The sequence below is a fragment of the Euwallacea fornicatus genome, chromosome 19 (assembly GCF_040115645.1).
Source record: "Euwallacea fornicatus isolate EFF26 chromosome 19, ASM4011564v1, whole genome shotgun sequence".
NCBI lineage: Eukaryota > Metazoa > Arthropoda > Insecta > Coleoptera > Curculionidae > Euwallacea > Euwallacea fornicatus.
In genome coordinates, this window is record NC_089559.1 from 1,813,049 (window position 1) to 1,945,246 (window position 132,198).

Below are 132,198 nucleotides of genomic sequence, written 5' to 3' on the forward strand. Positions count from 1 at the left end.
AGATTTTTGGGCCTCTCTGTACGCAAACATAGATTTAAAAAAATTCCCCAGTCCGGATGATGTTTGTTTATCCAAATTTATGACCATGTCTACTCAGTTTCTTTCCAAAAAGACCTGAAAGCTTTTCCGCATACAACGCTCAGCCCTTCTTGCTCGAGCAAGTACATGTCTTCGATCTTCGTGAATTCAAAGACATAAATTTTTTTAAATTGTGCTTCGTTTCGATCCACCACCACCAATTACTGATGATTTGAGTCAAATCGTACCTACAGCCCGACGAGGTACTTCTTGCGACCGAACCACCGCGGATATTAAATCTTGTAGAAAGTGCTTGACGCCGGGAGTCTGTTACCAGCGTTGGTCTCAACTGGTACCGAGTGGTAGACTTCTTGCAAGTAGTTCGACTCGATACGAAATTCGGCGATTTGAATTTGAGCAAAGCAAATTACATAAGTAAATTCACCAATTATTATCGTCGTGATTAGCACCCGGTTACGTGATTATACCGGAAGGTTCAGGGGGAAAAATGCTGGACTTGAGGGTGATTCTTGCATTGTTATTTTGTGTGGTGGTGTGCACCGGAAAGGACCGTCAAGACGTTGCTGCAGGTGAGTGATTTCTCGAAGCAATTAAGTATAATAGTGTCAAAGGATACAGAAGTAATTGTATGGTAATATGGGAGAGAGTAATTTATTGACTGGTTGCTGAAACTGCAGCAAATTGATTTAAGCAGCAATTGTTGCCATAAATGCACTGAGTGCCATAGAGAGAGATATAAGAAGCTTTTAAGCTCTAAATTTATGAGTTATCGCTATGTCCAACCTACTCACGTCAATTAAAATAACGTACAGTACTTGCGCTACATACATCATTGGATCGAGGTACTTCTGATTGTCCCAAGATAAGGCCAATTAGTTCCCGCTGCCTGCACCTCAGCTAGTGTCCCCATGAGATACAAATCTGTAAATTTATTCAGCTATTTTATTTTATTTCCAATAAAACGCTAAACTTTTCCCTTAATGGCTTTCAGGTGGTACCAACAAGGAGGAAGTCGGGTCGCTGTTTTCACGTTTGCCCTCAAGTTCGAATATTTTAAAACATTTCGCAATGCCCGTTTCTCGCACCAAACAGTTCCTTAATTATTTATCTATTTCCTAATGGCATGGATTTTCAAGCCATGTGGCTTATCTCAATGGCCTGCAAAGCTCAAGTTCGTTTCCTTCAACGACAGTACATTGGGGCGATAATCGATTTAAACAAATCCGGAACTGCCTTTGACCATTAACGACCACGTCCGAATCAGATGTTTGACATAAATAATGCATTAGCCTTAGTTTTTCCTGCACCCAAATGGTAAATGGGATAATATTATTACACCAATGTATTTATTGATTAAGTTACAAGGGCAAGGCGATTGGGTGGACAACACCTTATGGGTCAGCAAATTGTTGTGGGAAGGACATGTGAGCTGAGTAATAGAAAATGCATGTAATACTAGACGAACAGGTAATCGTAATGCGTTTGTTGTCTGCGGGATTGAAATTGGGGCAAATTAGCGGGCGCAGATCACGGTCGAACGACAAAGTTCACAAGAAAGACTTCGCGAGGTGAAAACGTCCGAAAAACTGGTGAAATGTATTTTTTTATTGTGAATAGAAAACCTTTTAAAAATCGCATAAATCATATTAACTCTATAAACTTTCAAAGACAATGGTAACGTTGATGTGATTTAGTCGCGGAAAATTGTTCCGCCCAGTGTGAGTAAGAATATAAAACATACAGATAAATGCTACAGTCTTGTGATATAGTCAGTAGGTCGAGTATTTGAAGCTATAATTGTGGCGCGATAAAATATTTATTGTTGCACGGTAACTTTTAGAAACTTTCAATGTCGATTATAACGTTCTGGGGACCAGCGGCAAAGTAAAAAGACATGCGAAGTTGAAAAAAACACAGCGACAAATGTCGCACTCTTGCGATTCAGTTGGTTGAGTTAGTAAACTCATTGGTGTATGCGTGAGGCGAGCGCAATTTACACGGCAATTATTAACAGGATTATTGCGTAGACAACTGAAGATGAGAGATCTTGTGAGGAATAATGGGGATACTGTGACAGTGAGATAAATGTTACACTGCTCTGCGACATAAGCAATTTGATAAGTTCATAAAAATAATAATTAAAAAGCGCCACGTTCTTGTACAAGAACGTGCTTTAAAGCTTCATCTATGAGAATCGAAAAAATTATCAAAATGCCGGGAGCTAATGTATCTAAAAAAGTTACATTTTTGTTATAAAGTCGGGGAAAAGCATTTCGCACTGCGAGAGAATTCAAAAGATGATGTTGGATATTGGAAAATGGCACTAATGTGAAAAGGGTAATTGTTACGTTCTTGTCATCCAGCCCGAAGCCTGGATAGAAATATACTGCGTGACGTAGAAAAGAGAACACCTCGTAAAACGGTTTAATTTAAATATGTCTGGAATATATGTTTCTTGCGCTAAAATAAATACTTCGTTAAAAAATTGAACAAATTTAATTGTTAAAAACCAAAAAATAACTAATAATTTGTCGGTCCTCTGCAGTGTCTTATATATTCCTGTAAAAGTCTAGTTATGGATCTAATGAGGTGATTGATGCCCTCTTGAGGAGTCTCATTACAGGTCAACTGGACAGCATGGCATAGCACCGCTAGGGTTTGTGGGGGATGGGGTAAATTCTGCAACCTTTTACCTACAATATCCCATACATGTTCAATGGGTGAGAGGTCTGGAAATTGAGGAAGCCAAGGTAGCAAATTGCTCGCATTTTGTTAAAAGAACTCCATACATAGTCACTTAAGCCGTATGTGGTCGTGCGTTGACTTGCTGTAAAACTGGATAAACAAGAGTTTCCAGATAAAGCACGAGATAAGATTCCAGGACTTCTTGAATGTAGCGTTGGGCTGTTACATTGCCTTTAATAAAAAACAAAGGTGACCTGCTGTCAAATGCAATAGCACCCCCCCAAACCATTACCTCAACAGTGTGATGAACACGCCTTTGTATTGTAAACTGAGGATTCCGTTTTTAACCCCGCCTTGTTCTTACTTTTGCCCGATCATCATGTAAACCCAAACAGAATCTGGATTCGTAACTAAACACGGTATTGTTATTCCAGATTCCAATGTATCCGTTCTCTGTGCCAGTGCATTCGATTTTGATAATGATTTAAAGTGAGTGGTAACACAAGATGGGGACGGTAGGAAATCAATCCAAAACATCTTATCCGGCGATGAATGGGTCGAATCCTAATGGGCCTTCCATACTCAGCAAACCACTGATCCGCCAGCGTCTTCGACGAGACTATCTCTTAGGGCCATAATTCGAAGGCGGCGATCTTAGCGTTCTGTGGTTCTTCGGAATTGTCCAGTACCTCCCCTTCTGCCTGTTTGCTCTTCTTGGAACTGTGCCCGACAACATCTCACTATAGTGTTTCCACTACGGTTTAATTTAGTGGCGATTTCCCTAAATGACCGAACAGTCTTTCGTAGACTCGCCATTCGACCTCCTTCGACCTCGCTTAATTGATGGAAATTTCGCTGCATTCTGCGTTTAGATATATTTTATTACTCCAAAGGCTCACTATACACCAATAAATGATATTTTGCAGTCATATTGTTGATATTTTATTGCAATTTTTATAGTTAAAGAAAAACTAAAATTCCTGATAACTCGTAAATACGTTGGTAAATACGGTTGAAAATTTAATCGTTTATCGTGTTCTCATGAGCAAACCGCAATTTATTTTAAATAAAACTATTTTTACTGAGTGTTCGCTTTTTTATGTCTCGCAGTATATATGCATATATATTGACAAAAGTTACAATCTCGCGTTTTAGCCGTGGACAATTTAAGTTCATGTATTGTATCAGTATGAAGCAGTTCATGGTGACTCAATACTTTTAATTGTGCCGCAACTCATATAATTTAGAAATCTATGCAGATAAGAGTTAAGCGAAGTGAGTGAGTCAACGCAAACCAAAGATTTCTTAGTTTTTCCTTGAATGTCAACCATTTTCACACCCAATTCATGACGAACTTTCGACTATCTTCGTCATCATCACCTCTCAACCTTCACTTTTCAGCTTATATTCCAATTTTTCCCACGATTTGATCCTATCTAAAGGCAATAATTCTAGTTCGGGATCTCTTGACGTCGTTCCGACTGCAAATCCGACGTGGTTCTCATGTCGGTGCACTCCCATGGAGTCGATAAATGTCAGCAGAGTTCTGTTAAAGGTCTGCTGGTCTATTGGCAAACAATTGAATCAATTTATTTATTTACGTGCTTTGGTGCTAAGTAACATTGACCTAGGACTATTAACGTAGACCGCCTGAAGGGGTACCGATCTGCGGCAAATGTTAAACACTTTATGCGAGTTTTAGTCATCTGCTTCTTGGGTGGAGTACGTAAATATGTATATTTGTGCAAGTGAGCTATTATTTGCATTGCTTTTTTGCACGTGACAGGTGTTTGTTGCTATAAAGGGAGGCATTTGATGGATGCATTACAAGAATTCATGACTGCCAATCCCGTTTAAAAGACCTCTAAAGCATCGGTCTCGTTACTTCTCCTCCTCGCACACCCGAATTGTTTCTCTGTGACCTTTCGCGGCCAACCTATAGGATGTTATTAATTATTATAAATTTATTTAAAAAATAACGTCTGCCCGAAGGCAGCGTTCCCCTGCAAGTTGCTCCTCTAAATACGTCTGTGTGAGCAATTCTTTGTGGCAATTATTAAGGTTTGCACTGGGAGAGGTGCCCCCAGGGGGTAGAAAATTGCTCGATTTTCTGAAGATTTCACCATATCGCGCAAATTACCTTAACTCGGCCTGTCTCGGAGTTGGGAGTGGAGAATTAGCCTCAAAAAATCGTTAATAGGGTCAAGTAGTTTTATGCCCTTTATTAAAGGTCGTTTATAGTATTGGATACTTAGAAGTCAGGGGCGTATCAGTCTTTTAAAATATCGAGAATATTTCTTTGAAATCGGTTCATGCAACCGATAGAAAAATATTCTTTAGGTTTTAAGAGAATATTTACGTCTCTGCATTATGCTCGGAATAGTACTTTAGGGCCTTGAATACGCGGCGGCAAACTGGCGCGATGGTTGCTCACAAACCAGAGGCGTATCGGCCGAGTTAGCTACATAGTCAGGAAATTTGTGCCAAGTTTCAAAGAGTTTGCTACGCTACTGCTTTCACTTCAGGGATTTTCTGAAAATTCAAGCTTTGCTGGCTTAAGAACAGAGGAGTATTAGCTGCTCACCTAACGGAGTAAGTTCTAAGAAACCTTCGTGATACTTCCGGTGCACCAACACCCATTCCACAGTAATATTTCAGTAAAAATTATAGATCTTTGCAGATCGGAAGTTCCATGGTATTGAAATGCTAATTTCTAAAGCGATTTGCAATAGTGTGTGCTACATACCCAAATTCGTACAAAGACATCTAATTTTTCCATTAGTCACTTGTAGTACGTAAAAAATTAATATTGCACAAGCGGTAACTTATACCTTCATCAAAAACTACAATGCAGTATTAGTATTGACCCAGAAATGGTCATTTTGGGTTATGTCCGATTCGAAATGCATTATTTTCACGTGTCCCTGTTGTTGTTTGGCCACGAGACTGGGTTCTTATTTATTTATTTTTTTTTTACTTTTTACCTTAATTATCTTCATTGCTACTACACAGTAATTAATACGTCGAACTCGTTATAAAACCCATTAAAAGAGGCATCGGGTGTAGCCAAGTAAGCAGCAGCACAAACGATCGTATCTATACGTTTGAAATTAAGACTGAAATTGCGCATTGTTAAGGAGGTCAATGTAAAATAATTAGATTTTCCGCAATTACGACGAAAACCAAAACTGTCTGAGCAGATGCAGAAATAGCTGTTTTGAAAGCCTTTTGCAAAATCCGGTCTTAACTACGTTACGGTAGCCTGTTCCGCCTTAAGTTGCGAACGCGATACGTTATGCACGTCACTTTTATTTTAATTACACTCACGAAGGGTTTATAATTACCCCAACATCCGCCACTGATTTTTAGACGAGGGTCTCAGTTAATTAAAAAAAAAAGTACTTTTGAAATCAACACAGGGACATAGGTATCAATCTACTTAATATTTTGCTGGTTGTGATCGCATCCATAAAGAGCTGACATTTACCTCAACATCCGCCACTGACTGTTCTGAAACGAAGTTATCAATTAATTTAACAAACACGCTTTTGAAATCAGTAACTGCATGGGCGTATGTATCAATCTCCTTCATATTTTGCTGGTTGTAGTCACATCCAAAAAGAAGTGACATTTACCCCCACATCCGACACTGCCTGCAGTTAGACGGGGGTGTCAGTTAATGTAAAAAATGTGCTTTTGAAATCAGTAAATACAGGGGCGTAAGTATCGATTTTTTTAATATCTTGCTGGTTGGATCACTCACTGCCCTTTTGAAATGAGGATGTAGAACTTCAATCCGAGCCCGATTGCAGAACTGAAGTGGCTAGTTCACCCATCTAGTTGTTCCTTGTCCCGATTTTGCAGAAAAATTATTTATCATGCGTATCAGACCAAGTGGGCAACAGATTCTTGGTTCATGAAGACTGCGCTTAATGCAATTAATTTAGTTCAGAGTCAAAAGCTATCACGTTCTGAGGAAATCAAGAAACGATAGCAGAGCATGCTCTTCCTGCGAATGGCAAAATGGCTTGTTCTTGAAGTTCTCATATCACATGAATGACCACTTCAACGTATACCTCACTCATTAAGACTGATGTGTCAAAAACCCAGTGATAACACTTGCTCAGAATCGAAAGCTGCCGCCACGTTCTGGGGAGATGGAGAAAGGATAATGGAGATTTGCTCGTTTTGACCGAATAATGACCCTCTTCCGAAGGTGCTAGAGTTACTTATGGAGATGAACAGCAATATTCTGAGGATGCTTTCGAAACTGTTTTGGTTACAATTTCTAAATTAACATTATCGTAACGGTTAGTGGCAAGAGATCCTTATAGGTTATATAAGTATGACGTATTTGGCAACGGGTAGATGGGGCTGTCTTTTATATTGTGCATGCAGGAACATAGATGGCGGTATCATTAATAAAACGTCATTTTTGTCTCGAATTGCCCTAGATCCAAAGTTTCAGTACGGTACGTACGTGTAGTGTTGTAGGTACAGTGAAATTTTAAATTTGACAAGTTGCTCGAACGATGGAATTAAGCCGGAAAAATTTTCGTTCAATAATTTTTTTACAATTTTCGAAGATAATTATTGCAACAAAAAAACATCTCCAAGTTGGTTTCTGTTCTCGACTATGAAAGATCACATCAGTCAACAATTTTTCTTTGGCACGGAGAACTCAAACGCGGATGGACGAGTCTAAGCCACGGTCCAAGGCAGGTGCATCAACAATTAAGCTGTGCGCAAGCGCAGCAACGAAAATCGACATGTGACATATCGCGAGATTGAGACATTATTGATAATCAAGATCTCAATTCAAAAAAATTTCCATGAAAAATTGGCAAGTTAAACAATTCTAGATCGCTTTTACACAGTTCACTCTAAAAACGTAAAGAATCGCTGATTTACACATATGAACCCGGAAGACCAGTCGTCTGTTCGGGTGATCCTAGATGAACACAAATCGATAAACGTCATCTATTCAGCAAATGTGTCCAAAAAGACGGTCGCGACTTTTCAACCAAAAGCAGGCCAATGCAGCGACAATTCCCCTGCAAGATCAAAGAAGTGTTTCTGCCCATTGGTATATTACCATTTGTTCACCGAACATCATCGCTAAGCTTGGAAAAATCAACCCCAAACAACGAATCATCCTCCACCGAGACAATGCAAGTTCGCGTGCAGCTTGCAAGACCGTGAAATTTTTAACCGCAAAAATGGTGAATTGTTAGCCCGTCCTCCGTACTGTCCCGATTTGAGTCCCAGTGATTTCTTTACCTTTCCAAAAATCAAGAATCGACTGCGTTATCTGTAGGCAGAAGATCTAGTCGACGCCTTCAAAAAGTTCATTTCAATTGTACCAACAAAAGAGGGGAATAACCATCCAAGCGGTAGGTCCGCAAGTCGAACGTTAAATCATATACAGGGCGATTAATTGGGAATGGGACGTGGCGAAATTCGAGATAGGGGATACTAAAACGTGACAAATGGACCCAACGTTCCTCATGTCAGCGTTGCGTGTTTCGGAGCTACAGGGCGTTGAAGCTGAAATTTAATTTTAAAATTCCTCAATAATTTTTTTTTTTAATAATCATGATACAAGGAACGTTGGGTCCAATCGTGATATTTTGGTGTCCCCTACCTCGGGGTTCGCAACGCCCCCTTCCCAGCGAATGTCCCTGCGTATTCATGTGGACTTTGACCGCCTAAATGGGAGCTTTCGGGCCCGTTCGCTTCCATTAAGCGACTTCTCGCAAACTTTTCCGATTCCTCATCGGCCGAAGTGAAGAAATAACCTCCATTAAAAACGTTGCAATAGTGCCGTCGCTCTTAACAACAAATTCAGACGCAATAATCCAAATAGCTATAAACCGGCCACATTATTGTTATTGAATTCGACGGTATATTATACCGTTTCGCAATGCATATACACGTTGACAATAGTTTCATCATAAGGAAACCTATTTAAAAAACGGCTTACAGACGACATAATGCATCGTGATTTAACAATCGATTAAGAAAATCGACATTTTTCAACGGATTAAAGCAGATTTCTCATGGTTTTGAAACATCCTTAGATTTGGCATTCCGACAGGCGGCGGCTGTTGAAAAATCCTGCCATTACGCAACTAGTGTAATAATGATATATATTTTTTTCTCGAATTAAAAAAAAAAAAAAACAAAAAAACAAAAAAAGGTTACGTCACGGAATTGGGGCTTTCCGTAATGAATTTTATCCCAACCTAAGACAAATTCGAGAATGATTAATGGCCAATATGCCGCACAACAGGCCAATTCGCTAAACATAAATGTGTTGCATAACCGAAAAGCGAGAAAAGAAATTATTATAAGTGGCCTAGTCGCTTTCTTTTTATTGTGTGAAGGATACGAGTAGTCGTTTCCGTACTGAAACAGGTTCTTAATGAAATTGTTATTATCCCATACGAGCTGCTAAACCTTTGGATTTAATTATAGATGGTGGAACCAGACGTATCACACCCACGACGGCTTGAATCATAGAAATTATAGATCATTAAAAAATTACTTTTCGCAGATGAAGTTTCGATAAAAAAACCAGGCCCCCCTCACCAATTTTTTTTTTTTTTTTAAGAGCCCAACCACTGCCACTACGTTAGTTTATAATGCATTTGCGGTTCTTCGCAAAAGAGAAAGGATTATAGTACTACCAATATGGTACTACCACAACTATCGTAAAAATCATTGATGCACTCTTATCGTCGGCATTATCGATGCTAATTTATCTCTTTTGTTGCCGTTCGCAATTTGCTTTATGCCTGCGTCCATTTCCTTGTTTTTAGCAATGGAGAAAGAAGGCTAATAACCAGCAAGTGGCTTTTGATAGCTCTATAGCACCTTTATACAGCGTTAAATGTTCACATGAAGGCGGCAGACGGGTGAAAGAAAAACGACGGAACTCGTTTTCGATCTTTTGGAAAAACTGAAATGAAAGAAAGATCATGTAAACCTCCATATTACGTGAATGGTACGTTTACCATAATACAATGTCAAACACGCACATTACATTAATGCTTCCAACAATCAAAAGCCCATATAAGTGACGGCCTATCGCTGTTAAAATTAATAATATTTTCTCATAAAGACTTCGATCACGGTATTCTTTGAGGATATGAATCAAAAGGCTGTTCCAGATAAGAATGCACTCTACAGGGATCTCGTAAACCATAAAAGATCGGGAAGTGGTCAAATTGCGGACAAGTTACACCTTCCAGCGTTCCGCTAAATTATGTTTTGGAATTTGAAAAATTCCGAATGAATGCGAAGTTATTTGAAACAAATCGATTTTTTGCAATGTTTTCCGATTTTATCTCAAATTTCACCGTTTTCCGATTTTATCTTAAAAGTTCAAACAAATTTGACATTCTGGCTACCACTTTTTCTCCCCTACATGGTGTGTTTCGATTTTCGATTCGACGTTTCGTTCCTTCGACACCATCATCAACTTTCTCTTTTCAAATAGTCAACAAATTGCATTTAACGTTCGGTAAACTCTATCATTTTCTGAGTCCAACTGTACAGGGTGTTTAGTAGTCGGTGGAGAAAACTGAGCAGGATTGTAAAATGGATAATTCTGAACCGATTTAATCAATCTTAGTCATATACAAAGTATTATCGTTTTCAAGATATACCACCAGAATATAATAATAATAGAGGATCGGTAAATCATTGTTGTATTAGAAAGGATAAAAATCAATCAAAACATAATAATTGCCAACGAATCTACAAATCATTAATATTTATATTCAAATTGTAAACCGTTGCTTTGAATGCATTTGCGAACTCTAATTCTAATGTGAGTTGTTGTGATACCAACTTGCATTTAATTTTAGCTCGCTTGAAGAATTCTAATAATAAGACGACCTCGATTCTGAATTTCCACTTGATACAGTAGTTCGTTCGTAAGTCCTTACACAAAAAAATCGAGGGGTGTCAAATCGGGAGATCTAGGAGGCCATAAAATGGGGCCGCTCCTACTAATCCATCGACCAGCAAACGTTTCATTTGAATATTGAGTTACTCTTCGGTGGTTATAAGCAAGACACCCATCTCGTTGAAAGATCATATTTTGTCGTATATTCATGAGTACCTCTTCCAATAGGTTATTTTGTAAAAAAGCTAAATAATTGTCCTCGTTTAAGTTTTCTGGTAGGATATGCACTCCTACGTAATGGCCATCAATAACTTCTCCCCATACATTAACATTGAACTTATATTGGAAAGAAGTAGGTATCTGGACAGATGGATTGTGATTTCTATCAGCCCAATAATGTATTGTAAATTATGTGTAAGTTCACCTGTAATTCTACCTCTCGTAAATTTAGACTCGTTCGTTCAAAGAACTAAAAACGACAAAAAGTTATTCGTCGTTCTGGATCTCCAGGTTCCAGACCCTGTACCTGTCGCAGACCTGTAATGGAAAGGTTGTTTCTTTTCGGTTTTCAATACCGACCAAACATTCCTAGTGGAAAGATTCTGAACTGCAGCTACATTATTTTTTTAAAACTAGTTGCAGGGTCTTCCTCAAAAGCAAGAAGAATGTCCTCTTCAGGCTCATTACGATTAGCCAAATGGTCGAAACGATTGTGTGTCGAAACACTTTCTCTAATGCGACGAAAGGTCCTGCTGAACACTTTTGCATTAGGAATTCGACGATTAGGAAATCAGTCTTGATAGAAAGTTTGGAAACATTGGAGTTTCCATCAATTTTTCCATATCGATAAAGAGTATCAGCATATTCCTCGTTGTTAAAAACGTCATTTTATAAGATAACCCAAAAAACCAACTAAAGAGGAAATATCTGCTATAAAACAAACTAAGTGAAAAATAATTCAGATAGAACAGCTAAATCTGATAATTAAATAAGTAATAGGTCTGTGAAATGTCACACAAATCCACTTCAATACTTAAAGCCAAATGTATTTTTGGCTCAGTAATACACTCAAAAGCTCTGTATTCTTTAATAATTAGATAGAGATAAATGTTATTTCTAGCAAATCGATTCTCTAACAAGGAAGTTGTGTAATAGTTTGGATCATTAGGGCGCAAACCATGTTTATTTCTTATTTCGATTTTCTAATCCGGTTATTTTGATCTTAACTTGACGTTCATGTACAATAAGCTGACTATTTCATGCAGATTATACTAATTGGAGGTATATGGTTATGGAGTGCGTACTATCAACCTTCTTGAAGGCAAAATGTGCAAATTTAACAATCTCGATTGTTTCAATGTACTGCAACAACACCAATTATACTGAAAAACTGGAAAACAAAAAATCGTAAATATCTCGAGAACGATAACACTTTGTATATGGCAAAGTTTCGTTAAATCGATTCAGAACGACCTATTTTATAATGCTGCTCAGTTTCCTCCACCGACTACTAAACACTTTGTATATCACACTTTTAGTTTATTAAACGGTTTTGTTCAAAAAATCTTATTCTCTATTTTCCAACACAACGTAGTTTTTCTTCAACAGAATGAGTAACTTTCGAAATAATTCGTTGAGATTTGTCATTTAGTGAACACGAAAACGAACACAAAAACATCGTTGGAAATGATTTTCCATGTTTAAATATTCGACCCTCATTTTCCAAACATAACTAAAACCGGTTGACAATTTCTTTTATTCCACTAATTAAACAGTCTCGAGTTATCTTTCTCATTGCAAGTCGAGCTGCAACCTTCGATTAATCATTTTAAATAGTCTTATGGTGAATTTCGTTAGGAATCGCCAGAAGAAAAAGTCAATTGGTGTCACATCGGGAGATCGCGGTGGCCAAGTTATAGGAATCTTAATTGAAATTAAATTATATTGAACGCGGCCTTTTAGATATTCAGTATTATGTCTAGAGTTATGAGGAGCCTCATCTTGTTGGAATAACACGTTTCCGGTTAGTGCTAAAGAAAGATGATCGTCCAGAATATCTTCAATTCGATTTCATAAAAATTGTCCATATCTTTCGGAATTTAAAATTCCGTCATAAATTCTGGATCCAATGATTCGTGTTCCCACAATACCACACCGCACATTAAATCCAAACCGATGTAGAAATCTGGATGTTTGAGGTCGATTTTCTCTTTTTTGTTACGCAATAATGATTATTTTTTCGATTAAATTATGCAATTGTTTGGAAAATAACACTTGTGTGTCGACAAAATCTGATAAATAAAATGATAATCTTCATAACGTTGTCTAGTAAACTATGGGCAAAAGATTCTTCTACGCTCAAAGTCCCCAGGAAGCAAACTTTGAGAAATGTGGTACTTATAAGGATTTATCTTTGTGTACGAAGAATTCTTTGTGGTACTGTTTTAGGTAAGGCATGGTCATTTGCAATACTTCTAAGATTTACGTTATTGTTTCCTTCCATCGCAAGAAAAACAGCAATTTCTCGTTCAGGAATTTCTTTTTGGCAATGGAACACTGATTTATGGAACAAATCATATTCTTACGAATTTGTAACTAATCGCTTAAAAATCGACTGATTGGGCAGAGGTGGGTTCGGGGTATTTTTCAAAATATAATACCTCGGCATGAACACAATTTTCCTATCTTCAACATAATAGCAAAGCATATCAAATTTCTCTTAGAATAATGTTCCACTGCTCCAAATTTCACTGAACGAAAATGCAACACAAATTCAGTGAAAATGTAGAATTTGTTTATCGCAAAATAAAATTGCTTGGCTATTTAAGGAGCAAAGTTGATGATGGTTGCGACGAAACGAAACGTCAGATCGAACACGTAGTGCACCATCTAGTATAGGAGAAAAGGGAGCAATGAGAGCGTTAAATGTATTTTTTGAAATAAAATCAGAAAATAGTAAAAAAGGAATGGCGAAAAATCAGTTTTTCTCAAACAATCTCGCATTCATTAGGAACTTTTCCAATTTAAAAACGTGACTTTGCAGAACAGACAAGGGCGTAACTTTTCTTTAATTTAATCACCCCCTGACCCGTATGGTTTACGAGATCCCTCTAGAGTGCTCCGGGACAGCCTGCCCAGGGTGTTGGGGAAATAACTTTCGTAAATTTAACCAATGATCACGAACATCGCATTGGACAAAAAAGTTCCGTGCAACAGTGGTTGTAAATGTAACTATTTCCTCGATAAATAAAAAAATATATATATCTTTGGAGAATCGGCAACGTCGCGTCGTGTTTATTTCACTTCGATATCTCCTTAAATAGCTGCATCAACAAAGAATGCATTTTTATACGTTTTTTTTGTTTTTTTTTTAAGTCCGATATGTTTTAAAGTTAGTACTTAAACATTATGCGATTCTTATTTTATCGTTTTGAAAAGCCACTTACCTTTAAATTACTGTTGTCATCTCTAATTGCAATAACGTGTTACGTTACGCGTCTTACACCACTCACATCACAATCGAAAACACAAATTTTTAATAGTTTTTACTGTACTAAATGTTCGAAACGTCCACGGTGTCCGGACGAGTCCGTGCACGCACGGCAGCGTTTTGGCCAATCTTCTTGTACACGAAGAAAAATTCCTTTTGTCGAAATCAAAGTTTTCTATCTGGGTAACGGTTTGGCGAAACGATCAGAATTTTGTAACGCCCCTGTATAAAACAAAAGCATCTCGTGATGACCAAGTAAAAAACACATTTTCACATAGGTACTGTTAATAAGTTCGAATAAATTCGCGTACTAATAAAAGGTCGGGTCTTATCAGCTATCCGGTGTTAAGCAATTACAAAAAAAAAAATAACAAAAATAAACTTCGTCTCCTCGGTCACGTCCAGTGCAACGTTGCCGCTTAAGCTTACTTTTACCACTTAAATGGTATCATTAGTTATTAATTAAGTTTCAAATTGCTTTTAACAATGTTATTGCTGAATAATTTGATTTTTTTTTGTTGCACGTCGAAGAACCAACACCTACAATCATCACGTACATTTTTCATAATTCTATTGAAATTTTAAATCTGTCATAGCCCTTCGGTTACCAATTTTACCATCTTCAACTATTGGATTTTCCACCCCTGTTGTGAGGAACTCTTTTGGTCAAAGTGATGTTCTTAATTACTGGTTAAATTTACGAAAATTGTTTCCCTAACGCCCTGTATATTGTTGCGACGCCTCTTTTAGTTTCTGAGATACAATATGTTCCTAAAGCTCCTCCAGGAACTTAATAAAACATGCCTTGACAATGGGATTTTAGGTGGAAGTGCCATCTGGGAATTTTTTTTTATTAGAAAAATTTTATTAAAATGACAGAGGCATACTAGGAGTCGGATATGCACATACATATACAGGGTGAGTCGGGAGGATCGTGCCAAACTTCAGGAGCGTGTTGTACATGAAAAATAAATGTAAAAAAACTCAAATGTTGTTATCCGATATTCGTTTGTTTACAAGTTATAGCGTAAATAAAATTTTTTCCTGGACGTTGGATTGGTTGTGGTGGCCCTATTAGTTGGCCTCCAAGGTCTCCAGACCTCACACCACTAGACTATTGTTTGTGGGGTTGGTTTAAAACTCAAGTGTACAGAGTAAAAGTGGACACTTAAGATGCACTAGTTAAACGCATTAGAAATGCTGCAGCTGCCATTAAAGAAAGACATGAAACAATCAGGAGTGCAACGAAAGCTCTTCATAGACGGAGCCGAAAATTTTTAGAAGTTAATGGCGATATTTTTGAACATTCACTATGATATCGAAACGTTAATTTATGAAATTTCTTATAAAATTTATAAATTTTTTTAATTTTATGTTTTAATTTTATTTACGCTATAACTTGTAAACAAACGAAAATCGGATAACAACATTTGAGTTTTTTTACATTTATTTTTCATGTACAACACGCTCCTGAAGTTTGGCACGATCTTCCCGACTCACCCTGTATATCAACCGACTTATTGAAAATCGGGAAAAAAAAGAAGAAAGTTAGATTTTACCTCACTGGATCTGCAATTTGCGTCTTCGTCGAGCCTCTCTACGCCACTGCTTCATATTATATCAAGCTGGAGACTACCGAAAATAAACATGGTGATTTAATTAAAATAAAGCATTGCTGTAGAATGACTTCTTCGAACTTGGCAAATTACAAAATTTTTTTTCGAAAATTAAATTATGCGTCGAAGCTGCTAATCTGTGCAGTCTCGGTGCGTCACTGCTACTTCATTTTAAATCAGCAAAATAATTTTTATGAGAGAGATTAAAAACAACACAAAAGTTCAAAGGCGTGCCAAGTTTTTCCTTAGCATTCGATACTTCTGCAAAGTCTCCTTCCGTGAAATTTCTCTTGAAGCCGGTAACCGCCACTGCGTCATACTAAATGTGACTGACAATTTTTATAAACATGCATTGGTGTAGCACGTTTTATCTTGCAGTGACACATTTTTGAAAATTGCTCCGTCTTAACACGAACCTTCTCTTGAAGCCGGTAACCTTAATTCACCCCCAAGGACGCCAATGCTGGGCGTGCGGATAATGTCTGTAAATATACTGACGCTAGAGAACTATAGTTCGCGCCAAGCACATTAGCGGAGCATGTTTTTCTGTGTAGTAGTGAATTTTTGAAAATCCTCCTTTTAATAATCGAATCTCACTTTCAGGATGATAGCCTGGGGTCTCAGAATGCCACTGGTTTTTGCCAAATCATATTAATAATTAACCTGTATTTCTTCGCGAACCAATGGAGGTAAAAGCACATTGGCGCGGTATGTTGTCTTGAAAGAAGGGATTTCTGAAAATTACTTTTCTTTGAATTAAATTAAAAAAAACCAAAGTCCCAGTACATCACCGGTTCGTGTTAAAATCCCATTGACGTAGCAAAATTTTCCTCGGAATAAGAATATTCTCTTTTAAAGCTGCCAACCTAGAGTTAAGTTTTGGATTGGTCGTTGATATATTACACTTATTTTAACCATTTCCACCTTGATTTACACCACTGTGCACATTAGAATGTAACCTTTATTATATCCACCCAACAATATTGTTATGTAAAAATATGGTGATATTGCCATTTATTGAACTATCACCAATCGGCTGTTGCGGTTTGGAATTGGTTCAAAAACCAATATCTAATTTTACGCATCAGTAGTGTGTTAAAGAGGAAGTACCTCACTCTTAAGACTTGGTACGTTGGTCAATGAATGCGCTTAGTCAACTGAAAACTTTACTGCTTGTTTAGATTGTAAATGGAGTATGTCCTAAATATGTTTAATGCAATAACAGAATTAAAGAGTAATTTATTTTCTAATATACACTAAGTCTTACATTCCAACGGCAGTTGGAAAGTTGTGCTACTCACTGCTACCTGTGATTTACACACATATATTTTTTAATGCAGATTCATAGAACTTTCCAAGGTTAATCAGTAGATAAACTAAGTAGAAATGGTCTACCTTTAATGGGATTTGCCTTGCGACATTTGCAACACAAAAATTACCTAAAATTACAATCGATGAGTGATCGATAATAGGAGAATTGATTGCTGCCCAAGGGACAGTTAGTTTCATTGAATCGTGGACGGACCAAACATCTCCTAGGGAAGAAATGTTTATAGGTGTTGAGTTGTTATTGACTATCAACCATATTTTTTTGGTAGATTCCACTGTAATGGAATAGAATCAAATAGATATTCTATGAGCTGCTGAAATCTCTTGAACTGCCATTCCTTTCATCAGATTTTCTGGAAAATTTCAAAGTTGTGAAAAATCGGTAAATTTAAAATCTACCATGGAAGTAGAATAAATATTCAATTCTACAATCTTTCTTTCCGGACTTTTTTGAACTATAAGAACGTATGCTTAATTTGCAACCCACCCTCCGTAACATTTCACTTCAGGTAACCCTTAGGAACTCCTATACCTATTAATATTCCATTTCTACTCTTCCATTCCATTCTACAACTTGACTGCGTTTCCCAGGCTTCCCATATATTGAGAAGAAAATGAAAACTCTTCCCGTCATTGAAAGCCTCCGTTTCCGGAATTTAGGGGATTATCTACCCGTAAAAATGAGGAAATCGCTTGATCCCTGAGGGTTTTCCTGTCTAGATCTAATCGATTTCCCAACTGGAAAATCTCTTGATATATGGGAAGATTTCTTACTATTCTCTGCAAAGTTGCTTTCCATCAGAGAACGCTCTTGATCCGAACTAACTGGAACTAATTTGGAAGTTGCTGATCTTTTCTTTTCTTGGGGCCGCCCACTCTATGTAGGCACAGTGGCGTACATTTTCAAACAAATAAAACTTACACTACTCCCCTGCTCGTGAAAGTCGTATTTAACTTTCAATTACAATAATTAAATTCCTACACGAATTACTATAAAGCATTACATGCGTATTTAAAATTATTAATTTTTCATTGTATGGGAAATTGACCAGTTTTTCATTATTTACTTCTTGGTTCCTTACGTAATAAACATGTCAATCAGTCTGATTCAAAGAGACATACTGGGTTAGTGATTATTAAGTATATTTAGCTTTCAAAGGCAAAAAAGCTAATAAGGTTTTCTTTTTCCAGTTTTTCAAGTACCGTGCCTGATAATTGGTTACTTTGGTACCTACGGTAAATCATTTCAAAATTGTGCGCTGAAATCCTGTTTGGAAACTCCATTATAGTTAAGCGGTTGTCTGAGGCATTCTAACATATGCGGGATGACAAATAGATACCAGTTTAATCCATTCTTCGTCGTTGGAAATCGTTGGTTCCTGATTCTCTTCGAGGATATTTTGCTAGAATGTTCCCGATATTTCGCGATTGATCTCGACAACACCCGTCCACCGCCAAAAGTGTCTCTCTTGGTTCTTAATAAAATTTAAATTAAAGTTTTAAAAAAAGTCCAATTTTCTTTAAAATTACGAAAATCTACTGAGCAGAAGTTAAAAAATATCTTCAATCAAACCGTGCAGAGCACTTGAACCACGATCGATTTCCTAAACACCCTTCACTTTTTCGACACTTTGAAATCACGAAGCTTTAATGCCTGAAACCGAACAAGAGGTGCAGCTTAGGAAGAATCCTCTCTAGGCAATTTGCCTTAGAACTGGCCTGAACCACGACCTTCCTTATTGCCATGATGGATAAGGCCATAAATTATTGGTATTATAAGAACTCGTTTTCAAAGCAAATTGCTCCTTTCTCTCAGGCCTTGGGAAGGTACAAGAACTTTCCTACAAGCGAAATTGAACTTAATAATTACATGCAAATCGCATTGTTTCAAGCGATCTATTTGATGTTACAATGTAAATCAGGAGAATGTATGCTTTAATTACATCGCATACTCTCGTTTTCTTTTCTCAATTACCAAGCTACTCAGTTCTCATTCTTCCGAGAGCTAACTTAAAACTTCCCACAATAGCTCTCGTTTCATGTTAGCTAGGGAGATGATATACAGGATGTTTCAGAGCTATGGGATCGAGCTTCTAGGAATTGTTTAGTGCAACAACAGAAAACGTCTGAGTATAAGAACTCGCGTTCGCAAAGATCTTTTCAAGGGGCTGCGGCCTTCCGAGGCTTTAGGACAGTTATGTGCAAAAATATTTTTTTTTAATTTTAGTACGTGTCGTTTTAATTTATTTCTACAAAATGATGCTGCCTTAATGGTGCAAAATATCGTCCTTGAATTTCTTTACACCTATTTAACCGATCTATATGGTTTCTGCGGATTTGGCTAAAAAGTTAATAATCGTTTCGAACGATTTAAAATGCCGCAGTGACTCGTGCAATTAGATCTTGTTCCGTTTCCACTAGCGTTTCATAAACCGAGCGATTTTAAATGTCCCCACAGAAACAAATCTAAAGGTGTTAGATCGGGTGACCTAGGGGGCCGCGGAAACGCGCACTACCTCTGCCGATCCTTTGTCGTTCGAACTAATGAAACGCAACAATGACGTTTAGAATAATTTTTGTAGCGTTGGTTTGTAGAAACAAATTAAAATAAAAGGCACTAAAACTCTATAAGAACAAATTTTTGCACATAGTTGGTTTAAAGTACCATAAGGCGGTGACGCCTCAGGGAGATATTTGCAGACACGTGCTCTTATACTCTGACATCTGTTGTTGCACTGAAAAATTCCTAGAAGTTTGATCCCGTAGTTCTGAAACACCCTGTACAGGTGATTTCATTGTTTCTAAAGCTCATAGACAAAACCAATAGTTATCCAATAACTAACCCTGAGATGGAGGGGCGACTACTACAACTAAAAGCTCCAAATGCAGGCAATTTTGAATGTAAAAATTGTTTTCCTACAAGAAACTAATCTCTCAATTCTTCTAATAAAAAATCAATGCCATTAATTAATTGACAGGGGCAGGGATATAAATTGGTTAGGGCATATAGTGAATAAAAGGCATGTGCTACGCCAATGCAGTTGCACAAAAGTACCTCAAAATGATCCGTCGACTATTAAATTTGGAGTTTCCATTATAATGATGAAGAGTGATGTACCGGGGGTGAATATGAATTTATTTAAAAACATAGAGAAATTAATTAATCAAACAAGTAAAAAGATTTTTGAAAATTTCTGTAAGTGAAAAGTCAAATGTATGGTGATTTGATTTTTCAAAAATCGATGGAGGTAAAACCTTATTTTCTCCGTTTTTATTATTATTAACTACCAAATTTTGATTTTGCTAAGTATCGTTATTAGAAAAAATCAGTAAAACTTCAAATCGTATTTTCAGGATTTTTAATACTCTTCACATTTAAGCAGTGGGCGTTTTTGTTTTTACTCAAATGAGAGGACAAAATTGACAACTTACAGAGAAGGCTCATAGCTAAACATGTTATTGAAATACGTGCCCCAACATTAAAGGGTCATTCTTTGAGTGATTCTAAGACGAAAATTTTATATAAATCTTGGCTGTTTCATTTTCAAATACAGGGCGATAAACTTTTCTTCAATCGTTAGATTTTTAAAAAAACTCCTAACAATCAGATGCAAACTAATGTGATGTTAAAACTTGGTGACAGTTTTTAATGGAGTACAGAGGGACCTTTTAAGCTAGAGATTGCTTGTGGTCTTTTGCTAATGGCGAGCACGGGGGTAACGCCGGAAATTGACGAATAATCGAACAAGAAAAACGCTTTGTTAAAAGCACACTTAAAAATCTCGTAATTTTTTTAGTAAAAAAAAACATTGAACAATTATTAAATTTTAAATTGCAACAAAATCGGCCAAAGGATTATTAAGATTTTTACAAAAAAACTCTTTTTTTTTAAGTATAACACCGTGCATCTTGAAAACGACGCATTACCGGGCCTATGTTTATATGAACCTTTCATCTTAGAAGCACTCAAAGAATCACACCTTGAAGTTTGGCCACGTACTTAAATCACACCCTGTATATTGTCATTAAATAACAACCAATTATCCGTCGCTTTAAGGATAGCAATTTTTGAAAAATCGTTCTCTGAACTTTTAACAAACATACTTCACAACCAAGTACGCCTATGGTTTGACTCAAATGACAGAGCCAACGGTCTGCAGCGGGTGCTCAGAGGCATCTTCTTTCATAAAACAACAACTAGATTCGAATTCGTTTAGGTTTTGTGAAATTTTTGATGGCAGATTGCGAAATTTTTAGAAAATCGAGGAAACTAAAAATTCAATCGATCGCAAAGCGGAGGCGTAGGATTTCAATATTTTCGCAGGGAAAATGAACGTTGTGCAGTAGCGTATCAGTTTTCGCGGCTGAGACGTTTTCGGGGTTTTGGGGCGTGCCCCCCGCCCGTCCTCCTTTTCGGGAAAAATCTACCACTTTGGTTTAAGGAAGCAGTTCACAGCCTTTCATTCCTCATTTCCGATTAGATAAATCCTAATCAGAGGCCACTTCTAATCATGTATATTCATCTCAGTGTTACATAATAAGAATCAAGGAAGTCTTTTCGCCTCGCAGACACGTTGTTCGTCGAATTGTTTTTCTCTTGAGGCGGCTAGTTAGTAAAATACCAATCGAAGTTGACTAAATGCTTCAGCTTTAAACCCAACTTCCTGTACCTCAGATGTAATGGACCATAGTGCAATAATTCTTGACAATTATTTAGGTTCCAATGAACCAAAATTGCTCGAGAAAATTTATGTAATCGTCACTCGTGCACGTACCAGTACTACCAAGGAAAAAATACTCAGATGGCCAACATCTGTTCAATTATTTTAATGATCTAACTACACGGCAAGATAATATAAATACCCTAAGATGCGGACTTCTGTTTATGTAAAAGTAAAAGTCAGGTTTTTGGATTATCGGCACACATAGATCCAATTTAGATCAAATACTCAACGTGACGATGTTGCAATATGTCCGATGATTGTTATTTATTTGTTTAGGCAGTTACTGATATTGTGGACTCACATGTATATGCCATGAAAGTAGGTGTTTTTCAAATTTCTGAGATTGCCACATTCATATTTTCTTCTTTCGACGTTGTCGGATCGTGCAATTTTGCGTGTACCATGCAGAAACGCACCTACGAGGGAATTTCAAAAGTGTTTATTTATTGGTGTGAAAAACCCGACCCGAGCGACGGTTTTTGCGCCCTAAAATCCCGGACGCGGGGAGAGTTTTCGCAGTCTGTCTCGGGCATTGAACAATATTTTTTTAATTTTCATCTCAAGCTAAAAATTTCAGTTCGTTACACGTCTCGATTATTCAACACCTGTGTAACTGATTTCATCCGACAGCTTTTTGGGACGCCCCTGATTTCGTCCTTCGTTCCGAGTCAAGGCAATGCTATGAGGAATAGAAATGCATGGAGGCATATAATGTTAAAAATAAATAAATAAATAAATAAATAAAGGTGAACTTTAAAAAACTCCTAAAAATTTGTAAGTCTTTGTGAGTACGCCCGCGGGCAGCGCCAAAGGATGAATTATGAAACGCCTCTGGTTTTATCATGTCATTGTAAACTTGTCTTAGAGGAAATTGGCACACTTAAAATATCATAACTTTTATATTTTACGTTACAATACAGGGTGTTAATTAAGTACATGCACTTAATTCAAGGGATGACTCTTTAGCTGATTTTTTCACAAAAAGTTCCTATAAAAGTAGATTTGCAACGTCTTTGTCTTAGAACTGGAGGGTGTGCAATTTTCATTTTTGATTTGTTTTTTCTTTTATACTTTCGGATAGGAAAGTAACGATCGGGCAAGATTTTAAATGTATACAAATTAATATACAGGGCGGCCGATTTAAAACAGTCCATCTGAAATACCTTAAATGCAATTTTTTCTCTGGGAAAAACCAATACGCGATTTTATTTTTAAGGGAGACATTTTTAGATCATAAATTCGTAGGTGTAGAGTCCACCTCTTCGAGAATCTTAAATGGAACGGAGCTCAAGTGGCACGTCAAATCAAAGGTACTTCAATTTTCTTTGCAACTATGGTGAATCTTTTGCTCCGCATTTAAATATTGTGAAAAACCCGTTTTAAAACACCAATCAAATAAATCGAAAATAATTAATTTTTAAATAAGAGTTGAAATTTCGACCCATTTACTTCCATACAATAATAAAGTCTTTGTTGAACCTCTTTCCGAACATTTTGCAGCATATCGGACACTATTTTACCACATGCTATCACTATTCAGTGGCGAAGATCTTCTGAAGAGATAGATTTCGTTTTATAAACAACAGTTTTGAAATGACCCCACAAGAAAAAGTCTAATGGTGGTAAATCGGGCGATATTGGGGGCCGTTCAATTAAAGCACTTCTACCAATCCAGCGTTTGGAAAAATGTTGATCCAAAAAGTTACGAACAGGAATTGCATGGTAGTGTAGCAGAGCGCCATCCTGTTGAAAAAATGCATCGTTCTATGGACAGATCTGATCCTCGTGTTCAAAAATATATCCGCAATGTGAGGGTACATGAAATCTTGGAGCAAAATGAGGTAAAGATTTATCCGTCAGGTTATCAGATAGAAAAAAAGGTCCAACAACATGATTTCCCAAAATCCCAGCCCATATATCCAATTTTTCTGGATATTGTGAGTGCTGTTCTCTCATAATCCTAGAATTCACACCACTACAATACTTTCTATAAACACTTGGGGTTCAAAATGCTTTCACTCATCACCTCACAAAATTGCACATGGTGATCTGGATCATCTCTACTAAGATCATGATTGAGATGCATCTTATATGGATGGAAATTATGTTTTTTAATTATTTTCTGAATAGCACTGTGTGGAATACCTGATGTTGCTTCTAATTCTCGGATGCTTGAAATAGATGATCGATTGATTTGATTTACAAGATTCAGTTCAACATGTTCCAAAATTGCAATCTGTACAGCCTCGTTGATAACAGTGTGTCGCCTTTCACGTAGTTTGTTAGCAATGGATTCAGTCTCCATGAATTTAGATATTAAATTCCTCACATATGGATGACTCAGATTCTTACTGCAATACCTTCCATTAAAAATTATGTAAGTTTCTCGGGCAATTTCATTGTTTTTGAAATATATGGTGGCAATTTCAACCCTCTCTGCTATGGTGTAAACCATGATGCTTTGAATTATGTGATGAATCCAGAAAGTTCGCGGTACAATTATGATCAGTCTAAAATCGAAACAAAACCACCCGCTCAATACTATCAAAACCCATCACCCTATCTTAAGAATTCGATGATCAACATAATTTATTGTAGGATTGTTGAGTTTATTATTATTAAGTTTAGGTAATTTTTTTTTGATATATTTATATATATATTATATATTTCACCGATGATTTAAAACGATTTTTCGTACAATATTTAAAGGCGGAGCATACAAATTTCATACTTGTAAAAGGAATTAAACTACCTTTGATTTGATGTGCCGTTTGACCCCCCGTATCATTTAAGATCCTTGAGAGGGTTACCACCCTGTATTGGGGATGACTACACTTACGAATTTATAATCTAAATATATCCCCCTTAAAGGCAAAATTGACATGTCTCGGGGTTTTCCGAAGAAAAAATCCATTTTAGATATTTCAGATGGACGATTTTAAATGGGTCACCCTGTATAACAAATTAATAGATGTTGGAGGTGGACATTTTCAACACCTATTAGAATATTAGATAAATGTTGATAATTTCAATAATTGTTATTAAATTAATTTTGCCAAAGTCATGTTAATTGCAAACTCGTTTATCTCCAAAACGGTTACTTCGACAGCCATTTTCCAAGAGTGCTTTTTTTCAATAGAAATAAATGTATGTCACTTTTGTACAATACGCGTATCAATGCAAAAGTGGCATACAGTGTAGCGCAATAAAGTTAGGGCTAATTAAAATGTGAAGGAACCTTGTATGTGGCGCCCTCTAGTAGTAATACGAAAATTAAGACAATATTTGGATTTTGCGTAATAATAAAAACCCGTATACCAAATTTTGTCCGATTATTACATCTCTGTCCGAAAACATTAAAAACAAAAACCAAATAAAAAATGTAATTTCAACACCCTGTAGTTCTTAAACGGAGACATTGCGGACTTACATTTGTAGAAACTTTTTGCGGTTAAATCAATTAAAGATTCGTTGATTAATATAAGTACATGTATTTAATAAACACTTTGCATAGGGTGAATCTTAAGTAGGAGCTTTGCTTTTGACATGATAGACATCAAAAAACAATGCCAAATTTTAATGCCACATTTTTTCAAAATCTTAAAAAGGACCAAAATATGCACGTATGAAAAAAAGTTTTAAAAAAATGACGACATGTGGATGGTGTGCAATGGGCCAATAAGATGGCCGGCGGGATTACCAGATCTAAATCCTTGTCACATTTATCTTTGGGGGTTCTCTGCAAAGTTTGTTGTTTACGATTGAAATTTACACAGTGGCAGAGTTACGTAAGCGGTAACGACCGTCACAGAAATAATTGGAGGAAAACTATATCTCCTAACAGCATGTACCTAAGGCGAGTGGCATTTTGTGTACATGGAACCAATGGCGACAATTTCCAATGCCTTTTGTAGCTAGTGTCGATGTGAATAATAAAAAGGTTTTGTAATTCATTAAAACTTTCATGTGGGCATTTTTCGGTCACTTTTGAGATGTCGAAAAAAAGTTCCATAAAGGTTTTGTTTAGTTTTTTGAGATCTATGTCGTAGTAAAAAAAAAATCTATTACTCTGTATATTTTTAAATATGAAGTGCGTCATAAAACTTTTTGGTTTGTTGTACTCTAAATGTGATTTATACGCTATTTACACCCTTGTTTCCTTGTAGGGACTTCTGCAACATATATTTTATTTAGACACAGTTCTATTTTCTCACAAATCGTCTGAAAATTTTCAGTATTATAAAAAAAAATTGTGCGCTCAAACCACTAAAAACACAGTGGCGTAATCAGGTTTTAAGAACAGTTAGCACAGACGAAATTTGGCTTTCATCCGCCGCTGCTTTTAAGTTTTTTATGATGAAAAAGATTTTTTTAAGCGACAAATTCGTTTTTTAGAAAAAGTCAGTGGTTCTCAGGTTAGGTATTAAATAAAGAAACTTAGCACTTTGTATGAGTTATTTCTTATCTGAGTTTTACCTTTGTAAATTTAGTTTGGATACGCCCTTAATCATAATGATGCAAAGGATAGTCGAAACTATATTAATATTCTGGAAAAATCAACGTTTTAACTAAGGTCTAAAGACAGCTAAAAAATTATGAATTTTGGCCGTTTGTTTGTAAACTTACCTAAGTTGTATCGTCGCTTGCATCTTGTTTCGACACGCCCCTGATTTTTACAACTTCTCGACAATTCAAAGGCTAATTGGAACTAATATTCTGAGAAAAATCGCGGGGCATTAAGCCTTAAAGGCGATTATAGAAATTAACAATATCTCACTTTGCATGTGAATTCGTTATACAGAGTGCACCCACTCATGTCACTTTGTAAGATTTTACACGGATACGCCCCTGATTTTTTGTTTAAATGTAACTGAATCTAATAGCGCGGCGGCTCTAATGTTTGGTAATAAGTCAGCGACGTGCGTTGTGAATTTTAACAGTGGAGCGATTTTTCAAATTGGCCGGTCTCGTCCACCAGTTCCACGGAGAAAAATCTAAGCTATTTAACGTAAATTTATGACCTAACATTACCAAGAATCTATTTTTGGACTTTTGTACTTCTGCGCTATTCAGTTTGGTCAAAAAAAAATAAAATAAAAACGACATTGCAGGTCGCTTAAGCACATCAGTTAATCAACATAAAAGCCATGACCATTTTGATGTGGTCAATGAATATCAGCCCCGAAAAAGCGCAATTCCGATCAACTTGCCATGAATAAAACATAAACTTTAAAAAGTGAAACCGATCCTGAAAGAAAGTTGAATAATGTGAAGTATTATGATTGCGGTCGCATGTCCATCTGATGTTAATCACGGGCCATCTGATAACACGTAAAAACTTTGGCAAGACGACGGATTTTTCCACGCATTTTAAACCATGGCTTACTTTTTATGTTACACCACTAATAAATAAACCTGTCATGTCGGCTAAATGGCTGTATTTGTCCATTTCAAAATATCTGATTTACGGGGCTTTGATGACGGTTTATGAACACATGTTCCAAAAGAAATGTCCCTGTTTATCTGAGGAACTAGGTCTTTGCACTAAGAAGTACTAAGAAAGTTTGCAATAAAAAAAAATTATATATATATATATATATATATACAGCGGCGTACCAGAAGGTACAGCATCCGGAACTTGAAAGTGCGAAATTGAGCAGTATCCGCCACTGAAGATGCCTCGAGTCCGACCAAAGCGCCAGTGACGTAAGCGAACGCAATCAGACAAATTTCTCGGAAGAATTCGGCATTTCAACGATATTTCTGCGCAAGATATTTTTGAGAAATTGAATTCTGTTAAGTAGTGTGCGTTACTGAGTCCGACATTTTCTGTCCTTATTCTCGGTCGAGGCAAAGAACGTTTTACCCAACGATATGTGTTAATAATGCAATGAATTTTCAGCAACATGGCAGATTTGAAATTTGCTATTCGATCAGCTATTGAGAAAATTGTAGTGCAGAAGTCGAAGTGGAAACCGCGGTACCGCCTGTACCGTCTGAAAGTTGATACATTTCTCTGCAAACTATCGTGTTTCTTTGACAAGATAATTCCTGGGGAAGTACCAGGAGCAGAATAATTGCAATGTCCTATGAATGTCACCTTTGCCCTCGCAAACTGAGATTTTCACGATGATATGAAAAATGACTAGAAACTATCAGGGACACATTCGTTACAGTCTTTTTTGATCACCAACTGTGTTGTGGAAGTTGCGCTCTACGAAAAATTCTATGATAACAACCAAAGTGGAAACCTCGGCACCACCTATAACAGTTAATACACGACAATTTTCTCTACAAACTGTGAATCTGCCATGATGATATAATAAATAACTAAAAACTATCAGGGACACATTCGTTACAGTCTTTTATGATCAGCACTGTGCTGTGGAAGTTGCGCTCTACGAAAAATTCTAGAATAGCAACCGAAGTGGAAACCTCGGCACCACCTATATCAGTTAATACACGACAATTTTCTCTACAAACTGTGAAACTGCCATGATGATATGATAAATAACTAGAAACTATCAGGGACGCATTCGTTGCTGTCTTTTATGACCACCAACCCGACTGTGGAAAGTTGCACTCCACGAAAAATTCTAGAACAGCAATGAAAATAGGAACCTCGGCACCACCTATATCAGTTAGTACACGATAATTTTCACAACAAAGTGTGAAACTGTCATGACGATATGATAAATAACTAGAAAGTATCAGGGTCATGTTCGTTGCAATCTTTCATGATCACCGACTCTGCTCCGGAATAGCGCACTGTATGAAAAATTGTGGTGCAGCAACCAAAGTGGAAACCTCGGTTCCACCTACGGCAGTTGATAAATGATGCTTCGCTTTACAAATTGTGAAGTCTTCATAATGATTAAGTAGAAGGGAGGCACTGAGGTCAGATATGTTACAGCCTTGGATGAATATGAATTTTGCTTTTGTAAGTTTCCCAACACGAAAAATTCCTCTTCAAATACCGAAGTGGTACGACCTATATCATTTGACACCTGGCACTTTTCCCTCCTAGCCGTGCAGGTTCCATGAAAATTGCAATAGTTTTTACTCACTAACGGTCTTATATTTTACTATTACTTCCAACGGAACGCTACTAAACTGCGCATGCGTTAAGATCACGCATCAAAGGGGTTACACCTGAAGGAATTTTTATGGAATCCGAAACTATTATTCTGCTCTTAATTATTAATAAGAGATTCAACCTTCATGCGTAGGAATCCTCAATGCGAGGAACAAGGATAGGAATAAATGAATGTGTAATAAATGCAGACAATAGGGTTATAGTTGGTCGTTACCAGTTAGCACTTACGCAAAATATTTAAATCAAGTAACCGCAATAGAAAATGCGCAATATTTTATTCGCTTAATAGTCTCGGCAGCCAATTTTTTTACGCGCTAGTTGCTCGTTTAAGTGCGCTTTGCGTAAGTGTATCATCCACGTTGATTTAAGTGTGCAAAGGGGTTAGGAGTTGCCGGCCTTGAAAACAGATGCTGTAATCTATGTTTTCGTGTCAAAAAGTGGTATAAGAATGGGTATGAAATCCTAAAAAAATCTTTCTCCTTTTCATACGACTCAAATAGCGATGTTTCATGTCGTTACTTTACAGGGTTCTAAGTTTTTGACGAAATCATAAGAGATCTTACCGAAGGTAATCTGGCACGCCTCTGGCTATTTTCCACTCTTTCCAGCCATGCGATGCTACGAAGAGTCGGCAAGTGCTCCCTCAATGGCACACGTTGCTTATTTGAGCTGTAAAAAAATCTGGAAATTGAGTCGTTTTTACCGGGATACTTCTGTCTAACACTTAAAGAAAAAGTGTTGGAGAATATTTAATTTTGTTTCAGCATAGTCTCCTTTGAGCTTGGCTCACTTTTCCCAGCAAAGTTTTAACGATTCTATGCCCTTTTTATAGTAAGAATATTTCGAAATTCACCTCTTCGTTATTGTCATAGCTCTTTCCACCGAGCGATTATTTTCAAGTTTGGAAATTTGAGAGGGCTAAATCTGGCAAATGCGGCGGGTGAGGGAAAAGTCCGAAACCAGTTGATTGATTTTCGCCATCGCGATGACGGAAATGTGGACTCACGCGTTGCTTCAATGGCAAAATACTTTCTCTTTCTCTAAATGGGGTCGCTTTTGACACCATCGCTTTTCTGCAGATGTAACGGTTTTCGCCTTCCCTGGAGCTGATTCTTCCCTTTGAGTTCATTATTTTGACTGCTCTTTCGTCCCAGGTGTGAAATGACAGACTCACGCTTCATCAATTATAGTGAATCAACGGAAAAATTTGGCTTCATTGTTGAGGAATTTTGCCAAACACTTCCTTGAAACGTCCTCACGGCGCTCTTTTTGTTCATCGTGCGCACAGCTTTCTCGTACGGTCAATCACGAAAGTATTCACACGGTATTAAGTTTTTAAGGTAAAATCCTTTAATGCTTTTATACATCGTTAACAAAGATATACTATAGTTTATGAAAATAAATTAATTTTTATTAAATTGGCTAAAAATAAAATAAAAAATAATTAGATACAACCAATATAAATTATAATGTTACTTCTCAAATCATAAAATGTAACCTACAAAAGCATTCGAATATAATAAATTTAAATAGATTTTCAGAGTTTTAATATTTGGTTGGGCCCCTTTTGCCTCGATTACCTCTTGTAGACGTCGTGGCATGGAATGCACTAAATTTTGCGTCCCTTGGACACCAATAGAATTCCAGGACTCCGAGGTACACTGGTCAAAACAATTACGGAATATTTCAAAATAAGTTTTTTGTGCCACATGAAACGTACGAAGACAAAATATATGTGTAATATGAAGTTTTTATTGATAAAATAAAGCTCTTCTTGTTGTTCAAACTTGATTTGACCAGTTGTGCCAACCCTGTATAAAATTGTGCAAATTTTTAAATTAAAAGACGATGGTTATCCAATGTAATTTATTAATTCGGTCCAAAAATTAGTGTTTAATAATGAGTACGACCTCCTCTCAGTGTTAAAAAGGCTGGGAATCGTGATGGTATTGATTCAATCAAGGTGTCGAAGACGTCTTGGGTAATTCCATTCCGTCCTCCATTTAGGACATTTCGAAGATCTAGGAATAGTTCCAGGTGGTAAATTTCCGGTTGCAACACGTCTTTCCAAAGTATCCCAAACATACTCAATTAGATTTCCATCTGGAGGACTGGTGGACCATATCATTCTCTCAACATTCATTTTATCCAAGCAGTTGTTCACGATGTTAGCATGATGTGGACGAGCATTATCGTATTCATTACCCATTGGTCCAGCATACGGCATCACGATAGATTGGAGAATTTCATTAACACACCTGTTGGCGTTTAAGGGACCACTGTCGATGAAGTAAAGATCTGTATGTCCGCCAAGACTAATACCAGCCCATAACAGGATGCCGCCACCAGTGAGATCTTTCTCTGATAAACTGATGATTGTTTCGTATTTCGCATTCCCGCCAAATTAGAACCCGTCGATTATCAGGTTCTAAAGTGAGGCTAAACTCGTCACTGAAGAGTACCAGTAATTACGGGTCTAATTTCGATGAAGCTCAGCCCATGCTCTTCCTGCTCTTTTATGTTCCACAGTCAGTGGAACACACACCATTGGTTTTCGGCTACACAATCCGACATTGTGGAGCTTATTTCTTATGGTTTGAGAGGACATAAGCCTTTCGGTACCACGAGCGAACTCGCTTCTTAGGAGTGTTGCATTGACATTGCGATTTCTTCTCGCGATCAACTGGAGAAATCGGTCTTCCCTGGGCGTTGTTGGTGATGGCCGACCTTGTCCTGGTCTTCTTCTGACGTTTCCTGTTTCAACTAATCGATTCCACAATCTTGAAACTGCACTTTGGCTGACGTTAAACACTTGAACAACATGCGTTTATGTGCAGCCAGCTTCGAGATGCCCTATGGCTCTCCACGCCTCACTTTTCAGCCAATCATGTTGCTGGTCCATTGCAGAAATAATGAAATGAAAAAATTGCAAACCGCTTATTCTTGAGTACAACAATCCGACTGATGCCTAACTGGCGCTTAAATGCGTTTTTACACTCTCTGCGAGAATTCAAGTTAAAACCTGTAAAATCTACAAATACTGTCTACTGTATGCATTATTGTCCAGTTTAGTCCTGTAAAAGTATTATTGTTCTAAAGGAAATAGGCGAATGAAATTGGATAAAGAAATTATATTCATAAATAATATAATATCCCCTAATTGTTTTGAGTAGCGCACATTGGGCTAAACTGTCCTTAGGGGTGGTCGGGTGGGTTCTTGGTTTTTTTTTCGAGTTCATCCTACAAATGGTCGATGGGATTCATATCTGGGCTTTGTGGTGGAGTTGGTGATAAACGAGGGTTATTATAAATCAACCAAGTTTTCACTGCACGGGCTGTGTGCTTTGGATCGCTGTCCCGTTGGAAACATTAATCTCTTGGCAATTGGTTTACATTTTTTTTCAAATTATTTTTTAATATTTACCAATATTTCATTCCATCCATAACTCCGTCTGTGAAGACAAAGTTTTCAACCCCACTTGCCGCCATGCACCCCCGCACCGTCGCTGAGCCACTCCCATGTTTAACGCGTGCGCGTAAATTTCCAGGATCTAGTTCTGTATTCTTTTTTCCACCACACTTTTTGGTGTCCATTACTGCCAAAAACGTTGTTCTTGCTGTCATCAAAGAAAAGTACTTTAGCACAAAATGTGTTATCCTTAGTTATGTATTCTTTTGCAAAGTTGTGATGATTTTTTCCCTTTTTCTGGCTGATATAAGGGTTCTTTCCAGGAACTCCTCCATGTATCTTGTTACTTCTTAACAAACGACTACATAACTCAGGATGTACTTCTTTTCTAAATTGGGTTGAAACATATCCCGCTGATTTTGGTGCTGAAATAAAAGGATTTTTCTCATTTCCACGTAAAACCCATAGACTTCACGTTTTGTCAGTTTCTTTGGTTTTCCTTATCCGCGTTTTTTGACGATATTTCCCTGTGTCATATTTTTTTTTAAGACGTACGAGATAATTAATTTACTTTTATTTAACAAACGAGCAATTTTTCCATGTTTTTATCTTCATTGTGTCATTTTGGTATTAATTCTCGTTCGCGAACTGTTGTTTCACTTTTCTTCTTTGCAATTTTTATAAACAACGATCTACGGTGTCAAATACTGTTTAGCTATTAACTTGACAATGTTAACTGACACATGTTTGTACATTTTGGTCAAAATATTATTTACAGTTCGAATTTTCTTCCCTTTTTCAAATGTTCGAATACCTTTGTGGGCCAATGTAAAGAATATTTCAAATGCCTTTTAAACAGGGCGGTATTTGTTATTATTTTTAGTAGCCATTTATCTATATAGATTATCTTCTTGATAATATACTTTAATTTACCATATGTTAACTAAATAGCAATATTACGTTCTTATTTGTTTCGTTCGAATACTCTCGTGACTGACTGTATCTAATTGTTCGGTCAAAATGCAATGTGCAGTACTTTTTGAAATACTTATCATGCCTGTTAACTAGGTCGATTTTAACCGACGCTCTTCCACAAGAGTTTTGCGGATTTTCACTACAATGTCTGGGGCGGTCAAATCTGGAGTGTCATCGGGCCGAGAACCGCCGTGGAGTTCGCCTTGGCAGCTCTTACGATCGTATTTAAATTCTGTCAGACAATATTTTACAGTTGCGAACGAAGGACCAAATTCCCCAAAAATTGAATCTAACTCCGTTTTGAGAGGGACTAAGACCTTCCGGAAAAAATTTTTGAATCACGTATTGATTACCGATGTTTTCAACGTTCACGAAATCTCAAAAGGCGTTCACTAAAAATGACTCGGCAACAAACACAAATCAACATAGGACCATCACACTTTAGACCGAATCTTTTTAAGGTTATTTCAGGTTAGGTTGCAATACAGGCAAATACTTGATAAAAAATCGCTATCTATAAGCAGGTCTGGTACTTCTGGGATAATCCTCGCATAATTAAGTCGGTGAAAGACTCGAATATCGCATCTCTGGCTGTCGTTTTCGGTCCTGTAGGCCTTTGGTATTTGTACTGTTTGACTTTAAACTCATATTGTAAAAGGTCGTGAGACAATTAAGTGCTTATCAGTGGCACACACTCACTGTTTCAATGGAAAAAAAAAACAAATTTACACCGAGATTACGACAAGCAATGAGACAATTACTCGGTGACTTAAGCTGTTTATGGGAGGGAATTTGATTTAACGCGTCCCATTCCTCCGTCTCTGGATACTTCCATGTTATATAGATTTCCTCTGAGTAATTTGCCTCCTTAAGTTCCCACAAACGCTGGAATCGGCATCTTACGCAGTTTCCGAGATTCCAATTGTTCGCTTCTAAGATGGATCGACTTGCCTCGGTTTAAAAGGCGCATGAATAATGATTTCTGAGCGGTGCTGAGTCTCAACTCTCTTATGAACTATACTCTTCCGAGAATTCCGAGTGAAATTTCTAAAAATTGCTCTGATTTTGGTGCGGATTTAAATTTTGTTATCATCAAGAAGAACTAATGAATTTTCCTAGCCCGATGGGTGTTCGAACCCAAATAAATTACCTATAAGGGTGTTGATGAAAATCATCCTCCTGCCTACACTGACTCTACAGAAGCAACCTGTGCTATAAGATGCCGGTTTATTTCTGAGTCACGACGTTTCTGAACTGTCCTCTCCGGTCTTCTTCCCTGAAGCCGGGAGGAGGTATTCTTCCCCTTTTAGTTCAGACCAACTTCAAGTTCATGGATGTGAAAGCCGTCTTTTCTTGCTCATTTAATTGCCATTTGTTTCCACGAAGCAAAAATAATTGTGTCCGAACCCAGTGGCTCAGAAGTAATTCCTTTGCCTTGTAAGTCGTTATCGCAGCCTCTCACCTGTCTACTTGACGATTTCTTAGATTGTCCCTTCTCTGTGCATAGGATCGACACCAATCTTCGCTGCATCATATTTACTTCTCTCTGTTATCAATGTTCTTGATAATTATTTATGAGAGCCAACGAGCCACACATCTCCGGATTGAACATCTTTCTGCTGTTCAAGTGCAAATTGATGTGGAAACAAACCATTATTGGCAATTAATAAAGCTTAAACATTGACTCTTTTGGCGGTCATGCAACGCCTGCGGCTGTAGCTTTGGAAGGTCACTTGGCTTAACCTACAGTCACGATAACATTATCTGCATTTTACCAATTAAATCACCAACTGTGCTGAAAAAGATCGCCATGGTTCAGTGGCTTTTATTTCATTTTGACACTAGAAACTTGGCAAGCCCAGAAAAGGAAGTTATATCAATACTTTCTTAGAGTAATTTATAAGCTTAAGTTACGTGTGTGTCATCCACGAAATGAATTATTACGCATTATATGAAGATATATGTTTACACATATCTTCACATAATATATCAAATATTTATTTACTTCATCTCAACATAGGTAATTGATCGTGCCTGCATAACGTATCAATTATTGCTTCTCTTTGTTGCATAATTACACAAATTTGAAGAGGTTCAATCGAAGAAAACTTTCAGATTTTTCTTTCGCCGAACGGAATTCTTGTCTCGCTACCAACACCATTTCCTACCAGACCGAAAACATAACCTACTAACTTCATTGCGGTACCATTACCCAATCCATCCCAGTACAGGCAAGATAAATGCACAAATAGAGCATGAAATCAACCACGAAATGGAACACATCCGCCAATGCTCAATAAGGCGGATTCTTGGGGACAAAAACAACAGAAGTTTTTTGGTACTTTGCGACATCCTCAGGTGCTGCAACAAGAGTGATTACTTGCTAACCTGAGTTGCTCAATGATAATCAGATAACGAGTATTTGGGTGTAACTGCGTTAATGTCGCAGATGTCAAGGACGGAAATATAGTCACAATTATTGTTCTTTTGTTTTATGTATACAGAGTGAGTCGCGAGGACGGTGTAAAATTCAGCAGCGTGCTGTATACGAAAATTAAATGCAAAAAAACTCAAAAGCCTTATCCGATTTTCATTTGTTTACAAGTTAGAGCGTGAATAACATTGAAACGTAAAATTGAAAAAGTTCATAAATTTCATAAGAAGACATTTTAACAAATTATCATTTTATTTATCCCATTGTTGTGTTAATAATGCTCGTAAATACCACCATTGGCTCCTAGACATTTTCTACTCTGTCTATGAATAGCATTCGTTGCTCTTTTGATGGTTTCATGTCTTTCTTTAACGTCAGCTGCAGCATTTCTAATATACGCGTTGAATTAATGCATTTTTAGTGTCCACTTTCACTCTGTACACCTCATTTTTAAACCGGTCCAATAGGCAATAGTCTAATGGTGCGAGGTCTGGAGATCTTGGGGGCGAAGCAACAGGGCCACCGCAACCGATCGAAAGTCTTGGGAACTTTTTGCCTAAATGGTGCTTCACCTGTGAAGCAGAATGTGCAGAAACTCCATGGTGCTAACAGTGTATCTGGATGTTTAAAGGAATATACGTGTAGTATTAATGCCGTCACAGGTGAATGTTGCTTCATCTGTAAAAAGAATGCGTGATGCAGCACAATGGTTATTACTAATCAATTCACAAAATTCCCTACGTTTAGCATAACCTTCCGGTTATATGTGCTGTACCTTCCATACATTATATGGATATAATATGGATATACTCATGGAGTTCGTTTATTACTATTTGTTGTGGAAAGCCCAAGTCAGTAGCCGGTTCTTGGTGAGCTGGTCGTTGCGTCTCCTTCTGTTGGATCTAAAATATTTTCTACTTCTTCCAAGTTTTGTTCACTAGATCATTCAAGTGATACGTTCATATTGGGAAGCCATCCGGTCTCGCACAGATTGCTGAAACCTCAAATATATACGTTTTTAGAAGGAGATTTTTGATGTGGGAACCATTAACAATATTCTTCAACAGCAGCCCTAGCATTATCATGATAAAAACCGTAAACAAACACCATATCTGCCCTTTCTAGATTTAATTCAATCTTTGGGACTTTTTAACAGATTAGTTGAATTCGAAAAAAAACCGTCAAATCAGTATCAGTATCGCCAATAACAAAAGTATTTTTATTTACGCTATAAGTTGCAAATTAATGAAAATCAGATAACAAAATTTCAGTTTTTTTTACATTTACTTTTCATTTAAATACGCTTCTGAAGTTTGGCACGATCCTCCCGATTCACGCGGTATGCAAGTGAAAGAAGTGACGGTTGACCACACAATGCAGCCTTGAGCTCGACAAAAAACTATAAAATCACATTACGAATTTGATACGCAGAAATAAAGTTTTGAGAAAAAGCCTTAAAGAATACCCACTCCGAAATAAACCGTAATTCATTTATTGCGCGTCGACTACAAGCTCAGAAATATGCGAAAATCACTTGATTGCTCAGAAATAATAGCTCTGAACTAAATAGTTTCGTCTTCCTCCTGTTGGCACCCATAAATAAACTTTTCATTTAATTCGCTCCTAATGTTAGCTTCAGAATTAACAATAGTCGACTCAGAAAGTAGGTAAAATTACTGTCTCTCTAAAATCTATATTTTTTTATATTTTGTTTGTGAATAGACTTTTTGAAAAGGACCTTCTAAAAATTGGTAACTATCCAAAAATCACACCTACACCAATGAAGTTTATGACGAGGAACCAACGACCTACAGGGTATAAGCGGAAAAATATCTAATTTCATTTATTCAAAACCAGTGAAGTACAGGATCCGTATTTGAGAACTTGATAAACTGGACTTGAAAGACCTTAATGGAAAGGAAATGCAAAAAATTTGTAATTGCCTAAAGAAGCGATCTACGCCACTGACTGTTGGGAAGAGTAATGAAGTAAGTACCGAGTGTAAGCAGCTTACTTCTCAATTATTACTTCATACAAATGACGAATAACGCAACGTAATTTTTCAGTTTAAAAAATAATTTAGAGGGATGCCGCAAATCGTCTTTAATTGCTTCTGATGTACCGTGCGATTCTAAATTGTCCTCCATCCGCTTGTTAACTCTTTAACGACCGATTATTTCTTAAAATTCAAAAACGGCATAAAATAAGACAACAAATACCATCTTTTGACGTTTGTTAATTTTTTCAAATATTGCTTACGTCATCAGTAGCACAAAATTCCCGATTAAAAAAAATTAAAGCATGGGTCATGTGACACATTAAATTAAAGATCTTTCAAAACTCCGTTCAATGGTCTATTGCGATTCAAAATCTGTCGGTTAGTTTTTGAGAAAAGCGATTATAAATTTGGTAAAAATCGCAATACAAATCCAGTTAAATAGTACGTAAACAATGAAAAAACTTGTTTGTTAATACGAAATTGGTTTGTTTTCAGTTTTGTGCCCAGAAAAAGTCTTTGATTATTTTTGTTTAGTGCTCCTTTTTCTCCAAAGATTTGTTTATAAGCACAAAATCGAAAACAAACCAGTTTCGTATTGACAAACAAGTTTTTCCATTGTTTACGTACCATTTAACTGAGTTTATATTACATTTTTTGGCAAATTTATGCCTGTTTTTCTCAAAAATTACTCGATAAATTTTAAATCATAGTACACTATCGAATCTACTTATGAAATACCTTTAATTTGAGGTGTCGCTTGGTCCATGTTTCAATTTTAAAAAATCGACCATTTTGTGGTACCGAGGACACTAAGTGACTAAGCAACATTTGAAAAATAAACAAAGGTTAAAAGATACTACCTTTTGTCCTATTTAATGCTGCTTTTGAATTTAAAAAAGTAGCAATTTGTTTAGGAGTTGATAGGGGGAAGGGGGGTAGGGTACCATTCAGAGGTGCACGGTATTAGTATAGAAATGAGTGTCGTCCAAACTATTTTATAAATTTCTCAAACTCCTGGTAGCTATAACGTATTGGTAGCCTCAGAAACAGTTGAAAATCGTTCTCCCCACTACTGAACCACTCAGAAGTAACTTCTTCTTTTTTTTATAATTTCTGCAGGTTCCCTAGGTTTGAAGCTTAGAACTTTGTGTCACATAACAGATGATATCTTAAGATGCCTTCCTTTACGTTTCCTCGCATTGAATGCAATTTTCGCAATGTTTACCGCAGAATTATTTTATTACACTTCGGTTCGGCACAGTTAAATGCTCCATCAGAGTACCATCTGGGTAACCACAAACGCGTTACTGGATTGTTATTGCAGGAGGCTGTAAAACCAATAAGACATTTAGGCAATCGCCTTTTTTCAGACAAGTCCGCACTAATCCAATTAGCGTTGGGCATTGGGCAAACGAGGCAACTCTTGTAACAATTCTGCCCATTTTAATGTTCAAACCTTATGTTCCAATTCATAAAGATTCGCTATGGTTACACAAGATGTACAAAAAAACGACAAGCCTTGTTATTAAGAGTATTGAAACAATCATGTCGGATGTACAAATTTTCAATAATGTTTGAGTAGTGCGTTGTTAGTCGTATTAGGCGTATCGGTTTAATCGGTCGGTATAACAAAAAGTTATATAACCGTTATATAACGAAGATTCTGCTGTTATAAGATAAGGATTATTTCGCGTGAAGATCGAGGACCGTTGGATCCACGCACTCACGATGAAGTCGCTTTGGACCAGTTTTTGTGAAAATTCATAACTTCCTTATTATTGACGATGAGCCCCTCGACATGGTACTCGTTTCCAGCTGCTTTTTCCCAGAAAGGCGAAATTTAATGTCAGTTTCGACGTGGCTATCACTCAGTTCAAGAAACCACCTTCAAAGGACCTCTCTCGGCCTCACCGAAGTGTGCTAATCAAAAATAATTCTGTTGCATTGATTGGCCATCAAAACACGACCAGAACTATAAGAAATTCACATTTTAACCTCAATAATGGCTCATGTTCAATCAATCCGTGCATAAATTACCCTTTTAGTTTCGTTGGCGAAACGCGTGACAATCAACGTGAACGGTAAGTCGAAAACAAAGAATCACAACCGGTGGCGCCTGAATTAGATTTTTTTATGGATACGAGCATGTGTTTCATAGGCCTTAAGGCGAAATGAGTAGGTGCTAGATGAGACTAAAAAAAAAAAATGATCACCGATCAAGATTCGGAATAATTTTTTCTATCTTGATCTAAATGAAATTCGTCGATAAAGTCGATCTTAGCAGAAAGGTGGTACTTTTATCTATAAAATGTGACATTTCCATGAATATCTGGTGACTAATAGAGAAGTATCGGCTAGAATTACTGCGACGTTCTACAACTGGTGATGAAGTTTCTCCGTTTGGAAAACTCAAGCTTAGAAATCGAATCGCAACTATCGGCACCACTTACACCAAGTAAAGGCTGCCACCTTTCTGAATATGTTAAAAAATTGTCACCATGATCTAGTAATTACCTGAAAAATATCAAGGCCCCATTCATTATACTCGTCCACAAACAGACCTCGAGCTTCATTTTCTATTTATACCTGTTTTCTCAAACACCCAGTATTTGATGAAACAAAAAACGCGTTGCACTGACTATACCTCACCATTTTAAGCCATTTGTGAACAGTTATTGGCAATTAATCAATTTAAATGAAATTAACAACTTTGCAGCTCTTACGAAACCTTCGATGACCCAACATCGGTTTAGACAAGATCATATTACTTGAGATGATTCAAATAACTTGTTATTACATTAATATGGTTTAGTTACACGTAGAACAATAGAGGATTACAATATTGCAACACAATGAATCGGTACCTACTTAAAATGCTCCTTGTCATGAGAATTACAGTCCAGTTATTCACATGTGTAGTGTTATACTTCTTGTGGGCTTGGCGATATGTGATAGTACTTTTCAAACTTTGCGAGACTCAACCAACTCTATTCGATAATAAAAACAACAATAAATAACACACGAATTACTTAAACAAATTAACTGCTTAGAACACTTACTTTAGCGTACACGGCGCAGTGGGGGTGGTCCGAACCCTTCTGTCCTCTCCAGTACGAAACCTTATACGCCGTAAATGGTATATGTACCCAAATAATAATGATATATAAAATAGTACATTAAATAATAACAATATATTAAACCGATGCATATACCATGCGACTCTAAATTGTACAATTCGATATGATGTTGGAAATCACTCGCTGATGTCGCAGTTCCAGTCGACGGATATACAGAGCGATTCGCCACGTAGTGAACACGGAATATGTTTATGTAGAGGATTTTAAAACAAGTAGATTTTCCATATGATATTTTTCTCTTAGGCCTTCGGTTGCCGAAATATTGGCGACCAGACTGGTGTCGAATTGTTTTGAATAATTTAGACGTCCGTCATTCTCAACAATAGTCTCCTCACCTTATACCGGGGTGTCTCCAAAAGTTTGTATTGCCCATATATATTATGCAAAGAACTTTGCGTCAGTTCAGGTAGAGGGAAATTGATTTGTTTTTGATTTGGTGCTAACAAAAAGTCTTTGGTTATGTCTATAAATTATTAGTGTTTTCAATAGAGTGAATAATTAGTTAGTTGTGCCTGTGTTAGAAGGAAAAGTTGAAACTGGACTTAGTTTGCTGAAGCTATACGAAACTACCATGCTGCCGCAAGGTTATCCGATAAAAGATTTTAAAAAATAGTATTATTATTATTGTTACAAATTAAATGAATTATCTTATTATTTTTCATTTCGTATCAAGAAACGAGTTTTTTGTAGATTAGCATACTAAGTAAATTAAGTTATATACAGTGTGATTTTAAATTGTCGAACCCCCCCTTACTTTTTGAAAATTTATAATTTTACATTTTGAAGGCAACTTTAAATAGGGCATAAATATTATCATTTGACATTTGATCGTTACTGTAAAATTTGTTTATGCCGTTTGTAGGACAAAACAGCCGATTTTTTACAAATTGAAACACTGGTCGGGCAACACCTCAAAATAAAGGTGTTTTAAAATCAATGTATTCATTTTTGAAAAAACAACTATAAATAATGCAAAAAAAATAAATTAAAAAAAATCAATAGAAATTTAATTTAATAGTACATGACAATAATAAAACTTGTTTATTGATTCAAAATAGCAAATAACAAGATAATTAATGTAATTTATAACAATAATAATGATAGTAAAATTTAAACAAATCTTTCCTCAATTACCCTTTCGGTAGCATAGTAGTTACAACCAGCTGCAAAAAAAATAAAGATAACCTCAAATCTTTCTTCTAATGCACGTATAACTAACATATTATTCGCACTTTTAAATACTCCCTTACAATTTATAAAAATTAGAAAAATAATCAGAAACTATTTGTTAGCACAAAATCAAAAACAAATCAATTTCCCGCTGTCTGAACCAACCCAATTTTCTTGACATTTTACATATGCCTGTTTTTGAAAATGCCCCGGTATGAGTTTACGAGAACATTCTCAGAAATCCAAAACATTCGAAACGATTGGAAATCGATCTAACTGCCAGTATCTTAGCAATCAAAAACACAAAAGAAAAATTTCCGATTAAAAAACGACTTGTTTTGAGATACTCCACATGCACATGTTCTGTGTTCATGGCGAATCACCCTGTATATCTCTCGGCTCGAACTTCGACATCAGCGAGACATTTCCAGAACAATGTCGAATTATTTCGAATATAATAGTCATTAATAAGTTTTCGAAAATGTTCTCGTAAGTGTATACCGGGGTCTCTCCAAAAAGAGTCGTGTATGCTGCCTATGTATATATGTATAAACAGGGTGTTTCCTAAATGTTAGGCAAAAATTTATGGGGCTATGCTCTGAGTAATTTTAAGAATTTTTTGTCCGTTGGCGGTTTTAGTAAAAATGCTTTGTTCCCTAGATACAAGGCCATAAATATTCATTGACTAGATTTATTGAACCCGTACCACATACCACGTGTTCAGGTTCTTCTTCCCACAGATTTTCCCTTGAGGATTGCATTTTGTCAATGGCTTTTGCATATATTAGTGCAAATTCCGCAACTGCTGTCGTTGATTCTCCTTACCGATGAAGCAAATTTCTCGAGAAATGCAGTAAGGAATTTTCATAACAATCATGCATGGGCCGAAGAAAATCCATACGAAGTACTAGAAGTTAATTTTCAACACCAATTTTCGTTAAACGTTTGGGTTGGAATTGTGGGCGATTGGCTAATTGGACCAATACTTCTACGAGAAAGTCTTACAGGCGCAGTTTATCGCAATTTTTTGGAACGATCTCTTCCTGAATTTCTTGAAGATGTACCATTGGCAACCAAAAATGTAATGTGGTTTATGGACGAGGAGCACCGGCGCACTTTAGTAGGATTGCTCGCGAATTTTTAATGGAAACATATGGAGATCGCTGGATTCGTCGTGGTGGACTTTACTTATGGCCAGCTCGATCCCCAGACTTGAACCCTCTGGACTATTTCCTATGGAGTCATTTAAATTTATACTAGTCCACTGAAGAGTTGATAAATCGCATAATTAATTAGTGCAATTCAATAAAAAACAGTCCTGGTGTTTTCACAGGAATTCGGCTGTGAATGAGGAGAAGATTAGAAGCATGCAGCCAAGCTGCCGGCAGACATTTTGAACCATTATTCTAGTTTTTAATAAATTTCATGAAAAACATTTATTACCTTGTATTTAGGGAACAAAGCATTTTTCCTAAAATCGTCAAAGAACAAAAGTTTTTAAAATTACTCAGAGAATAACCCCCTAAATTTTTGCCTAACATTTCGGAAATACACTGTACATACATGTATTTCTTCGATGGTTTTAGAATGATAGATTTGAGACTTCTCATTGGGAGGTGAGTTTTGAATACTCTCTAGTGAGATGCCTACCACTGATTTTCCCCTAGAATTAGAGAAATTCCAGGGTGACATATGGTCTTCGGCACAATGGGAACCCAGAACTTTCACGAACAGGAATAAAAGCAAACATATTTAATTTTCAAATTAAAAATTGAGTATTTTATTTCTAACAGCATAATAATACCTACTGTTCAAATATGCGAAGGTTTAATCAAAAAAGAAGACAATGCTATTGGCGATAAATAAAATATAAATTATATAACTTTTGCTGTGTGGGAGCAAAAATTGATTATAATCGTCTTCTTATTTTTTTTCCAACTTAGAAAGCACCTATTTTCGGTCAGCTTTCTCGTTGAGCAATAAAGTAACAAAAACGGACCCAAAGCCCTTCAATTTATCACTACTTGAACAAAACTAATTAAAATCCCGAATTTTAACCTTTATTATTGCACCATCAAGGACGAGCAATTAAATATAATTTAAAATCGTTTTTCTGCTTTCAGAACCTGCAAATGCGAAGACGATTGTTGAAGATGACTCCGACATGTACATGGAACACATTGAAGACGACCATCAGCCGGCTTCGAGTAATTACCAGGCGGGAGAATGGTATGTTAAATTATAGTTTAGAGTTTAATTTTAGTTTTTGTTAAAAGTGAAGGTTAATACTGCACTTTGCATATCGCGAAAACTCTTGTGAAGTGTGAACGCTTCTCTAGTCAGCTAAAAGGCATTTTAAAATGAGCTTTACCACCGCTTTTCTTGAAAAAATAAATCAGGAGAAATACTAAGTTAAGATTTTTACCTTCAGAATTAAAGGGGCTAGATAACTGAGTCTGCAAATCAAATTAAAGGAATCTTAAATGTGAACTTACAATTTTTTTTTAGTATTAAATTCATGCATATTTTATTCTACTTCTTCATCTTGGTTTCTCATCCGATCTTTATCTTTCTATCCCTATCTTTATCTCATTTATTTTTATTCTAGTTTATTTGTTTTTCTATTGCAATTTCGTCACACTCGATGTAGTTGCGTCTCGCTTTTCTCTTTTGGCTTTCTAGATCTTTCTACTTTTTCATTCCTCCATTAATTTATTCTCTTCTTTTCAGGTATACTTTCTTTTCTAGGTGGGACTTATTATCCTCCATAGCATCCGTTTCCCTGCATTTAGTTATGGAGCTACAGCACCCGTTTTTTTTTTTAATTTTTCTCATCATTTCAAATTTACTCCTCTTATCACCGAATTAGCAGAATCTAATTCTCGCTCTTACTTTTTACATACTTTGTAAACGTGTCTTTTCCTTGTCTTCTCATCTTCTTTTGTTATAGTCACGTCAAATGTCGTCGTGCTCCCTCTTCTGTATCCAAACCGCTATTCTTAATATTTCCCCTCTTTACGTTATTTCCTGGTCCTACCTCCCTTTTCCACTCTATCTTTTTTTATTTTTTTTCTTCTGTTCGCTCTTCCACTGAACATTTCCGACAATATTTTAATTCATAAACTAATAATTTTAATGATTCCCTTATATGATTATCTAAAATATTATGATTCCCTTCATGATTGTCATCAAACCTCATCCTTTCTTCTCTCATGAATTTAACTTTTGCATTCATCTCCACCCCCCGATCTTCAATTTCGATCTCATTTCCTTGATTTCCTTCGCCATCTTTCTACGATCTCTACTTTTGTCCGTGTTTATATTGCTCCTTCCCTTTCTCTAATCTGTAAATATTCCTGCTTTCACTTCCTTTTTTTGTACTTCTGGTTTCTCCTTCTGTTTATATTACCTTCCGCATTCTTCAGCATAATTTTGCTTTTTCATCTTTTCAGGTTCCCCTCATTTGGTCGGGCATATGAGCCCTATGACCATCCTCCTTCAGGACACTCAAGACCTGCATTTTACAACACTTACCAGCAACAAGAAGGAGCTTATAGTCAACGAAACGAGCCATTCCAGCAAGACCTCTCTTTCAATCAAGCAAAAACTTACCCCTATAAGAAGCAAGTGCAAGTGCAAGCCCAAACTCAGCAAAACTCCAAAGATGAGGCAGCTGCTCTCTTAGGTAGGAATCCTTCTAAAGCTTCAGAGTGTAATCAAATTGTATTGATTTTTAATGCAGGAGATGGAAATTTTGGTATAATTCGAGGAGGAACGTTCTACCCCGAAAAGGACGGATATGAAAATGAGGGAGGGGGCTATGATGATTTTTCCTCTTACTTCCACAACGGCCACGGCCGACCCTCTTATTCTTTCAGATCTAATCCCAAACCAGGTATCTCTTTGTGATTTTCTGTAAATACTCCGATGATTAAAATGACTATTTCAGTCAAGCAACAGCAGTTCGAAAACTTCAGAGATTTCGCAGACATCAACAGCAACGCTCCTGTAGAACGTCAATACTCCCAATACGTCGTCGTATATACCAACAAGAATGGAACTAGAATTCAGACAAATGAGCCTAAAGGGAGCCTTGAGAACCAGGCTAAAGCTGTGCAAATCGACGTAAAGAGACCCAAAAATATCTTGGAAAGTCTTGCATTGCTAGACCAAGGTGACAACAAGAAGGGAGGCCAAGAGGAGATGGTTTATCTGACAAGAACTATGATGCTCCCCTCTTACAATCAAGGGGATCTCATAGAGATCACTCCTGAGAAGAAACAATCAAAGTCCAAGAGGAAGTTGGCCGAGCTTCTTCCAGAGAAGAAGCACAAGGCCAGACTGGTGCAGAAGGCCAGAGATATGAGTGAGCCTCTATTAGCTCTGAGTTGATTTTGAGGCCGGTCCCTGTGAATTAGACCAAGAACTTTCTTGAGAGTGTTGGTGATGTGATAGGGAAAAATAAGTATAGAGAAAATGATGAAACTTTTTTAGCAAAAGTTCCTTTGCAAGGGTTACAAAAGCAACTCTTCTACAATCTCCCTTTAAAAAATTCCTCAAGGAACAATTCCACGCATTCATTTCTTAAAAACTTGGGGGATTTTTCTACTTCATAGTGTCTACGTTTTCAGAAGTAACCAAGCAATTTTCAGCATTACAAGCTGCAATAATATGACTGATTACTTAGTACTTACATTTTACATTTTAAACTACTTAAGAATGCTTTTCTTCTCCACTTCTTCTGCATCTAAAACCATTGAAGAACGTAGAATAGTTATCGGCATTGATATTGAATTAAGTATCTGTGTCAATGCTTGTAGATGACAAAGACCTTATACTCTCCTTAGACCATGATCTAGTTCTATTTCTGCAATATTCCTTTACACGTTACAAGTGCATAAATGCATAGTTTTGGACACTCCTTGTATACGTGAATTGCAGGTAAATACTATAGCTTTGTATGTAGTTGGTAATAGTATGTAAGTATGCTATCGACGTAGTGGCTAGTACTTGTTGAATCTGTAATATGATAGATGTATTATTGATAAAATAAATTTATTTTTCTATTTAATGCAGTATGCCAATATTATTTAATAGTATTTAATAGTATATATACTACTAAAGTGGAGGGGCAACTCGGTTTGGCAAAACTATTGGACTATGTTACTTTTATAGTAACATTTGAAATAATTGCGATTCGGAAGTTCCAACATGCAAAAACGCTATAATTCACATTCGATTGGTTAAAATCTATTAATTCTCGTAGTTACGCCAATGTCCGAAAGAAGGTAGCAGTAGTGACAGTAGCTACACCTTCCACACTCATCAATTCTAACGTCACCTGCAGTCGTATTTGCGAACTTAATAGAAACTAACTTGCAAAACACGACAGATGCCGCCGTCGTGTTTAATTGAACTCACAACTTGCAAAAAATTAAAAGGGAGCGGTAGAGCTATCGTTCAAAAGGGGGCGCTATCGTCCGCATTTTACTGGGGATGTTTCTACACTGAATTCAACTTCTTAATAATTTTTTTCTGGTTTCACGTTCCTGCTTTTAACGTATGGAACACTGTTACAGGATCGTGAATAACTTGATTGCAAGTATTGAATTGGTCTTTCAGGAATTTCGATTAATTTCAGGTTGATTTTGACGGTACGTCCATATGTGTTATTCTGGTTAATCCGGCCGAGATTTCAACAGTTGAAAATCCCGCTACAAGGAATTCGCATGTATACAGATGCAGTTCCTAGTTAAAGATGCATGTCGAACCTGAAAAACTTTGTTAAGTCCCATTTCGCCACCACTCTAACAGAAACAACCGAACACTAATAAAATTATACAACTTCCGCCGTACTCCTCCTGTTTTCCAAGCATAAAAGTATGTAAAACAAAGTTTCATCAAGATTTCAGACAGGAATTTTCAACAGGAAACCCCCTGTTATTTGAGCCTGTTCCTGCAATAAAGGGATAAATCGCGTTTTATGGTTTTACGGTCCTTCAGAGCCGGCCGAGTAAATTGGGTTGAATAAAGCCCTCGTCACTTAATCGAGCGCATTATTCATCCGGGGGGTTTATATCAGGGTTTTGTCAAATAAACTGTCATTATTATTTGTCTTTTTTTTCACGAAAATATCCCAAAAACGGCCTTAAGGTCCCTTCCTTTTATTAAGTTGGATCGCTACTGCGCTGTTCAATAGTAATCAACTATTAATAGCAAATTTCGTTGCCGTCTCTCTCTAAATGACAAACATCGTATGCAGTAATCAGTCGAGGCAGCAATTCGGAGATGTAAATTACGTGAATCATGTGCAAATCTAAACCCAAGTAGTATTATTTCAAATTGTTGTTATTCTTGATAAAAAGCTCATTGTTTGTAGGGCATCGACAAGTGACCAACACATTAACTTATCTCACTTTAGTTCCTCTCAGCCCGAAATCAGTTGAGGTCATAAATCTCTATAATATTAAGAATAAATATAATGGATTTGTTTGTGTTCAGTAAAGTGATTTTTCTCCTCTTCTTTGAGGTTTTTCGATCTCTAGCACCACTTGCGGAGGGTGCAGGTAAGAGCTTAATTACTTCACTGTTTTTTAAGTGGTAAATGTAAATTCAACAAGGTTTTTTTGATTGGTAATAACAGATAATCAGTAGCTGAATGTCACTTCTAATGAGTTAATTTGAGCCTCTTTTATCATGGAAATGCTGCATGAAGAATCAGTGCTTTGAGGACTGAGTTTTTGGTTTTCATGTGGAAGAGTTTGAGACAATTTCAAAAGGGCTGGAATGTAGCCACAAACCGTTCCAATTTCTATGTTTTTGAGGTAAAATGCAACTTTTAATGTACGCACGTTAACAGCACTGTCGCTCAAGACGTTTAGGCTCACTTAATTCTTATAGAAAAATAATGGATGCTTTAGATGGGTACCTATCTAAGCCGGGATGTTGTTATTCATCAGTGGCATATACATCACAACTTTTCTCCCTGTAGTAAATTAAAAGGACATTAGAAAAGCATAAAAAATGCACTGACGCAGAACGTATATTTTCCTAACCAATTCGATATTTTTTTATCGAAAAGTCAAAAATTCTAGACACACATACCTGCGCTTTATCAATTCCGAAAAACTTTTCTTGTGGTTTGTGAAGAGCCAAAGTTTGCTATATCTATTGGAATACAAGTTTTGACATCTCCTATTCGACATTTAGTTCAAATAAAAATTCCAAAACACACGCATGCCCCTGACTTCTCATCACAAGTGAACTTAAGTCATTCGAGTCCACACTTTACTTCCCACCTAATACTTAGGTGTACCAAGTTTCATGTTACAAATTATCATTTCAAAACACCTTCTCCTTGCAGCCTGTACCTTCAACGTTACAAACAAAGCAACTGAAAGGTACCAGCCGATACCTTTATTCAACTCTTCATCTGACTACCAATTGGCAGTACCATACCAGGGTACCATTCGTTTGGCAGCGGGGCAAAACATCAGTTTACTGTGCGCAGGAAACAGGAATTATGTCCGGCAAAGTAGGTACTATAATAAAATCTAAAATGGATTTAAAGGTGCAATTCCAGCAAATGCAAACATAAGTACTGTGACTTGCATTGAAGGGGACGTGGTGAAATTATTTAGGAACGTTTACAAATTTGAGGAAATCCAGTGCAAAAATGCCGTACGAGGGGAAGTACGGAATACAAAGACCAAGTGTGGTACGCATGCACAAGAGGGGGTGGTATTCCGAATTGGATACCCGCCTTCGAGGACTGATTGGCTCACTTTAATATCTATATGCTACATACCAGAAAATGGAAACACTTTATACACTCGGCACGTAATACATGGCAAAGAAATTAAGTGTAATTTGATATCTTCGATGTCTTAAATGTTGTTGAGCTAATCGTGTTCTAGATGCGTCAAAGACGTCGTACAGACCATTCTTCAGTACTGCAGGAGAGATGTTTAATATTACCTCATCAGTGGCGTACAAACAGGCCTATCAGAAATCCACTTTTAGTAGCATTTTGGGGTCCTCAGTGTTAGCTAGTCGCTATATAAACCGCAAATATTTCTTGGCCAAAGGTCACCTGTCCCCAGACGCAGATTTCCTGCTGGCAACTGAGCAATATTCCACTTACTACTATATTAATGTGGCCCCTCAATGGTGAGTATTTCTGTGATTTAAAACAAAATGATGCAGTTGATGGAATACTTCGTCTAAACTGGCAGAAAATACCATTATTAATTAATTTTTATATTATAATTTTTAGGCAAATTATCAACACTGCCAATTGGAAGAGCGTAGAGTTCACTATGAGAAACATGGCTACTTATTATGGATATCTGGAAGTCATTACTGGCACCCATGGTATTCTGACCTATAACGATTCTGATAACATCCCTCAACCTATATCTTTGGGTAATAAAAGAATGTATCATATAAATCTATGATACACTCTAAAAACTATCTTTTTTTTAGGCACGAATGGCATTCTTCCAGTTCCAAAGTACTTCTGGAAAATCGCGTATGAACCCAAGACAAGGAGAGCTATAGTTTTCATCGTACTTAATGACCCTCACACTAAAGATGCAACACCAGACGTTTTTTGCCAGGACACATGTTTGGAACATGGATTTTTGAAGAACGCTTGGAAGAATGCTTCTTCTGGATACGTTTTCTGCTGCAGTGTGAGCGATTTTAAAAAGGAAGTCAAGAGTTCTCCTGAATTAGAAGTGTCCGCAGTGCTACCAGATCCGTGTATTGATGATGATGATGAACACGTGGCTCTGTATAATAAAACTCTCACCAAATTTTCCTTAAACCAAGCAAAATTTAGGTGCAACCCCGTTGCCGGTAAATTAATATGGCTGCAACATACCAATGGAAGACCCATTTTACCATTCAACTAAGTGTTAAGCTCCAAAACGATAGGCCATAAATTAACCCAAAAATTGCCTTTTAGCCTTAGTAGGAGTATGTTCATCAACCCTCAGACCTAGTACTTAAGACCTTCGCGATAAACGTAAAAGGGTTCTTGGCCGAATTGTGTTGAAGTGTAGTTCATTGACCGAACCTTTCATTTTTCATGAACCTGATTGAAGTGTATAATTTAACCGTTAAATAAATTGATTCGAAAGTCGTTCCTGAGTTTGCTGTTCCAAGATCTATTACATTTGACTGAACAAAAAATTCAAACTATTCAGGATAAATGCCGCACCTCAACTAATCTATAGATAGAAAATATTCCTCCCACAAGTTTTTTCAATCTCTATTGATATGCCGACTCATCATTGTAATATTTTCCCGATTATATCGTGCATATTGTACAGCCTTGAAACGATTATTTATCTTATCTAAATATGGATTAAAATATCTCGGAATTGGTTAAATTGTAAATTTATATTGCGAGTAAGTATTCAGACTTCATATGTGCCTGCCTGTGCGTGTATATACATATTTGTGTTTGATGAAACCTGCAGCACATCTTAATGGTTGGTATATTTATTTATATACTTAGAGACAAAAGTCTGCACACATCTACTATGAAAGAATAAGTTTAAGGGTATTTAAGAAACCATTGCGAATACAAAAAGACACCCTATATATTTGACTTCTCCTCTCTTCATTTTCGACAGTAAATAAATCAGCTTTTTACGTCGGTTTAAAAAATCATATTTTATTTTATAGTACACAAAACGAGAGAACATCAATCACCTCATTAGGTCCATGCCTAGAAGTGTATAGGAATGTACAAGACACCGCGAAAGATCGATAAATTATTAATTATTTTTTGGCTTTTAACAATTAAATTTGTTAATTTTTTTAATGAAGTATTTGTTTTATACAGGGTGAGTTGGGAGGATCGTGCCAAACTTCAGGAGCGTGTTGTACATAAAAAAAAATGTAAAAAAACTCAAATGTTGTTATCCGATTTTAGTTTGTTTACAAGTTATAGCGTAAATAAAATTAAAACATAAAATTTTAAAAATTTATAAATTTCATAAGAAATTCCATAAATTAACGTTTCGATATCATAGTGAATGTTCAAAAATATCGCCATTAACTTCTAAACATTTTCGGCTTCGTCTATGAAGAGCTTTCGTTGCACTCCTGATTGTTTCATGTCTTTCTTTAATGGCAGCTGCAGCATTTCTAATGCGTTTAACTAGTGCATCTTGAGTGTCCACTTTTACTCTGTACACTTCAGTTTTAAACCAACCCCACAAACAATAGTCTAGTGGTGTGAGGTCTGGAGACCTTGGAGGCCAACTAATAGGGCCACCACGACCAATCCAACGTCCAGGAAAAAATTTTATTTACTCTATAACTTGTAAACAAACGAAAATCGGATAACAACAATTGAGTTATTTTACATATATTTTTCATGTACAACACGCTCCTGAAGTTTGGCACGATCCTCCCGACTCACTCCGTATACAGTTGCGTTGTATACATTGGAGCGATAGTGTCTGTGAAGAAGATTATACTTTTTTTAAACTGTAACCACTTAAAAATGAGAGCTAAGACCATAAATTTTCGAAAGTAAATATTAGTCAGTGGATTGTCTAAGTAGCTAAAAACAGTAGCGTTACACGAATTTATAAAAGTTTTTAGGTAAGTCGCAATGTGTGAAGATTTGTCGGTTATGGGATGAACTACGAAAATTAAAAAAGGAGCGACATATCACCACATTTCTGGAGGAAAATATTCGGTAGAACCTTCTTCAAGTAGTGCTTCCTAATGAATTAGAACACGGTGGTACGTTCAACAAAGTTCCACACATCGTTATCTAAATCTTCATATATGCGAAATCTGAGATAGGACTAGGAAAATTGTTCTAGAAATTATCGAAAACGCCATCGCCATTAAATCGTGAAGAACAAGAGAAGAGGTGAAACCTTAAGAAAGAACTTGAGGAGAATATTTCAGAGAATAACTTGGAGAGCAAGAGAGGGAACGTAATTAAGGACGATCATCTGGGAACCAAATAGAGACTACTGCACAGATAAAACAACAGGCAAGCAAAAAAATGACTTGATGTTCAAAGAAAACGAGTTGAAGGGGAGGAGTATTTCAGAAATATTTCGAGAGTCTATAAATCGGTTTGAATCTAGTTGAGCAAGTGAGGAACAAGCATGAAGAGATTTTAGAAAAAACCGGATAAGTACGTTCTAAAAACTAAAATGAACGGAACAACTTGAAGACTGTGCTTGATAAAGCAATCGATAAAGAAGTGGCAGAAATAATCGAAAAATTCCTCCATCAATTTTTTTTTAATTAAAGAGAGAAGATGAAGAACCAACATGGAGGTCTCAGAAAGGGCCAGAGAAAAGCTTTAGCAAGACTAGGGAGGCGCTGTCAAGATTACCACACACACACATTGCAACTTGTAAAAAACACTTTACGGCACAAACCAAAATCACCTTCAGTTCACTACGCCATATTCAGAAGTTGGCTGCCTAGTATATTATTCAAGAAATTTTAAGCCCTTCTTGAAAAACCAAATCACGTTTTACACCTCCTTTACTAATAAATGCACAAGAACTAATCCCCCTTAATCTATTTCAGGCATCATCGGACTCCTCAGATACATCAGATTCCGACTCTGAAGGAGTCACGTACAATCGGCAGATATTTACCGCCGTAGATAACAATGACTTGACGTCTCTAGAGACACTGATCACCCGAAGCCAACGTCCATCTGTAGATATAGTGAACATCAAAGACGCAGGGGATAAACATAATTCTTTGCTGCATATCGCTGTAAGGAAGCGCAACCTCCACAATCAAAATGAAAACACTAGAATCATTGATTTCTTGGTGAGAAATGGAGCTAATTTGCAGAGTGAAAATGACAAGGGACAGACTCCATTGCATATGTTCGAAAAGAGATTCAAAAAGGCAGATGCAAGTGATCCAGCGTATCATCTACTTCATCAAAATGGAACATCTCTAAGTAAAGTGACAAAAGTTAAAATAATTAAAAATGATAAAGAAATGGACTGGGATGAAGCGATTTATGCTGATAATGAATCGCACAAAGCTTCAGGTTTGAAGTTGAATCAGCACGGATCTATCTACCAGATATTGTTGTTAGTGCTCTTCTTGCAACGAGCTGTTAAAACCTACCACGAGGCTTCATTGGCCACTGAATTCGACGATGCTGAAAAGTTTGATGACGTAGTGCTGAAGTACAAAAAATCACCGGCAGACAAGGGGTATTGCTGGAGATTCTTGCAGGCAAAGCATTTGCTCAATGTGGAAACAGATAAGATCAAAAGTAAGGAGCTATTCAGCCTCAACAAGAAGCAGAACTTGAAATTTTGTCTGCATAAGTACTTTAAGTCGTTCTGCGTAGTTAGCAACAACACATTATTCAAAGATGACACTTTCGAAGAGTTTGCGCTGTGCACCAACACTTTCATTGCACCAGATGATGAAACTAAGTTCTTTGTAGAAGACAATCGCTTTAAGTACGATAAAATCCTATATTTTCCTGGATATGAAATGCAGAAATTCAAATTAGCAGCTGCTGCCAAAATGCGAGTTGAGAGCATATACAGATCTCAGGAAGGTACTGACGCTGACCAAAACCTCTTAGAGCAGTTTATGGATAAGTTCCGGCTGATAGTCCGCTACCCTGATAGGCGCAAGATCAACCGAATACTATCAAAGCAGATGGGAAGATATTTTGAGTTAATGGACTCTGATTTGGCCACCAACACCTTAAAAGAATACGTTCTTAAGTGGTTTCTACGGTATAAGAATAAGCACAGCGAATTTTTGTTAGTGGAGAATGGGAGGAGATTCTTGAATGAGATCAAGAGAAAAATACAAACCCTCATGACTATAGGATTATCTATCACTTACCCACAACAGCTTCGCAGCTTTAACATCCAGTTTAGTAATTGTCTTGATGTAGGGAGCTTTCTCAATAGTGGTGAGCAAATTTTACATGTTGTTTCAGAAAATCCCTTGCTGAGTGCCATTAAAGTGGATCAGAGCCTCAAAGCAATGCTACAAACTAAGGACAGCTGCGTCTTTGTATCATCGAAGCTAATGGGCTTAAAAAACGTTAGGAATTTAGTTTTTGAGTCTTTTGAAGCCAGAGAAACCCATGGGCTCCTGGTTATTACTTGCGAGCTAAATCATCAGTTGAAACCAGAGGTTGCGATGGGAATGTCTGAGAATTTACAAAGGACTATGAGAAAAAATCATTTGAAGAAGCTCATCCTGATTACAAATCGAGGAAATGAGCTTGGAGAAAAGCTGATTGCTTCCAGAACTATTGTGGACAGAAGCAGCTTTGAGAGTCTCAACTCAGAGTCTCAGACTGCAATACTCAATAAAGAGGTTTACTTCCAAGGCACTAAATTACCTATGAAGGAGCTTGTTAACGAAAATTCTGCATCTTTGCTAATTGATAATGAAACTTTTCTGAAATTACTCAATGGCGATCAGATACAAATCAGGCATGACGAGAAATACTCAGTCCTAGACAGCATCTACATAAACCGCTCTCTCAGCCCTCAAATAATAGCGAACTCAGCTCTAAGAGACGCATCCCTAGTCTCAACTCAATCTATAGTGATTTCTAACATCACTTTTGGGGAACTGAGTCAAATAGCTGATGATATTAACATTGGCGGAGATCTAAAAAAAGGTGTAAATTTAGCATCTGCGGGGATGATAAGTTCTTCAATATCTTGGCTGGACTTCGTCAATGGAAAGCTAGTTATGAAACAATTCTCTGGCAGAGCTGATCTATGGCGAAAACATTTATTTTTAAGTGATCAAAATCTAAACATTCCTGAAGATTCTCTATTGCAATGTTGGGATAAAGTGATAATAGTGGCTGCAGACCCAGGAATGGGCAAATCTTCACTTGTTTCAAGCATTCACAGAAAGCTGCATACTTTAGATCCAACTCTATGGATTTTGAGGATTAATCTTCAAGACTATGTTTCCTCCAAACATTACACGATCCCTAAAACCATCCTTGATGATATTAACTTCAACGAATCCGCTGGAAGTGAGGCTGCAACCTTCATCTCCTACATGCTCCTGCGAGGTGATGAATTCAGTAGAAAATTCCTGGAAGTATCTTTAAATTCAAGCAATGAATGCAAGACACCAAAAGTGATTCTTATACAGGGTGTCCCGAAATTAAAGCACCATATTTAAACAACGTAAATTAGGTCAAAAAATAACACCAAAACTTTAAATAAAACAATGTCGGAAAATGCTTCCTTAATGAGGTATGCCTCTTTAAAGACGTAACTCTGATGATGGTAATTTTGAAATATTTCCAAAACGGTGCAAGATAACTTTATGAAATTTGGTACGATTTTATACCTTATAAGCCTCAATTGACTGATGTGGCTGAATGGAAATTATTTCGTCAGAGGCGTGCTGCACGGGTAGTGTCGGGGTTAAAAAATGCTAGATTTTTTTTATGTGCCCCATTTTTTAGTTGCTGATGCAAAATTATGAAACCATATACGCTTCCAGAAAAAAAAGACACTCTTGGTTCACGATGCTAGGACGCTTCGTTTTCGAATAAAATGAATTTAAACATTACAATGCATGACAAATACAAATGATTTACTTTCTGTGAAAACTTAATAGTAGCTACGAAATATTAAACAATGTTGACTGTCAATTTGATGTTTATATTTATTCTGTTGGGGAGTTTCTTTGTGTCATTATTAAGCTGTTAGTGAAAAATGGAGAAATTTTCAAGTAGGGAGCTTGCCGATATTCATTTTATTTATGGGTTCTGTAATGGTAATTCGCGAGCCGCCGTAGAAGAGTACAGAAGGAGGTACCCGAGAAGAAGAATACCTTTTCGATCTGTTTTTAGTCGAGTACATAGAAATTTAATCGAATGTGGTTCTTTTCAACGTTCTCGAGGCCAAGGAAGACCTACAGTAGATTACGATTTCGAGGATGTGCTTAATCGAATAGAAGAAAATCCTCAAATTTCTCTAAGAACGCTTGAAAACATTACAAACATACCAAAATCGATCGTAAATACAGTCGTTAAAATAACAACAGATAAACAGTTATTTCGAATATTAATTTTTAGATAGGAAGAATGACTCGGATGCAGGGATTGCATCCCTTTCACTATAAAAGGGTTCAAGACTTACGAGAGGAAGATTTTACAGTTAGGATGAATTTTTGCCAGTGGGTTTTGAATCACCAAAATGTTTTACATAATATCTTGTGGTCTGATGAGGCTAGTTTTACGAGAGACAAAGCATTTAACATCCATAACACACATTATTGGGAGTATGAAAATCCAAAAGTCGTAAGGAGAACACATTTTCAGCATAGGTTTTCTGTCAACATTTGGGCAGGTATCATAGGAAATAGATTAATAGGACCAGTTGTATTTCCAAACCGGTTAACAGCACAACACTATTTACATTTTCTTCAAAATGAGCTGGCAGGCCTATTAGAAGATATACCATTGCATACCCGATTGCAAATGTATTATCAACAAGATGGGGCACCAGCTCACTTTGGAAATAACGTGAAAAATTGGCTTGATGAAAAGTTTCCAGGCAGGTGGATAGGAAGAGGTAGTCCAATAACCTGGCCCCCTCGATCACCTGACCTTAATCCCCTGGATTATTTTTTTTGGGGCTTTATGTGTAGCATAATCTATGCCACAGAAATAAACACGAGGGAAGAACTGTTGGATAGAATCAACTTAGCTGCTAATCAAATAAAAGAAAATACGTTTCAAATTTCCCGTGCCTCCCAGAGCATAAAAAAACGATCTAGACTGTGTATCCAACAAAACGGAAACTTATTTGAAAACTTACTTTGAAAGTGCGTCATTTAAATTTCTTGTTCGTTTTTTATTATTGTTTAATCGTTTTGATGTGTTTAATAAAATATCGCTTTAAGCATCATTTGTATTTGTCATGCATTGTAATGTTTAAATTCATTTTATTCGAAAACGAAGCGTCCTAGCATCGTGAACCAAGAGTGTCTTTTTTTTCTGGAAGCGTATATGGTTTCATAATTTTGCATCAGCAACTAAAAAATGGGGCACATAAAAAAAATCTAGCATTTTTTAACCCCGACACTACCCGTGCAGCACGCCTCTGACGAAATAATTTCCATTCAGCCACATCAGTCAATTGAGGCTTATAAGGTATAAAATCGTACCAAATTTCATAAAGTTATCTTGCACCGTTTTGGAAATATTTCAAAATTACCATCATCAGAGTTACGTCTTTAAAGAGGCATACCTCATTAAGGAAGCATTTTCCGACATTGTTTTATTTAAAGTTTTGGTGTTATTTTTTGACCTAATTTACGTTGTTTAAATATGGTGCTTTAATTTCGGGACACCCTGTATTTGATGGTTTCGATGAGGTTTGCCCCAAGCATAAAGATTCTACTTTGAAGTTGCTGAAAGCTTTACAAGGCACTAGTGTCAAACAAATCTGGGTAACCACTCGTCCACAAGAGGTAACAGCCCTGGAAGATGTTTTAGGGGTGGCTGCTCAGTATTTGAACAAATTAAGCGAAGCTGATAAGTTTCAGTTCCTTAACGAGTATCAGGCAAAGTCAACAAACACAGAAAAGGTATCTGCAAGGTTGTCCAGCTGTTTTGAAGCTCTGCGTATTTCGGAACGAAGTGTTTCCCCTTTATATCATCTTAGAAAAACTCATCAAATTATTCTTGACAATGTTTTGCCAGTGGAGTTCACTGACAATCCTATGCATTTGACCATGCTGTTGAATGTCGTGTTGTATGATGACGATGTAGATTTCGCCAAAATGAATTTATGTTTTTTGTATGAAAAATTTAAAATGATCAAGTTTAACAGGTTTGTATTCCAGAAATAGTGATTTTTAGAAACACAACATTCAACATTCCAGGTTCCACGATGAAAAAACCTCAACGTGCACTCAAAATCAAGCTGATGACGACATGCGGCAGGCAAACGTCGAAAACCTCAGTCACATCCATGAAGCTTTTGCCTTTGAAGTGCTCTTTCCAGATTTCGTGGATAGTCCCATGGTGTTCGACAAAACGAGAATTGCTAGGGTGGGTTTCATATCCATTCACGACGACAATGTCCAGTTTGTCCATCGAAGCTTTGCCGAATACTTCGTAGCCGCATATTTAGAGAAACACTGTGGCAACCAGAAGATTCAAACAGTGATTTGCCAAAGCGTTCTCTACGATCATAAGTTTAAGCTCACGCGTAGCTGCTTGAATAAGTGCGAGAGCGCTGCTGGAAAAGTGCTGAAGAGCTGCAAAGATCAAATGATAAGGATAAAACATATCTTCGATTTCGGCTTTTATATAATTTATGAAAACCTTGAAAACTTGCTGAAATATTACATGCTAGTGATATGGGAACATAATTCAGTATTTGTAGTGAATCTTATCGACGATATAATGACTGTTTCTCCAAAGGAGTACCACTTCCAATACGAGTACAACAGGAAGCTCTATATACTCTTGCACTTACTGAAGTTCAACACCAAGATGTTTCACATATTATTCCATATGATTATGGAGAACCATTGTGTCAGAGTACCCTCTCGAATATCTTTCAATCCCGTTAAAGCAGCGTTTAGATTCTATAATGGACCAGACATAAGAGAGCTGTTGGATATAATTTATGAGATCAATGAGAAGCAGTTCATTGAAATGGTTAAGGATTCCACGGATATAGACGACAACAGCATCCTGTATATCGCAGCAGCTAGAGGGAAGTTTGATTACATAGAGCAGTTTCTCATATGGGTAAAAAGCAACAAAAACCCCTTAACGGATGATTTAGACTTCGAAGCAGTATTTTTACCTAATACTTATGAGAAAACATTCCTGGAAGTCATGAAATATCACGAAGCTTTAGAACGCTGCTTAACGTACTTATTTGAAAATTTCTTATTTCAAATGCAGCTACTATTACTGCAACACGGAGGAAATATCCTTAGGCACATAGTGACGAAGCTAGAAAGCAAGGCCATGGCAGTATTTCTTGAAGGAGTAAAGCAGCACTGCCCTATTGGAGTTTGGTTGTCCATGGTCGTAGACGAGGATCCACTAATCGGCACGCCTTTGCATTGCTCAGATTACTTGGAAAATGAGGAGACCTATGAGGTTTTACTGAAATGGTGTCTTAGCTGGTTGAAACCTAAAGAGTTGCAAGATTTGTTGCAAATCAAAAACGCTAGATCTATGACACTTTCATATCCAGCAATGGGGTGTAACAAGGCTTCTCAAATGCTTCTGGAAACTATTGGAAAAATGTTTGATGAAACCTATATAAAAACCATTTTGAGTCACAGAGACGTGGCAGGCTGCACTTCCTTGCATACAGCTGCAGCTACAAGCAAAAGCAGCGGAGGAGTTATAACTCTTCTAGAATTTGTCAGGAAAACATTTGGTGCTTCTTCAGTTAAAGAGTTCATAAACCTTCAAGATCACAACAACATGAATATTTTACACCACTCCAGTAAGAATATTCACGACTGGAATATGTCCAAGAATGTTTTAATATATTGCAGAGATTTATTTATCGATGATATTGACACGTTTAAGGAATTTCTCGGCAGCAGAGACTCGAATGGAAGAAACTTTCTCTTTCATGTGGTAAACCAATGTCAATTCCAAAGTACTGCTGATTCTCTCCAGTTTCTTCTAAATTACTTCAGTCTTCAAACCATTCTTATGGCCTCAGACTCCATTGGCAGAACAATTCTTTTCCAACACAGCTGTGAAGAAGTTACCAAATATCTCCTCGATGTGGCCGAAAATCATTTGGATCTTAATGGTTTCCTAAGATTTCTTCTCAAACTGGACGATAAAGGCACAACAGCTTTTAAAGTTGGCGATGGTAAGATTGACGTTATGAAAATATTCGGGCCCACCTATGAGACGTTAATTCACAAGCTCTTCAGATTGTTAACTGGAACCGAAAAGATCTCCTATCGGGTTGAGCTCCGTTGGTCTGAATTCGATTTTTTGTATGAGTATATAAGAAAACCTATGACAGCATCACAACATCAAGTTCAAGATATGTTGAATTTTATTGGAGACAGTTCAATGTGGATCGATGTGGGAAATGGAGAGTGGATTTTACATTTGCCTCCTTAAAACCATTGCTGATGATGGCAGCTATAGCTACTTGGAAAGTGTACTTGCGCACAAGTCAAATCAGAAAAGACGAAACTACCATCACGTAGATCACAGTTAAAGTGAAAAAGTTAATTAACAAAAAAACTGACAACAAAGGTGGATTGTAGCAAGAAGTTTGCCGAGTATCGGAGAGAGTTACTCCAAAACAAATTAGAAGAAAAAAATCATAAAAGAAGTTGCAGACGAGTCTCAGACTTTATCAAAGGAAATAAATATCTTAGAACTCCAGTACGGGGATAAGGACAAATGAAAATAGAAAAGATATTAAATTAGGGACTTTCGGAGAAAAGAAATCGAAAGTTAAGACCATCTAGAAGTGCTAAAACCATAGGCATGTAGATCACGTCAATGGGTAATTGTGTGCGGAAATTACAGTGCTTGCAATAATATGAAGAATAATCTTTTTTAAATAGTCATCACCACAATAATTTCAACTTACAGGGTGTCTCAGAAACTTTATTACAAGCTGATATCTCCGTTGTGATTAGAGATACTCGAAAATACTTTGGGGATAAATTGTTTGGTACGATGAAACACATTATGTGGCGGGACTTTACTACTTTTACTACTCCCCGTTATACCAGAAGCCAATGTCAACTTCCTCACTTCAAATAGAACACCCTGTATGTTTTTCCATTCTACACATTAAAGCGATTAAATAATTATTTGGCCTCCCTAATCCTAAACCTTACGTTTAAATGCCATATGTCACTTTTGACTGCATAGAGCTCAGAAGTACGTCCGCAATGCGTTTACATTCTCTATTGTTAAAACATCATTTCTGGAAAATATCAAATTTTCGACAATTTCAATACCTATGTTAGCTTTATGAAACTTTGTTTACATGCTAATCATACATGGTAGATACCTCCATTCCCTTATAAGAATTAACATGATAACCTCTACACTCATTTATGGTTATAACATTTTTATTTAAACAAAAAGGAAATGCACTGTTTCAATGTCTGTGTAGCTAAGGAGTTTCTATAAAATATCCTGTACCATTTTGAAAATACGAAGAAAAATATTTCACTTTTCTTAATATTTAATATCACGTAAGTCGGAAATTATTCATTTTAGGAGGTACGTTTATACACATAACATTTTCCTATTGGAGCGCTCCAAAGAATCAGCTCTTTAAATATCGGAACACCCTTAGGGACCACCCTGCGTAAAGTACTTTAGGTTATGGCCATGGTCACATAAGTTGGTTTATGTACGGGATATCCTACAATTTCCTTTGTCGGATCTAGAATTTAATATTAGAAATTAATAAAATTGACGTATAATTTAAGCATAATTTACGTTCCGTTAAGCCCTCATAGTCGCACCAATTTAATTAGGGGCCCATCGGCTATTCATCTAGCGGTGCTAGGCTTTGACGCGATAGGTAGCCTAGAGGCCGCCATGAGCCCTCTTGCCGAGGCACGTCTATGGATGTCGACCCTTAGGTTCAGTATTTAAGGACGGTGTGAAACTGACGGGAAGACTATCTCATTTCCTTTCAAAGATTCTTCTCTTACACCTACATAAAAAAGCTCTATATCTTAATTTAACGTTAATTTCTACTGTTATATTTTTGAAAAGTTTAATAAAAGTGTTGCATTTTTTATCGCGTATAATTGTTCCTCACCGGCACACTACACCTGTTTAATAATAAATCTAATTAATAGAAAGAATAAAAAGAGCGAACACAACAGAAAAAAAAAACAAAAAGACATATACAGACAACAGAACAAATCGCACTCAGACTAATTACTAAGATACGTCACCCCGACAACCCCCTACATAACCCATCCGACTAACTACTATACCAAAGCACCAACATGACAAGAATAACGCAAAGAATTCTGGACATGCAAACGAAATGGAAGGACAATCCTGACAATGGGGCAATAGTAACCCCACTGTGTCTGACAAGACAAACGAGACAGTCAAATCTCCAATTCCCCAATACAACCCTGATAGAGCACTACAGCCTGTAAATGTAGATAGTGCAAATGATTCAAAATATTTCTGTTCTTTCTTGGACAGTAGGAAACACTAAGTAAGTAAGTAAGTAAGTAAGTAAGTGAGTGAGTGAGAGAGTGAGAGAGAGAGAGTGAGTGAGAGAGGGGGAGAGAGAGTGAGAGAGGGGGAGAGAAAGAGAGAGAGTGAGAGAGAGTGAGAGAGAGAGAAAGAGAGAGAATAAAAATAATATAAAAGCGTTTGGGTGCGCCTCGGGGCTAAAGGTTTGAGTTGAAGATTTGCTCAAAACATCAAAAATTTCGAAGAATCAATTCAGTCAGAAAATCGATAAGCAAAATCGCCTCTGGAAGGGGGGAATGATGGTAACTTTGTGCCAAATTTCGTAGAAATTAAGAAAATCCTGTTTTTTGTCTGGGTTGAAGCTTGGGCTGAAAATTTACTAAAAATATCAAAATTTCGAAGAATAAACGCAGTTTGAAAATCGAAAAATCAAGAATCTCTTAAAGGGACGATTCGTCAGAATTGTAGTCTTGTAGGACGCCAGTGGACATTTTCATTTCGGTTGCAAATGTACTAAAAACGTTAATATTTCGGCTTCGACCGTGGCGAATTTTATAAACCCATGCTGGGTCGTAAACAATGACAAAAAATCAACTAATTTCCAACTCGCGGTCAGTCATGCTGGAATAATCGGATTTGGGTAACTGAATAGGCATCGTTTGGCAATTGCAAATTCGATTTTCCTCGGATGCATCAACATCCGGTCCCCTCTAATTGCCATATTACCATTATACTAAATTGCACAGATATGTCTTCCTTTGGGCATTTTTCTCAGTTTTATTCGAAAAATTCCTCCATTGCCATTTTGTTTTGAGCCTACAACATTTCTGACTCTCCCTTTTTAACTTTTACCACACATTTTGCGGTATATTCATCAATTTCTTTGAGGAAGTGCTCGCACCCTTACCCTCTTCGAGACAGCGAAATGTCATTCGTATCCTACGGTATTACGTCAATTTGCTTAATGCCGTTTATGTGGATTTGGAGATGAATTTATATCCTTAAGGCTGGCAAATATTCGGATTTAAAAAATGAGGGTGTCAGCGCTGCGTTCTAGAATGTTCGTTTAAACTTGACTTTTGTCAACATCCTCAATATCAAACTTTGATTACACCTGGCCTGTAAAACGAAAAAATAACGCAAGATCAATTCTGGTTAACCCGTTAACGTCCAAGCAATAGCTGGAGTTAGGATCGAATTATCTTTTAACGAAGCTCGTTGAAATACTTACAGGGTCCTGCAATACTGCGTCAAACTTCTTTAGCTTCTTCACCAATACAGTTAACAATGCTTTTCTTCTGCACGATTACACAGCACACGAGGTATATTTCCAGAAATTATTTTTAATGTACAGAGTGTCCCATTTTTTGATGTAATTGAGAGATTTCAGGTATTTCCCGAGTAGATGGAGAAAAACCGTTGTCGAAAGCCTTGGCCCGATATTTGAACCCATTTCAATGACCTAAACAACATTTTGGCATCTCGACTCGTTTGGGAGATATAAGATGTTTTTCATTTTTTGTCCTCCCCTTTAAAACACCATAACTTTCTTTTAATAAATATGTATTTTTAATTTTTAGCAAAAATATCTTCTATGCAATCCAGTGGAGTACTCGAATTTTGCTACCTTACTTAATTTTCGAATTACGGACCAAAGTTGCTTTTTTTTATAGAAACCACTGTTGGCCATGATTCCATTAACTAGAGATTTTTTTTAGCTTTTTGAAAATATACGCAGTAAAGTTCCGCCAATCCGGATCAATAAAAACCTGGATTTGGAAGTCGTCCGGATTTTGGAGTCATATTAAAATATTGTGTAATCAAAGGTAAAATGATGGCGAATTATGCGGTTTAAGCATATGTATGTAATAGATTTATTTAAAAATTCATATAGAATTCGTTTAAACATTATTGAAAAAATTCAGAAAATTTTTTAGCGAATACATTCTTATCTAGGCTCCATTGGACGGTGGCGAAGCATTCTAAGGTTGGTGATGCTATGTACTTCGATGCTGTTTTCCTCTGCTCATTAAATGCATGTAGAGAAAAATTTAATAGCTTCTTTTGGATCGTCAAAATCACTACCCACATTATCGATGACATCACCCAATTGTTAATGGTCATTATTTCCAATGATCCATTCACGTATTTCTGATTTTTCTGAATTGTCATTATCAGGGTTAATTTTGTACAAAACGCTTTCGTGTTAACCCTATTTCGTTGCCAATACTTTTCCACTAACAGTGGAAGTCAGGTCCAATTGCAGATCACAACAGAGACATCAGTCACGATAAATACCAGTTTTAACTAACGCCGGTGTAGTTTTAGGGAGTAAGATCACTTTCTGGTAAGTTCATTCTAATTCCATTAAATAAGTTCAGGTTAGCAATTAGACTATAATAAAAGAGGTACTCGAAGTATTTAGCGATGTGCCGAGATATGCAAGAGCTATCTGAAGATGATGTTAGGAATATTGCATTTACGTAATCTATTAAAGAGTATCATTTTTCGATTAATGAAATTCTCAAAATTTACATTACAAATTGGCCTTTAATTTCCGTAATTTAGGGCTCTTAAATTTCCCAGACTTAGCAGGGGAAAGAAAAAGGATCATGTTCTTAAAAGCCGCACCTAAACTAATTAAACTCCTAATTGGTAAAATTGCTTAAGAGCGTTATCCCAATTCTCTGTCGCGCAACACTTAAAAGATTTGCATAATTCCATTATAATAATGCCATTAACTCCAACTGCGTTATTCGTTAATTATCCAGAATAATATTTTTAATCGATCGAATGTTAAAAACGCTCTTCAAATATTACGAAAGAACATAAATGTTCCCTTCCCAGCGTTTTCTGAGCAATAAAAGATTTAAATCAACGCTGACTTAAGGACCTTTGGGACTCGTGCCTCAATTATTTAAATGCACGGAGGAAAGGTAAAAAAGCAAAGAATGGTGCAAATAAAACACATTGAAAAAAGCCCATAAACAGCATTATAAAACGTCCTAAAATAAACTTTTATATCTTGCAGAATTTCAGTTTTATAAATCCATATTTAACGCGACGGCTGCGTCCCTGAATGATGATGATGATTTATTGTAACAATCCCGTAAATTCTACTAAAAATATAACTTTACAGTACTTGGGTGGGACATCGGTTTTGGTGCCAGGTAGACGGGACCGGGATGCGGAAGATGGGCGTGCCGCACACATGGGGCCGTGGGATCCATCCAAAACGTTATCAACAAGGGTCAGCAATGTCGTTGTTTTCCAAAGTCCCTAGAGGAGTCAGTCTCCAAGTTGACGAGCTCAAAGTTTTCTGTATTCCTAAATATTCCAACTAAACTCGCATGTCGGTTACTCACTAAATTTAAAATCAAAACTCCGCCCACAGAGTCGTTGGAACTATGTCACACATATGGAGGGAGATGCTCCGATGGTCAAAGTGGTTTATGTCTTTGGCCCCGGAGGGCGTACACATCACGCTCAATTAATACCTGGACAATAATCTTATTTAACCCAATTGCAGGTTACCATAGTAGTGATGAATGGCCGGCAGTGGCGTAGATTTTTAAGGGAGTTATAAAATAAAAAATAACGGGGAGAAATAATGATGAAAAATCATTGCGAGGGTTTCCGTAAAATTAACAGCATCGCTCAATAGATTTTGTGTCTTCGTGTCGACTGCAGCCCGCAACTTTTTGACAAAATATACAAATTTGCCAACACCACTGTGAATGCGTCTATGACGAATTATGCACACAGAATGGTGCGGCCCTTTGCGAATAATTATCCGCAAATTGTCGGATTGAACGGGCGCAGCATCGGTGCGGAGGTCGCTTAATATGATTTGTCGCCCGCGACAGTTATTGCCTAACTATTAATTTATTATTGGTCCTGGGAGTTCCGGTTATTTTGTTCGGGGCTCTGATATGAACATGGGACATTTAGGTTTAATTATGTATAAAGAAATTTATACTATTATACAGGTATCACCAGTTCATGTCGGAATATAGGAATTGTGCAACCGTAACGAAGAACGCATAGGTTTTGAAACGCCCCCGAGAAAGATCAACGAAGACAGCGGAGAAACTCGCGGTTGAAGTGGGCGGAGCCAATCCAGCGTTTTATCAAATCTCTCAAAGTCCCGGAATGTTTTACTTATTTATAAATTATTGCACATATTCCCATTACAGCACAACTTAATTGCGTCATTAATAAATATGATTATGTGAAATCGCCGATGTGTTTATAATACTTTGGCGAGTCTAAGATGGAGCCGTCAATACTGGCTGTAATCTCGAGAGACAATGGAATCATATCGGAAGGTAAACAAATTGATCAGTGCAGGTAAATTATGTAGGGAAATATAATTTCAACACGCACGCCTGTTGTGTCATCGTTTTTGTCTTATTTATTTACATTGCTACTTTTTGGTCCGATATAAAAAAAAACTCATTGCCGCAGACTCGGTACTAAGCAAAACACCGCGTGGAAATGCTGAATAGGCTGACTCCGCCCACTTCAACTGCTAGCTTCGCAACGAACTTCGTTGGTCTATATTAACTGCGATTTTTCTCTCACTTGCACAATTCTTACATCCCGACTTGAACTGGTGATATCTGCATAGTGGTTGTCCGTTTCGGTCCTTAACCGTGCGTATCTTGGCAGCCATAGATCGACTAAAACTTTTCGCGGAAACTAGAAAAATTCAATGTTTTTGATACTCTTCGCCAAGTAAGTGCCTTTGATATCATAGGAAACCGTGCTCAGACGATCCTGAATGTGGATCAACATCTGAATTTACGTGTTTAAATCAGACTTCGGAAAGATTCGCTCATGAGTTTGAGTTTTAAGTGGTTATTTATTTTTGATTCATGCTCACGAGTTATGACAGTACTTATTTGATTTAGACTCAAACACTTGAGCGAGTTGTTTTCAAATAACTCATATATTTGCGATTCATGTTGTAAATACGACACTGACAACAAAATTAGAAACAGCGCAAATTTAAAAGTTTCCAAAAAATAAAAGAAAAACTTAATTTTTATTGGTATTTATGATATAAATTAACTTAAGACATTACGTAAATAAGTTAACTAGCGTTCAGCAAGTTAAGCGTGAACAGCCGATGAGGCACTCATGAGTGAGCATGTTCAATTGTGAATCATTCACGAGCGAGTTTTTTCAGACCCTGGTTTAAAAGGGTAACCACTCCGACTGTCGCGTGCCCTTTATCTACTGAAAGGGTTTTAATATTATATTAAAAATTACTACCGAGTAGTTATTGTCTTTTATATTTTTGTAATTAACCTGTACTTGTAATAATTGTTGCAAATTATTTATCTTAACTGAACAAGGTCTAATTATTCATATTTAGTTCCCTGTAAATGATTCACTCTTCAGTTCTGATAGTAATAAAAATGTAGAAGTCGATAACGAAGGTTGCTGGTGGTGCGATTCCCGGAAACCAAAGTTTGTGAATAATTCGGCTGAAAATTTTGTACCACTGACTTGAATTCGAGCCACAGTAATTTTTAACTTCAATTCGAAAATTACAATGTTTTTAGGAGAGAGGGACAATAATATATTTAAATGCGGTTTATGCAACTCTGCCCCAATGGACAAAAAAAAAACACTTATCGCCGATCATAAATGCAATAGATTAGACGAGACCCATCAGCGAACAGTTTTTTTTAAGGATCTTGGGTGCGCGATGGTCCGAATGGGAGGAAAAACGTAAACGTTGCCTCACCAGCGGGTTTTTCAACAACTCTTATAACTTTTATCATTAACCCTTAGAACTGGGTTTCAAGCAGATCTCCCCAAAGCAAAGTCCCGAGTGCGCAAATAACGAAATATTAGAATACAAATGTGCCGTTTGTCGACCCGGGGATGACAGCAGCTTCCATTTGGTGCAAAGTTTTACTACCGTCCAGGGATCCAGGGCGCGAAATAGAGCAAGTTTTAAGGTTATTACTTTATGCACAGATAGTGGCGAGAATAGTCGTCAAAACGTATGTCCTCGGCGGGATGTATCAATAACATTAAAGATTAAGGCAGTAATTGGTCTCTTGAGAGGCAACAAAGACAAAATTTGCAAACAAAACTGACAAAACTTTCTTCTTGTTGCAGTTGGTTCTACATTATTAGAAACTTTTCGAAACATTTATTGTCGCTCATAGCAATAGTGGGCGCAAATTCCGGAAAAGTGAAGATGCGATTGAACGAAAATAAGAGCTCTTCAAATTGTGGTAAAAGTTTATATGATTCCATCACGACAAACAAAAGAGGAATACAAGAAATAACTCGATAAAAACCCGCAATTGGATTCCGGGAGATACCAATTACAGTTCACGCCTTGGTAGGAGCCAAGTGGCGTGAAAAATTAACGAGGATGGGGATATAATCCTGGACGGTTTATTAAATTAGGACTTTTGGGGATACTCTGTGTATAAGCTCTTTTCGCTTTTTATTCAATACCTACTCGGCCTCTTGACTTCATGTATTCATTTCTTTTAAGTTAGAATTGATGACTTTATTAAGGTCTCCATTTGCGAAATGGGTAGGAGTACATTGTAGATTCTGCAAATCGGGCCAATCTCCCATCAAAACTACTATCGTTTCGACATTCGATATATATTTTTTTAGCTCTAATTCAATGTTTTCTTCCAGAGCAATTTTCTTAGAACCGTCAACTGTAAACATAAATTAACACACCTAAAACGAAGAAAGTCAAAATATATATGTGTAGCACGGAAATCTTCGTATTTTCACTCTTGAGTCTATGTTGACTCTGTTAATACGGGCTTCTTCGTTTTCTTTCACGAATAACAAAATAAAGTCAATCGATAAGAAAATGCAGAAAATCAAGATTTTCTTCATTAAACTTTTTTAATATGTATTTAATTGTTTCCTTTGATCAATATCAGTGTATTTATTATGTAGTAATTAAATGCAATAGACATGCTTAACAGTGAGATATTCAGCCTTATCTTCATACACACACACACACACACCTCTAAAATACCAAATTTCTCAATTTCCTCTTTAGTTAAATCTTTTATCATATATAAAGTTCCAACATGCACAGCAATGAAGGAATTCGCATTTCATTAATTCTCTGAAGATTGGTCATCAAAATTTCGCTCTCAAGCTAGGAATGGCTTCTCAATTTTTTTTTCATAGATAAAAAAACAAATAGTCGGCCCTAAAGATGTTTGAATATTAAAAAAATAAAGTAAATCAACGCTAAACATTCTCTTCCCTAAAAAAATTTACTTTCACTTGAAAATTTTCCTTGTTTAAATACTTGTAACTTCAAACAACTGAGCACTTACCCTGACACACTACATATTAGCAGTCCTGTCTCCACGTTCTATGTCAGATTTAGTCTACAATTTACTTAATTGGGACAAATGAATAAAAATACCGGTACTTTGAGGGAGGCTAAAAATTTATGGAATTTCAATGTGGCAATAGAGCCATCATTTCTTAAATTCTTTGCACTTCTAGCCTGCCTCAAAATAGTTACAATTGGAGGCTGAAAAATATTTATTTTCATCTTCAATCAACCATTAATAATTGACTAACTGCAATTTATAAGTTGACTGGTAACCTGAAAAATTAAAAATATATACCAAAGGCTTATACGTTGAAAATAAGTGGAGTAATGGTTCCATATACTTTACCTATATATAGATTGTAGGACTAACTCAACGTTTTAAATCAGCATTTTTAACTGTGCGAGTACCCAATTACGAACATCAATGCCACGCATTTCAAAAAACATATGAACGAAAAAAATGTAAATCGACGTTCTAATATTTTCTATTACACGACACTATTGCATACCCGTAATATATGTACGACATTATCTTCGTAACATTGAATTACCGTTTAGTACGGTTTAACTACCACCTCATTTGTGAAACTGCAAATATTATGGTAAATGCAATCTTGAGAAAACCATCCGGCGACGTCTCCATGACACCTGTTACATATCTTTTTTTTCCATATAATATACTACATGGAATGTTTTTTAAGGACAAGAAAGTGAAAAAACGACCATACAAAGAAGTATTATTAATGTTAACCCACATTATATACGTTATGTCATAAACTCACGTAAGTACTTTATACCCACGCATTTTATATGACGTCGTATAAACGAAACTTACATGACCATACAACTAGAACAAACCTTTTACACGGTACTAAAAACCGTCAAATTTTAAACATAATATTTATGTGACCACCCCGAACTGAACGAATGGTTGATAGGACGGTTTATTCGCAACATGAGCAAATCGAGTAATCAAATTTTATAATTAAGCCCACAAATACGATATCAAAGCATGTTATTTATATGAAATCACATACAGGAGAGTATCTTTGGAAAAGTGAGTGAAACAATAGATTTTAAAAAATATTGACGACATATAGTTTAGTGTGATTTACACGTAGCGTATCAGCATAACGTCTGATGATTAGTTACGGAGTGAATGATAGATCGATTAGTTTTTCACCTGTTGCTGATCCTTTATTAAATGTAACGTCGTCGCATGACATCCACCTAATAACTGATACATGGCTTAACTGACGTTCTCTTATCGTGATTTATGTGAGAATAGGTTACGTATAGTTTATCAGAATTACTATTCGAATGACACGTAGAAGATACTATAGCAACCGATGATCACCTGTCGGGCAGTGACAAAATACCTATTAATATCATCTATACGTCACGTATGTATCGAACATTAACAATAAATGATGCTTAACAAAAAATTCATTAAGCATTTAGAAAAAAATGTCACTCGTGACATTCCGGATAGACACCTAGATTCCCTCGTCAAAAAACAAAAGTCTCTGGATAACTCAAAACTATCTATAGCCCTTTGTAGATCACCTTATAATAACCACTGAATAAATACAACCTATAAATGGGTTAAAAACAATCGAGCGGATTCGTTGGAACTTCTGTTTTATAAAAATCCAAAATGTGACGAAATAAGAAATAACATCGAGCCCCGCCCCACCCAAAAACAACCTTACTCGAGACGGCAGATCGCTGATGCTGTAACTGTTTGTGGCTGTACTGTAAATTGCTGACTCTGAATGATTGTTTGCTATGTCGTGGTTTGCGAATAGGCTCTGTAAGGTCTGACTGAAATCGGTTGCTTAAGGCTTGTGCGTGTGTTTGAACTTTTTTTGCGTAAACAGTACGGCCCTGTATTGACTAAATCACTTTGGCCTGTCGCCTATAAAAGAGAAACATTAAAATTATTAAACTCGAAGAGAATAAAACACAAAACACTATTACAATATTAAGAACTTTTATTATGGTTACAATAATCCGAGTCTGCACTCTTTTCTACACCTGCGTCATCTCGAGTCACTATTTAAAATTCACTTGTCGATAGAAGATTCAAGATGGCGCTAAGGCGCAAATGGCGGATCGGGCGTGACCAACAAAACTTACATTTGCTTGGACTACAATGGCTGACTCCATTATACAGGTCAGGACTTACAGACTGAGGGGGCCCCATTGCATACATGGTTGCGAAAGCCATTGTGCGGTTGCCCCGTGACTAACATCAGAAAAATATACGTTTCATTATCTAGTAAGTAACTTAGCAACAGCGGCGAATAAGCGTTTCTACAAACTAAGCGGTTAGCGTTCCTAGAGCTATGTAGTATACACCAATCTATAACTCACACAGGGAAATTTAAATGTCAGTAGAATTGTGGATATACGTCATTTTGACTAAGGCTGAAGGTAACACAAAAAATGGTTATATCCGTCAAAAAAAGAATTCTTATATTGCCGAACCAATTTAGCAATTTCTCGTCCGATATACAAGACTTGAAGTTTTATGAATAGAGGTAGTATGAATTGTCCATATTGACGCTTTCAATTGCGCCTTTCGGATTAACACGAAACTACTATGGAAAAATATAAATTTCACTTTGAGTTGCCAAGAATTCTCCAAATTGGTTTATTGAGAAAAATTCGAAATAATTTAGGATTTTTGGTTAACATAAGTTTTCTTTTTCCACCAATCATGGACAAAGTCGTACGGATTAAAATTGCAATGGCTTGCCCGTCTGTCCGATTTCAAATTTGTCGAGTCTGCTACGCTTCGGTCATTTTTTGAAATCCAGGAGCGTAGATTTATTTTACTATTGGCGCAAAATTAAAAATAAATCGAAAATGATAAAAATTTTATCAATTCATGAAGAGCAGTACTGTGTGAGTCATCGGAGACTTAACATCTACGTATAAGTAAGAAAATGGATCACTCATTGTAAAATCCGGCAAATACTCATACACACTGCACTCATACTATAAATTATTGTTGTAGTACTAGGAGAAACCAAAGAACTTACACAATAATCTAAGAATGGAGATGGAAAAGTATTTGTCAGTATTGGAAAAAATAAAAAACGATGGAAAAAAAATAAATGGAGATAATGAAAAATATTACTTCGAGGTTGATACAAACTACTTTCGAACGCAACGCGCGTGCTCTGTATCCTTTAGGAGCGAGACCTGCTCCGGCTTCTAGACGTTTTCTTCTCCATGGGACTCTGGGAACGTGATCTGGATTTTGATCTGGATACATGTTTGGATCTAGAGCGTGAACGAGATGCAGATTTGTCCTGAAACAACAGCGGAGGCTCAAGACAATACGCTCACCTGGTAACGAATTGTGGAAGCCATAAACGTTAACACAGGTATTTTATAAAACGCCTTGTTTGTAATAACTTATATCAAGTTTTGTAATTATAGAAATGCATCCGATCTCATTATCACCAATACTAAATCGTATGGAGAATTTTTTAGTTCACTCCAAAAAAGTGGCATATGGCAAAATATTAGAGGTAATAATCTATTATGCCAGGTATTCAACTGACCCTTGAAAAGTTGATAAAAGCTAAAATTTGACGTCAGAACACATAAAATCATAAGATCTAAACACTTCCGATTTTCCCATATCGTCACAAAATTACAAAAATTTTATACTTTCAATACCATGAAAATCAGTTAGAAATTGTTTGTATCTCACCTTAAATCTCTTCTCCGCTTCAGCACTACCACTTCTTGATCTAGACCTCTTCAGTGACTTCCTTTTGGATGCGGAACGGCTGCGGCTTCTCGCTTTTGACTCGCGACGGGACTCGTGAGAACGACGTGACCGGGAACGCTCGCGGGACCTGGAGCGAGACGCAGTTTTTTTGTCCTTCTTAGAGGGAGAGCGAGAATCCTTAGACCTGTGAAAAAAAGGCAGAGGCGTGTTTAAATATCGATCAGTTTCGAGAAGCTTTCGAATGGTGAAGAGGGAACTAATTGAGAATCAAAACTTACCGGGAACGGTCTCGCTTCCGGCTACCTGCGCTCGAGCTCCTGCTTCTTGACCGGCTGCGCGACCGGGACTTCCCTCTATTGGAACTCTTGTCCTCGACCAATTTGATACGGCGACCATTCAAAACTGTATCGTCGAACTTTCTGATCGCATTCTTCATGTCCTCGTAACTAGCAAATTCAACAATACCTGAAAAAAATAATAAACAAAAACCTTAAAACTTGAACTGTCATCTGTCAATAGAAATATTAAGTCAAGCGTCATTACAACTAGAGTTAATCATTCTACATTTCATTTACAAAGTGATAATGGGGACTTGTAAATCTCACTCTCCGGAGTGCCTCATCTAAAAATCAATAAAAATATACGTCGTATGAAGCGACCACTGCAAAGCTTCTCAAGATAACGAACGAACCGTAAAAGTTTACTAATAGACTTAGAAAACGAATTTCTCGAGCGTTAAGTACCTTAAGTAGCATTTTTTTATACAAAAATTGGCAGATGTTTCAAAAAATAGTGAGCCTCTAAAAAACGCGATACACAAAAATCGACTGTGCTTATGCTTTTGAGTTTCAAATGAGAGCTCCTAAAATTTCTATATATTTAAACGTCACATACGCATGCTGAAGACGCGTTTCTTCTTTCAGTATCAGATTTTTTTCAAGTAGGCAGCTAGGATATTTGTCAATCTCACCAATTGAAAAGAACTCATAAAATTAAGGTTTTATTCCCCTAGATCCCATCTGTCCAACTTTGACCAATGATTCATTCAAACGAATTTTGCTTTTCAGCTTGACGCATAAAATTTGTCATCAACGAAGTCTATTTATCATATTTTAACCCACTTATCACGTTATAATTCATAATAAATTTATTATTGAAATTATACGAGAACCGGCGAGCTCAAACTTAGTACATGAATGTGACTTACCTTCGTTCTTATACTTCTTGTGTGCATCGGCAAATGTGACTTCGCCGGCAGGACGAAGGTAATCTTTGAGATCTTGCCAGGATACACCGGAGGACAAATTTTCGACGAATATTCTGTAGTTGGTGCGCACGGGAGGTCCCTGCCGGGGCCGGTGGTCCCGGCTCGAGAACCATTCCTGGTCACGACCCCGAGGCCTGCCGCGAGCCATTTCGACGCTGACGCGCAGACCCAGCAGTTTTTTCCCGTGGAGTTCGTAGACGGCGTCCTCGGCGTCTCGATAGTCGTCAAATTCGACAAAACCATACCTGCTTGAATGGTGAAATTTAAGGAAAATTAAAAATATAAATGGATATTTCAGTTCCTGGGAACGATCCCCGTTTGTTAACCTTTCAGAACACGCACCCGGTTTTAGGGATCAACGGAAGATAAAATTTGTGGCTAGAAAATTCCGTGAGTAGGGCCTCTGATGTTTATTATAGAAATTCTACGGGTAATATTACTCATAAATTTATTGTTTTTGGTAGAACCAGAAACTGAAAAATGGCTCTGGCATATGGTAAAAACACGTGTTGTAAGGAAATTTGAGTTAAAGGAAGCTGAGCGAGTCCCTGCGCTTTTCTAATCGTACGACACAGTTGTCCAGTTGAAGTTTTAGCCTTAGGAACCCAATTTAGAAACAAGGACGTGAGTCTCTAGGGCTATCACTCTTTACTTATGTTAATATAGTTTATTACCATTTCCTCCATGCCGCTTCAAAAAGCATGATGCTATATACGATATCTAACAATCTTGTTCATACTCATCGATGTGTTGAGGAAAATATTTAATTTTCACTATTAAAGATATTTATTTTACTGGTATCTTTTTAGTTTTAACGAAAAATGTATTATAAATTGTATATTTACTTATATATAAATTTTTCAAGTCGCATAGTATGTGGGGATGGATCCACAATGAGAGATTGCATGTTCTCAAGTGGAGTTTTAATGAATATTGATTTTGTGGTAATATGAAAAAATATAGTCATAATGAAATTAAAAAAAATAATAAAACTAAATGTACAAAAATTACGTTAGCCACAAATTTATAGATTTCATTGGGCCAATGACCTGATGTCCATAGTTCAATAAAAAATGGGTTATTTAGAATGATCCAAGACTGTTAAAAACTTCTTCGCAATCGGCAGATTTATACTCAACCAAGCATTTATAAGCAAATTTCAAAATAAATATGCCAAAAAATCAAATTTCATCAAAAATATAATTAAAAAAGCATTGTGAACAAGAATGGAAAAAAATTTGCCCTCAAACAGTCAAAAATTTGTTCATTCTATTAATAGATGTCAAGCAGTCTTCACAACAAAGAGTTACTTGCCAAAGTGTTGATGAATTATTGTTTAAGCAAAAATTATGTTTAATTTTATATTTCCATTTATATTGTACGCACAAAAATGTATGAAAATTGGGTATTTTTGCTGTATATATTGATTAGTTTTGTTATATGTTCTGTAAAAATAGTAGTCGTTTTTCCTAATGCATTTTCCCTTAATATGTGTCCCTAGTTTAACAGTAGTCAACAGAGCAATTTCCATATTTGTGTTATAATTTTACTGCTGATTCCTTTGTCTTTGTCTTCTATGTCAATGTTCAGAAATGTTTTGTCCTTTTCATGATTTCCAATTTGATGTTTTGTACATGTTTAGTAAAAAAAATTTATATTTTCTTCCACAAATCTATATGTATGAACAAAATTGTTAGATACTGTATGCACAGCATTTCATATTGCCACATGTTCAATTGTCTTACATTACATTTTATTGTTTTGCTGAGGAAGGTTGGGGTATTTGGATATAGGCATGCTCAGTATTAATAGCAATGGGGTCATCAATTTCAAATGTTTTTTACATATACTTACTACATTAAACACTTTATTATTATATTACAAAATATACAAAACACTCTTGTATGTCCTGTACAATAAAAGTGCTATTTTTAGATTTCATGGTATGCTGCAAGTTGTTTATTTTTCTTAAAATAAATAAAATTTCATTAAGTTTTTAAAGTAAAATTTATTTTTTGCAGACTACCCAAGTGTCTACACACTATAAGTACCAGTTATGTGTTTAGTGAGAAGCTAACCACTCTGCAAAATTGTTCACAAAAATCAGTTTAAAACCTCGAAATACAGTACAATCCATTACAAATGATATTTGAAATAAGTAGAGTATTGTCACATGTTTTGCTCTAATGGTTGTCTCCCCAGTGCTAACATATAAGGCTATGTTGCTACTTAACTGAAGGCATTAGGCCATGATTTTGTATATGCTTGAATACCTCAGAACCTGTTTTTATTTGATTTAATGGGTTGCAATGGTAATTTATTGCAGTCCAAGTAGACCAATATTTTAGTTTAGTTATTTAACCCACAACTTGCACACTTTCATGAAATTTCAAAACCCCTATAATAATTAGTTCGAAATTTGAGCAGCCTGTAGTGATAAAGTCAGAAAGCAAGGTAAGTGGAAAAAACTGACCAAAATGATTACTACAATTGCTTAGTTTGATCAGTAAACATTTGTTACTGCATTTGTTTTTGCATAAAACTTGAGCAGCAGTCACATGAGCATTGAGCACTTGGAGCAAATGTTCACTTAATGAATGCATTCGAGTAGTTCTATCATTGAATGTGTCATAATAGGATTAAGTTGAAAAATGTCTTTTTTTCTTCCCAATATAATAAAACAAAAAAGCAATGTGAAATAATATTAGCCTAAGTATTTGAAAGTTTTTCTGCTGCCAAATATTCTAAATTATCACTTTTTACAACATTAGAACTTCTATTTGTTTTTTCTAAAATGCTCTTTTTGTGTAACGAAGGAGTAGGTATGTTCCACAAATAACAGTTTTTTGCATGATCGTTAGGATAGAGCATTGTTACTGTTTCAACAATGATATCGAAAAACTCTTCACCTTTCTACTTTCGTTTCCTATGTGTTGCATGCCCCACAATATAAATAAAAAATTAGCATATACCCCACAACTTGTTATCCATGTCTACAGTAAAAACAATATTTTATAAGTTGCATGATTAGGATACTCAAACTTTGCTAAAGTCATAATATTTCAATATTTTTGCCATATTGTCTTCTTCATTTTAACAAACTCAGTTTGCTATTTCTTCAAACTTTGATGAAAGTGAGTTGTTAGAGTACTCGGAAACATAATATATCAATGTCACCCTGCACACCCCCAGTGGTCAATGAGCATAAACCAACTTCATTGAGCAACTTGAATTCTCCAATTGCAAAAACGAACACAGTATACATACACCAATATTTAGTAAATGGGGAGCGCACATGGCAAGAAACTACCCTACAGCAATACTCACCCATTTTTAATGAGAACGTCCCGAATTCTGCCAAACCCTCTGAAGAAGTTCTCCAAATCCCGTTCCCGGGTTTCGTATGGAATTCCACCAACATAAACACGTGAACTCATGGTGTTTTAATAGAAAATTTAAGAGAAGTAGCCGTGCAAACAAGCCGTTTTGCCGCCAATCACTGTGAGGTTAATGTAAGCAATGCGGCATTCACTTTGCGCCACTTAAATACGAGAAGGTACCGCAGGGTAAACTCAAAGGTAGTTCAGTTGTTTGAATTAATTTTACAGTTTTTAGCGGTAAAAAAATCGAAAAAAATGATTATTGAACTAGAGAATATTATCTGGTACAAATCACGAATTGAAGAGACAAAAACCAGTCAGCTTATAGACGAAAATGGTAATTGTCACTTGTCATTTGATTAAGAGTGCATACAAAGATAGAAGTCTGTCTCTTTCTATCACACGAGAAAAGTACGGTGGATATTTCTCTACCAGTTCAGCTTTTGGTTTTTATTTCTATGTATAGTATCCGCCATGTTGTCAGATATCATTGGACATCCAGGCAATAAGATATTTTATTTTATCAAAATAGGTATTAACATGTGATTCAAAGTTTGTAATTCACATTTATTAATCTTTGCAATTGAGCAATTTCGCATAATGTATTTGATTTAAATTTCCTCCCGTTGTATGCATTTCATCGAAATAAAAAAACAATTAGGTAATAATCAAATGTTGGGACATTATAGATATTTAATGTTCCCGTAATTGTTATGAAATGAATGCAAATAGCAACAAACACTAATAATCTAACTAATTTCTTTTGAATATTGTATAATATGGTAAATGAAAAAAAAAACAATATTTTTGCTTGATTTTCATATTTAAATTACTTTTAATTGTTACAGCTTAAGAGCTAACTTACTATGGGAACTCTATCTGACATTGTCATAATGAATTTATTTCCTGCATCTTTCCTTCCATTCAAGAGCCGCCCTGCTCTTGACATTTCAATAGTGAATGGGCTGTTATTTGAGTTTAAAAAAATTCCTGTTAATGGCAGCTGACTCAAACTTTTAAAATCCAAGTTGGTAAATCCTTTTTATGTTTCATATATTATTATAGTCCCATAATGTCATATACAACTTGTATAAAATAACAATTTGCTACAGATACAAGGAAATACACTGGCCTCAGATTCTTAATATTCCTTGATTTTACAGAGACATTATGTGAACGCTTAATAAGGTGGGTATTTTAGTATATTCCCATGCCACTAAATGTAAACAAAACCTAGTATCACTGTTTTTAAGTTGAGTAAAGAGCTCATTGTAGCATATTTCCATCATATTATATCTGGGCAAAATCACAATATTTTTTTTTAATTTTTCCAACACACAATTATCTACGTAAGGACCTGCATTAAGCATTGAAGAGTAGTTTTTCATAATGTTATGATACCTTGCAATCATAGAATCAGTTTCATAAAGTTAATTTGCAGGATGTAAACACTTCAAAGCTTAATATATTGCCTATTTTACTGCATTAGAATTCTTGGCCATGTTGCCTTGTTAACTTAACCAACTAGTCCTTCAAGGCATAATAAATGCATCATCTTAAGGACCACTCGAAAGCACAATAAATGAACATCACACTGGACACTCACTCTAAGTGGCCGATGAGCAATCCACAAACATCATCAAGCAATCTTGAAATCTCAGATCGCAAAAATGAACGCAGTATGTATTTACAAATATTTAGTAAAAGGGGTGCACACATGGAAAAAAACTACCGTACATCAATACTCACCCATTTTTAATAAGAACATCCCGAATTCGTCCAAACCCTCTGAAGAAGTTCTCCAAATCCCGTTCCCGGGTTTCGTACGGAATTCCACCAACATAAACACGTGAACTCATGATGTTTCAATGCGTATTTTGGGGAAAAAAGCGGTGCAAATAAGCCGCTTTGCCACCAATGTCTGTGAGGTTAATGTAAGCAATGCGGCATTCACTTTGTGCCACTTGACGGCTAAATCTAGCGAAAGAGTTTTGTCCCGTTTCGTGGAGAAACTTTGCGCTTTTTATTGGCAAAGGTACCGAAAATAATAAAACTATAATGTTGTTAAAATGCGGAGTAATTATCTGCTGCAAATTGCAAATTATTGGAAATTGGAGACAAAAACAGTCACACCACAGACGCAAATGACAATTATTATTCGTCCGGTTATTTGTCTCTCTTTCTATGAAATGTAGTAAGAGTGGGACGGTCATATCATGGGAGGTTAAGGCATTAGTTCTAATTTCTGTACATAGGAGTTGCCATATTGCCAAATGCACTTTTTTAAAATGGTGAAGAAATAGTTCAGTAATACTCGAATGGTGGAACATAATAGATTTTCAATAGCTAAAGAAAATAATAATCTTAGTCAATATGATTAGCGTCGTATGTGATATGGTAAAGGAAAAACACCTGATATTTACACCTTACTTTGGTGTTCGTATTATCTTCAATTTTCATCCACTAAAAGCCAACGTAACATGGCAACCATGCCTGGCGCTTTCGAAATGTGTTGTTTTCAGAACTAACTTGAATTCTTTCAGTATATTTTAATTCATCTTATAGATTACTTATTAGTCAATATATTAATAACATGAATTTATATTAATGTATTAGTTTTTAAAATTTCCATATCTTCTGTGACTGATATATGTCTTTATTGCACGAGTGCATATATAGAGCAGAGTGGCGCAGTGGAAGCGTGCTGGGCCCATAACCCAGAGGTCCGTGGATCGAAACCACGCTCTGCTAAATATTTTGTTGAATCTTACTCATGTAGAATACTTTTTATATATTATTTAATTTCATTTTTACATTTCAATTTTTTTTTATATTCCAATTCGTGAGGGAAATATACCAAAAATTAAAAAAATAAAAATCGACAATACTTTGTCGTGGAATCGATGTGTTTTAGAAGTTATGTGTATAAAATGAACTTATTTTTCGATTCTCTATCTGTTCCTGAATTTTCTGCCATTCAAATCGAACTACGTTGTATAAGTATAATATGGACCCCATATAGGGTAACAAGTTATCCTATAGGAAACATTGATATAAAAGGCTTATCACTAAATACCGCAAAATTATCCAAAACTAATTTAAAAATCCCCCAATTTTTAAAACCGTCATAACCAAGCTATGTTCTCATATTTGATGCCAATTGATCCAATTAAATTTGAGTATAGGGTTCTGATTAGGAGGAAGTAACTATATTCTAAGATTATTCCACTATTTTTATATAGTGCGTAACATCTCATGGAAATTTTTATGGAGACAACAGTATTCTACAAAATAATAATAAAAATGCTAATAAACCCCACATTTTTTCTCATATTTTGCATTTTCTCACCTATACTTTTAGTTATATTTTTGAAATTTCATACACCTATTTTCTTTAAAACAGACGAAAACAAAAAGTCAAAATCGTCAATAGCCATATACGGGATGTTATATTTATTTTAAATACATGTACTATTTTTTGCTATCTTTTTTTGGAACATCCTCTATGAATTTTAATGCCACATTTAAATTCTTTCTTAAATTGTTTAGCTTTTTGGTCTCTTGCGATATTTTTGTATCTTTCACTGTTTTGACAGAATTTGAAAAAATATTTATTGATACAAATTAAGAATGTAAAGGAAAAAAGTCATCTTGTTTAGTTATCATGTATCCGAAGCAAGTCGTGATATTTACTCAAGTATTCTAAAATAGCAATAAATCTAAACGAAAACAAAGTTGTAAAAACTGTTCATAATACGGTTAAAAAATATGAAATTGAAGTGAATAAACCTGTATACGGTGATATTTTTGTTAATATTAATTTACTAAGGTTACTAACTAATTTATTGTACTATTTACACTTGTATTTGTAGTTCTCGTCGTAAACTACTAAGAATCGATTGTATTTTTCTCGATGATGTTGGTTGTCTATGAAATGAGTTCTGCAAAAAATGTTCTTTATCACAATGGGTTCGTAACAATCTCAAAAAGTAACTACAAATTAATACACTTAGTGTATTAATATATTCATATTGCGCATGAGTCGCAGGCTATAATGCACCTTATCGAATCCGGCACACCAAAGTTTAAGTTTAGTGACTTGTGAGTCGAACATAATCGTGAGAAAACTGTACAACTTGCTAGGAATGCTCATTCACATGATTGGTGCCCTCGCTTGTTTCTCATTATATAATAAACTTACAGTGATTTAAAAAAAGAGGTAAAAATGAACAAATCTGTTGGCTTCCAAATCGATGGAAAAATCCACAGTCTGAAGGATCTTTTTACATCCAGTGCAAGTGAAATCGAAGCATTTGAAGAGCGAAGCAAAAATCTCTAGTGATTCTTCCAAAAATGTCTGTTTTGAAGCTTAAAATTCTTCTTTAGTTTTCGAAGAAGTCACTGCTTCAAGCTTGGTTCTTCTCGAGAACGCTGGTGATGCTTTCTGGACTGTCTCAGTTTTCTGCAAGGGAAAAAATAAAGAAAAGCGCTATTTATTGAATCAATTGAATCAAATAATAAACACAATTCCATCACGACTATTGTGCTATTTGTACTTAATCATTTGTTTTTCCCTCCTTCTAGGAGGTAAAAAATACCTTGAAGTCCAGTCGGCAATCGGATGAGGAGTATTATGAGGAAGAAGAGGATGATTGTCAAAACGAGCCGTCAAATCATCTTAATTGTCATATATATATGATGAGGAGATCATGGAGTTGAGCAAAACTAAAGTAGGCAAATATTCGGGGAATTTGTGTTTACTTTAATATTTAAGGCCAGAAAAGGCTGATTATTCTCGAATACCCGTCCACTTGTTCTGCTTATCTTCGGTCTTGGAGACCCGTCGAATGTATCAGTAATTGGAGTTCTCTGGAATTCAGTTTTCTTTGGGACAGCGACTTTCTTCTTCTTTCCATCAACTTGGAGTATCAACAATACTTAACAGTTACTATTTATCATGAACCTGTTTAAGCATGTTTTCAAAACATAAGTGTAATGTATTTTATACTTAATATTTGTACACTTAATGTACATAAAGTACGATTAATAAAAAGATTAAAACATTTAATGTACATTTTGAAACAATGCGAACTTGTTACCTGCAACATCTCATTTTTCAATTAGTTCGCTAAAAACTCAAAAACTCCTTTGCGTCTTTCTGCTGGTCTATCATAAATCCCCTATAAATTTGTGTACTCATAGTTACCAGAAACTGCTTAAACTGCTTGACAAATTTACTTTTAAAAAAATTTAGTAGAGTGAGCAACCATATTCAGACGATGAATGGTAATAGAGAACTGTTGGTTTACATTTTATCGATTGCAGGAGCCCTTTTGTCATGGAGTTGGTGTGGATATTGGAAAGGCCATTTAGTAAATCCCATATTGAAGGATACGCTTGTAGAACTGAGTTCGGGAAACAACAAATGGTTTGATCGAGCAATTTTTTTGGCTGAAGATTTATAGTTTTTTTTGTCTGTTAGGAATTTTGTAGACATTTCTGGAAAATAGTAAAATGTTTCAGAATAGCTATGAGTTAAGTGAAGCACTTCAAGAGCTATGAAATGTATATGCTTTTTATTTAGAAAAAGATACATGGAAATATGCTGTGCGGTCAAGGTAAGAATGAACAAGCGGTCAGGCAAACTGCACGGAGGAATAAAAACTGATTAATGCATATACAGGGTGTTTATTAAACATTCGCTAAAAATCCAAGGGATTATTTCCTGGGCTATTCTACAAATATTTTGTCCTCTGATGATTTTTGAAGAACCTCCTAGTTCTGAAGATATAGGACGAGAAAATTTTCTGCTATACCAATTTTTTATATTTGTTAACAACGTTCCGATCACAACATTCTTTAATAGTTATACTTTCGTTAGCGAAGTCTTCTATGAAGGATCGCTAGAAGAACACCCATGACTGACATGCATTTCATTCCCGGACTTTCTGTCGGAAATTCATTAAAAGCTAGGAATACATTGAACGATATCCTTATCGTAATGTTATTGACGAAAAACTTCCGAAGTATTCATCAACGTCTTCATGAAATAGGTAGATCGAAACAAAGTGGAGGATCAGGAAGGCCAGAACTGTAAAAGTGGAACCGACTGTGCTGGACATGATAGAGGAAGGTCCAGATACTTCGGGTCGAAAAATGGCAAATACTTTGAATGTAAGCTATAGGACTGTTTGGAATATTCCTAGAGGCTATTTGTTTCACTCATGCCACAAATGACGCGTTCTGGCCCTTCTTCCTGCTGATTATCCTCCAGGTATTGCATTCTGCGAATGGTTCTTACACGTATTAATTGACATGTTTAAACTACTGACATTGATTCATTTTATTGCTGAAGCGAATTTTCCAAAAAACGCTATAAGAAATTTTCACAATAATCATGTATGGTCTGAAAATAGTCCAAATGAAATACTTGAAGATCGTTTTCAACATCAATTCTCGTAGAACGTTTGGACTGGAATTGTGAATGACTGACTAGATGAACCGATTTCTAGCAGAAAGACTGACCGGCCAGCCGTATTGCAACTTTTTGGAACAAACGTTATCCCAGTTTCTGGAGGTTGTACCACTGGCAACTGGTAATGCAATGTGGTTTACTTCTTATGGAACCATTTACAGACATTAGTTGAACTACTCCAGTGGAAAATGAGGAAGATTCAAAAGGTCGGATGATTGTTGGGTATAACGCAATAAGAAGCGTCTCTGGTGTCCTTAAAAAAGTTCGGCAGTCAATAAGAACAAGATTAGATTTTCATGGCCTAGTCGGTGGTAGTTATTTTCAACAGTTCTTATATATTAAGAAGCTTTTAAAGTAATATTTGATATTAAATTTTTTTGCCGCCCTGTATCTTCGGAACGAGGCTTTTCAAAAATCATCAAAAGGCAAGACATTCTTAGAGTAGCCCAGGGAATAAACCCTTAAATTTTTTCCGCATGTTTAATAACCGCTCTGTATATTTAAAAAACTAAATTGACGAACTTGAGCGAGTTGTAAATTTAAAAAAAGCGTAATAGACAGGGAGTTCTAATAGAATTAGTTGAGTACATTGTCTTGCGGAGGCTCATGTTATGCGATGGAAGAGGGATAGCTATAAGATAGAGTAAAGAAATTGGCGATAGTTTAAAATATTTAATAATATACAGGGTGTTCATGGGAAAAACTCGAAGTTTTGGGGTTTAAAAATTAGTTACCTCTAAATAAACACTTACCTCTAACAAAATCATTATTTAGCAGGTTCTCAAAAACACATATTCAACGGCCCTTAAGACTCCCCACTGTCGGAACATCCATCGCAGTTCCGTTCAACCCATGTACTGGGAGGCTGCTTCTTGCATCATCGTCACAAGTTGACTTGCGACCTTTTTCCTCATGCAAGTACGTGCTTTGTAGTTTTGTTAATTTTGGTTGTTGGGATCTAGCAGATAAGTTTCGTTAGAGATAGAACCTTCAACTTGACCAATATAGACATAATGAAAGGCAAAAAACGAGTTCTTGTTGAAATACCCAAAAACCAGACTTAGGTAGGCAATCTGCGGGTCCGATTATAAATAGCACAGACGTGGACGTAGTCCAGTAAGAGGCCCTTGGCACATACCAAATTGAGAACTACCTTCTGTAGTTTATGACCTTCACTAACGTAGGTATACATCAACTACATGAGGATCGTAGATATTTAATTTAATTTAAATTAAATTAAATTATTTACGTCACAAGGCGTATTCATTTTTGTATTTTAGAAAATTTTAAATATTCGCATTTTTCAGTAATGAAGCAACTATTGCGCATTTCTAAATGAGGTGACATTCTATACATTAGCCATAAAATGAAAATTAATACGGCTTTATCCAGCTTCGTTGAAAACAACAATCTCAAGGGTGAGATAACTTAGTTCGCCCGACTTCGTAATGCTTTATAACGCAAACAAATGCTTTTCTTAATTATTAAAGTTTGTTTTACGCTTGTTTAAATGGCTTAGAAGATAATTTTGAGTTATGAAATTGTCGCCGAATTTTATGCAGGTTTCGGTGTACCTACTCACCGAAAACTCTTTTCCAGTTCTGTCAGAAATATGGACGTATTAGTCTAGAATTTTGAAATTTTGAAACCGTAGACTGATATTTAAACTGACAGGCAATGGCTCTCCTAAATCGTTTGCATTATTTAGGTAAAATGGACCCTTCTTCCATAAGCGTGTCTTATAAATTTGTGCTAATTTTGAAACACTTTTTTTGGCTGAAAATTCCACTTCTTATAGAATATCCGATGTGTTAATCATTATTTTCACATTTGGCCTAAATCGCGAAAACTTTTCTATCTTTAATGACCAAAGAATCTCACAGTGCCCAGCGGAAATGCTCAGTTCTCCTTTAAAAATCGATAGATTGAACTCAAAGTTTTGGAACTTCCATTGACAGTTATTTTGGAAGAATTACTCTTCCGTAATGTCCGACTTGTTAGTTCTGATGTGCAATACCTTCTCTGAAAAATATTATGACGACTTGACAACGCTGAAGAGTTGAAACCAAATTATTAAAATTAAGTTGATTCAGAAAACCTCGAATTGACGTCGTTTGACTACTGGAAAACAAAAGTGTACCTACTACCAATATTTCTCAATTTTTAATTTTCTGTAGGGCATTCAGATGTGACTACACAGGACTTATCTGCGCCACTGTTTTCGCCCAATCAAGGTTCATATTATCTGCTCATGCGCAACCCTTGAGTTATTATCCACCCCAATATCGCGAGGAGAAAGAAATGCGTCAAAATTTACCATTTACAAAAATATATTTTAGAAGGGCTACGAGGGTAGTTCCAGAAGTACTCGACCTAATACTTAAAAAAAATGTAAATATTACATTATTTTTCACCATAGTCTCTCTGACACAGTTTTCCCAGCGATGTTCTATAGTTTCGATGTTTCTGTGCTATGTGTCGTGTTCTATGGTTACTGTCCGCAGTAAGAAGCTTCGAATGTTTCAAAATGGACATCAACCTCGGTCTCCACCTCTTCGTTATTGGCAAATCTCTTTTCCATCAAGTCATTTTTTCAAGTGTAGAAATAGAAGATTATTTGAAGGGGCTAAATCTGGCGAGTACGGTGAGCGAGGAAAAAGTTGGAAATCAAGATAATTAAGTTTGGCCACTGCGATAACGGAAGTGTGGACTGGTGCGTAATCTTAATAAAGCAACACTTTCTCTTTCGCCAAAAGCGATCGCTTTTTCGCAGTTTCTTCTCTCAAACTTTGCAATAAATCTGTGTTGTATTCTCCATTTATTGGTTTTCCTTTATGGTGACAGTCAATAAAAATTATCCCACGTGCATCCCGAAAAACTGACGCCGTCACCTTTCCTGGAGATGAAACGATTTTCGTCTTCTCTGGAGCCGATTCTCTCTTTTGAGTCTATTTTTTTGACGGCTCTTTTGTCTCAGACGATCAATGATGGACACATATTTCATTCATGGTTACGAATCGAGGCAAAATCTCGGCTTTATTGCTGCGAAATTTTGCCAAACACTCCCTTGAAGCATCCTCACAGTTTTTGTTTATTTTGCGCACAGCTTTCTCATATTCAATTTTGTGGTCAAAATGCGATGTACAGTATTTTTTGAAATGCTTATCATGTTTGCTAATTTGAGCAATTTCATCCGACGGTCTTCCAGTGCAATTTTTCTGGATTTCGACCCCAATACCTGGAGTGGTCAGATTCGTAGTGCCATCGGACCGACCTCTGCAGAATTCGTATTGGCAAGTCGTACGATTGCGTTTAAACTCTGCCATCTAATATTTTACAGTTGGTAACAGAGGACCAGATTCCTCCAGAGTAGAATCTGACCCTGCTTTGATATTGGATGGACCTTTCAAATAAAAGTATCGAATCATGTACCGATTATCAATTTTTTCCATGTTCAAAAAAATCTCTGAAAGTGTTCACTAAAAGCGGCTCCGAAAGAAAAATAAATCAATGCAGCATGCTCAAACCTTACACATGAGCTTTTTAAGGTTAGGTATTTGTAATATAAGCAAATTTCTAGCAAAAAAATCGCCACCTATATGTCAAGTCGGGTACTTCTAGGACTGTCATTGTATACTCATCTTCTCAACCATCGTCCGTTTTGAGTCAAGATTCTCAAAGCCCTCCTAAAACATTTTCTATCTTCTAAAGAACATACCCTTAAGCCTACCTATTCTACTTTATAAAATTATCAATTATTGGAAGACCTCCATACTAAGGGTGCGCTAAGCTGACCGTCCATATCCATTAATAGAGGTAGAAATATTCACACCCTTTGCCCATATAAGATAAGGTTTATATGGTTATTAATAGGCACGGTACGATTTCCTGTCATCGGTATGCCCTTCTGTGTAATTTCGTGAAGTATCAGATTAAAGGGTGAATTTAGATGGGAAATTAGATAGTCAGTTTTGATGCTCTATAAATCAACGGTGTGGCTGTAGATCTGCTATTGCAAGTTCTGAGGCATTCTAAGATGTTTTTGTGATGATGTGGCCTTGTTTATCTAACTTTTTCGGCACATCACTTTGCTGCGTTATTAGATCGCTAATAATGCGGTAATTTACGATTACGTGCCCCTTGAATAATTTGACACCGTTTCCTTTTCGGGCGCCCAATTTCGGCATTGTTTATAGACCGCGATGTCACGTTCTGATAAGGGCACATTCAGGTCTTTTTTTATTAATTAAAAGCGATATTTTGTGCCTTAATACCGACCACACCCAAAACGCTAATTACACTGACACTCGAGGTGTGTCCGATAGGGATTCCGCGGTCATATATCGACACACTCAAATATGGAATTAATGAATATGCATCATGATTTGCTAGTCTAAGAACCTTTTTATCTACCAGGAGTGGTCGGATATTCAACTAACGATTTAAGTTTTATTAATTGAAAAAGGCTATAAAGAATCCTTCAGAGTCTAATATGAACTATCTGCTATAACTATTTTAGGTGCCTTTAGAATGATGTTCTTCAGAAACCGTTTCAACGGTTAAGGGGCCGGTTTTTAAAGGTTTCTAAAAATGTTCGTAAAAAATTGAAATTTTACCAAATTCGAGCTCTAGTTAAATCTGTATTCATAGAGGGCTACAAGTCCCGAATGAATTCGTTAAAAATTGAAAGCAAGTAAAATTGAAAATGCTAGAACACGTCAAATATTGTCTTTAGTTGTGCATTGTCGACGTAACAGACATGTATACAGAGTCACCCATGTTGTGGATAAATAGACGTTTTCATTTTTTTCGTATGGAACTCCACGTATATTATGGAATTTTTGAATTATTTGGGACATTCTGAATTTCATGTAACATACCTATTTCTAAATTCAACAGGTTTCGAAAACAAGTGCAAAAAATAGAAATAATGATAAAGCTATTAATACTTACAAAATAACAATATAAACTACTTTAGTCTAATGTACTGCAATAAAGGATCGAATTGTGCCGTGCTGACCTCCTGACAGTGGACAAGCCGAAATTCAAATTTCTTAAAAACTTTTCTAATACTTGGAGAAGGTGTTTGTTAAACTTCTTGAGCAATTTTATTTGTTAACTCTTCTATATTCTTGGGCTTATTTAAATACACCCTGTGTTTGAGATAACCCCATGAAAAAACTCCGTATGGGTGAGGTCAGGCGGTCTAGCAGGCCATTGTAATTGCTCCCTTTATCCAATTCAATAACTGTATTATTCTTATTATATGGGTATGTCAATGAAATATATTCAAACCTTCTCAAAGAACTCAAAAACGTCATAATACACATGAAATTCTAGAAGAAAAAACTGCAGAAGTACATTTATCTACTAAATGGGCAATCCTGTATTCACGTCTGCTACGTCAAAAAATACACAACTAAAAACGATGTTTGACGTGATTCAGAATTTCCATGAAAAATATTTCCTTTAATTTTTAATGGATTTATGCGGGACATTGGTCCTTTATGTATGTGAAAAAATTCTGGCGTTATTAGATTTACGTCAGTGGCGTGGGCGGTTGCGGTTTTCACCTTTGAATTCACGTTACCCAAATAAGATTTTGAAAATCCACAAATCTGGAATTACACGTGGTAAAAAATTGTCAATTTGCTAAGCGTAAGCTGCAGCTTAGTAGTGAATCTGCAGAAATTTTACCACCATCCGAACTAATCCAAACTCATCTGAGGAAATGTTTTGTTCTTGACATTAGCTCCAGCACAAGTGTTCTAGCCTTGTAGTTCGCAATGCGCCGTTGGAGGTGTTTTTTTTTACAAATTTAGAGTTCATTATAAAGCAAAACAGCGTTAAAACCCTTCTTGGTAACTAAAGGCGTCCATTCGGCACCATTCATCCATGTATAAACACTTCGTTAATGCGGTCGAGATGCGCCGTCCGAGAACGACATTACTCTCCCTGAGGAATCCGTGTCGCAACCGGACTTGTATCTCATAATTAACGGGATCCCTTGGCGAAAGCTGGTAGTGTTTGCAAACACGATGAAAATTTTCGTTTTCCATTCCATTCTTCTTGGTATTAGAGGTTTTCCAACTCAGAAATCCACTGAGAGAAGAAGGAGTAAGAGAGTCAGAAAAAATCAGTGAACTGTGAAAAATTTTAGATTGTACTCTTCTCTTTGAGTAGCACTTGAGGCAGCTACAAATTTCCTTAAGTAAAAAAGACTATAGGTTTTACCCTGTAGAAAACCACTGGCGTCTCCTTTGTGCTCTGGAACCACCAAGTGACTAGAGAACCATGGACATAGCCAGACACGTTCTGCTGAAAGTAATTAATGAAAAACTAGTCATTTAAGAGATTAACACAGCTGCCGTGCCTGAGATTTCCATTAGAGGCATTCACAGACTTATAATCGGAAACAGGGGAATGTGAGGTTTCACCCTATAAAGGATCGTGGGCCTCATTGCGCTAAATTGGCATATTTAGGCTTCAAAAATAATATTTTAACAGCTCTTTAGTATGCCTCTGGTGTCGTATTGAAGGAGACTTAGACTGTGTCAGTTATAGAGTGTCCATAGAGTGAATCTCTTTGGAAGATCTGAAATATCGGACCCGTATTTTGAACGCAGTAAATTTTTAAAAAATCTTGCAACTGAATGTGCAATTCGATACCCAGTACGCCCGTGTTTTTCACTCGGCGCTGCTGAAAATTTTGCGAATTCGAGCAAACTGATAGAGGCGATCCCGACTAAAAAACCAGTGGCGCACTATAAGCATTTTGGGAGCGGTAATTTTTTGAAAAATCTAGCACCGTAAATTGTAGAATTCGATGTGCATTACAAAAACCTTGATGGAGTCGTGCTGTAATATTGATCGGTACAATGAGGTACAATGCGAAAACTGAGCATTATTACATCCCTTGACGAAAAGACGTCGCCTCTAACGAAAACATACAGCTTCATTTCGGACTCGGACTTTTTAATTTCGCCAGGGAGGTTTTCCATTTTTACCGGATGGAGTAAGTTAATTAAGCCGCGTTCGGAGGGGAATATATCACTCGAACAGCAAAAATACTTGCTGGAGACAAATAAGTAGAATTTACAATACGACACCCAGCTGGAAGACGTCCCTTTTGAAAGTTCCCATTCCCGTGAAATATTTAAAAATGAAAATTATATGGGAAATGAGAGAAACTCGTAATTTGGCGACAACAAGTTTCATCAGAGAAATAAAAATGATTTGTCCACAAAATTACATTACATCAAAGTTCTTGGAAATAAATAACCCCATCCGAAGTTAGATGCGGATCTTATTTCAGTTATTTCAGGCGATATCGGGACCTTGCAGGGGTTAATTCTCTAGGGGAATCCCCCGGTCGACACCAGTTTCTACTGTTAACAATTCAGTAGTTTTACTTCTGCCTGTCAGAGTAAAGTGTAATAAAGTCCAATGTATAAGTGGTTTTTCGTTTGCTCCACTCGTCTTTTAAAAGGGGATTTCTTTTTATGCTTCTAATGACAAATAATCATATGCTATCATACGATTAATGCTTCGATTTGTCTTTGGGAGATGCGTCATGTCAGTGCAAGGAAATTCTTGTGTTATGACGAATTAGTTGTGTTTAGAAGCAGAGTGGCTAATTTGACTAACCTAAACTTTTGTTTTTTAATAATTTAGGGAAATCTATATGCCAGACATCTCGCCCGTTGCCCTGTCCGCAATTACGTACAGGTTGGTTCACGTAAAACGGTCCATTACCATATCTGAAAAACCGTAGTTTTGAATAAAAAGTTTAACATTAAACTCATTCGGTTTTTCATCAATTTTAATTTTTCAATTTTTTCGAAGTTACAGGGTGTACCAGGAAATTGTGGCGTGACAAAAATGCCTTTTATTAAATGATATTCCCGTATATTTTGTAACCGATGCTAATTCTGCTGGTAATTATAAATAAATACATTATAATATTACAAAAAAATTAAACTTTTTTTAGCATTTACTGAGTTCATTCAATTTAAAGTCAAGATCGAAGGAAAAATAAGATTCTGAAAATTCTTAATTTACGAAGTGTTAATTGAATTGTCTGAAATCTTATCCTGTTAAAAACCAAGGGTAGCTCTATTAGAAAACATTTTTAATTTTTAAGAAATTTTATATACCCTGTGAGAAAAAAATCGAAACTTTCAAGTGCCGCAAACTCGATCTTTTTAAACTAAAAATTTTTCAATTCACATATATTTTATGTATTATTGATATACATATGTATTATGTATTATTAATATATTAATATATATGTATATATGTAAATTTAGTTTTTTTTCCACAACCTGTAAAAAATTTCTAGAAAATTAAAAAAATGCTTCAGTACAATCGATCTTGGTTTTTAACTTTTCAAACGATTCTATTAATACTTTCTGAATTTATTGACTATTTTTAGAAGCTTATTTTTCATTCAATTTTTAGTTTAAATTGAATTAACTTAAAAACCGCTAAAATGTTTCACACTTTGTAATAACAAAAAAATCCCTATAATAAGATGCAGAATTAGTATTCATTACAAAATACAGGATATTTCGTCTTAAGAAATGCATTTTTCTCACACTACGGTTTTTGGACCACAGAAAAAAATATAATTTTTAGTTTTCTTTTCCCTCGTTATTTTAATTTAAAAATGTTATTTACGTCTTATGTAATACTTTTCTGTTATAATTCTATTAAATATTGCAGAGTCTTGTGTTACGTTACTAATTATAATATTTGATTTTGAAATGCAGCGTATTCAAAATAAGAACCGTAGGTATATTCAAATATCTAAAACTTTACCATTTTCGTAAATATCGTCTTTTTATAATACAATGCATTGAGGGGGTGTGGCAAATTTGTTGATTTGGTATAACTATTAGTTCATTTAACATTTTTAACGAATTTCACGACGCTTTTTCGAAAACTCGCATACAGAGTGATTTTTTTGGTCTGGAAAAAAACCTATTAAAATTTTTGAAGACGGTCGTGGATTTTTTGAATTCTAAATACATCGTTTTATTCATACACAACAATAAACTCTTTCGTCAGAAAATGAAAAAAAGCAAATTAGCATTACAAAGTTATAGACAAAACCATTTTTCGAGAAAATGTGTAAAACTTTCTGTATAATAACAATAAAAAATGCGAGAAACTTTTTATTTTAATGCTCATTCGATGTATACCCCTTAGTAATCTTGTTCCATGGTAGAGGTATGTACAGTTCCTGATAATTTATCCTGTATTGGCGTATACAAGTCCTGCTCCCCATCTAAGATAAAATTCCTTACTTCGACTCTATTAAACACATTACGACCTTCGAACGTTCGTCTCACTGATGAACTCAGCGATGGCTCTCTCAAAATTCCTCTATGCAGCTCTACCTTGGAACACTCTGTTACTCTAAGCTTATTCTCGATATCTCCCTCTTTCGATTTCTCTCATCGATCAAAAATTCCAACCGTGCTAAAACATATCGGCAACGGTAACCAGACTCTGGAGTTCTCAATCATTTTAGCTAATTGAAAGATGATCCTAATAAGGGATCCCCTACGCTCTTACGTGTAATCGGCCCTTAGAGCTATATTACATGCCACCAAGACTTTTTATAAAATTTATGGTTCGGAAAGCTCCATTTCGAAAACATATCCATCATTCCTTGGTTGGGGAAAGCCCGATAAATACAAGATATGTTATACAGTTTTTCTTAGAATTCCCAGTCTAATTATACTTATAAAATGACTTACAATTAAGTCATTCGTACCGTATTCAAACACTCTAGCGTCCCCTTAGATTAAACCAAAATGCATGTCAGTGGCGTAGTCGGGCCTTCGTTCTAATTAATGACGAACCATGACAATTGCTACACTGAGAGAAATATATTAATAATTTTCAATGCGAATTTAAAGAAATTTAATTCTTCTAATATAGTGTTTTTTATGTAGGTCGACTTTGATAAAAACGTGGGGCATGAAACGCCCCTGGGTTTAAGAGGAAACAAAACGTAATAAAGGCAAACTCCCGGGGAGTGACAAATAAGCGCATTAATTTTAAAACACCCTGTGACTCCATCGATCCCTTAAGGGCTCTTTGAATGCATTAATTAATAAGGCAATCCCGGAGAACATAAGAAACACTGTTTATTGTTTCTTTTTTCACTTAGGTTCTTCCAAGGGGCCTCGGAACTTTTTATAGGGCCATAAAAATTTAAGCAAACTTTCGGGGGCCCCAAGTACGGCTGTGCTAACTTGAGATCTTCTGAGTTGCTGAATTTTTAAGGCAAATAAGGCGGTTCGTTTGAAATGAGGTTAACTGAGATTAGTTCTCTAGAGAGAGTCGATGCACCTAATAGCGGCACCGAACATAGATTTATCATAGAAGATTCCACCGGCCTCAGAACTTTAGTCTATTCAGTTCAAAGCGCGGTGTATTCACAGTTCACATTCACAGTGATCGCAAGGTAAAGTGAATTCATGTGTATTTCCAATTGTTTCTAACATTCCGAAATGAGGTTACCTTTCTGTTGGAACAAATCAGTTATGTTCAGTGAAATTTGGCGAACTTGCGTATATTTAAACCGCATCGATAATGATAGGGAAATGACGTTGTTACTTTTTTCTGGTAATACTTTTGACAAAATGACATTTTAATGACTCAAAAGAGAAAATTAAGTACCACTTGCGACAGATACCAGAAATTTCTAGATTTTTCTTCAATTTAGTTGATTTAACCAGTTCTATATCAGCATATCCTGCGCGATTTATAAACGATTTCACCCTTTTCTTGAATCATAAGACATCCATAAGATATAAGATATCTTTCGAATTATTAAAGAAACTAACACACTTAATCCTCGGCGATTGATTGAGAAGCCTTCCAACCTTGAAGCATATCAGACTCATTCTGCAACGTCTGGATAAAACTGAAAATTCAGCAGTTTTCAAGAAAATTATAAAATTTATGGAAAGTGGTTAAATTTGTAAAGTTCGTTAAAAGTCTTTTTAGATTACGAAATTCTTAGAAGATTTTGCTTTTTATTCGGATCATCTCCGAAATAAATCTAATGGAAGAAACAAATCTAGGAAGATTCCTCATGTTTTGAAATATACTGAGAAATTGCCAACACTTAAAAGTTATATTGAAAACTGTAGCAAAAACTGTAGAATATTTAGTTAATATAATTCTCTGTATCCCTAGAAATTCTGGATAATACGTTGCAAATTCGACTATCTTCAAGAGGCTCGCGAAATCTGTGAAGAATTCCGAAATTTCGTGAAATTTGCAAGATTTCAAAACAGTTCAAAATTCATTAGAACCTCCTTTACACATTCAACTCATATTCGATCCTTTTTATGCGACGATATCGTGGTAAAAAAAAACATATATCTTTTGCTGGAATCTGGACAAATCTAGGAAAGATCCTGATGCTTTAGGGTATATTGAAAAATTTCGAATAATTTATAGTTCCATCGAAATTACCAGGATAATCTCAAAAGTACTCTACCTAGCGGTTAGTAAAATTGAGAATATTAAACTATTTCTCAACATAGTCTCCGTTGAGATTGGCACACTTTTCCCAGCGATGCTCTCTGGCTTCTATACTCTGTTTATAGTAAGAATATTTCAAATCAGGCATCAACCTCGAACTCCACCTCTTCATTATTGGCAAATATCTTTCCATCGAGCCATCGCTTCAAGTTTGGAAATAGAAAATAATCTGAGGGGGCTAAATTGGGCGAATAGGGTGGATGAGGAAAAAGTTCCAAATCAGGTTTATGGATGGTGGCAATCGCGATGACGGAATTATGGACTGGTGCATTGTCTTGATGAAACTAGATTTTATTTTTCGCCAAATGTGGTTGCTTTTTCCTAATTTCTTCGCTCAAACATTGTAAGTTTGTATAATATGCTCTGTTTATTGTTTTTCCTTTCGGGAAAGTCAATAAAAATTATCCCACGTGCGTCCCAAAAAACTGACGCCATCACCTTTCCTGCAGATGGAAAACTTTTCGCTTTCTTTGTGGACGATTCTCCCCTTAAGGCCTATCGTTTTGACTGCTCTTTCCTTCAAGGTATGAAACTATGGAAACACGTTTCATCCACGGTTATGAATCGAAGCAAAAACTCGAGTTTATTATTACGAAACTTTGTCAAACACTCCTCTGAAACCTCCTCATGGCACTGTTTTTGTTCATCTTGCGTACACCTGTCTCGCATTTTGGAATTTTCGGTCAAAATGCGATGAATAGTACTTTTTGAAACGCTGGTCATGTGTGCTACTTGCGCAATTTTAGTCGACGTTCTTCCAGTACGTTTTTGTGGATTTTGACCACAATATCTGGAGCGGTCGGATCCGGAGTGTCGTCGGGCCGACCACTGCGTAATTTGTCTTAACGGGTCGCACCGTCGCGTTTAAATTTTACCATCCAGTATTTTGCAGTTGTTAACGAAGGACCAGATTCTCCCGAAGTAGAACCTGTCTCCGCTTTGATGTCGAATCGACTCAGACCTTTTGAATGAAAGTATTAATTCACGTATCGATGACCGATTTTTTCAATGTTCGCAAAATATTTTAAAAGCTTTCACTAAGAATAGCTCCAATCCCAGCACCCTCAAATTTTAGACATAAGCTTTTTAAGGTCAAACATTTGTAACACAGGCAAATTTTAAACAAAAAATCGCCATGTATATGTCAGGTCGGGTACCTTTGGAACTACCCTCGTAGGTAAGGCTCGTGGGGGCACATTGGGAATCTGCCTTGCTCTGAATTTCCTAGCATCATAGCCTCGTCTATGATCCGGCTACGGATGCCGCTACAGACGTGAATGTTTCATTTTTCTAACCTTGTCAAATAAATGAGTATTATTGACTGACATACACGATATCAAAGATACGGAACCCATAATTCGCCCTTCGACCGACACAATGAAGCAATTGCCCTGCAGTCAGTTACAGGATATATGCAACCAGAGAGTTATTATAGCTCAGCATGCATCCAGAGTCCCACAGGACGAATTACGATTAGGCTGCACTTGTCCATTCAAAACGTACACGTAAACCAATTGGCTTTTATTTATGACCTTGGTGCGTCCGAAGATAATTTATCTCATCGATAGAAAGAGAATTATTGCAATATTTGAAATTTTCGGCTCATTTTTCTCCCCACAGTATTTACGTGGGGTTATACCTGAATGGTTCGCAATCAACTGGATCGAAGGAGTAATAAAAACTCAGGAGTTATGCCGAAAGTGTCAATCTTTTTAGTTGTGTCTTTATTACAGAAACGGTAACCGAATGCCTCACCAAAAATCGAACCTTTTTCTTTTGGGTTCAGCCGCCGCGTTTCATCTTATTTCGGATGTCAAGTCCTAATTTGTCAGATTCATCGACCACCGTTGAAGAATGTTTTTCTCATTGCCGAAATCAGCAAGGAAGTAAAATTGCCGTTAAGTCGGTCTTATTGAAGTGAAACATGTCCGGCGAGCTGCCGCGGCCTAAATTGGTTTAGGTACCTTTTCGACACATTTTATGCCCAGCAATAGTTGTCTCAGTAAAAAATAAGGAAGGAAATTTTAAAGTCTACGCAATCGTGTCCGGCCGCGAAGTTCTGATGATGGACGGAGTTCGGCGTCGAAACGTCGGACTTCGGAGGGTCTCGAAGCTGCATTTCCGGCTCTACGGGCTCTCGACTTATTTGCAGTGCGAAATGGCAGTCGGAGAATGGCCACAAAATAGATTAAAAAATTTTAACTTTTTTATTTGATTTATCACTCTCTTTTTCGTTTTCCCATAGAACTGGCGATATCTGAGATATCAAGATACAAAAAAAATACAACAAAAACTCTACTTTAGTTCTTGAAATTATGCCTAAACAGATTTGTCAGACCACCCCCTGACAGACCGAATGCTGCTTCAGGGGGGTGAGCCTCCGTCCTTTTCCACCCCTTGAAAGCTTGTTTGCAGACTCTCTTTTTATTTGGCCATTATCATTCTAATTATTCACGCGGCCGTCGTTTCGTCTAACCGACGTAACTAAGTGGCTGACAAGAGTGAATGAAGTAACCCTACTATACCATCGGCCGAAGTCGAAATCACATTTTCCTATAGACAAAAATTACACTTCAGAATGTAGCTAATTTATGTACTCTGTACATAGAATATTCAGAAGCTATGTTTCACTATATGGGAGCATTTGTGGCATTGGACATTTTTTACGCTTGTGTTTTTCTGGCCTGTGCGCGACATTAGTAGGCCCGCAGCACCTACCCTTAAGAGCTGGTGGATGGGCATTGATTAGGCCTATTGTCAGTATAAATTATTGGACCATCTCTTAAAAAAACCTGTCGCAGATGTTTATAAAGGGGCCGGGAGTGGTAAAAATGTGGCCAGATTGTCCTTGGTATCGATATCTTCCTCCATCGTTCTTATTTAAAGGGCATTTTGAGCGTATGTTTAGAATTTGGGCTCAATCCACATCCAGCTGGATGACATATATTACACATATGGGGGTAAAGAGAATTTTGTTCTAAACGCTTATGCCAATTTCATTCAAATTTTCTGTTGTTTAACAACAATATTGCAGTGTGTCTTTTAGGTATATCATTGTTAGTTCCAGTACTCCAGGTACTCGCCCATGGAACAGGTCAAAATACTGCTGGATTGGTCCTGGCGATCTTTACCTAAACAAAGTGTTATTTCAGTTTAAGGGATGGTTCTTTGACTGAATCAAAGACGAGAAGTTTATGTAAATATTAGTCCGGTGATTCTTCATTCTAAACATACTAGGTGTCAAACTTTTCTTTAAAAAATCGTTTATTCATAAAAATGTGCATAATCCTTTAACTGACTCTGTTGAAATTTGGCACTGCTATTTATGGTTATTATTGTTGTTTGAGCGCCACTGACTTTGTTAAAACTTTTATATTTTTTTCGTATTAATCAAAACCATGTCCACCCGGATCACCGGATCTAAATCCGTTAGATTTTTTTTTGGGGGGTATTTGGTTCGTTTATACAACTCTCGTCAACATTCGAGAAAAATTCACTTATCAGTAATCAGTAATCAGTAATCAGATAAGATATAGGCCGGACATATTTCAATGTGTTCGGAAATTAACGTTAAGAGAGACTATTGCTTGCATTGTAGTTGAAGGAGACGATTTTCAGCAACTATTGTAAGTTTCGTGTTGCTTATTGATAAAAGTGTTTTTGCTAAAAAAAATTTATATCATTGGTTTAAGTGGAGCTCTAATAAAGCGTTTTCCTTGTTTGACTTTTCTGAATATTTCGGCTTTCCCTTATGTACACCAATAGCAAACGGAAAGAAACAATTTTCAACTTAAAAAATTTCTTTCAATCGCATTAAAAGCTCTCACCAAGTGTTAACATCACATTAGTTTGCGTTTCCTAGTTACCTAGTAGTTTTTTCAGAATGTAGCGATTTTTGAAATAAAGTGTTTCACCCTGTATCTTGAAAACGAAGATGTGCCGAACCTACGTTTTCATAACCTTTTCGTCTAAGATCACCCAAAGAATTGTCCCTCGAATTTGGCCCCGTATATAATATCCTGTATATGGCCTCCTGACTCTTCGGGTTTGAATCCATTAGATTTTTTTCTTGGAGACGTTTAAAGTCTTTACTTCGAGCTATTCCGTGAGAAAATCAAGATGTCTTAAGAAATCGGGTAATTGGTGTGTCAAATCGACAAGAAATAATCTTAGTTTTTCTGAAACTGTTCGGCAATCTCTTAGAAAAAGCTCAAATTCGTGTATCCTAGCTGATGGTGGTCATTCTGAATGACTTCCGTACATTCTGATAAAGCTTCATTCATTTATTTGAATTTGTTAATTTCCATTCGAAATTAGCCCAGAGGGATGCAGGGCAGAGGAATTTAATTGTAATGAAAAAAGGGTGCGTGTGCAAAGGAACTATCATCGAATTTAAAGAAATAAAAAAGGAGGTTTTGGCGTCTATTGAGAATTTAATTCCTAAATATGTAGGTAACGGAGAAAGAATATCTAAAGCAATTATTTGAGAAGGGGCTTTGACGCCAACAATGCCCCAAATAAACTCATTTCAAACCTTATATTCTCCCCTCTTTCGAGTCAAAAATTTATTCAACTTACCTTGGCTGTTCTTTTATTTACAAGGTACAAGAAAAACGTAGGAGCAAATTTAAAAATGCCAAACAACTACAGAGAAGCAAGGCGTAACTGATAATATATTTTCTGGAAATGGATTTTCCAGCACCGTGTTTTGCAAGGAATGAATGGGAAAACAGGCTTTTCAATGGATTTTACCGGATGAATTTCACCCTCTTTTAAATATTTAAACGATTTGATACGCGCTCTGGTGTATGAGGAAGAACGAACTTTTGGCGGAATTATTTCACTTTGGACTTCTTTTTGGCTCGTGATTGTTTATTCAATTTAAAACTTAGCAGAAGGACGCCGAATGGAAAAGAATTTTGATAAATGATGGTAATTAGAGTTTTTCTTATGTAAGGAAGATGTAATGTTGCTGCGCCTCTGTATACTTGTCATTGTCACAGATAAACCTATGAAAATTAAACCGGTTTTAAATGCTTTAATCAACCACCAATAATCACAAAATAATTTCTGCAGGACAAGAAATAAAAAACAGTGGCGTAACTTGTGTTTTTTCGCGTTCATACAGGGTGTTTCATGATAGCATGGCAAAAATGAAATTAAACATTTTCACCATCTTGGTTTCCAGAGAGGAAGCGAAAACGGATCTCTGTTTATGTGAACGTTTTTTCTTCAAATCATCAATAGATTTACCTCCTGCACTATTCACGCACTATCATGAAACACCCTGCATATTTATGAGTATTGGACATTAAATTCATAAATAAGTGGGGTAGCACTTGTAGATGTTTATGTCACGACACTGCTTTTCGATGAATCATCATGTGAACCACAAAGGTTTTAAAGACAAATTCCTGGATGAATCTGGAACAACCAGCGGCATAACTTACATTTAATGTGTTTTTATTTACGTGGTTACATGCTTCTATATTTGACGTATTTGTTTTTTTGTTTGTTTTTGTTTATGTTTTTTGTTCTTTTTTCTTTATTTCTCATATGAAACCAACTGCCAATTTCCAGATAATACAAAGAACAGTTGCGGCGTTTAACACGTTAAAGACAGGGGCGCAACTTATCTTTTACGCCGCTTATGAAACTAAAGAGTAAGGTCTTTAATAAGCGAAGCTTTAGGGTGGTTCCACCCTTTTAGATTTCAGTCAGATGTACCTCAGTTTTCTCAAATAAAACTCGCAAATTCCCATTAATGCGAACAGCAGTTGCATGTCCAATGCGTTAATAAAAAACAGGGGCGTTTGTTCCCTTTAAAGTCATTTTTACAGTAAATTAATTAGAGGTCGTATGAGACATTTTAGGTTGGTCTGACCCCCTTTTTTTTTTATTGAAATACTCTATTTTCCATATAGTACTTGAATGCTCTGGTGCAAGAAGAAAGAAGATTTTGTTCACTTCAGACATCTTTTTGCCTCGTGATTGGTTGTTCAATTTAAAACTCAGCAGAATAGCGCCGAATGGAAAAGTCATAAATACAATTTTTCTTGTAGGAAGAAATTCGCAATGCACCTTCCGTTCGTGGTCAAACTCTCGATTCCCGCAGGAATCCGGGAAAACGGGAAAAGCATTGGCTGGGACTTGGGGGAATAGTCGGGCCGTTACTTCTTGAGTCTTCGTAATATTTTCCATAAATCATTTGTCCGAGAACAAACAAGGCAGCGGCAGATGGATTATGATCAATTTCCTCCTTTAGATGGAATAAGGAATGTTTACAGAATAAATTTATCCAGAGATATAACGGAGAATACTAATCGCGTCTAAGTTTAAAATTACTAGAAATGGATACTAAAGTGCAATTTTATTTGGAAAGGGATTCCATTTGTATCGGAATCGAGCTACTTTCCTCACGTTACAGATGTCATTTTAGCATAACAAATACATTTACATAACACAGCACTTCGCACTCCCCTAAAGTAGTAGCGAATGGATCTCATCTCTTATTCCTAGACATAAGGTGAAAATGTCCCTTTTCGTGATGTTGCGACAATGCCTCTCCTTCCTTTATTCTATAGTGTTCTAAAGTAACTACAGGACAAAGTAATTTTGAGAGATTGCATAAGCCAATTGGGTAACCACTCAAGGAAAATTTAAATCTACATTGAACCTCCAATTTATATCAATTTTGGTTCTGCCCCAGCGAAGTTTCCACGAAATGAATTTGTAGTTCACTTTTTACGGAATTTTTTACGGAATTAAACCTAAATTGACGAAGCCTCGCATGAAAAACTATGTAAGTTTGAACCTCTAAATATAGCGGATTAACTCAAAACTTCAATCACAACTTACAAATTCATATCTCAAGAACACATGATAATCGCACTTTTAAATTCAAATTCAGTCAAAAGCGCCTCACTAATTTAATGAGTCGTACAGTCAATGTATGGATGGACATAATCGATCGTCAAGTCATTTGTCCATTTTTCATAAAGAGGAACTTAAACGATACATCATACTTGCATTTGTTGCAAAACGAAGTCAATACTTCCATCAATCTCCGCAATCTTTCCTGGAGAAAATGTGGAACAAGTACCAATAATATATGGTTCCAGTAATATTGTGCCCCACCACATTATACTGTGGCTTTAAAAAGAGTATCTTGATGAGATTTTCTCTAGAAGATGAATCGGTAAAGGGGCGCAATAGAATGGCCCCCACGATCTCCAGATCTTACGCTTCTTGATTTTTTTTTAATATAGTAACTTAAAAGATTTTATTTACAAAAATGGACCACAAAGTTTAGATGATTTACTTGTTAGAATTAATAACAGAGGCATCATTGGATGATTATACAACGGAGTTCGAGGAACGACTAAGTCATTGTCACATTGTTCCTGGAGCCTAATTTGAGCATTGTTGTAAGAATTTCAATTTTATTTGATATAATAGTGAGTTACTTTGTCTTGAATCGAATAATTTTATATTTTAAGGAAGCTGTAGATCTAATTTTACCTTTGAGCATACCGCTTTATCCCAAATTGAATTACCATTTATTTGATATACTAAAATGGGAATCATTCCATTTGAAAATAAAAAGTTAGTAGGGGCAGCTGGATGGGGATGAAAATTTTGAATTTCGAAAATAATGCACTGAACGCCTTTATTTTATAAAATTATACGGGTTTAAATGTTTTTTAAAAATATCGGGTTGCAGTACTTTTTACAAGCGCTGTATGTAAATTACAAATTCTACTTGGTAAGAAAGCGTGGTAGTCCAATAAACTCCATACACAACTGCTGCAGATATTAGAGGAATTTGTCTTAAAAGGATTGAATATCTTTACTTGTTAATGACTAACTTTAATTAATTTTGCGAGTTTGTATAGTCTAAGGTCTTTACGCGAAAGGTCTTATTATATTCAGCTGGAACACATAATAGTCCAAATCGCCATAAGAAATTAGGGTTACATAAAATAATTGTATCTGCATTTATGGGTTACATAACAGTCCTTTAAGCTTCACCCTTTTTTGCTCATTACATGATAGTCCAGTTTAACAGCTCTTGAGGAATTATTATGCACTTTGGATAATCTCTCGTTTTTTCTTTGGATGTGAACGATGCGGAGTGTCTTTTGACGTCCAAAAAAATTGAATTTTTGACTGTGGTCGAGTGGACTGGATGATAGTTCAAACTTAAAAAACTGCGGCAAATTCAAGGAAATTTCGTAACTCTTTATGGTTATGCTCATTAAACTGCCTGTATAAGGCGACATCGTCCGACAGGACTATTACAAGCTGTCCTTTACTATTTCCATCTCTGTTCCCCAGGGCGGCATGATTTGTCCAAATTATTCGTAATAAGAAATTATCGAGCTATCGGCATGAACCTAATATATCATTTTTTGCTCTATGATACATGAGGTTTAAATGAAACAACGACCACAAATTTTAGAGAAACTCATAGTAACTCTATTCGTTAGTGCTCATTTTGCTTGTTTTATAAAATCAAGACTACGTAATAGTCTGAACTGTAGAAGGAAGACTTCATGCCTCCGTCTTTGCCAGAAATATTAAAAGATTATTCTCCTGGAACGACGTGCATATTATCGTCTGTCCGGATATTTGATTTAGAAGGAAAGCTGCAGACTATCACTACAATAATGTATTTTAGAGCTTTCCACATAAAAGCACCGCGACAAGAACGAACCCACAAGGGAGTGAAGCTCGTTTTTTACACGCACTGAACGATTTTCCATCAAAAGTGGCTCGATTTAAAACAGCATTAGAGACATACGTCAACGTCTAGATTCACGAAATTTGAAGGCGGTGTGCATTATCCACGAAAAAGAGGTGAGGAATAATTATCTGGATAACGTAAACTGGGCCTAATCTAAAAAAACTGCAACATTTCAGTAGCCAATAAGGAAGTGCGTGCCTTTACTCCGAAATCAGGCCCCAGGGTGTTATTTCGGATAACGTGGAGAACATTCTGAAAGCCAAATCGGTGATTTTCAAGCAGTTTGAACTGGCCAATTCGAGCATCACTTCATTTAAAACGTTATTCGATTCCGACTGAACGTGGAAGGGATGTTGATATGTCTGAGAGCGGATTTTCATTGCCTCATTCATGTCTTCTTGCAAACAAATTTGTGCCCAAAGGAAATTACAAGGAATAAGTCCATTCAGAGGTAGTTTTATTTGACAAAAATCACCCTTTCCTCCATAAAGCATTAAGGCTCATCGAAAATGTGGGGCGCAGTCCGAAGGAGCCAATAAAAAATACGAGTCCCTAAAGCTGGTCCTGAATATTTTATTGTTAGGGATGAGTCGCCAAAAAAGTCGAATGCTGTGTTCCAGTATTGTTATTCAAAGCTAAATGCAGCAATAACAAAATATTATCGGATTGGGTTGAAAGAACAGATTTAACGATTTCGGCGATCCTACCGACTGCGCCGCATTAAAACATACAGGTTCTCTAGTATTGTTGAAAAGCTGAGGTAGGTCCCATATTGAGCAGTGATCCTCTCAACTGTGCCTCACTTAAACCATGAACATAATTTTACCAACATTAAGGAATTCAAGAACACAGCTGACGTAAAATGCTTTTTACAATTCACCTCGAAAGTCGTCACATCCGGTGTTTACGGTCAGCGCAGGCCATATCAATAAGACCGGATATAGATGGCGAGCGGATCTGATTCCGGCATTTTTATTGGCTCCTGAGGAAAGGAATTTCCCAGGGAAATCATGCCGGAAAGCAAATAATTTTCAGTTCGACTCGTCGGGAAATAAAAATTAAAAGTTTACTGTTGGTGTTTTCGTATTTCGTTTGCTCTATAAAGCTCTACCAAATCCCAGAGGGATGAGGGAGTTGTGTTTATCCACGAGTTTTCCAGGTAAAGTTCAGGAGAAAATTAAGACATTTGTGGTGGTTCAATCGAGTAAATTGATTCTTTCTATTAAACCGTTGACTGTAAACGTCACTATTGGATGGTTTCACGTCTAAGGCATTAAAATTCAACATTTGCACTTCTCAATTGACGTCGACGAGCATCCCCCAGGACCTGTCATGAGACAATAGGCCACACTAATCATTGCAATGACGTCGCATCCGTCTGGATGCACCCCAATTGTACCCTGTTACAGTCCCATTGCTAATTGACAATCTGAACAATTATTGCTCTTCGATTTTAGGGCTCTCGAAGTTTATGTTACTCAATATGCATTTTGCTGCACGTTGAAATTGACCAAAGAAAACTTACCGAAGTTTTAGTATATTTCTAACCGGTAATTCATTCATTATCTATGCCGTTTTAAATAAACATCCTTACTAATTTCGTAATTTTATGTTTCCGAAGAGAACTTACTAATATACTGTACCCCTTACTAATATACTGAACCTGGATTAACTTACATGGATTTATTTTACCATCCTCACTAATTCTGTAGCTTCATTTTATGATATATAAATAGATTTTCAACAGACAAGTTGGAAGCTGAAATGTTTCTGAAAAAAAATTACTAATAATGTACTTAAACCCTTACTAATATACTTAAACCCTTACTAATATACTTAAACCCTTACTAATATACTTAAACCCTTACTAATATACTTAACCCAGATTAACTTACATAAATTTACATAAATATATTTATTGTTTAGTTACTTCAATCCAGGTTTGGATTAGTGTGGAAATGAGTAATCTAATAAGTTTATAGAATTTTATATAAACTGCTTTATTAATAGCACAGCGGCGTCCTCGATGTGTAAGTACATCACGTACAAACTAAGAAGAAAATTCAAACACTTTTGAAAGAAAACTTATTCATAGACATCGAAAAAATATCTCCTAATATTTTGATAACCCTGCCCTAAAAGCATAAGTCCATTTTTTGAACATTTTTAAGGAATTTACTATAGACACGTAACTTTGATTGTATGTAAAAATCAGTGGCGTAACGCGTGAAGTTCTTGTCTAATGTATATTTTTAATTGTTTGGGATGCAAACTAAATATATAGTGTTTTTGTAAATTTCTTGGTACTGCACTGCTTTTTCGGTAATTAGTCGATATTTTCTTAAACCTTAGTAGACACCTTTAATTCAAATTTTACGCAAAACTCAGTGGCGAAGAACGTTACTTGTTGTGAATTTCTATTTTTAATTGCTCATAGGGAATTTTTTATTTATTTTAGAATAAATTCGCCACACTACTTCATGTGTTTTGGTCCTGGTATTAATGAGTGAATTATTGAGCATTTGTCACGCTAATATATACAGAAAAATTGAGAAATATAAAAAAAACCACTAATACACTCTATTATTATTAATTTTTACAAATTTAAGTAACTTACTTAGTAATCTTTTAATTTTAGAGTTAGCCCTCATTAGCGAGGTTTTGAGACTATACAATGCATATGCTTATTACCTTAAGATTTAAAAGAAATCAGAACTTATTAAAATTTTCAAATAGAAATTAATTTGTTTACAGATAATAACATCCTATTTCTACCTTACTAATTCAGTTGCTTTATTTCTGAATTTGATTAGTGAGGTTTTGAGAGTTTTTCTCGCAAATGTATCTTTAATAATCTAGAGTTTTAAGACGTGTCAAAAAGAATCCCTCACAGGTCAATTTATTTTAGTTTATGTAAACTACCTAACTAAACTTATTACAGGTTTTGATTAATCAGGTTCCAAGTTCAACTACTATAAATACATCTGTCTAGGTTTAACAGGAAACTTCAGAAGCTCCTCAACGGGAACTTACTAATATATTCTGTCCAGATTTGAGGGAGAAACTAACTACGTTATTTTAACAACTAAAAGAGAAAACAAAACCATCAAATTTACATCCAGAGTCGCAAGCATTACTGGGAAATCTGGCAAAAACTCGATGCAATTCCCGAAGGCTCCAACAACCACACTAATACGAAAAAAGGTATTCAGTCAGAAATAATTAAAGTCATATTTGTCAGGACTAAACTTTGCGAATAATTAAATATAAATAGACAATTACAAAATATATGCATTTATAAAATGTAACTCTGGAGCTTGGATATTGGGAGTGTCCACGCCGACGCGCCGCCTTTCCAGATGCCTGGAAACCACTCCTACCGCTTCTTATCCCATAGGACTCGGACCTGGCAAACCGCGAAGGAGGATCTGCCTGGGAATTTCACCTCGAACCGAAATTTTTAAAACAAAAACCTTTATAGAGGTTTTTTGCGTTTTTTTGTTGGAGTGTTAAGCAGGTTGAAACATAGAATTCACATTGTTCAAATAATGTATATACTGGAACTGCTATTACGAGCGGGTAGAAGTTAAATACATCGATTTTAGGCCTGGCTTTCTGGATAAATATCAATCCGAGTAGTCTGAACAGGTAATAAATTTATCACCATTATGGATTATGAGAGATTGAAGTCGACACATTTTTCAGGCACGGACAAAAAACCACATCAAAAGAGGCTAATTTTGTCACATTGCAATATTTTTCGAAAAATACCATGTTCGTGTCAATTTTCCCTTTTTTCAACAATTCCCTAAATGCATAGAGCAATATGGGAGAAAATTGCAGAGTCAAACATTAACGTCGATATATCAAATTTCGGGATATGGCAAATTAAAGTGAAGCCGACTGCAGTCAAACTGAATTATCTTGGGTCTGCTTCCCACGGCATACCGGACTCCAATGGTGTGGCGAAAACTCGTCGTGGAAATAAGCCTTTTAAACCAACACCTATTGAAACCTCAGTTAGACGTTTAACTTGTCATAATTGTAGGTCTGCAAGTAGCCTCATGAAAAATACCTTTATTGTGATTTAATCGTCCTTTTCCAGTTAAAGGAGGTTTTAAATCAGAACATTCTCTTTTTCTGAGTAGATTTAATGCGTAATAGTTGAAACCTATAAGCTCATTTTTAACGTGACTTTTGTGCAATAGTACGAACTGACCTTTTATTCGAGTAATTTCATTTTTATCCTGGATTTCTAAATTGTTAAGTGGAAATCTGGATATGTGAGAAAGAAACAGGAATTCACATTCAAGTGGTCAGTTTTGGATGTACCTATGTAATACTTTCCCTTACATCTTGAATTCAATACCGTGAGGGTGAGCAGATGGAGTTTGAATAGTCGAGTTTTCCGACTTTATACTACTTGAAAGAAACTATGGGAGAACACAACCTTAGTATTACGCCCCAGGACATCGTTCCGTGTTATCCGAGATTAGCAACGTTGATTGCGAAGCAACAGGACTTCTCACGGCATCATCTCAAGTTCTTCGAGGAAATGGAGGTTAGGCGTAAAGAAAAACCAGTCGTGAGATTTGAAATTTCATCATTTTCAGATATACGAATCCAAATAGGGCAAATTCAGCGAGTGAAATCTACGTAATTTGTACAGTCCGAACCACGCGGAACACTTACTGCACTCCGCATATCCACTGCATTGATCCAAGATATCCTAGGAAGCATGATTTATTTGCAAAGAATTCTAAAAAGTAAGTTAACGTGAAGCACCTCTTTCACTCCACCAAACCAAATGTCCCGCCGTGGCAAACCTACTTTAGGACGGCGTCTTCCCACGGCAGCGACCAAAATATTCAAGGAAGCAAAAATTATCTGCGAAGAATTGGCGTTTGAACTGAGTTGGGGGTGAATATATATTTTATAGTTTAGATTTTTTCATGAGTATCATAAATACGAATCGTCTGCATCAAGTTAATTCGAGGTCAACGTGAAATTTGATCTCAAAAATGTCATGTTTTTGGACTTAAACGAAAGAAGCTGGTTTAACAAAGGTAGGTGAAGAATGAGGAGATGAAGAACTATCAATTTACGAAATAAAAACCAAAAAAATAACATCAACATTATGAAGATTTTTCATAGTTACATGGAGCATAGTGAAATCATTAAAATTTATTGTTACGCCTCTGATTTAGCTGCAGTTGAAACAAATCACTAACTCAAAGACATACGTTCGCACCACTATCCTCATTTAACTCATATATACTCCCATTATCAATTTAGACCCGTTAGTCTTTGTCTGTAGAAGACATGCATATTATATCTGTGTCTTTGTTATTTGAATATTACGTTCCTACCACAAAGCCTAGATACGTACGAGTTTTCTAATTCGATACACACGCAAAGATCCGAACTACTAACTATATCTTCAATTTCACATGGGCATTTGTGAAATGTTCACGTGTGCACGTGTGGATTTATTTCAAGACTTACGTGCAAGAGCATTCCTTGCCAGAGTCGTTTAAAAACTATTTTTCTACATGAATAAGAAAGCTAAGATGGACTTTATCTTCTGGATTTTCATTTTAAAGGTTTTTTTCTCTCAGATTTGTGATTGAGTCGGGGATTTTTGGATTTTGTGAAATGATAAGTAAACCGTTTTCGGGTTTCCTAGGGACCAGTATGTATCCTTAAAATGGCTTCGTAATTCATTTTTATCTGTGTTAAACTCTTCAGCCCTTCAGAACTTAATTCTTAGGGGCGCGCCAGGTCATAAAACAATAATATAGCCAGGTTTTTGATTTGGCGTGATTAAAAAAAGGGAGGAAGGGAACGTAGTAACTGCTAGGGATGTACACGTGATCCCTAGGGAAAAAAGCCCTATTTTACGGCACTCACTCTCTATCTCTGTTCGTGAACAAGCACTTTTCTAACCTCCTTCGGAAGGGTTTATAATGTACGCAAATGCCATTACCTGCATTTTAAAGCAGTGCGTCTCCTGCTAACCAGGACTCCAAGGTATTATCAATCACTCAAGTCACAAAGGCTCTCCAGGGCTAGAGATCGTCCCTCTTTTACTCTAAATTCCGAAATTCCGTATTCTTTGTTTCTGGCAACTGACTTTTACCCTTAACTTATGGCTCTTCATGGCCGACAGTTTCTTTTCGGAAGGCCGCAGGCAAATTTAAAGGATTTATTGCTGTGTTTTGCCTATTCTTGTGCTCCTCTTTCGACCCTCTAAGGTATATTTATCATTTGGCCTTTCATTTGATACTCCTCTGTATAACATTATTTTAGGGAAATAATGGCGAGAGAGTCTCAACGCCGAATTCAAATACACCACTTAGCTTCTAAGCGCTTTCAAATATTGAACGGACTTTCTCGGAGTTCCAAAGTTCATGTGATTAAGTTACTCGTACAATTACAAAGTCAAATGCGGAGTTGAGAAAATGTCGTCCAACTTGGAAAGAATTAAGTTTTAATTTTTAATTGCAGTTTGAATACGTTTCGGTTTCACTCAGGGGACAGATCGGGCATAATAGGGACGTCTGGGACACGAAGAATTTTAAAGTAGGGACAAACGTGAATTTTCAAATAGACGTGATTATGTGAGGAGATTAATGGGTCAAAAGTTTTGTTTCGCAGACGGAAGTTGCTGCTTTTCGTTGAGTTTTCCCTTTAGTGGGATATTGAGTGAATAAAAATATGGTCTTTTAAATATTTAGATTATTTTTGCATATCAAAAATTCAGTCTACACCACTGGAATTTCACTCTATTATTTTTTCCAATAGCCTTTTCTCCTGAAAAGAGTTGAAGCACACGAGAAGGGGCCCAGTTTAATCCCGCGCCGCAAAAGTCAGAGCGCAACCGCAAATAGAGAATGTTTGCAATAAAATAAATCACGAAAATAGAACTTTCTACATAATTTTCTCTAATCAGTTCCAATAGTCTCTAATTATCACCAGATAAATCATAGATGTACCTTATCCCGCTACGAAAAAGTCCGTCATTTTTTCTTGGAGAAGGGACCATTACTTGAAATCTCTACTGGTAATCAAGTAAAAATTCTTGAAATATTCTAAATCAACTTGGGCCGAAGTATCAGTCATAACCTCGAAGAGTCCAAATGACGCTGCCTCTGGCTTCGAAATCCTCAAATATCTCGGATGAGGGAACTCAGTGACTTCCTAATTTTTGAATATTCTGGCTCAAGTTAAGGGATTATTTCCAAACGACATTATAATACTGATTAGGCAGTCTACAAGTTAATTCGAAATCTCGAAAATTCTGGAAAAGTGTTGATCAGTTCACTCCATATTTCTTCGAAATTCTCAAGACATTCGGACAAAATCGTTAAAGCAGCTTAAAAATTCTTAATAATTTCAAAGAGGGGTCGTTCTGATTTGCTTTAAATTGAATTCTGCAAGTTTCGGGAATAGGCCTAAACTGTGAATAATAATTGCAGGGAAACAAACTATGTAGTTACAACGAAAAATTTCACTCTAAACTAATGAAACCAAAAAATTATATTAAAAATTTAAACCGGTTTTTTCGTTTTTTTGTTCGAAATTAGCAAAAATTATTCACAATTTTCGTTTAGTCAGAACTGCCGAGGCGCACTTCGAAGTTTTTAATAGGATTAAATAAGTATGAACTGCACCTCTGGTTTTCACCACAACAAAGTAAAATCTTGAAAGTTAAACGAAATATGCGCATGAACTTCATAGCAAAACTCCTCAATACACGGGCGTCCCCAGATTTTTGAACTCAATTCTGCCATTTCTCTTTCAGTTAATAAAGAGTTCAAATTTGGAACAACTACAGATTTCACTAAAATTTACCATTATTTTTCTGTCAGAGGCGTGCTTGGCGGCGTTCTGATATTATCGGTTAATACTACTGAATTTCGCTATTTATGAAGATATAAATTTGTATAGCACAGTCCACAATTGCTCCCCACACGGACCTCCCTGGAGACGTCTTGGGGTCGCAACAGAAATAAAACTTATTTGACCACACACATCTCGAACTTTCCTACAAAACGTATACGCAAATTCAATTGTCTGTAATTTTTCGCTAAAAAGTTCTGAGCCGAAAGCAAAAGTTTCGACATCTCTGCAAACATTTGTCATTGAATGTTGTGACCATGGTCCCGGGGGACGAATCCATCATTTCGTTTGAGTTTCGAAAGAAAATAAAATATACAGTTTTGATGTTGATAAATTGAAAAGTATTGGGCTGAACAGGAGCTGAATTTATTTCGGAGAACGTATTCGTGGGGATGTGTGGATTAGTGAGGATTCGAGCCGGATTGAACGTTGTTTCCTGTCGGTATGTGCGAATTTGTGGGTAAAATTGACCATTATGCCCTTTGGACAGGGCTATCATGAGTTTTGAAATTCACTCTTAAATGGTCTGTTGTAGATTTTTAACTCAGAAAGTGAGAGGAGATGAACGTGCGGTAAACATTTTCAAACTTCTAGATAAGATTATCTTAGAGTGTCAAAAAATATATATTTTCACTATCTTCACTATCTGTTACTACAGCTCCGTGTAAGCACTTGAGAAAAGAGACCCGATCCAGAAAACGAAGTTTTGTCGATTTGCCTTGCGTGTCAATATAGAAGATGAAAAATTGCTTTGCAGACAATTTAAATGGCGGAATTTTTTTAGAATTTTCAAAAAACTACTTATCAAGTATTTTGCACCTTTAGATGTAACAGCGGAAATTATATTTCCAAACGATGGATGTCCCACTCATTACCGGAAGACAATAAGAGAGTTTTCAAATAATCAGTTTCCTGAAAGATGGATAGGATAAAATGGACCGATATCATGGCCTGCCAGATCTCCGGATCTGACCTTAACCGACCATTATATCTGGATACGGATGAACGCACCGGCATATAATGAGGAAATTCATGATCGAGACCATCTCATCCGAAAAATAAAGGGGGCAGCAGAAGCAATGAGGACTGAAATGAGGCCTTGAGCAACCATTACAGAGATGCAATGAAGATGCTGATGTTGTATCAGAAACGGTGGTTCTCATTTCGAGCATGATAATTAATCTGAAGTAAATAGTATAATCGCCAAATGGATTTTTTCTGCATTTTTTTTCTCTTTTTGATTAAATATCTTATGCAACATTGAATCGCCGGACTTTCAATGCATCATTGGAAAGAGTAATGGTCAGAGAAGTTTTTAAAGATACTTTAACGATCCTTCCATATGCATCATTCTTATAAGAGGTTTGATATTCAAAACAATCATTTTTGGAATTTTACAGTCACAATTTCTTTCCATATGCAGATCACGTTACATATTTGATTTTGACAAAATACATACTCAAGTTTATATCAGTCAGATCAAATGTTTCAATAAATTTTTATTGTAACTTATATGGAAATAAGTAGTGAATGTGATAAAATTTCGGAAAAATTATGATATCGAAATGCCTAACATTTTGTATTATAGTATACAGGGTGTTTAAAAAAAGCGTGGGAGTACTTAAGGGGGTGATTTCTCAGATCGTGTTATGAAAAGAAGTTCTTATGAGCATAATTACGAAAATATATTGTTTGCAAAATACAGAGTGTTAATTTTTTTTTTAATAACGGTTTTTGAAGAATAACTCAAATATCTTTTGACCGATTTTTTTTTAACTTTGATAACGTTGTTTGTACTAATAAGGGGCTGATTTGGCGTTAACTAGATTAAAATTGTTATGTCCATTTGCATCAGGGGGGACACCTTAACCAAATTTATTGACAAAAGATTGTACGTCACTAACATTAATTACAATTCGATATTTCTTTGAGATGAAGCAATTAAAAATATAACTTTTTTATCTCTTGAATTTTCATCATATCTTGCATCAGTTACAAGATAAAAAAAAACATAAACCATTTTATCGCATGGCGATTTATCATGCAAAAACATTTTCGAAAAATTCAAGGGTTTATTCCATTATTCCCATTATTCGTTGATAATTTTTAACATTTTTAAAATCGGTCAAAATATATTTGAATTACTTTTCAAAAACCGTTTTTAAAAAATAATAATTTAACACCCTGTATCTTGAAAACAATACATTTCCGGGCCCACGTTTACAGAAACTTTTTTTAAATGACTTTAGCAATCACCCTGTTGATTATTGCCGCGTCGCCTTTAAACACCCTGTACATAGTCAAAAATGTTCAAAATGATCGTACTTGCCACCCTCTTTCGAATGCGTATCGGTGAATCAAAGACCCTATAAAAGACAGTATATATGTATATTGTCTTATACGTATGTATATGTAGCACCGTGTATAGTAAGAGGTCTTATGTCGCCTCAGATTGGCAGAAAAATTGAATGAATTTTTTTGTTCCCCTGGTAAATCAAATCTTTAGCTTCTGTACGGGTATTAGAAATATCTCGATTGTAAAGCATTAGATTTCCTGATGAAGCATAACTGCCAAGGCATATTGTATTCTCAAGCCCTTTGACGAAGAAAAAACCTATTAGAATCCATTAGGGAAAGTTACGAATTAGGAAGTAACTACAGGATAGGGTATCTGAAGGAGTAATGTTTATAACCTAAACCGTTTTATATTCCTCAAGATCGGTATGAGAGCTGTTTGACTGTCAGCTCTATCTTATGATACTCCTTGTTGCCATAATTCTACGTATTGTCGCTTTAATAGTAGATTTCCAGATCACAACGATAATCTTGCTCTTCATCATCATCTTCAATTTGAAAATTCTCATAAACCTCGAAATGAAACCGTAATTAACACTTTAACGTGGCACAAATTTCGCCTGGTCATCAAAAGTAGGCTCGAAACAACAGAATACGCCGATGGGGTGCGAGGAGGGGGCTGAGTCTGAACCCCGTTGCCCGTTCTCGAATGATGGGGGATGAAGTTGGGCCTCTGGAGAGCCGTTACGGGGCCAGCCCCGTCTTTTCCACACCGAACTTAAATTGGATACTGGTCACTTTCTATAATTCATCCCCTATATCATAATTTACAGTTTCGTGCTCGAATAACCCGTTTTCCTTCCCATTTTTTCCCAATTTAGCACTTTTAACTGCAAGAAAGTGCTCCCTCTTTGGGTACGTTCCTGGATACTATAAGGTCCAGATAATTATTGTTTTTAAGGGGTGAATTTTCCGACTTTTTATGGTATTTTCTCAATTAAAAGCTGACGTACGTGTATGTGGTCCAGAAGGAAACTTTTTCCGAAGCCGCACTCACAATTCCCGCAATCCCAGCTCAATTTGATTTCGCGCATATTCCCCGAGGATTTTAATCCGGTTCTAAGCCGGTGCAGGTCACTTGCGGTCGCAATATCAAGCGAAAGTCAATATTCATCCTCTTGGAAACCCTATTAAGGGATGGGAAATTATGTTTTCATAATATGAATCCGTATTAAGATTAAATCTATATATGCGGACTTCAAAATTTCAATATGTAGAGAGAAGTCAAAACTGTGGAATTTTCGCTTTTTGAGACCGTGTATTGATTTTGGTCTGAGCAAATGGAATTTCATGAGGATTAAGAGGTAGATAATTCATAGTATACACTCGAACTGGGACCGGTCCAGGTCAGTTTTGGTTCTTGTCTTCCATGAGAGGAGGTCTAAGTTTTTTTTGCGTATCCAGGGTTGTTCGCCCTAATCGTTCATTCAAACTTTACTAGGACCCAAAAGTGACACAAATTTGAAAATTTGAAGGGTCAGCTAACTTCGAGCAGTATTATTTTCAAAAAATATTTTCAGCTTCCTGTCACTTCCGGTTTAACCGGAAATAGCTGTCAACTTGCTTATTTCAGATGGAACCTCTAGTGTTCTACTTTATGTTTAGATTCTACGTAATATTTCAGACCCATTTTCTGCATAACGTCCTATACCTAGCTCTTATCGTTTTTGAGATATTTGACCTTGAATTAAAAACGTGCCTTCGTAATGATCAATTTTAAAATCGCACATCTCCGCAGGTATTAGTGACATAATGTCCATATTCGCAGAATGTGAATAAATGGTCGTAAGCTTACACTTTTACTATCTATATGTTTTAGTGTTACACAGGGTGTCCAAAATTTAAGCTCTTGACTTTCATACTTTTTAAGTTGCAAAAGGAAATTTTTGAAATGCGACTCTCTATAACTTTACGCAGTATCAAGTAAAGAATGTAATTCTCTATCAAACTGTATCAGTTTATGTCCATCTCTATCAAACTGCACCTATTCCAAACCATTTACGAAATAATTACGTTTTTTTACATGGAACTAGTAGTAGTATAACAGTTCATATTTATTCTGGCAAATTTTTTAATAAAATTTGGATTTTTTGATTGACTTTCATCTATGATAGGACGACGCATCGTTTGATTTCGATGATTACCTGCGCGAAGAGTAAAAATTGGCCAGAATCAATATTTATCACTAGATCCACATAAAATTTAATTATTTCGAATATGGTTTAGATTAAGTATAGTTAAGCCTGATGCAGTTCGATAGACGATCACATTGTCTTCTTGACACTGCTTAAAGTTAAAGCGTGAAACAGTAGACTCTGGCAACTTCAAAAATGTAAACGTTAGGAGTTGAATTTTGGACACCCTGTGCAGTACTAAGCCATATAAATAGCAAAAGTGGAAAATTAAGATTCTGTATCGGCGTTCTGCGAAACATGAAGATTATGTCTTTAATGACTGCGAAAATGTGTCATTTTAAAATAGGTCATTACTGGGCCATGTGTTTAATTCAAAGTTAGATATCTCGAAAACGGAAAGAGCTAGAGATAAGAGACTACACAGAAAATTTGTTCGAAATATTAAACAGAATCTATAAATAGAATAATATGCTAGGTGAAAAATTTATAATAAAGAAGTTGGCAGCTATTTCCAGTTAAACCGACAGTGACAGGAAGTCGTAAATATTAAAAAAAATAGTACACGTTGGAGTTAACTCAATTCCAAAATTTAAAATTCGTATCACTTTTAGATTCTAGTAAACTCTCAATGAACAGGTTGAGGGAATCACTCTGTATGGGACTTTTCTGCAAAATGTTTCTTAAAGATTATTAGCGTATTATACTTTGTCAAGCGATTTTATTTTAATTCTAAATCCTCTACAAGTTTGTTTGACGCCGAATTTGAAGCGCAGGCGCCACTCGCCCCTGGTTTCCATTTATTGCCAAAATTTTCTCCTAAATATCTTCCAAAAATCATCACCCTTTCAAAAAGTTAGATTTTTTGGCTGAAGATAACTATTGAGATTTTTGTCCCTTGATCGTACGTCGCGACGCCCCAATAACTTGCTGAGGGCAAGAGGTGCGCGAAGGGCCAATTTAAAGTAGATAAGTGGAATGAAAATCTGTGTAGATAATTTGTTATCAACGTGATTGATGATGTTTCGTAAAAACTTTATAAGACACCAATATTTTGAATGCTTTTTCAAGCAAAATATCTTGGATCTTACTGTATAGGAGGCAGGATCGTGCGTCACCATGATTGATAGCCATTATTGTCCGGAGTTCGGTTACTTTTCAAGAGCCTTTCAGGACCAAATTCCTTTTTCCTTTCATCTGCGCCCAACTTTCTTTATATTATCGATGCCAATATTCCCGAAAAACACGTACTTATGCGTGAAAACTTCCACAAACAAGCAGTTAAACTCGTATTAAAAGCAAATCTGCCTGAATTTAACCCCGAATCCGATTCAGCCTGTAACATGATTAAGTCTTAAGTTATTAAGGGTGTCATCTGCTTGTCTGCCGGTTAATTAAGCCGATCTTAACTGCGGAACAGGTGAAATTTTCATTAATTAATTCGCTGGGATGATGTCACTTGAATTATTTAGCACCTATCTATATTCTATGGTGTGGTGGTTATTACCGCTACTGTGTATTAATAACCAGGAGTAAGGGGTGGAATTTGCCCATGAAATCCTAGCAGGAATAGCTAGGGAAGTGCTAGTGAATAGTGGGAAAAATTACGTAAACCTACACTATATTTTTTGCAGTGTAAACTTAATTTAGGTACGCCCCTGTCTTTTTACATAAAATTTATATTTTTTTTTGTTTGCAAGCCGAATAATTAAAAAAGCAGTAGATTTAGTTATTTAAATTCGAAATTTTTAGATTTGTTGCCGCACCCCTCGAGAAATGATTTAGATACGCTTTTGTTATCTGACACAAATCTCAGCAATCGATCAGAAACAGTTGCAATGTTAATGTCTCTGAAAACAGGGGCGTATTTTACCTTTAAGGTCTTAGAGATTAGTGAATTTAGGCACCTTATAAGCAAAAGTTTATCTTGTGGTGACCAATTTTTTGAAATTATCAAGAATCTACGCCCTGGCTAAGGGCTGTCTCTGCACATTTCAGTTGTATTAACACAATTTATAGAACTCTAAACGATACTTATCCCAATATATTTGAACAAAACCATTGGCGTGCGAGTCATTTTAAAATTGCAATTTTTTATTATCATGAAAACTTTAAATTGAGAGAGTCACCGAGGGCTGTGTTTGCACGTTTTTTTTTTTTTTTTTTTTAATAACCAAACCCACGATTTTTCAAACATCTATACGTAATCGAAACCATATTTTTTAATGAGTTAAAGGGCTCATTTTGGCCATATATATATATACTTTTTTTTTTATTAACATAGGCAGAACATCAAGTAGCATGGGCGAAATTCGGTATACTCAACGTCGAAAAGGAAATATACGGGTGGATGCCCAATTCTGCCATAATGTTACATTAAAAGAACAAGAATAGAGAAGCGTCGGGCCGATGGAAGCGGCGAGAAAGAATCATGAGACCCGTGAGAATCAACATAAAGCCAGAAAGGAAGGAGGAGACGATCTCCTATGTTTATTTAAGCAGTTGGATTTAGCGAAATTTACTTTTCATTTCAATTTGTTCATGGGGCCAAGCAAAAAGGAACAATTTGGTTTTTTGTCCTGAAGTAACCAATGGAAGTAGAGCTAGTTTGCTACGTTATGCAAAATGAGAAATTTGAATTTGTCGTGCGTAAGTCGAGATTTTAAAACTATTTTTAACAAAATTTTCCTAAAAAAATTTTTAAAAAAGGGTATGAAACTGTCAGTACTCACAAAAGTAACTAATTTCGTTAGATGCTGATTTAATATGAATTTATCCATTGAGGGACGTTTAATTTTTAATTTGTGCCTTGAAAACCATCTCGAACTGCAGACGTACTATTTGATGATAATCGTTTGTTGATTTTAATTTTTTAAGAATTACTAAATAAATAATACAACATCAACGAGAATTTAAGACGTTCAGTGGTCACCCATACGTAGAGGACAAAAGTTTCGCATAAATTCATTTAAAATTGATGGGAATATTTTTCATGAAAATGTTGGAACACGTCAAATATGACTTTTTTTGTAGTGCATTTTTGGTGTAACAAACATCTATACAGGGTCACTCATGTAGTACATAAACGTACTTTTTCATTATGTTCTTATGGATCCCCATATATATTAAAGCGTTTTTGAGTCTTTTGAGAAAATTTTTACATATTTGATTTAACATATCCATGTGTAGATTCAACAGTTTTCGAAAAAAAATTTTAAAAATCGAAATAACGATAGAACTGTTAATGCTTTAAAGAAATAACAATATAAATTACTACAATCCAATGTATTAATGTTCGAACTATGGTACGTTGACTTTCTGACAGTGGACAAGCCGTAATTCAAATTCCCTAAGAACTTTTTTTTACAATTTGAGTAGGTATTCGTTGAACTTCTTGACTAATTTTATTTTTTAACTCTTCTATATTGTTGGGCTTATTTCAAGAGACCTTAAGTTTCAACTAACTCCATTAAATAAGTCCATATGGGTGAGGTCAGGCGATTTAGCAGGCCACCCTAATTGCCCCTTTCATCCAATTCATCGACTGCTTTATTATTATTATACATATAGGTATGTTACATGAAACATATTCGTAATTGCCTAAAGAACTTAAAAACATCATAATATTCATAAGAAACAAAAATGAAAACGTACATTTTTCTATTACATGAATGACCCTGTATACATATATGTTGCGTCAAAAAAAAAACAATATTTGCCGTATTTCAGCATTTTGAAAAAAAATATTTCCTTCAATTTTTAACGAATTTATGAGGAACTTTTAATCCTTTATATACATATATTCCTCACATTCCTATCAAACTTGTTCTGAAATCCAACCGTGAAAATTTCCCTTAGTGTGAATTTGAAGGCGCAAAATTCTACCTTAAATCTTTTGAATATTATCTACCAGAGCAACCTGAACCAACCCCTGCCCTGAAACTCCTCAGAAAGAAACAATATAAATTCTCCCTAGAAATTGAAGCTTTTCACTAACTTTGATATGAACCCTTTTGGGCGGTTTTCTGCCACCTGTGCCTCCTATATAAGTAAATTGTTCAAATAAATCCCTAACACAAGAACTGAATTAAGGCCAATATAAATGTCTGAATAAATAAGCGGCTGCACACGATTCCCTGGTAAATAAACATTTTATTTAACACCAAACCGAAATCTGTGTATACAAACACCAGTTTAATAATAGAGGGCCATCCATTCTTAATCCTGCTTGAGCTCTGGCAATTGATGCATGAATGATGGTCTGAACTGCGTTCTCTAATTGGAGAATCTCATACTATCAACCTACTAGTTAAACTAGCATCATTTCATTTTTAAAATATTGAAAAACGAAAGGTTCAGGAGACTTTCTACCTTTAGAAATAAAATAATTGAATGTAATCTCGTGAACTCGCATTAATAGAAGTGAGGGAAGTTGAGTATGGAACGCAGCATTATTTAACGCATGAATGATACAACCTGCCCTAAAATAGATTTAGAATACGGAGCAGTAGGCAGCCCCATTACGTATATCGATGGGGAGGCTTTGAAAATCCCCCAATGTGCATTTTTAATAGGTTTTGCATCCCTTGGAGACGAACATGTATCGACGACTGCACCCTGCAGATGCTAATGCATCTTGCAGATTTTGATTACCTCAGAGTGACGGTATTGGCTATACATGATGATGATAAGGGTATCTGAGTCTTATAGTTAGCTTTAATCTTAGTATTAAAACAAAAGTTTCCGATTATCACACGCTTATTTAAAGAAAAAAACGGCAAATACTTGAATTGACTCAATGTTTACATGGAATTGTGGCCTGAAATAAGTTTTTTCTAGGGGGGAAAGTTGTTTTGTGTACCAGTAAGAATCCTAAGCGTACGATGCGTCGAATACACAAATCTGTGAGATTGTCCAAATACATCTTCAAATATAATTATAGAAAAATTAAAGGTCAGAAAATATAGGGTGTTTCGTTTAAGGTGACACAAGTTATTATTACTGAAACCAAATTTGAAATTTCAAAAAATTTTAAACAAACATTGCTCATTATGAAAGGAGACGTCTAACGTATATAAGGACATTTTTACTCAAGGTCATTTAAAGGACATTTCAAATCCAACTTTGTTTTTTAGTAGAACACTAATTTTATTCTGGTTAACTTGCAAAGAGCTAAAAAAAAATTCCACATTTTTTGCTGAAAACATTTTTTTCGAAAACTTCTCGTTTTCTGGGTATCAACCAAAATTGAAGTAGCACGTTTAGAAAATAATATATGACTTAAATTACGGAAAAGAACTTTATTCGTGGAAAATAAAAATTCACAGCTTCTAAAAATTAACCCAAAATCATAGTAAAAACTATTTTTAAACATTTGTCAGTGGAACAAAAAAGCCATGTTTCCACTAAAATGTACTCGTAATTTTTTTGGGTATTGAAATTATTTATACATTTCAAAGCAACCTTTACGACGAAACTAATTATTTGTTTTACAACTGAAGTTCTCAATTTAAATGTGGAAAATAGAGAATTTTTCTAAAGAAAACAAAATTCAAATGGTATTAGCTTTTAGAAAAACAGGTCAAAATGGCGCCGAAGCTTATCGGATTTATGAGCAAAATTCCCTGTAGAAAGAACACTTATTATAGTCGCTGAACATTTTGTCAAATAATCAAGAAACTTCTTGAAAGCGGCCACGTCAGGCAAGAAAAAAAATCTGCGCAAGAACTGCCCCGAATGAAGACAACTTAATAGGTACAGTGAACTGGCCATCCAAATCACCTAACTTGACCCCATTAGAATTTTTTCTTTGAGAGGTTGTCTTAAAGAAAAGAAGTATGTTCCAATCTTAACAACTTCTGATGATATGAAAAACCGGATGAGAGCAGTTTCAGAAGCAATTACTCAAGACATGCTTGGAAATGTTGAGAGATCGTTTACCACGAGAATCGGAAAATATTTCAATGCGGAAGGTTAACATTTTAAGCACTTGTCCGATTGATAAATGTTGAAAAACAATTTTTATTATGACTTCTGGGTTAATTTTTAGAATTTGTAAATTCAATTTTGGTTGATACATGTCTTGAAAAATTAGAAATTGTAGGAAAAAACTTTTCCAGCAAAAAAACTTAATTTTTTAAGCTTTTTAGGTTTTTACCAAAAGAAATGGATGTTTTGTTTAAAAGAACAAAACTGACTTTGAAGTGTCCTTGAAATGACCTTGAGTAAAATTTTCAATAATCAATGTATGTTTGAAAGTTTTGTTGATTTTAAATTTGGTTGCGGAATTAATAGCTTGTGTCATTTTAAATAAAACACCCTGTATTAGATATACACCAATGGTTTCAAAAGCAGTTTTGGTTTCAAGTCAGTTTTGTCAAGTACACAAAATCATCTTTGATTTGTATTAAAATCAGAGATGTACGATGGGCTCGTCATAGAAATTTCCGTGAGCCGTATGGCGCACCTGTAAAAAGGATCAGAAGCCTGAAAAAACTCTAGTTACGCCAGTGATTTTAGAAGGAGTCATGGTCTAGACTCAGTTTTAAATTAACTAATAATTTAATTTTTAGATTTTATTAAATTGTCTTTAAATTTTATTTAAACTCCCAGATGTATTGAGGGACTTAAAATTTAAAATTCGGTCCGCAATACGACAGTCTTGTTAAACAAGAGTCAAGAGAGGTTGAACTACGTCATCGGTGTTTTATTGAATTAAGTTTTGAATTGAGCTCCTTGAGTAAACAGATTTTTATAACAATCAGTGGCGCATTAGAAGTAGATTGTGGAAATTCACGCGATTTTGCCAAAGTACGACACCCTTATTAAAAAAAAAAACAAAATTACGAAGATACTTATGTAACGCCAATGGCCTGGAATTAGGATCCAAAGCGAGCTGCAGCTTCAGGATGTATGATAATTAAAACACGCAGCAAAATTGCATATTCGGTCAGTTTTTGAAAGTTGACGTCATTTGCCCTCTTCAACACTCATTTCCCCCCTCCAGATCTAATTTCCAGAGTCATTTTCGCTAACGACCACCAAAGTTAAAGGTCACTCTACTAACGAACGCTAAACGTATCTCATTTTACATGTGAATGCACCCTCATTAGATGTTATTTCTGTATTCAGAATTTTTCTGTCCGCTTCTGTTGCAATAGGGAATTAATACCCTTTTGGGGGTTGGATCACGGTAACGATATTTTAAAAGCTCTTTATTAACACTAATTTAACTATTTCGTACACTCTCGAATACCCATGATATTCCTTAGAATCCATTTTTGGGGGAAAATGTCTAATCCGTAAAAGTTGTTTCTATGAAGAACGAAAAACAGTCGCAACAACCCTCTATGGCTGTACGCCCTTTTATGCCAGAAATACAATGCCAAATCAAATGGGATCGTCCATTCATAAACGTCCAAACTGTTTTTAACAGGTTGTGTGTTTTGAGCGATTGTACTGTACATATAAGGGCTCGTCAGGGTGATTTGGGACATTTGTTTCGCTCAAGCGCCATTTGGCCACAAAAACCCTTTAAAACAAGGAATTGCACAACTAACCAAACAAACTCAATAATTTATTATTTTGCAGACAATTGGCAACAACGCAGACATCATACATCCCGCAAGTTTAAAAGCAGTCTCTGGTGACCCTAAGGGCTGCGGTCTTGGCCAAAGGGTCACCTGGTGACAATTTGTCACTTTCGGGAGACATCTAACATACTTCCTCCATTCCCCATGCAAAGTTTAAGGGTTTTAGCGAAATGTGTATTATATATGGGAGTTTTATGATTTAGAATGTGCAGATCCTTAGCCCTTGTTTCGGGCCACCAGCACATAAAAGTTTATGAGGATTTTTAGCATAATTTTGGAACAACTGATTGGATCGGGTCACTGAATGTGGCAACTTCAGGGCGAAGGGACTTGACGTTTGTAAAATTTCTTTACTCTTTTTTCGCATGTTTTTAAATTTTAATGAAGTCGTGTTTTTGGACTTTTCTCTCCTTCCAGCAAAGTGTTTCGAGATGCAGTCTCGATATCCAGAATTACGCATAAACACATTTCCCACCTCTTCGGCTTCCCTTTAACGAAAATTTTTGCACCAATAAAATCCCGGGGGCTTCGGGAAATTGATTTTGGTAACCTCAAAAGCCCCTCCAAAGTTTTCGTTCGCCTTTGACACCCGCGAATTTACATAAATAAAATTCCTTTTGCGACACATCACTCCCTGAAAGCCGCGACTTTATTTTGTTTTTCTCTGGCTCAGCAAACGTGAATGTTTGCTGAAAATTTAATTTACCCGAAAACAAGGGAATTTAAGACAGTTGAGAGGGAAAACTTCTTTATTGCCCACGCACGATGGTTTTTTGGTTCATTTTTGCCAGACACCTTTCATTTTAAACTCAAATTTTCTGAGTTTCATTCGAAGGTGAGTGAGCGCCTAGATTAATTTAAAAACAATAAAGTTCACCATTCAATAAGAGTTTTACCTGCAGTTTACTGTCCAGGTCATTACTGGATAGTTCTCTTATGTACCTCTCTGCCTTTCAAGGTAAATTCTTCTAGCATCGAGAATTATTAGCTTAAAAGTGAAAGTGCATAGTCGGACATAAAATCAGCGAAATTCCTGCTTTTACTTAGAAGCGTTCCATTTTTAAATTTCCCAAAAATTTTAAAGGAGTTTACTGAGAATACTGTTACTAAAAAATTTTCCTATGTACGCCCCTGGTTTTAAGAGAAAGCCCTCCTATTTTAAGGGTTAAGCCCTTGAAGTTAAAGGCGGTCAACTTGGTTAGTTGGAGGAAAATTATGAAGTTACCAGAACTACTGCTTTTGTCGAATGGACGTAGTTGACCATTCAAACAATTAGGTGGACTATTTGACAATTATTTCCAGACATTTAATTCCCTGGACAGCGTAATCCTTATTTTTCCCAGGTCTGGGTAATTGAGAAAATCATATCTCTGCATCCCCTCACTCAAAAAATCTACCCCACATTCGGGTTTCATCCCTCGCAATTTTAGGCTCCTCTAGAGACCGCAAGTTGCGCCGTCGACAATTTGAAACTTATTTTAACATTCATATGGAAAGGTAGAAGCATCTAGGCCCTAAAATACGTTGGCGACGAGTCCTTTAATTTATATGTATATTTATTAGTCCTGGAACCGTATATGCTCTTGTAGAGACGCGTATTTTATGGTTTTAATCAAATTTTGATTTATATAGTCGGTATAAGTCGAGGTAGAAACTCTTAAGCCATTTATTTGCCCCAGAAACTATTACACGGAATTATTGCGGAGTCTAAAAAAATAAATTTGCGATATCTGGAAAATGCTTAAGATCCTTCAAAAACGCTCTAAAAGTGGTCAATATTAAATCGTCCAGTACATTCGCTTTCAAATTAATAACACCACCCAGTGATTATAATAATTAAGTTTTGTAATTGTGGCAAAATGGTGCTTCACAACCGAGTACCAAATGATCAGAGTTTTAGAAAAAAAATTATTAATTAAAAAATTAAACGAGTGACATCGCTTCGTACATGTATGCTTTGCAGCATGCTTTCCAACAGATGGTCAGTATCCTCCTAAGGTATTTCGTTTCTTGGTACCTTAAGATGGCGTCGTAAGTCATCCAGATTGTTTGGAGGTCTGGGTAAATTTCAAAGACGGTGATGTGTCATATCCGAAAGATGTTCCATGGGTAATAGGTCTGGTGATCGTGGAGGCCAAGGCAGCATTCCCAATTGGACTTGTTTCATGTACTCTCAAATAATGTTGGCATTATGCGGTCTTCCATTACCCTGTTGGAAAATACCATTTCATAAAGTCTGCATAAAAGGTACTAATACTGACCTCTGGACATTGTTAATGTAGCATTCTAAACTTTTTATACATTTCTATATATATATATATTTGGATGTTGAAAATTATCTTGCATTTTGACAAAAACTGATTTTTTTCAAAAACCGTTAGAGTTAGATACCATAAACTTTATACTTAATTTTATTTTAATGGTTGAATTCAAAAATTATATAATATACAGGGGACTCATTAAAAAATTATATCTTTGATCGATTACATGTGTTTAGGACACTTTGTATACTTTTAGATAATTTTAAAATGTAGTTTCAATTCGTCTGCATAAATTCCGAAAGAAAATCAGTTAAAAAATCTCTTGTATTTGTCATAAAATTCCGAGGCGTTACTCGTGGCCCACCCTATATATATATATATATATATATTTGTTGAAACTCTATTATGAAACATCATTTTGCCAATATTTCAAGACTTAAATATTATTATTACTTGTTGGTGTATTTCATATGAAACTGAGTATACACACTTATCAAGCTAACAAAATCTTGCCAAAAACATTGAGAAGTCTTCAGTTTATTTTTCCCTATACCCTAGCATGGCACTGTTTGCCTTTGAATTGCATAGTCAATATCAAGGATTAGAGAACAGCCTTTCTGTCACCAGAAACAAGCTGCGCTGAACTCATTGGCGTAGACGCAGTATGGAGGCAAATACAGATCTTTTTTTCATATCTCCCGGAATTACGTCCGGCACGGCAATGTTGCGTCTGGAAGAAAAGTTCAAAAAATCAGATTTAGGGTCGGTAAAAATTCCCATTAATATTGCCATTTTTAAAAATATTTTTCCCTCATTTCAAATTATCTGTGGCACGCCTGTGTCCAGTATTTAAATAAATTCGCCAAGGCAGGAACAAAAATCTGTTTCAAAATCACTCATAGATTTGTGTTTTCGGCCATTACTTTCAGTATATTTACACTGTTTTCTCCGAGCTCCAATTAGTATAAGAAGCTCTATTCTTCGAATTAAACAACGCACATATCCCTTTCTATGCCAACCACGTCCCTGTTTCCTGCATGAGCGCCCACTCAGATGTTCCAAAATATTTACACATCCGGTATTGTATAAAATAATAGGCACTGCATGCATGGAATCATTTTAATCTGTTCTTCAATCGAAAGAGCAAACAAGGCCTAAACAAACACATCAAAGGGACGTCGGTTTGTTTTTTATTTTCCATGTAATCCAGTTCGCTCTCATGGTGAAATTTCCAAGAAATTTCCTGCTTTAAATCAAATAACAATAAGGCATAGGTAGGAAAGTCGCCGGGGAAATCCCTTCGCAGCTCACGTACCCTTCAAGATGGAGAATTAAGAAAATCTTGACATTTGTCAGAAGTTGCAATTCTCCTGGCAAATTATACATTCCGAACATGTAGACAATTCTCACTCGTCCGGGAAATATGAAACTCAGTCACTCCTGGACGAAAGACGTGCCCTCCGTGTTTTGTGTTTGTCTCGAGAATTTCTAATGGCCACTGTCAGATTTGAGCCGGAAAATGTATATTTCGAATGGGAATTATGAGGAAGTTGTGTGGCGGGAGAATAGAGAAACATGATTTTAAATTTCTTAAATGAGAATCGATTTAATTAGCTCAAGATACCAGCCTTTTTCTAAAAATGTGTCTAAAGCCAGAAAGAGCTTCGCCATGTGGATAAGATTATGTTCTGATTATGAGTAAATTAGTTGAACATTATAAATGGCAACAAGGCGAACCTCTTTTGTCGTTGAAACACATATGCTTGTGACTAGTGCGCCCGATAGACTTCCCTTGCGTCACTTTCAGCAGGCGAAGCTGTCATTGCGTGGTTGCCGATAAGCCCGCTTTCTCACAGTTTTTAGAGAATACGAAAATTTACATTTACGTTCATCGCTATAGACTCTAATAGAATAGGCCTAAAGAGGATTTATTCTGGAGTAAATGCAAGGGGATGTGACTTTATAGTAGCATCGCGTATATATATATATTTCTGGCTTTACTTTATTACTCCCAAGCCTATAAAATTGTCTTTACTGTTTATTGAATAAACAAAAATGACATGGGGGTGCATTTTTGATCTGACTGATTTGAAAATATGGAAAACTGTCCCTTCATCTTTGAGAAAGCGCAATCAAAAGTATTAAAACCCGGCTCAAACAATACTCCCTCGCATAGTGAAAAGACTTGTTCCACCTGTTTCGGGAACCACTACCGGTTTTAAGAACACTCTTTTTGAATTCCGGGATCTCGTCTGGAGCTGCGTATTGCGGCTGCTCCCGAGGGAAATCCAGGAGCAACCGGCCGCGGCAGCATTGTCAAACACCCTCCTGAAAGAATATCATCAGGCCAGCAGCGACTGTGAATAATCCAGCAGGAGTGGGCGATGTAAGTGCGATCAATTGTTAAAATAAATACTCACTTCTTTAGGAGATGGTTGCTGGCTTGATAAAAAAAGGGTTCTTTTTGCTTTTTCCTTTAGAAAGAGACCGCAAGTAATTTTTTTTTGCTTAAAAGTATCGAAAAGCGTTAATGGACATACGTTATTATCAGGATTGAAGCTTATGTGTGAAAATAAAAAATATTAAAACCATCGATTACTTAAAATTAATTTTTGCGTTATTTTTTTGTACCACGAGAAACAATTAAATCAAATTAAATTAGATTTAAATTTGTTTTATTTAGTTTAAGAGCAGTTCAACGGCAAGTAAGCGTACGAGCCATCGATTACAAAAAGATCATTTGCGTGACAAGAAAAAAAAGCTTTTCAGAAATTCCGAAAAATAGAACAGGTAGAATATTTGGGTTTTACCGATTATTTTCTGCAGGAAAAGATTTCTAATTATCTTAATTGAAAAGATGAATTTGCAATTAGCAAACGATTCGAAGGCGCACGAGCCACCGATTTTAGGGAGTAAGAATTTTTCCAAATTTCTTTATCTCTTTTGAAAAAAAAACAAATTCGGCAAAATTGAAAAGATTCAAAAGAACTTGTGCGTTTATCCATTTAAATGCAATCACTGACCTCAAATCAACTTCTTGGAATGGTGGTCCTTTTAGAATCATGTCAAAACAACTGCCATTCCTCAGCGATTGAGAAGAGGACTTTCAGGTACCTTTTATTTGCGGCACAGCACGTACTACACTGTGGAGCCTCACGTACGTCCCTGAATTTTTATTTTCACAATAGTCGAAATTTCTATTGTGTTTAAATGGGAGGTCCATCCAGAGATGGCGCTGGATGATCGTGCGACGTCGGAGACCCGAAGGCGAATAACACGGCATTCTGGGTATTGTCAAGTAAATTCGAATTTCAAAAGTACGTTTTTTTACCTGTGCTGAGCTGGGTGCAATCCTGAACAAATACTCGTTACATTTTTACTTAAATAACTTTCAACTCTGCACAGAATTTTACAATTTTTTCCCACACTTTCACTCGAAATTTGATACTTTTGCTAGCGAAGCGCGAGGAAATGCGAAAACGTCATTAACACTGACAACCGGAGCGTTATTGCTTTGTTTCCAAAGCCTTCTTGACAAGCAATGTTGTCACTCTACATCGCCTCTGATGGTCCTACTTAAGGAGGCTCAATTTGTGAGTTTATCCAAAGAAAACCATAGACCTGGGAGCCTCCAATTTTAAAGGGCGCAACAGTTTCAGGACGCAGTAGGGGCGATACTTCCACTTTTCAGCTTACATTAATCATTTCAGTGATTGATGGCATACGATAAGAAAAAATTAACGATGAGCTGACAGAATCGCATTAAATATGTATTTACAGAGGTCCTTTGAGGAGAATGAGATGACGAAAGAAACGAAATCAAAATTTATAGACATAATCTACCTTTTTTCTTAAATAAATACTGTATTTAATATGACACAAGATAGGAATAAGTAAGTCGCTGTTCTAAGGGTAAACACTAAGAAGACACAAACACAACATTAGAAGTTGACACCACTACCCACTTACCTAATTTACAATCAGAGTTTAAAATCTGAAAAATGTATTCTTATCTGTTTGAGTAGCTGAAACATTTCTTAAGAAAATAGCGGAACAATAGAATGGAAATCTAAACAAACAGAAACTGAGAAATATTTTACAATTGTTGAATTCATCGTAATTCCATGTATTTGCCGAAAAATAGTTACAGACGCGTATTGATAGAATTGGAAATTTAAGAAAATCAATTTGAGGAAGAAGTCTT

General features: G+C 36.1%; 4 protein-coding genes, 1 long non-coding RNA gene and 1 other non-coding gene across 11 annotated transcripts; 4 read left to right on the top strand and 2 right to left on the bottom strand.

The window, feature by feature from the left end:
• Positions 1 to 211: 211 nt before the first annotated feature.
• On the top strand, positions 212 to 47,086 carry LOC136345358 (uncharacterized). Its single transcript, XM_066293584.1, has 5 exons — positions 212 to 608; positions 44,139 to 44,244; positions 45,468 to 45,700; positions 45,758 to 45,910; positions 45,965 to 47,086. The coding sequence occupies exons 1-5, from the start codon at positions 527 to 529 to the stop codon at positions 46,405 to 46,407; spliced, it is 1,017 nt and encodes a 338-aa protein (XP_066149681.1). The 5' UTR covers positions 212 to 526; the 3' UTR covers positions 46,408 to 47,086.
• Positions 47,087 to 48,245: 1,159 nt separating this feature from the next.
• LOC136345302 (uncharacterized) lies at positions 48,246 to 51,160 on the top strand. Its single transcript, XM_066293453.1, has 7 exons — positions 48,246 to 48,341; positions 48,395 to 48,581; positions 49,379 to 49,549; positions 49,598 to 49,879; positions 49,932 to 50,184; positions 50,291 to 50,439; positions 50,500 to 51,160. The coding sequence occupies exons 2-7, from the start codon at positions 48,497 to 48,499 to the stop codon at positions 50,928 to 50,930; spliced, it is 1,371 nt and encodes a 456-aa protein (XP_066149550.1). The 5' UTR covers positions 48,246 to 48,341; positions 48,395 to 48,496; the 3' UTR covers positions 50,931 to 51,160.
• Positions 51,161 to 51,442: 282 nt separating this feature from the next.
• LOC136345446 (uncharacterized) lies at positions 51,443 to 62,311 on the top strand. The gene is made up of 4 exons (XM_066293768.1): positions 51,443 to 51,512; positions 53,590 to 56,202; positions 58,363 to 58,871; positions 58,924 to 62,311. The coding sequence occupies exons 1-4, from the start codon at positions 51,510 to 51,512 to the stop codon at positions 61,154 to 61,156; spliced, it is 5,358 nt and encodes a 1,785-aa protein (XP_066149865.1). The 5' UTR covers positions 51,443 to 51,509; the 3' UTR covers positions 61,157 to 62,311.
• An 8,451-nt stretch (positions 62,312 to 70,762) lies between these two features.
• Positions 70,763 to 81,109, bottom strand: LOC136345359 (serine-arginine protein 55-like). 5 transcript variants are annotated; one of them, XR_010733127.1, is made up of 6 exons: positions 80,716 to 81,108; positions 75,527 to 75,834; positions 74,598 to 74,784; positions 74,299 to 74,503; positions 72,711 to 73,891; positions 70,763 to 72,489 (listed from the first exon to the last, which is right to left on the bottom strand). XR_010733127.1 is itself a non-coding variant. In XM_066293588.1 (5 exons), exons 1-5 carry the CDS (start codon positions 80,823 to 80,825, stop codon positions 73,769 to 73,771), a joined length of 930 nt encoding a protein of 309 aa, XP_066149685.1. In that variant the 5' UTR covers positions 80,826 to 81,109; the 3' UTR covers positions 72,548 to 73,768. The 5 variants fall into 5 exon arrangements, 4 of the variants coding, with proteins under 4 accessions (XP_066149685.1, XP_066149682.1, XP_066149684.1 ...); XM_066293588.1 differs by lacking the exon at positions 70,763 to 72,489 and having other exon boundaries at positions 72,548 to 73,891; positions 75,527 to 75,831; positions 80,716 to 81,109; XM_066293585.1 differs by lacking the exon at positions 70,763 to 72,489 and having other exon boundaries at positions 72,548 to 73,891.
• A 536-nt stretch (positions 81,110 to 81,645) lies between these two features.
• On the top strand, positions 81,646 to 81,717 carry TRNAM-CAU (transfer RNA methionine (anticodon CAU)). Its single transcript has one exon. It is a non-coding gene; the product is annotated as a tRNA-Met (tRNA).
• A 675-nt stretch (positions 81,718 to 82,392) lies between these two features.
• Positions 82,393 to 86,440, bottom strand: LOC136345360 (uncharacterized). 2 transcript variants are annotated; one of them, XR_010733129.1, is made up of 5 exons: positions 86,194 to 86,440; positions 84,205 to 84,465; positions 84,059 to 84,146; positions 83,728 to 83,885; positions 82,393 to 83,428 (listed from the first exon to the last, which is right to left on the bottom strand). It is a non-coding gene; the product is annotated as an uncharacterized lncRNA (long non-coding RNA). The 2 variants fall into 2 exon arrangements; XR_010733128.1 differs by lacking the exons at positions 84,059 to 84,146; positions 84,205 to 84,465.
• Between the last annotated feature and the right edge of the window lie 45,758 nt (positions 86,441 to 132,198).

Excerpts from the sequence above, each read along its gene's own strand:
- LOC136345358 (XM_066293584.1), top strand. The coding sequence starts at position 527 with ATGCTGGACTTGAGGGTGATTCTTGCATTGTTATTTTGTGTGGTGGTG. Across the intron at positions 609-44,138 it reads CCGTCAAGACGTTGCTGCAG|AACCTGCAAATGCGAAGACG; the intron begins GTGAGTGATTTC and ends TTCTGCTTTCAG. Across the intron at positions 45,911-45,964 it reads CAGATCTAATCCCAAACCAG|TCAAGCAACAGCAGTTCGAA; the intron begins GTATCTCTTTGT and ends TGACTATTTCAG.
- LOC136345302 (XM_066293453.1), top strand. The coding sequence starts at position 48,497 with ATGGATTTGTTTGTGTTCAGTAAAGTGATTTTTCTCCTCTTCTTTGAG. Across the intron at positions 49,880-49,931 it reads ACATGGCAAAGAAATTAAGT|ATGCGTCAAAGACGTCGTAC; the intron begins GTAATTTGATAT and ends ATCGTGTTCTAG. Across the intron at positions 50,440-50,499 it reads CCCTCAACCTATATCTTTGG|GCACGAATGGCATTCTTCCA; the intron begins GTAATAAAAGAA and ends TCTTTTTTTTAG.
- LOC136345446 (XM_066293768.1), top strand. Across the intron at positions 56,203-58,362 it reads CGAAATTAAAGCACCATATT|AAATATGGTGCTTTAATTTC; the intron begins TAAACAACGTAA and ends TTTACGTTGTTT. Across the intron at positions 58,872-58,923 it reads AAAATGATCAAGTTTAACAG|GTTCCACGATGAAAAAACCT; the intron begins GTTTGTATTCCA and ends TCAACATTCCAG.
- LOC136345359 (XM_066293585.1), bottom strand. The coding sequence starts at position 80,825 with ATGAGTTCACGTGTTTATGTTGGTGGAATTCCGTACGAAACCCGGGAA. Across the intron at positions 74,504-74,597 it reads CGGAAGCGAGACCGTTCCCG|GTCTAAGGATTCTCGCTCTC; the intron begins GTAAGTTTTGAT and ends TTTTTTTCACAG. Across the intron at positions 73,892-74,298 it reads AAGCGGAGAAGAGATTTAAG|GACAAATCTGCATCTCGTTC; the intron begins GTGAGATACAAA and ends CTGTTGTTTCAG.